Below are 122,056 nucleotides of genomic sequence, written 5' to 3' on the forward strand. Positions count from 1 at the left end.
ACTACGCGGACGTCCGCGACCGCGACCGATCAGTGTGCACATACGTAGTATCTTCTTAGTAGTTTGTGGTGTGCACGATCACAAAACATCCAGCGAGCCAGATTTCGATCGGACGTCCATGCGTTCAAGGCCACGCCCACGTCCGTCGACCGATAGTTTGCACGGTTAAGTGTATATTCATTGTCCAGATCCCCGTCCGCGGTCGATTTGTCCGGTTTTCGGATAACAGTAGTAGTTGATAATTTTATGCTCATTTACTTTTAAACTTCATATAAAGTGGGTCGAAACATGTTTAGATTTATTTGACTTGATTAATTTATGTCACCCATTAAATATATGTAGTATAAAATTATTATTTATTAACTATAAATTATAATTGATCAAAGTACTCAACCACAAGATCAATAGTTGCCTATCTAAGAACCAGTTGGAAATATCCGTGGACACAGTAAATAAAATACTAGATAGTTTTCCAATGTATATTTGTGCCGACCGCACAGGCAAACGAACTGAACCAAACTGACATGTTTACATTGTGTGACATTGTCTAGAAGACGATTCTATTCAACCAGTAGAGTTTATAATGGTGCACATACGAACTTCATAGTTAATAAACTTACGTAGGTTCTAACATTGGCCCTTGAACCAATATAAACTCATGTACATCACATACATTAAACACATAGTAATCTAAGCAAATACATTAGACACATCCGCTGTCTAAAAACAAAACATTACCTACAACACAAAAATAGGCATAGCAAAGGTATCAGTAAATTTCGTAAAGTATCCGTAACATATAAAACTACAAATAGTCAAAACATACATGAAACGGATCTAAAACAAACTATACCTTCACAAGTATATAGTATATTGCTTAGAGCCAAGTCACTTATTTAATGATACAAATAAATGACTAACAAACTTATCATGTTTTTCTTTTGCTAACGGTTTCGTTAAAACATCGGCCACCATTTCATCAGTTGATAGGTATTTTAAAACGACAGTACCTTCCTCAATGATTTGCCTGATGAAGTGATGCCGTACATCGATGTGCTTCGTTCTGGCGTGGTACATAGAATTAGCACACAATTTCAGTGCAGACTGATTGTCATTAAACAAAGCAATCCTATACTGTACCCCGTAAATTTCGAACAGAAACTTGCGTAGAAAGAGAGCCTCTTTACAAGCATCTGACAGACACATGTACTCACTCTCCGTGCTTGAAAGAGCGACTGTCTTTTGTCTCCTACTCTCCCATGAGATAGTAGAATTTCCGATTTTGAACACAAAACCGGTATAAGATCGGCGATCGATCTCATTTGACGCAAAATCAGCATCAGCATATGCGACGATGTCTAAACCTGACTTCTGAAAAGTTAAACAATGATTAAGCGTACCTTTCAGATAGCGAAGAACGCGTTTCGCCGCTTTCCAGTGGTTCTCGTCGTACGCGTCGTTGAACTGGCTGAGTGAGCTGACAGCATGCGCAATATCAGGTCGCGTACATACTGCTATGTACATTAGACATCCTATCAGGCCTCTGTAGTCGTGCGTACAATCTTTCTTTGTAGATTTCACGAGCTTCAGACCTGTTTCCATAGGTGTTCGCGCAGGTTTCCAAGAATGTGATGACCTACTCATAACATTTTAGCTACTCTGCCCATAGACATGAGTACTTTAACACCGTTTGAAAGAGATTTCTTGCTTTTTGGTGTAAACTTTATCTTCTTTTTTTTGCCTTTTTTGTTACATTATTGCATTTTAGTATAAATATATCATCTGTATTTCCGTTTATTTCGTAGTTACATATTGTCATTATTGCTTAGTATAAATATATCATCTGTACCTTACGTATACTGTCATGCTCATGCTATGGGAATTTGGATGTATGATTAAGTTGGGCATACATTTTTTCTTTCATAATTTATTATGTAGCTATAAAGTGAAAACCTGAAATTGGTTTTGTATTTTTTTAGATATACATACAACGTGTTTCCGATATCACCCAAAACCTCAGACACAATACAATAAGATATATACTCTTTATTGCACACCTTGATAAAATACAATACAAAACAAGGAAGCAACGTGAACAAAGGTAAACAACAGGCGGTCTTATCGCTAAAGAGTAACTTAAACTCATCTAAGAGTATTCACCTTTAAATTTAATGGTTACTTTTTTAAAAATTGAATTTTTAATTTTCTGTACAGCTCTACTTGACTTTCAGCTCTACACTCAATAAAATAATTGCTAACTACCATCATAAACCATGAAACTATTTATTTGTGTACGTTACTGCAACGACATAAGGTTTACCAATAGACAGCTAAGATTTCACTGTAAAACACTTTAAAGCTTTGTCACAGTAAACTTCAAATTGGACAGGTAATCGCAGTAAGCAAATTTAAACCCAATATTCAAAAAGACAAGGTTATTATTAGGAACGAGTTGAATTTGTTATGACTTATGATAAACAGTGAGATTAAACTGACAAACAACGTCAATCTCGTAGCGGAAAAAATAATCGTCCAAGTTACCATCCAGTATTTAACCCCCAAATACTGAAAAAGGTAAACAACCTCTATCAATGCGATATACGCAATGTTGTATTACGAATACAGTAGAATAGGCACATAAAAAATAACTAATAATACTAATTTGAACAAAAATATTACCCCCGTCAAGATATAGCTCAATCGATTCTACTCTCGATTCTGAACGGTTTTCAGGTTTTCAGTGTTAAGTGAAACACGGTGTATAGCGCTGTTGGTTTTCCATGAAACAAAATAAAATAAAGATTCGCATATCTCGCACTCGTACGACTCCTCTCCGGAGTGGATCCTCTTGTGTCTGTCTAACTCCGACTGTGATGGAAACTGGTTCTTATTTTCTCCACAATGATTTTAATCCAACTATTTTTTTTTCTGTGTTAAATGCATGTCGTAGGCTAAACCTTTGATAAGGTTCCGTCATGGGCTTTTTTTCTATGTGCGTTTAAACTCCCTTTTTGTGTATACCGCATGTTACAAATCTTACATGTATATGGCCTCTCTCCAGTGTGGATTCTTGTATGCATAATTAAGCTTTCTTCTCGTGTAAATCGCTTGCGACATAAGTTACATGAGTAAAATTTAAATTCACTGTGAATTTTCAAATGTGTTTTTAAATTTTCTTTTAGTATAAACCACTTTTTACACACGTGACATACATGAGGTTCCATTCTAGTGCGCTTAACTAAGAGGATTTCAAGTTTGTTTTTTCGTTTACAAAGGTTCTGTATATGTGTGAGTAACTTAGACTTGTGTGTGAAGTGCGCCTGGCGAGTATCGCAGGTGTAGGGTTGTGTGCGGGGCTTCCGCTGCACAGTGGCGGACTGGCTCGCGTGCGGAGAGTCGTAGTCGCGGAGGCGCGTGAGCCTCACGCAGCAAGCCATCGCGAGCTGCTGTCTGGCGCGCAAGGACACTGACGGCGCCGGCTCCGCGTCCGCTCCAGCCGCGCCGACTAATGCTACTGAAACAAAACAAAAGCATCACTGGATTTGAATTGAGGACGCCAGCGACGGCGGGCGACACGGCTCCACCGCGCGCAACGCCGATCGTCGGGTCGATGACAAGCATTAGAAAAGGCCAACACGATTCGTGAAGGGTTCTTATTTCAAACTAGTTACCACCAAGTTGTTACAAGTGATTTGACGATTGATACTATTTGTGACTGGTAGGATTTTTTCCCAGTAGCTCATCTATCAGTAATCATCATCAAGTTCGTATCATATCATAGCGATAGTCCATTCCACAGCCTTGCAAGGCGAGAAGTTTATGGAGAAACGCACGGTTTATGGGGAATTGAGGACTGCCAACCATCTAATTGTTGATAAATAAATAAATATCATAGGACATTCTTCCATAGATTGACTGAGTCCCACAGTAAGTTCGTCAAGAAGGCTTGTGTTGCGGGTACTCATCAGACAACGATATATGTAAAATCAGCGGTCTCGCTGAGTCCCATCCATTTTACTGCACACACTTCTGAAAATGAAATGAAAATGAAAATGAAATGAAAATGAAATATTTATTTTTCAAGTAGGCATATTACAATGCGCATATGAACGTCAAATAAAGCTACGCCGGCTCTAACCCTACGCCTCAGCCTCGAGAAGATTTCAGTCCCCCCTCAGTTGGGAGGGGGTATCCACTATGGGACCGGCAAGAAACTCGGCGGGCAACTTCTTTTCAAAACATTACATCTTATAATTAACATGCATTAAATAACAACATACAATTTAACATGCAAAAGTATTCATCAAAGAATATGAACAGACTAGGTACTCTATGGAAATCAATTTCAATAAATTATATTATTGCTTAATAATACGTCGTTCTTCTTCAGAGAAAACATATCAAATTGTCATAGTAGAAAAAGATAATATGAATCTCAATATCATTAAATATGTAATTTACCTACACAACATAAAATATAAAATATTTGATGTGCTTTCTTATCTGAACTGTGTCCTCTATACATAATACAATTATTTTAATTGCTATTCGTTTTTTGTAGTTTCTGGTTCGGGCCATGCATGTTTGTCTGTCAAATAGTCCTCGACTCTGTAATAAGCCTTTGCTTAGCACTTCGAGCTAGAGCAGACCGGCCGTCAAAGACCCGTCCGGTTGACGATGGAATTCTTGTCGCTTAGAAACATGGCGGAAGAGATTATTCTAGACAAATTAGGCTCCGGTACAAGCGTTACAAAATGCTGAGCGAGGCTAAATACATCATCACCTTCTCCATTTTATCTTCATAGAGCTGTGCTAATCTAATAGAGAGTATAGCTACCTAGCTAGGATTCCGTAGTCAACGGTTTTTGCTACCGCATGTGCTGGGAATCTCGACTGTTTGTGGGGTTCTTCCTACTAATAGTCACTTAATCTAAATATATAAAAGAAGAAGCTGACTGACTGACTGACTGACTGACTGACATATCAACGCACAGCCGAAACCGCTGGTCCTAGAGATTTCAAATTTGGCACATAGGTTCCTTATATAGTGTAGAGGAGCACTAAGAAAGGATTTTCCAAAATTCACCTCCTAAGGGGGTCAAATGGGGGTTCAAAGTTTGTATGGGGAAACAAGATTAGTTTGACTATTTTATTCGAAACTTCACAGGAAGATTCCTTAAGACATATGACTGAATACGTGTTTCAGGTTTTTTGAAAATTTAACCCCTAAAAGGGTGAAAAGGGGGTGATAAAGTAAAAAAATCAATATGGGTATCGTTTTTATGGTTTATCGGGTCGCTGATCACGATAAATACAACGTTTTTAAAATCTAACGAGGCGGAAGTGAAATACCTTCTCCCCTGTTGTGGTGCAATGGGGTTTAAATATATAAAAGAAGATATTGACTGACTGATTGATATATCAACACAGCCGAAACCGCTGGTCCTAGAGATATCAAATTTGGCATATAGGTTCCTTATATGGCGTAGAGGAGAACTAAGAAAGGATTTTTCAAAATTTTCCTCTTAAAAGGGTGAAATGGGGGTTCAAAGTTTGTATGGGGAAACAAGATTAGTTTGACTATTTTATTCGAAACTTCACAGGAGGATTCCTAAAGACATATGACTAAATACATGTTTCAGGTTTTTTGAAAATTTGACCCCTAAAGGGGTGCAAAGGGGGTAAAGTCAAAAACACAATAAGGGTATCGTTTTTATGGTTTATCGGGTCGCTGATCACGATAAATACAACGAATTTGAGGTGGAAAAGAAATTTTCTCCCCTGTTGTTGTGCAATGGGGTTAAAATATCCAAAATAGCCATAACTTTAGTTTTTATCTTTACTTCTGGTTCAAGAGATTTCAAATTGACACGGAAGTTCCTTAGAGGAGCACTAAGAAAGGATTTTTCAAAGTTCACCTCCTAGCATGATAATTTTACAGGGGCAAGGACAGGGACAGGGCCAGGGACAGGGACAAGGACAGGGACAGGGACAGCGACAGGGTTAGGGATAGGGATAGGGATAGGGGTAGAAATAGGGATAAAAATAGGGGACGGGGATAGGGATAGGGGAGGGACGGGGACAGGGACGGGGACGGGGACAAAGACAGAGATAGGGACAAGGATAAGAATAGGGATTGGGGTCGGAATAATCGGTCGGCAATCGATATATAGGCAGTGTAAAATGCAGGTAGCTCAGTGGGAAGGGATTAGTAAGTAGGCATCGGCGAGTATCCTGCATCCGTAATAACTATTACATTCAATGTGCTGTAAGAAGATCGTTGTTTGCTTGCCTTTTATATGTTTACGTTTGCAATATAAGCAAAATGGAAAAAATTGTAAGCGATAATGCAAGGAAGTACTTTTTACCCTACCGACCATAGCGTCGAGATACTGGCTATGTGGGTTGTACGAAGTTTCCCCAGTATAAATATTGGTAAAATTCATACATATTCGTACCTACTACCTACGCTGTGGTCGCTGTGTAACAATTCTACAATCATTGCAAGAATTTCTTTAAAAACGATAGTAATATGTGTAAGGTACAGTCAGCCAAAACCGGACAGTACAGCAAATAGATCAGTTACAATGGCCCCCCAGTCGAAAATTGCCCCGCTTTACCTGAATCGAAATAATCGCGGACAGATGTACCTACAAAGAAACCTACGGATCCAAATGAAAATCTTATTTTTTGTAAACGTTTCAATAAGAATATTTTTATTACGCGGGCGAAGCCGCGGGTAAAAGCTAGTAATAATATAATAATGACCACGACTTAAGACGAAAGATGAATAAAGGATATAATAATCACTGAAGGTAAATTTTGTTGGTGATTGGTAGTTGTAAACATGGATATGGAAGAAGATATCAAGCCCCCAGATAAAAATGGTGGCCTTTCTGGTAATCAAAGCGTTCGAGGGTAACAAAGTGGAGCAGATCCACGGCAAAAAACCGGCCAAGAGCGTGTCGGGCCACGCTCAGTGTAAGGGTTCCGTAGTTTTCCGTATTTTTTTTTCAAAAACTGTTCAACCTATCAAGTCCAAAACAATTTTCCTAGAAAGTCTTTATAAAGTTCTACTTTTGTGATTTTTTTCCTAGTTTTTAAACATATGGTTCAAAAATTAGAGGTTTTTTCCACGTTTTTTTTTCAATATTATCAAAAAACGATCTTAGTAAACTTTAAAGTGTCAGACAAATGTGTGCGTCATCGTCAGGTATTTCGCAAGGCGATAGTTAGGCAAATACCCCTGAACTGGACCCTACATAGGCTAAGTAAAAAAAGATAATTGTAAAAGGACGTCGTATTTGGTAGCCCACCAGAACAGTTCAAACTCCCCTCGGAGAGATTTTGCATGAAAAACTCTATGATCCTGTCCCTGTTCCCAGATATTATTAACTGCCTATAATCCAATGTCGAAAGTGTGTAAGATTTGATGCCGAACGATTAAAGAACAATGCCGCTCCAACCCTAGATGTTCACAAAATAACGAACCAACTGAGTGTTCAGTTCCCGATACCGAGGTATCCTGTCTTTACTGTTCTGGCCCGAATTTCGCAACCAATCAAAGTTGCGCAGAATGTTTTACATGGGTAACCTAACCTAACTTAAACTGACTATAAGGTACAGTCACTGTCACAAGTCACAATAAGTGATGATTTCTGTATCCTGTTGTCTTTAATCATTTGACAATTTCGTATGACATTTCAAACAAGACTGTAATGTGACTAGGTATAGAAATCGTCACTTATTTATGCCGGTGACTATACCTTCAGTCAATCACGCTACATATTATGGGGTTTACAGGTAAACAAAAATAGATTGTTCGTACAGTCAACATCTAAGACATGTTTACACCTTATAATATTCTATTGTAATGAGGCAAAAAAATGCAAAGATATGTATTTGACGCCGACTGGACTTACATATTTGTTTATGGACAGAGTTGTATATTCTAATAGACATTAGAAAGTTCCGTCGCTCACCGGTTTAATGTGATAATTCATAAAGCATTGTTCGATGCAAAGGTTGACATCGCATTCCATGCATTTCCAAACGGTCCTAGTGGTGACCTTGCGCTGGGCACACAGCCAACACCGACTTTGCTTAAAGCCGGTACGCGTCGGGAAGTGCCGGTGCTCCAGCTGAGGCCTCTGGTGGGTTTTCTGTCTGGTAGCAGATATCGTTGTCGTCAGCCCAGACCTTCTAGTTAGAAGTCTCCTTTCACCAGTCAGGTCGATTTGCCGATGTATTTTCAGCAGGTCCTCTGCCAGCATTGTTCTGAATTGTCGATGGTTTATTTTTGGATTCGATTTGGCAAATATGACAAAACAGTTAAATATGGCCGCATGAAACATGCGACGGAAAAGCTTTTTATACCAAACTCTGTTTTTGTTTCTTATTGTAAGATGACCAGACAGGTATTGATCCTTCCTATAAGTTCCTCCCGTTGACTTATTGTAGTCCAGAACGATGCTAGGTTTGGACGTCACTCCGTTGTACTTGGTTTTTGTTCCAACTTGTAAGGAATGGTAAGTGGATATGAAGCTAACTATGTTTGCGTCCCGCCATACAGTCACAGACAAGTCGGGACAATAACTAGCCACCACTTCACCGCGTCGGAGGTCTGAATTGTTTAAATCTTTAAGGGAATCGGGAACAAATTCACGGTTAAGTCGAAGTGTGCCGTAACAGTCAGTATTTTGTCGTTTCAGAAACCGCGCCAGTAAAGGACAGTTATAAAAACTGTCCATAATTAATGTATGGCCTTTGTGAAGTAGCGGTTCTACCAAGTCGTAAATGATTTTTGCAGTCGCGTTGGTGTCGTTTTCAGGACTAGTCATGTCATGGGAGTGTAAGTACAAGTTCAGTCATATCGTCTCCTACGGGGGGAGTATTCATAGCCTTAGTGTTTCCAGCAGATACAAAAAACTTCCACAGATAACCACTAGACGACTCGCATAAGTTCGAAAGTCTTTACACCTACTTGAGCAGCCTTTGACAGAACTTTTTGGGCAAAGCCTAACCGTCCGTGCCATTTCAGTAGAGTTTCGTCAATAACCACCTCCTGACCAGGATAGTACAGGCTAGAAAACTTTTCGTTGAAGTAATCCGTTATTGGTTGAATTTTACTTAACTTTGTAAGTTCTGTTAAATTTTCATTATCTACGAAATGTAGCAACGATTTTATTAAAAAATATCGGTTGTAGGACATTATTCTGGAAAAGTACGGCATCGAGCCAAAACCAATAAATGAAAAGTATGACTGCTCATCTGGAAGGGGGTATAGCCCTTGCAAGATAGTGAGCGCAAGAAAGCTGATCATTTCGTCTTTATCGATCGGAGTCCAACGATGCAGCCGCGAGTTGGGTAATAGCTTGTTAGCAGTTTTAAGTAAAGTAATTTTTTGGCTCGCGTACCTATTTGTCTCCAAGCAAAGTAGGTCCAGTAAGTCACTGTCACACATTTTATAAAAAATATCTACGGCACGGGTTTGATCTGTTACTTGGAATGTCGGTCCTGAAGAAGCTGTAAATATTTCTCTCTGTCCTTTAAATATTCGTATATCTTCGTCCCACTCAAAATTGTAGTCGGCCGTAGATACTATTTCGCGTAGTGCCTGGTCGTTTAGTTGGTCTTCTGCCGCCAGCACTTGGACCTCAAAATCTGTTAAATCAGCTTCTGTGGCAGGTCCTATTAAAGCGTTGCGCGCTGACATATTCGCAATGTGGCTAACTGCTTCGTCGTCTTGATCCACATCCATATCACAGTCACTCAACTCGTCAACCAGCCGCATCCACTCGTCATTTGTTTCGTTAAAGTGTGTGTCATTGACCCCTAGAAGCGAATTAATAATATTGAATAAAATCGAAAAAGGTAGGTAACATTTATAAAATGAACAACGAAAGGTATAAAGTATATATTGCGCATATGCCAGGAATAGAGCAGCAGAAATAGTCTTTATGAATGTCCCTGCTACGCTGCAAATGTTCAATAAAGGACCTCATGCAATGGCTATGACGATTTTTAATAAAATTCCTCAAAATATATTAAGCGAGAGAAAACACAAAACTTTTGTAAACAAACTAAAGTCCTATCTACTAAATTTGTGCCCATATTCCTTGCATGACTTCCTAGGAGACCAAACTTAGCTGTAAGTGCAGGTTGGTAAACTTTTTGTATTTTATTTTTTACATTTTCCTTCATAATTCTTTTAATTTTCCACTACAAAAAAATTTTGTTTTTTGTTTTGTTGTACTTATTTATATGTAAAAAAAATGCTACAGCGTAAGTAGTTCCTATTAGTGAGGTCCATGTTTGTACCTACAATCTGTAAACACCTCTGTAAAATACCATGGTTGCATTGAATAAATGAATATGAATATGAATATTGACTTCAGCACAGTTCGAATAACTAGATTAAAATTGTAATCTTCATAATATCCATTTGCGTATCGCTCGTAAGCATAAAGGCAAAAAACCATGACACTTTACGTGAAAAATTAAAACCAATAAATTATCATCTTTGCTAAGATGGCGGTCTCCATGAGACCTAGCATCATTTTCATGTTGCTAAGATACTTTAGAGGAGTCGCTTTGCATCTGTTCCTTTATACTTCTACCTGTTTCATCATACAAATTTTCTCTTTATCGCCCACTGCTGAGCACAGGCGTCTCTTCTAGTACACCACTTGTCCCGATCCTGAGCTAGTCTCATCCAGGTTGTGACACGCTATTTTCCGGATGCCGTCCACCCAACAAGTCAATGGTTGCCATTGTTGCCATGCGCTTCTTACCTGTTTATTATAAGTAGCGGCACGGCAAGTTCGCTAAGTGAAATGTGGAGGTGATAGGCAGCGTCCACACACAAGAGACGCATCTCGTGCGACTCGAAAGGGACGCGCAAGAGACGTGGCTTCGTATACAAAATGTACTGAGGAGACGTTTTCTAAAATTACATTCAGGCGGCGTGGCGCTGACGTCCGTTCCGCGCCGCAGGACATGCGTCTCTTGAGTGTGGACGGTCCCATAGCTGCGCATGGGGATGCATACCCTTCGTCCTCTGTAACCCCCCAGAGACCTGTTTTGAATTTTGCGCAACAGCGGTCAGCGCTAAACTTACGTGCCGGTAGTAAACACATGATTGTATTTGATCACACGTCTTGTTCTAACTGTATTAATGACATAAGGACGGGTAGTCTATCTCGCGGCGACATACTCCCGCGGCAATCATGTGCTAACCCTGCTGTTTGTTGTTGTTGTCGATCGTCCTCGGACACCCCATAGGTGCATAGGGCCTCCACAAGATCCTTCGACGCCTTTCTACCTGTTTACAGGCTAGGAAATGGGAGTTACCATGGAACATAAACAATTTAAATTACAACTTACTTCTTTTGGACTTGTATCATTTTCCTGATGACTGCACAGTATAAACTTGTAAGTATTGGGTCCGACTCTGCACACTGAGCGCTCCATGTCTATATGCATGCGCTCCAGACTAACAGTGCAGGTTTTATCTGGTGCTGGATTCCATGCTGCTTGCTTGTTGAGTGTTGCTGTAATAAGTATATAAATAAAAAATTGTGCAAAATCACTCCGCGTGGAAGAAGCGACAATTCGTATGTGGAAATGAAAATAGGAAGGGGTATTTTATTTCATAGAGTTTGCAACACTGAGCGTTAAACGTTTAACACTGTCAGTGAGTGTGTTTAATAAATGTTTAATAAATTAATACTGTCCGTCCGCGGATAATTTTTAGCTGAAATTTGGTACCAATTTTTCAATCACGCCAACAAAGTGCAAAAATAAAAAATTGGGGGAAAGTGGGGGCTGATATTTTTTTTTCATTCTAACCCCAACGTGTGATATATTGTTGGATAGGTATTTAAAAATGAATAAGGGTTTACTAAGATTGTTTTTTGATAATATTAATATTTTCGGAAATAACTCTAAAGAAAAAAAAAGTCCCCCCCTAACTTTTGAACCATATGTTTAAAAAATATGAAAAAAATCACAAAAGTAGAACTTTATAAATACTTTCTAGGAAAATTGTTTTGAACTTGATAGGTTTAGTAGTTTTTGAGAAAAATACGGAAAACTACGGAACCCTACACTGAGTGTGGCCCGACACGCTCTTGGCCGGTTTTTTACACAATTTTTTTAATATTGGGGGACACCTTACACAGATCAACCTAGCCCCAAACTAAGCAAGCTTGTACTATGGGTGCTAGGCGATGATATACTTACTGATATAGATATATACATACTTATATACATAGAAAACATCCACATCTGTGTTCATCACACAAATAAATGCCCTTACTGATATTAGAAGTTTCAGACCGGTCTAATTTGTGTGTATTAAAAGTTTCACTTAATATAAGCTTTTGGCAAGGACATCAATTTTGCTACAAGTATCTTCTGTCAAGTGGTTTCTTTGCACAGGTTAGGTTGTATTAGGTTCACAGAAACTGAAATTTAACATATGACCTGTGGCTTGTCAAATGTTTACTTAAGTTATGTATTTATCTTATATCAAGGGCGGATCCAGCTGTGTACCCCAGGGGGTCACGTGGTAAGTGTGTGTGCCCAGCCCAGGGGATCACGTGGTCAATTTGTATAACCAACCTAGGCTCCGCGCATGTCTTATACATTTTTTTTACTTTCTCATTGCCTGTAATGCTGATGTTACTTATTTCACTAATACTTAAAATTAATAAAAAAGTGTAATTAAATAATATTGAAGTTGGAAAAATTAAGTTACCAATTGCACAATAACAATAGGCTACTTGCCTCCTAGTCAAATCACCTTCTTTTTAAGAACTTTTAAAACTAATTTCAATGTCTTGCTAATATAGAATTAATATGAAATTGAATTGAGTGATGTCACAGTCAACTCAGTTACCTTATACATTTCTACCTGACTTGTTAAATAGAAATTGGATTAAAAATAACTTCTATACATGTTTACCTAATATTAATCTAATAGAAATCCTAAGATGAAGAAAGTTGCTAGTGTCCTTTACCCTAGTGTCCTAAACAGAATAAAAAATGAATTACCTCTATGGTATTCCTCGGGGCCCACCACTAGCCCATCTTCAACCTCATGTTTCAGATAAAGGCCTGCCTGCTCTGCCGTGCTCATACTACTCACAGTCTTCTCACTCTCAAATTCATAATCTAGAACCACAGGCTCTATCCAACTACTGTATTTACTCTCATGCTCCGAGCCAACTCTTTCAGCCTCTTCCTTCAATACTGCCTTCACTACAGGGTCCATGTGACAAAGTGCGCTTTCCTGGCCATTGCATAAGCCGGCTTGCAAAGCTGGTTCAAATATATCAGCCAAGTTCTCAGCTTCTGCCTTAACCTCTGGTTCCTGCTTTAAATGCCCATCTTGTACACTCTCAGGCTCCTCTTGCTTTACGTACAAGCCAGCCCCAGCTATTTCATCGACAACACACATCTCCTTCGGCTCTGATTTAAATTCCATCTTCACATTCTCTGTTAGTTCCTGTTCTTGCTTTGCCTCTACCCATACGTACTTTGCGCCGCCTAAAGACATCTTTTGCTGGATCTTGTGTTTGATACGCAACTACTGCTAATGCTCGTGAATCTCGTGATCACTAGTTACGATACATTGCAGTTCTATCTGTGTCTGATTAAACTAAGAAATTCAATGATAACCTGATAGCGTGCAGGATTAGCCAGGAACTTAATTTGGAATTGCGAAGACGTAGTTATGTTGAGACTTAAGACCTAAACAGTATTAGGTACTAAAGGAGAAAGGAGGTACAAACAGTGACCCACAGCAATTTTTTTATACTTCCGTGCTCACAACGATTTTATTATCGCCTAATTATCGTATGCATTAGCTAATAGGTTTGCATTTGCTGGACCAGTGCTGGTGAGTGGTGACTGAGGACCAATGCTGTGCATTGACAAATTGTCAATTCGACAGCGTCATAAATGTCATTTTGATTTCGAGGAGAGGCGCCGTTTAAGCCACATAATAAAACGCTGTTTTACCGTTTTGGGAGTATCAATCGTATCCATAGACTAAATTCTTTTGTCTTTGGTCTTTACCTTAGCACATGCTTAGCACTATTTATTAGCACTAAGATATGCTATTAGTTTACATCGAAGGAAAAAACAGCCTGCAAATTGATGATTCTCGGAATTTCGTACTAGGCTTACTAGCCAGGCGCTAAAAACCGATACTGCTCAACAGACATCCAGTATCCCTAGTATTTAAAAAAAATAAAACGTCATGACGTCACTGTCATTAGTGTCATACCGTGTTAGTACCGCGAGTGGTGCTGGTTGCCTTACGTGTGACCGGCGTGTTGATTTTATTATAACCGTTTTACATAACAATAAAACGATTATTATGTGCCGAGAGAAAGCACAGCGTCGCTTTATGAAGATGCAATGTATTTTCTCACCTATTGTCAGATATTTTTATTCGATTTCTGAACGTTTTTAGCGTTTCTGAACGAATTATCTGTCACCAGAGGGCGCGCGCGCTTTAGGCTCCCCACAGACAGTCTTAAAAATTCATAATCTTAAAAAAAACTTGTATGCAATCTGACAGTTCAAACTGACACTGACAAGACACTGACAGATCTGTCAGTGTCAATTGCATACAAAATTTTTTTAAGATTATGAATTTTTAAGACTGTCTGTGGGGAGCCTTAGACTTGTCATGGCGTACTTCACCAGGAAGAAACTTCCTGCGACGCTGTGCTTTCTCTCGGCACATAATAATCGTTTTATTGTTATGTAAAACGGTTATATTATGTGCCTTAGGAAAGCACAGCGTCGCTTTATGAAGACGTGTTTGTTATCTGCTGGTGACAATTTTACACGCAATTTGATGATAATGTTAATCACTTCATTAGTAAGAATGAACATAAACTGATTAGATGGGAGGCATGTCCCTAATTTTTTATTAATATTTTAAGGTACAAAATTAACAGACTTAAAGCAAGGGTCTGTTCTCATACGGACTAAAGTATATTTACAGACTGTTCTAATAGCAATAGCTTATCAGCAGTCCTGTCTCTCATAGCATTTGATCTGAGATATCATGTCTTACCTTAAACACACAATTGATCATGATAGTCAGTAACAATCAAACTAAATGTTACAATGTTTAAGATAGCTTTAAATTATATGTCGCGTACCTGTGCAATCAATCTCTCGGCATTAGTACTTATTTAAATATTGTAGCTCTGCCAACTACCTGTTTGTAGGCAAGCTTCTATAGTAAGTTCCTACAGTCTGCCCAAGGCAGGAGACGGTAGAGCGGTAGTTGCTCAGTGGGCAGCTATGCCCGTACCCTGTACTAAGTACCTACTACTGTAGGTACTACAACTCAAGGTGTCCAGTCTGCACCAAGCTGCAGGACAGTGTAGGAACTTGACTGTAAATAAATAAAATACAGATTTATTACCTTTCTTGCTTTCTGGCACTACTGGCCCAAGGGGGCTTTCCTCAATGGTTATAAGCCCTCACAAATGTGGCAACTTACTTATGGTTGTTGATTGCCCTGGTTACCTACCAGTCTGAGTACCAACTGAAGGTAATTGAAACATGATGGGTACAGTGTTCAAGAACCTGGAATTTCAAGCTTTTCAGAGATTCTTTATTAGATCTCCAATCTTTAGGGATGTGTCATCTTGACTGTCTAAACTATATAATTTAATTTAATTTATTTAATTTTAAGTATATATCTATGTATATAGCCTTAAATATTTTGTATGTATTAGCTAACACAAAGCTAAAGGTACAATACCAGACATACTCTTTATTGTGCACCTCAATACAGAAACAATACAGTAACTTACACTGCAACTTCAGAAGTTGTACACCAACAGGCAGTTGGTCACTAAAGGGCAATTCGTACCAGCCAACCTTTGTGCACTAGGTTATCTTCTCCGTGTGACACCTTGCGTGTCATATACTAGCTTCCGCAGCCTGGGAGGACAAGAGTGAGTTCAGCTGGAGTGATCTGGACCACTGTGAGCAGCATTGCAGATGAGGGCATCTGCAATTCTAACGTCCTAGTTGAGGGACCTTGAAAGCAGTTTCTAACTTTATAACTATTATAACTAGAGGAGGTTTTAGTCCAGAACAGCTGATCTATGTACCTCTGCTTTGGTGTTCTACTGTCTATATTATTTAAAACACTTACATAGAAATAGTCTCATTTTCAATAACACTTTTGTCTTCCTTAGTCTCTTAATATCCTTTGTCCCCCCCCCCCTTTTTCAGCAGTTGTAGCGTCTCTATCGCTGGGGGAGGTAGGTCTGGCGTCAACTCTATCCACCTCATGAAATCTTTATAACCTGAAATGGTCCACTGTTGTTCTTGACAGCAAGTCTGCCTGACTCAGTGTGTACAACCCGCTAGTGCCCTGAGCACTAAGTGGATTCATCTGGTATTCTAACTCACAAGGAGAAGGCTAGATTATCGCCTCATCAAGGTTGTTTCACAATTTGTTAACTGTCTCTGATATTCAATCTGAAGTCTTTTAACACAATGGTTTGATATGGCAGGGTGACCACCTCCGAGGTGGCTGCCAGAGTTAGGTTAGGTGCCTTTCACAACAGGCTATTGTGTAGCAGCTGACAATTGTAGAAAGCAGTCAGTTTGCAATTGTGATGTATGTCTAACAGTAGTAACAGTTGTATGACATCTTATGCTTCAGTGATCTGCCATAGCCAAATTGAGAAGCTGTACGAGACTTTGTATAAAAAACTGGCATATAAGCTATGCATATAGTTTTATTTAGCCTTCATAAATGCATTTTAATCTGCTTGCTTTTTCATCTTCAATTAAATTAGTCTTTATGCCATCTTAAACATCACAGTTTAAGCAATTCAGTAGAGTGAATTATTACTGCTGCCTGATGGATAACTCTGACCCACCGTTCTATTATCTAACGTTTCTATCCTCTCTAGAATTCCTTACTTGCAAGTGAGAGTAATGAGTAAACTTTAAGTATCTGGCGCTACTCTTATTGTTGTACATCAGCTCTTTAATCTTTGTTTACACTGTGTATGAATAAAATATATTTATCTGTTCAGGAGTCACAGCCGGTGTTGCAATTCATGTGGTTATTCTCCAGACTTTTCTGGACTGAGAAATAATCTTCTCTTTTCATGCAGGATACTCTATTGATTTATTAGGCATCACCATCAGCTCTGACATAAGCATGAGTTCCATGACACTCAACAAGTTGACACCAGTCCAGATTATCTTCCTAATAATGTCCAACCACACTGTTGTCCGGCCCTACTCAGGACTGCAAAATGCTCAGATGGGACAAGGAATCATGTAGGTTTACTAGCCCAAGGCAACCTCACTCACATGTGGTCTCCGAGACCCAGCATGTTAATCCCTCACAAGGAAAGGTGGTAACGGCAATCAGAACTTTGTTTCGCTAAAATATTGCAAGGTATCTCTTTTGCAGCGTCATCACTACCCAGCTCGTTCTTTCCACATAGAGGTGCTGTGACAAGGAAAGGGCCAAGACAGATGCTGGCAAGGCAGTGTGTCTTTCATAAAGGTCTCCGCGACCCAGAAAGTTAATCCTGCACAAGGGCAGGGTGCCAATAAAAGGCCAAAAGGGAGAAGTACTTATGAGTATCTCTCATATATATTATAGGTGGCACATAAGAGAAATTATTTTCTCTAGTTCTTGCCTTGTCCTATGTTATTCAAACATGGATAAACCATCTCTCTTTCATTCATTATTTACTTAAATCTTCAAGCATAATATACATTTATTTGGTATACTAAACCATACTCAGATCACTCGCTTAATACACTCAAACTCTTCTTCTCTTCTCTCTTAGAATGGGTTAGTTGTTAATTGCTTTACTACAGGTGTTGTGAAAAATAACTGGCTACTCTTGAGTAAAAGATATGCTAGATTTGTCACTGGTGACAACTTTACTGGTTCTGAGCCTGAGCTCATCATATTATCAACTTCATCACAAAACTCTGCCTGTAGTGCAGTGACTGTGTGGTTTTCCATCTAACTTAGTTCTCTTTCTTTTCATCTTTTTCTTAACTCTCCTAGTAAATTATTTAATGAAACCAAGAAGCAACTGAAACATAGGCACAAGCGGGTTATGATATAATTGTCCCGTAGAAATATTAAATTTCTTCCCTTTTGCCATGTTCTGCCTAAAGTTTTACAAACAATTCTAGTGTATTGCTCTCATGGTTGGTTTGAATTCTTCTTAGTAAGGTTCTACTTTTAAATCTTCTTATCTATCTATTATCCTGTAGCATTATTGTTCTTCCAATATCAACATGAATATTCTGTTTTCTACAACTTGCTGTCTTCCACACTTTCTCTTCTGAAATACATGCTGTTCACCTTCCGGGTAGCCTTGTAAATACAATAGTGTAAGTGTAGACCTGTGCGAACCAGTTCATTTTGTCTCAGTATTGCACTAGACAAACTTGCATAACTCTATGTTTTGAGACGTTCATTCCCCTTCTTTAGAGGAAAGTTCTTGTTTACTGCAAAGTCTCTTAATACTGGTTCATCATACAATTATGTAGCCCCTCTACGTTAGTAGCAGGTCCTTTCTGGAAGGCTTCATAAAGATTACAGAATAATCTTTAGTTTCACTTTGACTTTTTCATCTTGTTTCATCTCTGTCACTCTTTAATTCTCCGGAAGGTTCTGCTTAGTGCCTGGATGCTTGTAGTGGCATGGTCGCCAGGAAATCTTGATTTAGAAGCAACAACAGCATTGATTGATAACGGCTTGATGGTAATATGTATTAATCTTGAAATGAAACACTTAAAATATGATAACTGTTTTAATTAATTATTTTTGCTTTCGCCATGACACATAGCCGGCTCATATTCTAGTTGTCATGCTCTATGCGCGCTATGCGCTATTTGAGACATATGAATACACGACATTCGTCCCCTTTTTAAAATGAATGCACTTACTCTATCTTACAAATCTAATTTTTCAGGAGCTCTCCTGATTCTCGTAGACCGTCTCAGATCCAAGCCAGTCTCTTGCGATGATTGCGTTTCAGGGATGCTTTCATACAATTGTGGTTGTGCAGTTACTTCCACTCTATCTGATGATTCAGCTAAAGGTCTCATATCTTCTAAACTAATCCCTTCATTTTCCCCCGTTTCCTGAACCAGACTATCCTCATCTCTGTCATTTCTTTCTATTTCTGTTGGAATTGGAGGTGTTATTATAACAGGATGTGTGACCTCTGCTGATGCACTGGACCTATTTTCAGCTGGAATCTGAGGCAGTTCTACACATGGTCTTAAATCAGACACATGGAAATATTTTTGTATACCATTACAATCAATTATATACCTAACTGGGCTTAAAATTTTAACAATAGTGGCTTTGGTCCATCCTTTTCCCTCTTTTAAATTTTTTGACCACACTTTTTGTCCTTCCTTAAATACTAAAACGTTATCCAGTTTATTATCTTTTAAAACTTTTTTAGACAAGGCATTTGAAGGTTTTATTAATTCAAAACGTGTTCTTGGTTTATGTTTGAAAACAATTTCATTTGGAGACATGCCAGTAGAATTTGGACTATTTCTATATGTAAATAAAAAATTTTGTAACAAAAGTTCTCTTGAAGGTCTAGATTCCTGTTCAACTAATAACTTATTTAATGCTTGTTTGGCTGTCTGAACAGTCCTTTCTGCCATTCCATTCGATTCAGGATGGTATGGGGGGCTCTTTAAAGGCACACACCCATTATTTTTTAGAAATGTAATAAATTGGTCCGAGGAAAAGGGTGGCCCATTGTCACTGACAAGGTATACAGGAATACCAATTATAGCAAATGTTTTACACAGTTTTTCTATCACCTGTGAGGCTGAAGTACCATTATTCATTATGTGCACATCCAGCCACTTGGAAGTAGAATCCACTACTAACAAATAAGTTACAGAATCTTTCATAAAAAAATCTACATGCACTCTTTCAAAGACATTTTCACATTTCTTCCAACTGACTGGTGTACTTACATTTGTAAAATTTCTTGATGATTGACATACCTCACAATTAGCAACAATTTTTTCAACATCTTCATTCATATTAGGCCACCAGCAATAACTTCGCATTAACATTTTTGATTGAACAATTCCCTGGTGAGATTCGTGAAATAGTCCTAATACTTTATCTCTTAACTTCGTAGGAATAATAACTCTATTTCCCCATAGTACACATTTCTGTTCAGTGCCTAATTCTGCCCTTTTATTAAAATATGGCTTCATGAACTCATCAGTCATTGAGTTGGGCCATCCAGATAACACATATTCATACACCTTACTTAATGCTACATCCTTTTGTGTATACTTTGCTATTTCCTGAAAGTCCAATGGAACATCATCTTTAAAATTAAAGTAATTTATGCAGTCTGCTACATTTGCTTTTTCTGGCAATGGTAATCGTGATAGAGCATCAGCATTTCCTAATAGTGTACCCTTTCTATAATTTATTTCATACTGATACCCTGATAATATTAAAGCCCATCTTTGCAACCTAGCATTAGCTGTAATTGGAATTTTTTTTAAAGGATCAAATATAAATTTTAAGGGCTGATGGTCTGTCACGAGCACAAATTTTCTACCATACAAAAATTTATGAAATTTTTGAACTGCAAAGATTATTCCCAAAGCCTCTTTTTCAACTTGGGAATAATTTCTTTGAGCCTCATTTAAGGTAGCCGATGCAAAACATATAGGTTCACTATTTATTTCATGACTTAAAACTGCTCCCAAGCCGTATTGACTTGCATCTGTTGTGACAAATAGCTCTTTATTACAGTCATAATGCACTAGTAAATTACTATCTGTGATTAACTTTTTACTTGTTACAAAAGACTCATGACATTCTTTTGTCCATTTAAAGGGAACATTTTTTCTTAATAATGCATGTAGTGGTGCTAGTTTATCTGAAAGTCGAGGCAAAAATTTCCCATAGTAATTTAATAACCCTAAATATGCCTGTAATTGTGTAATGGATGTAGGCTCTGGTGCCTTTGTAATAGCCTCTACTTTTTCAGGCAATGGTTTTATTCCCTCTTTACACACTAAATGCCCTAAAAACTTTATTTCGCTACAAAAAAATTGGCATTTATCCAAATTTACCTTGACATTATATTGTTTTAGTTTTTCCAGCACCTTTTCTAAATTCTTATGACAGTCTTCTAAGTTAGTACCTGTTATGATCAAATCATCAATATAAGTTTTAACATTATTTACTCCCTGTAACATTTGGTCCATAACACATTGAAAAATGGACGGACCTGATGATACTCCAAATTGCAAGCGAGTGGGCCTAAACAGTCCTAAATGCGTATTAATAGTCATATATTCTTGAGATTTTTCATCTAATAATAATTGTTGGTAAGCACCACTCAGGTCCAGGACACAAAATACCTTGGCTCCAGCTAGCTCTGCAAATATATCTTCTGGAAGAGGCAAAGGGTAGTGATCTATGTCTAACATCTTATTTAAAGTAACTTTATAGTCCACACACACTCTAATTTTTTTATCATTCTTTTGAACTACAACGATAGGGCTAGCCCAGTTACTATGAGTTACTCTCTTAATAATACCTGCTTTTTCCAAATTTAGTATCTCGCTTTCTACTTCCTTTTTCTTAGCATAAGGAATAGAGTAAGCCTTATGGAAAATAGGAGTTGCCCCCTCTTTAAGCTTCAAAGTAGCCTGCATGTTGACAATTTGAGAGGATCTATCTTTATCAAACACACATTTATATTTGTTTTTAACACTTTCAACCAACTCACTTTTTTTTCCTTGAGACTTCCCCTCTTGTATACAACCTACCTTGTACTTAAATTTCTTTTGCCAATTTGGGAATAATATTTTCAACCAATTCCTACCCACTAAAGGTTGAAAATAAGTATTACAGTCAATGACTATGAGATACAGATCACTTTTTATATTTCTGGGTTCTATTTTAACAGCTCCAAGTATGGACAAGGGATTTCCTGACACAGCCTTTAACTTAACTAAACATTTTCTTAATTTGTACCCAGAGAAATATGTTTTATAGTCTTGGAGATGAATCACAGACTTGCAAGCTCCCGTATCAATCTGCATCTTCAATTTCCTGTTACCTAGTCACAAAGGGAGTTCTGCGCAGTCCTCTTCTGATACATTTGCGATGCTGCCCAGTACCACATCTTGCTCCGGCTCCTGCTTGTTTTCCCCAGGTCCTTGATCGACATTTCTTATATTTCTATAACGACACTTGTGAGCTAAGTGCCCTTGTTTGCATACAAAGCAAACACATTCTTTTTTGTAACACCTATCTGTTGTATGCGCACCCCCACAGCATCTGCATTCTAGCTTTTGGGTGTTGTTATATGAACTGTATCCCGCTCGAGTGGGGACGGTTGGCGCCTTGTGATTATTGAATACTTTCTTCCTTTGGTTTATTAATTGTATGTTTTCCGCGCCTGGCTGAATATTCTTAGTATCTTTCGCAGCACTCTCAAACGCAGTAGCCAACTTAACTGCCCTTTCTAGAGTCAAATTGTCCTCTGCTAGCAGTTTACTGATTATATTTTCATTTTTCAATCCACATACTAATTTGTCTCTTAATGCATCATCCAAAAACGTTTTAAAATCACATTTCGCCGCTAACCTTTTAATCTCCACGACAAAATCGCTGATAGACTGGTCGTCTTTCTGCCGGGAGAGGTAAAAGTCATATCTCCAAGCTACAATGCTCCTCTTTTCCACATAGTGCTCTTTGAGAGTATCTGTCAATTGTTTGTATGTTTTGTCTTTCGGAATCGCCGGAGACAATAAGTTTTTTAGTACGCCATAACATTCTGGTCCTATTAATGTGATTAATAATGCCACTTTTTTATCTTCGTCCTTGATATTGTTCACAATGAAGAACTGCTCCATCCTTTCTATATACGCCACAAAATCGCCACCATGGCGATAATTTTCAATATTGCCTATCAAGGCCATGATTTTGTTTTTTCTTCGTCGCCAATAATATGTATTAATCTTGAAATGAAACACTTAAAATATGATAACTGTTTTAATTAATTATTTTTGCTTTCGCCATGACACATAGCCGGCTCATATTCTAGTTGTCATGCTCTATGCGCGCTATGCGCTATTTGAGACATATGAATACACGACACTCTTTCACCCGCGAGCCGCTAATGAGCTGAAAACGCTGGGTCATGGTTCATGATAACATGGCGAGGATCGCCGATGCTCAAAAACACTGGCTCATGAGAGCAAGGCGTGGCAGGCCGACGCGCTTTATACCCTCGAGCCGCCAAATAGCTGTAAATGATGGGCCATCAGCATCATACCTCACGAGAGCAAGGCGTGGGCCGTTACTCTCGTTAGTTTACCCGTAAGGGTAGGTATTCAGGTTCCAACTCCGAGTCGGAAAACGAAACATAAACAGCCCTGAAGCTAGTTTCCGTCTCTGTGGCCTTTTTGTGCTCTTCCGCACTCATATTTCTTATTTTTTCTTCACAATCTCATTTTTCAATACCGATATGGCGGCGAGAAATACACGCAATGACAAGTCTAAGGCTTCCCACAGACAGTCTTAAAAATTCATAATCTTAAAAAAAACTTGTATGCAATCTGACAGTTCAAATCTGTCAGTGTCTTGTCAGTGTCAGTTTGAACTGTCAGATTGCATACAAGTTTTTTTTAAGATTATGAATTTTTAAGACTGTCTGTGGGAAGCCTAAAGCGCGCGCGCCCTCTGGTGACAGATAATTCGTTCAGAAACGCTAAAAACGTTCAGAAATCGAATAAAAATATCTGACAATAGGTGAGAAAATACATTGCATCTTCATAAAGCGACGCTGTGCTTTCCTAAGGCACATAATGTAGACTTGTGCCGTTTCGTTCGTTGATCGGAGCGCTCCGATCTCGTTCAATCGCTCCCACGAACTAGTTCGCTCTTTTAGGTCTTTTGCTCATTTAGTTCAGACAGATCAGTGACCACTGCGGTCGGAAAGATCAGAACGAATGGGACCAAATAGTGTCAAAAAGATATGAATAGTCAACAGATAGTAACATTCCGGGCCGAAAGGTTGTAAGTAACCGAAGTTTAATATGAAAACTTGACTTTTTTTTGTTGCTCTGCTAAGTAGCTCTCGCTCTCGGTCGGCGCAGTCACACACTCGTTCTTGATCCAAACCGCTCGCGTTCGCCGATCCTATACTGAACTAAATGAGCAAAGACCGATTCTCACACGTCTCAGAGCACGGAAAGATTCAGTTCATTTCGGTCATTGATGGGATTTTATTCCTAACAGTTCACAGTTCGTGAACGACACAAGCCTATTTTATTGTTTTGAATGTATATTTGTTCGTGATGGGGCCGCTAACCCCGTGTGGCTGCTGTCAGCTGCGCGCCGCGGACAAGGAGCTGCAGGCGCCGTACACCCGGCTCGGCGCGACCGAGGTCTACGCCCACATGCTCCGAGAATGCTTCGGCATCCGGGTGAGTTTTGGGTTGTTTATTTGGTGGGATGTAGAATAATTTACTTAACACAGCAAAAGGGAATTTACAAGTTTCTAATGGGGTGGCAACGCGCATGTGACACTGTTTGAGTTGCAGGCGTCCATAGGTTACAGTGACTGCTTTACATCAGGCGAGCCGTATGCTTGTTTGCCACCAACGTAGTATTAAAAAAAAATTGCTTAAACCTGCAAATGCTAGATAAATACACAGTCTCAAAAACCTCGGAATCGGAGTTTTTTTTTTCGTTTTGTTTGAAAACCCATGTTCGAATTGATCAGAATTTCTTGTGTTAGAGGTGATGAAGGACCTTGATAAACATGCCGTTTTTGACAACAACATAACAATGCATCTAAATTAAATCTATTAGAGTACCCGGAATTTTAATATTTGTACATGAGAAGTCTTGAGCGATATCTCTTCTAAATATTACATGCTTCCGGTACAAACGCCATCTTATAATTTCTCCTTCTTTTGCTCATTAATGTTGTTTAAAGTGTAATATCGATAGCTTATTATGCAGTAAACTAATGTTATAGTGAGAAATTGATGAAGAATTAATCTTGAAACGCATTTAGCCACTTTTTTGTTGCCAATGCCCTTGTAAAATCTAGCTATATATGACGATATCCCAGCATCTCCAGCTTACCTGCAAAGGCATGCGTCACAATTGCAGACTACTGATATTACAGATATGTCGATAGTCGACGAACATGACGTCACAGACACCTCAGCGAATACTGCAACAGAGTCTTCGTTAAGTATACAATTAATACAATATCAGCAAGACAGACCTAGACACTCGAACATTCCCAGCAATGTAACAACCACCGATACGATTACTTATGACAAATTTACCCAACTGATAAAAACTGAATTTGAAGTTATAAAAGCAAGCTTGACCCAGTCCATTACGGAAAACATCACAAAGGCTGTTATCAAAGAGTTTAACACCAAGATCACGGACATGAAAATGGAAATGACACAAAAGACTACAGTACTACAAGAGGAACAGACAAGCTTTAAAGAAAAGATAAAAAGCATTAATGAGACTATCGAAAAGCTCCAATCCCAAAATGACAAACTATTACAGGAGTTAGATTCAGTGAATAAAAAAATTGAAAACCAGACACATAATACGACCCTTAGCCCTGCACGAGACCACTACACTGGCAAGAACTCAATAGTATTGTACGGATTAAACGAATTTAGAGGAGAGAACGAATACGTTCTAATAGAACAAATCAGTAACATATTTTACGAAATTCTTGGAGTAGATATTAATGGATTCATTGACGGTGTAAGAAGAATAGGTAAACTTGGAAATAGAAGACCAATTGAAATTGAAATGATAAATAAGAGAATGACAAACTACATCCTTAGAAACAGCCATAACTTCAGAGATACAGGACTAGCAGTTTCAAAATTCATGGATCGAGAGGAACTCAAACATAGACAACTAATTAAAAACACATTTAGAGATGCCCGATCAAAAGGTCTTAACCCCATTGTAAGGAACAATAAAGTATATGTAAATGGAAGCCAATACATACTCCCAACAACTTCACAGCAACCACTAATTAAGGAACCGAACGATAGCCTGAGTGACACAAACACAAATTCAAATAACTTATTTCGCAGCCAATAGCCTTCTATCACTAGACACTAGGAATGGTAATGTAAGTGACGGCGCTGAAAATTATGGCCTAGTTTTAAGTACAATTAGAACTTTACATCAAAACATAGCAGGTCTCTGTAATAAATTAGACATAATTGAACTAGCTTTAACTGAATTATCAAACAAGGGCAAAGAGGTTGATATCATATGTTTCAGCGAGACATTTGTTAAGAAAGGGTGCGAGAATAATATTAAATTGAACAATTATCAATTGGCTGCATCATATAGTAGGGATCATAGTAGAGGCGGCACTTGTATCCTAGTACACAAGATGTTCGAATTCAAATCTGTACCGATTCCAACAGAAATAACAATGAAGCTCAATTTCGAATGCTGTGGGGTTGAAGTAACCGGCCTAAACATCGTAGTGTTTTGTATATACAGAATACCATATAGAGATAAATCACGTATACAATTATTTATGAGTAGTATGGAAAAATTGCTACACTTTGCTGCAGAAAAATATAAACGAAAAAAAATTATCATTTGCGGTGATTGGAATTTGGACATTTTGAAAGATGATACAAATACTAAGGAATTATTAAGTATATTACACAGCTACGATTTTAAAATTCATATTAAGACTCCGACAAGACAGAATTCGTGCATAGACCAAATAGCAAGTAATATAAAAAATGTCAATTCAGAACTAGCATACTTAGGATTATCAGACCATGAAACCGCGCAAATTTTAGAAGTAAAAGCTCCTAAACAAAGGGCCATAACCACATGGTTCGAGTACAAAAAAGACTACAGTAAAGATAATCTCCAAAAGTTCGCGAATCACATCTCCATGTTATCTTTTAATGATGTTTACGAATCCCAGGTGGCCTCAGAGGCGTTTAAAAATTTTTACGATATCTTTACTCTACTATACAAATTATGTTTTCCAACTATCAAAGTAAAAATAAACAATCGACCTAGGAAAATTAAATGGCTAACGCCGGGTTTAAAAAAGTCTAGTAAAACCAAACGGACCTTATATTTCAAATACAGAAGAGCCGGTAGAAACAACAAAATAAGTAAATTTGAGTTTGATAAATATAACCGTATGTTTAAATGGTGTATACGTAGAGCACAACAGATTTGCAATAGTAAGTTCATACAAAGTAACACAAATAAATGTCGCGCAACTTGGAAAACCATATCTACATCTATATCAAATGACTTTCACAAGCACGAAATTAACCACATTGAATATGAAAATAGTTCTCACAGTGATCCTAATGAAATATGTAACTTTTTCAATAAATATCTCATAAATCAGACAAATATTACACAACCAAAGCCGTCAAAAGTAAAACTAGACAGCTCATTATTCAACACTAAAACGATTTTCCTTAAGCCTACAAATGAGCAAGAAATTTATAGAACGATTATGTCCTTAAAGAACACCAGAACAACAGGTCATGACGAGATCACAACAATGGTTCTTAAATTATGTGCTCCCGAAATCTGTCGACCTCTCTCGCATATAATTAATTTATCTTTCACGGATGGAGTCTTCCCAAATGAATTAAAACTATCGATTGTGAAGCCCCTGTTTAAGAAAGGGGACAAGTCAGACCCAGCCAATTATAGACCCATTACCATGATACCCGTTCTGTCTAAAGTGTTTGAAAAGTGTATATTAAGCAGACTAAATGACTTTCTAGAGAAATACAACATTTTAACATCAAAACAATTCGGGTTTCGGAAAGGAAAATCGACTACATTGGCCGGCATTAACTTGGTAAAAACTATTACACAATGTCTAAATAGCAAACACCCAATTATGGCTATCTTTCTGGATCTCAGCAAAGCCTTTGATTTTGTCGACCATTCAATACTCACAAAAAAACTAGAAACGTACGGAATAAGAGGCAAAGCACTTGAATGGATAGAAAGTTATTTAAGGGGAAGAACGCAATACACGGTAATTGAAAAAATGGTTAGGAAGAATACAAATACACTCATAAAGGAAAAATTCAAGTCCGATGTAATGACCAACAAAACTGGTGTACCTCAGGGAAGCATTCTCGGACCACTGCTATTCTTAATTGCAATTAATGATTTTCCAAAGGCCATAAAACAAGAATGCATTATTTTCGCTGACGACACTACTCTTATTATAAAAAGCGACAGCGGAAATTACACAAGTCTTGAGTCAATAGCCAATAATACATTAAAAGACGCGATTCAATGGTTTGAAATAAATAATTTAAAAATCAATATAACAAAAACCCAAGCTATGAATTTCTGTTCCTACAACTCAAACCCATCACCTTTACAAATTAAATATGATAATTTAATAATTGAGATGGTCGATACGGTTAAGTTTCTGGGTTTTAATATCGACACTCATTTAAATTGGAAAGCCCATGTAGATCAGATTTGCAAAAAGCTGGACAGATTTATCTTCGCGCTCAAAAAACTTAGGCAAACAGTGTCCACCGATGCGGCCCTGATAGCATATCATGGTTACGTCTCCTCAGTTTTAAACTACGGATTATTGTTATGGGGGAATTCTGTGGACTCTGAACGAGCATTCATTATTCAGAAGCGATGTATTAGGGCATTAGATAACGCGTGGTTTTTAGAAAGTTGTAGACCTTTATTTAAGAAATTCAATATTCTTCCACTACCGTGCCTCTATATCAGAGATGCATGTCTCCACGTTAGGAATAACCCCAGCCATTTTGTTAATCGTAGCGATTTTAGCACAAGACATACAAGGGCACAATACCAAAACCTTTTACATCAACCTTCCTGCCAATCAGCCATTTACAAAAAAAACTACTACAACATGTGTATAGTCATTTATAACAGCCTGCCCGATCACTTAAAATTAGAAGATAATAATTTATTTAAAACTAGATTATCGAAATGGTTACTAGACAATTGTTTTTATAGCGTTAAGGAATATTTGACTCGTGAAGCTTAATTGTAATTGTTAATAATTCAGATTTACTACTTTTAATTTATTATTTATTGCAAACCTTTGACATTTAAAATCATTTTAGTTTATTTAGAAATTTAGAACTTGCAGGACACCTAATTAATTTGTTGTAGTGGGCATAAGTATTGCATGCATGTGTAAGCGAGTTAGTATTAATAAATCGTTTGAACTATCAACACGTGTTCACCATTAATCGAACCTGACTCCGATCCCCACATGGCGACCCTGAGCCATGAACGCGCATATCGCCCGCCGCCGGGTGCATTCCAAGGCGACGGCGCCGCGCGCGTCAGCATTTTGGACGGTCCGGTGCAGTGATGTTGCTAATATTATTGAGTAATACCTTCATGACTTTTGCAAAGACAATACTTGTTCGTTCGGTCAGAAACAACCGTGGTGATCGATTTAACTGATTTTATGAACTTTACCTATTCGCGTCGTGTTGTGTTGGACGTTTCGTCTGTTGTGCTACATTTAAAGGACGATGGGAAAATCCTACTCGAAACAAGAGGAGAAGGAAGTTATAATTACGCAAAATGCGGCAGGTTCCAACGAAGGACAAGGCATCTCAGAGCACACAGAGCATCTGCAGGTCAACAACATTTTAGTGTCATGCATATTGACCATCGTCGCTATCGGTGTTTTGATCTACGCGTTCTACCGATATAGAAAATGCCACCATAAATGGATACGACGAGAAATACAAAGTGACATGGTACGGCGCAGTCGACTGAGGCTTTCCGGACGCAGGCAGACTCGAGGCGATGACGCTGGTCCCGGTGACGTTGCAGAAGAAGAAACACGTGTGATGTGAAGTGAGATACGATAAAAGTGAGGTATGATAAAAGGAGTGTTTTTCGTATTAATTGACGCGATTATTCTTAATTTTAGCAAGTAGTTTAGCAATTACTATAAAAACTTGGCATGTTTTACTTATGGAAGCAGAATTAAATACCATATTAAGTGAACTTGGCAAACTACAAGTAGATTTAAGTAAATTAGGACCCAACCGCCGTTTGCAAAAGATAGGGGTCGATAAAATTAAAAAGGCCCAGGAACTATATTTGTGTTATGTAAAATTAATTGAGTCTACCTCAAGCAGCAGTACAGCGGAACAGTTTCCCGGCTGCATATTTGATGTTCTATGCGATAAAATCGATAAAATATATAATAAAATACTAGAGTATAGTAATTACAGTACTTGCGGAATCCAAAAACGAATCGAAATGGCTGAGAAATTTGACTTAAAGGAAGTAGGGTCTCTGATTCCCTTGTACGACGGCAAGGATGAAACTGTTGAAAGAATTATCGAAGGCATTGAAATGATGGAAAGCATATTACAAGAGGCAAGTAACAAGAAATTGCTGATTTCTTTTGTCCTTAAAACAAAATTGACTAAAAATGCGAAACTCAAATTAAAAACAAGCTACGATACTGTTTCAGCATTAGTTTCAGACATTAAAAAATATTTACTCCCGAAAAAGTCAGCAAATTCATTGTTAATGCAACTTAATAGCATTACACAAAATAATCTATCACTTTCAGACTATGGCGATAAAATTGAGGAATTGTTTACAAATCTCACGATTGCGCAAGCGGACAATGATACAAAAGCTTGCGAAATCCTGAGACCTATAAACGAAAACTTAGCTGTAAAAAGATTTGCAGATGGTTTGCGTAACAGGAGGCTAGGTACTATCATTGCGGCAAGGAATTACAAGGAATTGAAAGAAGCGGTGCAGGCTGCGAAGGATGAGGACAACAGCCAGCCAACACCAGTAGTGATGCACATGAGAGGCTACAGGAGAGGATATCCGGTAAGTAGACACTTCAACAGCCGTGGATACTACTCTCAACGTTATAGTGGTCGATCTAATAGCCGTGGCTCATATCCGCGTTATAACCAATACCACCATACCAGCAACTGGGCACCAAATAACTTTAACAGGTATAGAAGTAGCAACAGTTATCAGCAATATAGAGGACGAGCTACGCGCAATAATTCGCGTACTAGGAGCCAGAGTGCGCGGGACAACCGCGGCACCTCACGGAATGTGACCTACACTGCTACAACAAGAGAGGGAAACCAGGTAAGTGACGAACACCCCAACCTTTCAGAATTTTTTCGTCCATAAAGTATTAACATGTGACGGAGTAGATTACGTGTTTACATGCGAAGGGTTAAATTATGTAAGTTTAAAAGTACAAGGACAAGAATTAATTTTCATTATTGATACAGGGGCGACGTGTTCATTAATTCATATAGATAGAGTTCCAAATAACTTATTGCAAAAGGTAGATGCAACAATAAAAGGCGTGGGAGGTGATATCACCTGCAATAACAAAGCTTATGTATCGCTAGAGAACGGTAACCAGATATCATTCACACAGAAGTTCTACGTATTAAATGAAATGCCATGTCATGCGGATGGACTTCTCGGTTCAGATTTCTTACGAACTTATGGCGCAGATATCAACTTACGGACGAACTTGTTAACTTTGCATTCTGACGATCGAATGTGTGTGTTACCAATTCACGGAAATGGTGACACCAATACACATTTATCAGTACCAGCTAGAACTGAGACATTGCATTTGATAAAAGTCGATTCATCTTTTCAAATAGGAAATGAATATGTAATTAGCGCAGGAGAGTTATTCGAAAATGTTTTTATAGCCGGTAGTATAGGAAAGGTCAAAAATAATAGGATACCGATTAAAATATTAAATACAACTGACAGGGACATTCAAATACCTATTTTCACGCCAAAACTTACTCCCTTGAAGGACTATGACATATGTTACTTTTACAAATATGACAATGGAGTAGATAGGGTTTCACGATTGCTACAAACATTAAAGTTAAATCACTTAAATAAAACCGATAGGAAGCTTATTGAATCAATTTGTGTGAAATACGCAGACGTTTTTTACTTAGATGAAGACAAGCTAGGCACTACAAATATATTAAGTCAGAGTATTAGTGTTAAACCCAACACCAAACCAATATACGTAAAACCATACAGACTACCAGAAACTATGAAGCCAGAGATTAGTAGACAGATTAAAAATATGTTAAAAGATGACATCATAGAACCCGCAAATAGTGATTGGAATAGCCCAATACTTTTAGTTCCCAAAAAATCGGACGGTAATACGAAAAAATGGAGGTTAGTCGTAGATTATAGAAAAATAAATAACGTAATTCAAGATGATAAGTTTCCACTACCTAACATCAACGAGATTTTGGACTCATTATCAGGCGCAGTATATTTCAGTCACCTAGACTTGCAACAATCTTATTATCAAACAGCATTGGATGAAGACAGTAGAAACATTACATCATTTACCACCAGTCAAGGACAATTTAGGATGAAAAGGCTCCCAATGGGATTAAAAATAAGTGCCAGTGCGTTTTCGCGTGTCATGTCAATCGCCATGTCAGGACTTTCGTATGAACAATGTTTTGTTTATATGGACGACCTCGTGGTTTTTGGTAGAAATATGGAACAGCATAACAAAAATTTAACTAACGTTTTAGAACGATTGCGAAAGGTAAATCTCAAGGTTAATCCGCAGAAATGCGAATTTCTAAAAACTCAACTTTTGTACCTAGGTCATACAGTAACATCCGATGGAGTTTTTCCAGATCCTGAAAAAACTAGAGTATTAAAAAATTATCCAGAACCCACAAATAGCGATGAAGTAAGACGTTTCGTAGCGTTTTGTAATTATTACAGGAAATTTATACCCAATTTTGCATCAATCACATTACCATTGAATAAATTAAGTAGGAAAAATGTTACTTTCGAATGGACGGATGAGTGTAAACAAGCATTTTCAACTCTGAAGCAAAAGCTTATTTCCCCACCAATCTTGCAATATCCAGACTTCTCAGAAGATAATGAATTCATTTTACAAACAGACGCCTCCGGATTGGCGATAGGCTCTTGTTTATGTAACAAAGATATGAGACCAGTGGCGTACGCAAGTAGAACATTGAACAAAGCCGAGTTAAATTATCCGACTATTCAAAAAGAGTTATTAGCTGTGATATGGAGCGTCAAGTACTTTAGACCATATTTGTACGGAAAAAGTTTTACCATTATGACCGACCATAAACCTTTATTGTATTTATTCAGCATGAAAGACCCGTCCACCCGTTTAATTAAATTCAGATTGCAACTCGAACAATATAACTACAAAGTTGTTTACATTAAGGGCAAAGATAACGTCGTCGCAGACGCGTTGAGTAGAGTGACCATCACTTCGGATGAGTTAAAGAGTATAGGAGAACAAGTTTTAGTTACAACTAGAGCGCAAAGCAAAAAAGCTTTACAACAAAACGCAGATTCGGGAAATACCGCGGATCTTAATATATCCAATGATTCGGGGCCTGATCAACCTCAAATTTCGGAAATATTAAGAAAACCGAGTAATTCTGTTGAGTTACAATTTATAAAAAATATAGAATTAGACAAGTTACGACAAAGAGGTGAAGTAACTACGGAACAGGAATGTTTTTCGTATGTTGAGGCAAAGTCAATTATATACATAAACCTTAGTTACATGTCGCACTATACGCGAGTCGATTTTGCGAATAAACTGAGTGTTTTTTGTAATAAATTAAATATAAATGAGATATTTGTCATCAAGACAGTAGATAACGCGTTATTTTTAAAGAATCTCAGTGAAGAAATAATGAATAATAATCAGTGGTCCGGACCACGCATTAGCATTCTCAGAAATGTTAAAAGGATAATTGACGAAAAAGAAAAAACTATCATATTGAACGACTATCACTTATTGCCAACGAGTGGGCATGCCGGCATACGACGCATGATAAATAATATCAAAAGTAAATATTTTTGGCCAAAACTAGAACACGATGTTAAAAATTTTGTACGAAAATGTAGTAAATGTCAATTTACGAAATATTCGCGAGAAAATAAGGAACCAATGCAAATAACGACAACAGCCACTGCGGCAATGGAAAAAATATTTCTTGATATCGTAGGACCATTACAAACAGACTCAGACGGATTCACCTACATCTTAACTGCACAATGCGAGCTAAGTAAGTATATAGAAGCGTACCCGCTACGCAATAAGGACTCAGTCAGCGTGGCGCGAGCTTTAGTCAACAATTACATATTACGGTATGGTATCCCCAAGGTCATTGCTACAGATAAAGGGACCGAGTTCACGTCAACAATATTCAATGAGGTATGTAAACTTTTAAAAATTAATAAAATTCATTCGACAGCTTACCATCATCAATCCCTAGGATCAATAGAAAATATGCATAAACATTTAGCGGCATTTTTACGAATTTATTGTGACGAACGTTCTGATACGTGGAGTAGTTGGCTACCCTTTTGGTGTTTTGCCTACAACACCACAATTCATAGCTCAACTAAATATTCACCATTTGAGCTCGTTTTTGGAAAAGTATGCCAAGTACCTAGTAATTTAAGTAACACCTTGGATCCATTGTATAATCCTAATAACTACATGTTAGAATTACGATATAGGCTACAATTAGCACATAAGGATGCCAGAGAGCATTTGCTCCGGAGTAAATTAGCTAATAAGAAATTGTATGACCAGAATGCTCATTCTTTTGTTTACAATAAGGGTGATTTAGTATTAATGAAAAACGAAACTGCAAAGAAATTGGATAAATTATATAAAGGACCATTTAAAGTTGTTCAAGATTGTGGACCAAATATAAAAATAATAAATAAAGGAAAAATTGAAACAATTCATAAAAACCGTATAAAATTGTTTATTGAGTAAAATTCAATGATTTATTATTTGTGTAATAGATACAGGTATAGGAATATATATAACAATTTGAGTCATTTTGACTTTTTCCAGGCTTTTCTTGTTATTAAATAGAAATATAACAAAAAAAAAATTGTAATAAGTACTATTTTTTTTTCTTTTATTAGCCCGGTGATGTAGTGGGCATAAGTATTGCATGCATGTGTAAGCGAGTTAGTATTAATAAATCGTTTGAACTATCAACACGTGTTCACCATTAATCGAACCTGACTCCGATCCCCACATTGTAACTTGTTTATTCAATGTGCATGAGATAAATTATTTAATATTAAAATGTTGAAAATTTGCACGCCTGCATGCAGGTTGAATATGCATGGAAAACTTAGCCATAAGACCTACCTTGTTACCATATTCAAGCAAATAAAGATATTTCATTTCATTTCATTTCATTTCATTTCATTTCATTTCATTTCATTTCATAAAATCTAGCTATCAATTTACAAGTACCAACCAACGAACACTGTCGTACTTACCGTACCAAAATCAATAACAATTAGCTTATATCACCTTAGACAGTATTTCACACAAAAGTATATGGGAAGCTCTTAGAGCTATAAGAAATATAATATTCTAACATTGCCTTGTCTGTATATCTTTGAATCAGCCGTCTATGTCAAAAATAATATTAGCCAATTCTCTGTTTCCAATAGCGCTCGGCGATGTAATCAAGTTTACACACGTTCAATAAAAACGGCTCTTCTTGCGAAAAGTATTTTCGGTATGGCACCTAAGATTTACAATAAATTACCAAACAACATACTAGAATTAGGTGACATGGTAGATTTTAAAAAAAGTCTATTTAAATTTTTGGCAAGGAAAGCCTACTATTCTATTAAAGAATTTCTCTCCGATTCTGAATTGTAGAATATCATTAAGATTAGGTTTAGTCTCAGGTCTTATTTGTTTAATATTTGCTGCATGCTCAATCGCCACAAAAAATATTTGTATGCCTACAGGCAAAGCATAGCGACACTGACACAACTCCATGTAAGATCTATATGTACCTATGTTTACAAATAAAATATGATTTATGATTTATGATTTATGCTCTAAACAAACAAGGAATAAATAACACATACATAAACATCTTAAAAGATATATACTCCCAGAGCACAAGTAGAGTTAAACTAGACAGATTAGGCACAGATATAGATATTGAACGTGGAGTAAGGCAGGGCGATCCACTTTCTCCAAAATTGTTCATAGCTGTTCTTCAAAATTTGATGAGTGAATTACCATGGTCAGAAAAAGGAATTTGTGTAAGTGGAAAATATATAAACAATTTGAGATTTGCGGACGACCTAATACTGCTATGTGAAAACCCATCCAAACTGGAGTCAATGATAAATGAATTAATGGCTGCTAGCGCAAATGTAGGACTAGAGATGAATCTCGAAAAAACTAAACTTATGACCAATAATAAAGAGATACCAATTTTAGCAAACAACACTGCACTCGAATATGCCCAAAAATATATATATCTTGGTAAACAAATATCATTTAACCCTGAAAGACATACAGAAGAAATAGAAAGAAGAATAGCCAATACATGAAAACAATTTTGGGCGCATAAAGAAATCCTTAAATCACAACTTCCGATACACCTAAAGAAAACGGTAATGAACTCAACCATATTATCTTGCCTTACCTAAGTATGGCTGTCAAACTTGGACCCTAAACCAGTCAACCAAAAATAAAATACAGACCACGCAAAGAGCAATGGAAAGAAGCTGTTTAGGCATCAAGTTAAAGGACAGAATAAGATGCTCAGATATTAGACAGAAGACGCAAGTAACTGATGCCTTACGCTTTGCTCAAAGCATGAAATGGAGATGGGCGGGTCACGTGGCAAGGCTAAACGATGACAGGTGGACAGGAAAGGTTACAAAGTGGAAAGGACCACAGGGATCAAGAAAGAGAGGACATCCACTATCCAGGTGGCAGGATGACATTGTGGCTACTGCAGGCAAGGAATGGCAAAGCATGGCAAAAGATAAAATAAAATGGAAACAGCTGGAGGAGGCTTTTACCCAGAAGGGGTCTACAGAATACAATCCATCCATACTTCCATACTAATATTATAAATGCGAAAGTAACTCTGTCTGTCTGTCTGTCTGTCTGTCTGTCTGTCTGTTACGCTTTCCCGCTTAAACCACGCAACCGATTTTAATGAAATTTGGAACAGACAATCTTTAGACCCTGAGACAGAACATAGGCTACTTTTTATTTTGAAAAAAAGGGATGAAGGGGTTGAAAAAGAGGTTGAAAGTTTGTATGGGATTTCTTAATTTTAAATGATAAAACCATGAAACTTTATATTTTAGCACTTGATAAGAAATCATTAAACATATATTTAAAGTCACATACAGGTCGAACGCGATTAATTAACATTATTTTTACCTTTAAAATAAACATGGTGGGAAATAAACATTAACTAAAAGCGGGTAGATTATATTTATTTGTCTACCCCGAACATTTATATAAATTAATATCGGGTAGTTTTGTGTTGTTTACATCTCCGGTGACATTTTGCTGGGACGTCAGTCTTCCGCGACCACTGCCAGTGCAACCTGGCCGAAACGTTGGGAAAAAAGGTAAAAATAATGTTAATGAATCGCGTTCGACCTGTATGTGACTTTAAATATGTGTACAAAGCGCGAGAACTTAGTGTTATATCATTAAACATCTTGATAAGGGATAGGGATAGGGATAGGGATAGCGATAGGGATAGCGATAGGGAAAGCGATAGGGATAGCGATAGGGATAGCGATAGCGATAGGGATAGCGATAGCGTTAGCGATACGGATACGGATAATATGGGTATCGTTAGAGGGATACGGATAATCGGTCGGCGGTCTCTTACAATCAATGTGCTCTAAGACGATCGTTGTTTGCTTGCTTGAAGATTACGTTTGCGATAAGTATAAGCAAAATGTAAAAAATTGTAAGGGATAATAGAAAAAAGTACTTTTTACCCACCGATCATAGTGTCGAAATACGGGCTATGTGGGATGTTTATAAAGGTTTCCCCAGCGTATATAGAATTACCTACGCTGTGGTCGATGTGTAATATTTCTACAATCATTGCAAGCAAAAGTATTATGTGCAATCGAAATAATCGCAGATAAATATACCTACAGAGAAACCTACGGTCCCTACGGATCCAAATGAAAATCTTAATGAATACTTTTATTACGCGGGCGAAGCCGCGGGTAAAAGCTAGTCAATAATAAAAACTAAATTGAAAGAAAAGAAAATCTTTCTGTAGAATAATAAAGCTTAAATAAATAAATAAATATATCACCTTGTCACTGGCAAAATAGTCCCACTGGACTGAGACCATTTAATTTTTAAAATTCAATTCAATACAAATATTACATGTTAGGGAATTAGGTACGTATAATCTTTTGTGTCAGAGCAGCTACTCCGAGTATGCAACTAAGAAGTACAATCAATTTTATCATCCCATTATATGTATATTATTAATATGTCTTTCCCATCACGGAACAATGGTATTCCGGACCTTTGGGAGGCGTGCGCGGGGCCGAAGCCAACACGTAGAGGCCCTTTCGACACTTTAATGAAATGTAAGGGGTACACCGAGCGGATGTTGCCCTTGCCCGTATCATGGGACACACGCAGCGGCAACACCCGCCAGGGTGTAAGGACTATTTGAGAGTTAATGGAATCTAAAATGAACTGGTCTATTTTGATGAAAGTGATGGACTAAATACTGGGCTATGGATAAAAAACCGGACGCCTGCCTAATAAAACGGTATCCAATTTTATTTCCGGCAGACGGTGACTCGTCCCCACAAGATGGGCCCCCACAAAAAGCGACATCCAAGATGGCTCAAGGGCAACACCGGTGTGAGAACTGTACCAACTCGCGTCTTATGCAAATTTTCACTTCCACCCCTGGGGCATGTAGCCCTAACGACTCCACTCTGGACGGCTAGCCAAGGCAAGCCAGAGGTAGAGAGTACTGTCCCACCCACCCGCCTTACGGGTAACAGAACTCCCCAGGAGCACTCGGGTACGTGGGGTCGCTGTTCCCCAACAGCTCGCCACAAGCTGCCCTGCGTTGACTGATTGCACTGGTAAAACCAATGGGCGATGGGGTCGTCACATCCCTACGCCTTATATTATTAATATTATTATGTATCTTAAAAAAAGGGTATATTGGAAACTGGAATAGATAACATATACCAAAGAAAAAGCGATCAAGTCCACTGGTAGCAGAGCCGGGAAACAAACCCACCACCAGTGGACTTGAGGGCTTTTTCTTATGCTGTCTATTTAAATTTTGAATCTATATGCATATAGGAGCGTGACTACTTAACTAACAAATTAAATAATATTTCATTAAATAATTTGATTGGTTCTTTAGTTCATGAAATTTTTTGATTTACAGATATATTGCAGATAAATACTTTATTGGGTTTTAGGTGACTTTGAGTGGTGAAGGCTCATGTGGGATCTGCTCGGTGTGCGTGGGCCGCCTGCGAGACGCGAGTGACTTCAAGCTGCAGGTGCAGCGCACTCAGGCGGAGCTGCAGGCGCGGCTGCAAGGAACTCCTGGTAATGATTAGTAGGATTGAAACATTTTATTATTTGTTAATAGTTTTGAATGATATCGAGTTTATGGATTTTAGAAGGCATTTGAGCCTGGTTCGTACTGTCACAGAATGAATAACAGTAGCTACTGCTATCCAAAAAGGAAACTTCCTATAAAACCAAGGTATTATAGCGGCTCAGGGTTGAATTGTTCCATTTTGCATGCAATGGAAAAAAATATTTGCATGGAAAGGAGATATCAAATTGTGCAACCCAAATAATTGCTTGAGTGTTGAGCCAAAGTCAAACGAATTGGGAGCCAAATCAAAGTTTGTATCATTTATTTTTAATTCCTATCGCGCTCGCGCGCGTATTATTGTGTTTTTATGTAATGTAAGGTTCTATCCCGGCTATTAAAGATAAAATGATTGTATACAATACAATACAAATCCACTTTATTGCACAACCTCAGAAATGTACATAGGAACACACACATTACAATAAATTTTATTACAGAGATAAACAATAGGCGGCCTAATGTATATTTATGTGTTAATTTGTTATAGGAGAAGAATCAGCGGTGGAGTCAATAACAGAGTGTGGGGACGCCGGCAGTGACTGCAGTGATGAGCCGGTGTGGAGTGAGTAATAAAACCTTATTGCCCTAAAAACAGTCTACGTCTGAGACACAGCCTACCACACTCCTGGCCAAGATATATTACAAGTTGGACAGTTCCACATTTCACACCACAATCTTCACATTTGCTGTTGATTCTTTATGACTGTATGAGATAATATTTACATACATACATATAATCACGCCTGTATCCCATAAAGGGGTAGGCAGAGCACATGAACTACTAAGTTTCAGTGCCACTCTTGGCAAAAAGGGGTTGAAAGAAATCCAAATTGTGACATTGCAGTGACAGGTTGCCAGCCTCTCGCCTACGCCACAATTTAACCCATATCCCAGATAATATTTACTATAATTATTGAAAATAAAGTACTATAATAATAGGTACGCTATATCACGCATAGCGTAACCACGTCACATTTCTCATCAATGAAGTAGGTGCTGTCCTGTACCACAGTGGTTTTGAAGTAAGGCAAGCCGAAAGATACGTTTTAGCAATATCTAACTAATCTTCAGTTTTCGGACTCACAGCCCTACAAAATGTTCTCTTATGCGCCGCACTTTTCTGAGAAATACACAAGCCGGGCGCTGGTTTTGGCGCGGAAATAATGTCTCGTTTTTTGGGCAAAATATATTAAATATAATGACTTTACCTTGCCTTCGTCCAGTAATATGTGCACGCATTTGTCACCGTCACAAGGAACAAATTCATCCATTGTCAATTTTACGCAAATAAAACTTTCGACTAAATAATACACTTGAAGTTGTTCATAGAGGTAATAAAACGCGCTGAGCGCTCATCTTGCACCTCACTTCATACCAAAAGCCCGGCTTAAAGCTAGGAACATACTACGCGGACGTCCGTCGTAAATCGACCGCGACCCCGACCGATCAGTGTGCACGGTCACAAAACATCCAGCGAGCCAGATTTCGATCGGACGTCCATGCGCTCAAGGCCACGTCCACTTCCGTCGACCGATAGTTTGCACGGTTAAGTGTAACATATTCATTATCCAGATCCCCGTCCGCGGTCGATTTACGACGGACGTCCGCGTAGTATGTTCCTAGCTTAAAGCTAAGAACATACTACGCTACGCGGACGTCCGTCGTAAATCGACCGCGACCGCGACCGATCAGTGTGCACGGAACAAAACATCCAGCGAGCCAGATTTCGATCGGACGTCCATGCGCTCAAGGCCACGTCCACGTCCGACGACCGATAGTTTGCACGGTTATGTGTCATTTCATTGTCCAGATTCCCGTCCGCGGTCGATTTACGACGGACGTCCGCGTAGTATGTTCCTAGCTTTAATCGTCGAACAAGTGTCCTATATATACCTACAAATAGATATGTTGCTTGCTAGGCAGAATGTAGGCAAAGTGCTCATAGAGCAGGATGAAAGAGCAAGCCCCGCTGCATGCCAACGAGTGCAAGACAAGGGTGTACTGTACCCTTGTTTCGCCGACAAACTTTTCATCGAATATCATTTCATCGACAACAAATCATCGAAAGTTTAGTTCGAGTAAAATTGTTTCAAGTATATGTATTATGTACTACTATATGTATTTATATATTTTTGTTCAAGTTCCAACATCACCAGCCTTATTGAACTTTTCCGTGGGACTTAATCAGTAGTAGATCTGTGTAAGAATGTCTTATGGTATTTATTTTATTCAATATATATATTTAACTAAGTATTATTATCCATTCCACACGCTGATATCGCTTAAAAAACCCTCGCGACGTAAAGTAACAATAGAAAATACGAACGTGTGCATTCCATGAGAACGCGCGCCACCCCTGAGTAGGCCGTGAACTCGCGGCTGCCAGGATGTACTTGTAGCGCGGCGATAGTATCGCGGAGTGAGCCGCCCCTGGCTGAACGTGCTTCGACTTCAAGTCTCGTTCCTTCCGCGCTGCACTATAGTAGGGGGAAATTAGCTAAAATTACGGCATAATTAATGGAAGGTATTTTTAATTGAAATATGTACTTTATAGACCGGAGTTATTTTTCATCAACCCTCCCCACCCCTCTCCCCTCTGCGTCACCCCTCTACCCTCCCTTAAAGTGCCGAAAATGCGGTTTTTCTCGATTTGTGACAAAAATGTTGAAGATACAGAAAAAGCGCGTAGGAATAAAGTAATCCTTAATAAATTGACTACAAATCATTCATTAACACTTTGGTTCTAGCACTTATAGTTTTCGCGCGATCCGTCACGAAAGTTGGTCCTTTGCTGCAATTTTCTTTAATGAATGTTAAGTTTTCGCCCAAAATGCTTACGAAATCGTCGAAATTTGTTTGATATGACTAAAATATTGTAACTCATGACTAAAATAAAATTAAGGGGGAAAAATCACTACCATGGGTGGAATTTCCAATATGTCTTGGAATTCCAGTAACTATTTAAGACGTAATATTTTCACGGTAGTAGTCGCTAGGAGTACCATTGATCCATATAGTATATCGATGACTGGGGATGAGCTTTTGGTAGCTGTTGGTAGAGCCCTGGAGTATCAATCCAGAAGCCGTGAGTTCAAGTTCCACCCATTGTACTGATTTTTCTCCCTGAAATTCATTTTCAGTTTATAATATTTTAGTAATATCAAACAGATTTCGTAAGCAATTTGGGAGAAAACTTATTTAACATTCACTAAATAAAATTGCAGCAAAGGACCAACTTTCGTGATGGATCACGCGAAAACTATAAGTGCTAGGACCAAAGTGTCAATGAACGATTTGTAGTAAATTTATTAAGGATTACTTTATTCATACACGCATTTTCTGTATCTTCAACGGTTTTGTCAGAAATCGCGAAAAACCACATTTTCGGCTATTTAAGGGGGGGAAGAGGGGTGACGCAGAGAGGGGAGGGATGGGGAGGGTTGATGAAAAATAACTTTGGCCTATAATGTACGAGTACATATCCCAATCAAAAAAAATCTTCCATTAATTATGCCAAAATTTTCATACATAACTTTCCAGAAGCAACGTACTACTAGCGCCACGGCAAAACATGGCAACATGCTGTGGTCTGTACCGTGTGGTCAGTTGGCCGTGCGCTTATGGAGAATTTAATAATACCTAATATTGGCGCTCGGTTTTTAAAATGTTAGAGCAATCATGACTTTTGGGCTTATATGGCTGTACCGCCACTGCTGCCCCATACAGTGCACGTGAGTCTTATTTCTAGTTCCTCCGCCCAGTGCCGTGAGTAAACTTTAATAAATGAATGCTTTTGTTTCAGTAGCATTAGACGGCGCGGCTGGAGCGGACCCGGAGCCGGCGCCGTCAGTGTCCTTGCGCGCCAGACAGCAGCTCGCGATGGCTTGCTGCGTGAGGCTCGCGCGCCTCCGCGACTCCCCGCGCGCGAGCCAGCCGTGCCCCGCGCCGCCGCCCGCCACTGTGCAGCGAGAGCCCCGCACACAACCCTACACCTGCGACACTTGCCAGGCGCACTTCACACACAAGTCTAGATTGATTACACATATACAGAATCACTTAACAGGAAGAGATGAGCGTATAAATCACTTCGTTAAACAAAATAAAGACAAACCACACGTATGTCACGTTTGTGACAAGAGGTTTGCACTTAAAGGAATTTTAACTAAGCATTTGACAATACACACTGGAGTCAAACCATACAAGTGTAAAGAATGTAACAAACCATTTAGACAAAAAGATCACTTACATAGGCATGAAAGAATTCACGGTGGGTTAAAACCGTACGAATGTGAGGTTTGTGGTAAGCAGTTTACAGAAAAATCGTATTTAAATACACACGAGAGGACGCACACTGGAGTCAAATATGAATGTACAGTTTGTAACAAGCGATTTACAAATAAATATCATTTAAAAAGTCATGCGGAGGCTCACAGTGGAGACAAGCTATACAGGTGTAAAGAATGTAACAAGGAATTTCGACGGAAAGACTACTTACACGAACATGAAAAAATCCACAGTGAGGTAAAACCATACGAATGTAAAGTTTGTAATAAACGCTTTGCACACAATCGAAGTTTGAAACACCATGAGTTTAGCCACAGTGTCGACAAGCCATACAAATGTAGCGATTGTAGCATGCAATTTGCCTTCAAACATCTTCTAGTACGTCATGGGAGGGTACACAGTGGACTGAAACCGTATGTGTGTAAAGTTTGTAGCAAGGGATTCACACAAAAAGCGAGATTAAGTGCCCATGAGTATACTCACAGTGGAATCAAACCATACATATGTGAAGAATGTAACCAAGCATTTCCATCGAAAGTTACATTAGATGTGCATGAAAAAATCCATAGTGGAATCAAGCTACATATATGTAAGGTCTGTAACAAACGATTTTCACTTAAAGGGGGTTTAAAGCATCATGAGAAAACTCACAGAGGTGTCAAATCATATAGATGTACAGAATGTAGTTGCTATTTGTAACAAAAAATAGTTTAGTTCGTCATGAGAGAGCGCACAGTACAGTACACTACAATAATTTAGATTCATACAGAAAAACAGTTGATAGTGAAATAACCCCTTATACCACACATATTGGAATAAAGCCATACGCTTGTGAAGAGTGTAAGAACAAGTTTCCATCACAGTCGGAGTTAGACAGACACAAGAGGATCCACTCCGGAGAGGAGTCGTACGAGTGCGAGATATGCGAATCTTTATTCTTCGATGAAGCCAGTTTAATGACTCATGTTAATACTCATGCGGGAAGAATAGGGACAAAATAATGAGTTGGTTCTTAAAATAGTAAGGCAACTCTGCGTTATGGGACCAGCTGCCCTAGTGTTGGTCGAGTACTCTGAGCACTCAGCATATTTTTCAGTCGTATTCAAAAGCACGAATGGTCTTTACACATAGTACATCTTTAATTTTTGTAACCATTGCCACATGAAGACATTTTTAATGGCCCTAAATGTCTGCCTCTGCCCATACAAGTATAAAAGTTCGTATTTACTTTAAACATTTCTGTTTCGAAACACGGTTTCTTAAGGCGAGACTAGCGCCACTTTCGATATTTTTTACATCTATGATCAGAATTATCTCTACAACAGTCGCTAATATAACACCTTTAGTATTTTATAAAACACTGTATACACTTTTTCGTTTTGTAGTTATCCTTAAAAACTTGGTACAAAATAAAAATGATTACTTTTACCTATCTAAGTTTTTGGGGATAACTATTACAAGGAAAACATGTATACAGTGTTTTATAAAATTAGGTACTTCAGTTTTGTTAGCGACTGAAGTAGAAATATTACTGAAAAAAATATCTAATTTTGAAGGTAAAAAAAATATCGAAAGTGGCGCAAGTGTCGCCTTACCCTACGCCTTAACAATGTTTCGTAATGAATACCATACAGTTGTTGAGAAACAATGTTTATAAATCGTGTTTCGAAACAGAAATGGTTATAGTGAATACGCACCTTTATAAATGCTAAACATGTTTTGATCCAGTCATTGACGAAAACCGGCTGTGGCATTACAGGATAGTACGGCAAATATTTAGTGTCCCGGGCGGATGTCTCGTGTGGCGCTGGCAATGGATGCGCTGACCACTGCATCTAATGTAGATTAGACATGTTGTGGTAGAGGCTCTCAAAATCACCTGCTTTTTAACCCCCGACGCAAAAACGACGAATAAGTTTTACGTGTCTGTCTGTCTGTGTGTGTGTGTGTGTGTGTGTTTTGTGTGTGTATGTGCGTGTCTGTTTGTGGCATCATAGCTCCCGAACGGATGAACCAATTTAGATTTTTAGTGATAAATCATATAGAACACGTTTAAATAAGGATGTTTTGTTATATAAACTTTTTCTTTTCCATTAATATTTACTGAGATATTAGGGTTCTAAGATTAGTAAATGGCACTAGCACTTAAATAAAATTAACGCGTGTCTCGCAAACGGTTTAGGTTACAAAATGACGACTTTTATATAGGTATAGGTTAGGTTCGTTAGGTATCTTCAAACGGCCGAAGGCCAAACTGCACAGAATAGGAGCCCCGCCTAAGCGCCTAAGCGGGGCTCCGTCGATATCGCTTTCTGTCTCTGGCGCCTTAGTAATGCTGTGGGAAAATTTTGCAACTTTGCACCCACAGAACTAGATTTAGATAGAAGAAACAAGGTCATCTATTTGTATGGTGGCCGAGCGTGTCAGATTTTGTACTGAAGTTGTTACTTGCCTGTGTTTTTAAATATGTCTCAGGCCTCTAAGTGTTCATAATTTTTGTCTTGTTGTAATTAAATATCACGTAACGTTTCTTTTCTTTGAAAGCTGAATCAGTTGTGAGAGTTGTTTCATGAAAATCGGACAATATGTCAGGGTTTTTTCCAAATTTTAATTTTGTGTTTATATTGTAGTATATTGCTTTATCGACGCGTTGTGTTTGTATGTATGTTCTTTCAATAATGTGCCTTACAAAAATAAAAACTGAAAAACTGAGGTTTCGGAACACTGTTTATAACATGTGTACGTAGGTACCTATTATTACGGCTAAGAGAGCGCGCACACGGCAACTGTTGTCGCGACCATGGCCTAGTATGAAAGTGCGCACACGAGGCGACGCAACTTTTCATCATATAAATACGAAAGTCGCCGAGCAACTGTTGCCCGTGGGCGCGCACCCTAATGCAATTTTTCAGAAATGCAAAGGATTTTTCAGTAAAAAACAAAATTGTCTTTTTTTTTCTTGTTTTCCCGCAGAAGTTCGCAAAGTAGAACGTTTCTTACCAGGGGCCCATTTCTCAAAACTGAAAGTTACAAGTTACAACCGGAAGTCTCTTTCCAACTTTTACTTGTCATATTAGACATTGACAACCACTTGTAAATTGCAAGAATCTTATATACATGTATATAAGATTCTTGGTAAATTGTAATCTGTAGCTTCAAGAAATTGGCCCCTGGGGCATATTAAACATTGACTTGTAGCTTAGAGAAATGGGCCCCAGGTCGCAACTTCTAAAGGCCATAAGTACTTTAAAAAACTGGCCAAGAACGCTCAGTGTTTCCAGTTGTGATTTTTTCACTTGTAAACCATACATGACAGTTATAAACATTGGTTAAAACTTTAGGAGCGATTATTTTGTATATTTAGAGAAATGGGCCCCAGGTCGCAACTTCTAAAGGCCATAAGTACTTTAAAAAAACGTACGACACACGTGTGCAGAGGGAATTCGTTGCTCTTGTCAATTAATACACTTCCATCTGTCGTGTTTTAATTTATCGCCACTCGTTACGAACTACTTTTTCGCACTGGTACCGTAATCCTACTATTTGGTTTAAAATTTGAAACATCATAGATTTTTTGCTATTTACTCAAAAAGTCATATTTGTGAAACAGTAATTTTATCGAAGGCACCGTAAACCTTGGCACGAAGAGTTCCTTGCCAGGTTGAACATACAATATATTGATTTGATTCTCGAAGTTCCGTATGCTGGCCGCTAAAAACCGATATTACTCACCAGACATCCAACATCCCTAGTATTAAAAAAAATAAAACGTCACTGTCATTAGTGTCATTCCATGTTAATTTTAGTACCGCGAGCGAGTGGTGTTGGTTGCCTTACGTGGGACCGGCGTGTTGATTTTATTGTTTTGGATGTATATTTGTTCGTGATGGAACCGCTGACCCCGTGTGGCTGCTGCCAGCTGCGCGCCGCGGACAAGGAGCTGCAGGCGCCGTACACCCGGCTCGGCGCGACCGAGGTCTACGCCCACATGCTCCGAGAATGCTTCGGCATTCACGTAAGTTTGTTGAAGTGATTTGGGTGTAGATTTGTAGAATAACATCTACAAATATACACGTTATGTTCTTAACTTTACAGACAATCTCAATACAAAGATCCAGAGTTTTTATATGAAATCACATATAGATTTGGCTCCTCAATGTTACCTATAAAATAATAGCGAATTGCGCAGAATTTCTTGTATCAGAGCTGAAGAGAGTACAATGATGAATATGTCGCTCTAAATAAGGATATTACAACATCACAAACGTAAATTAAATTACTTATGCATAAAAAATGCTGAAATTTCAATCTATAACTCTAGTATGGTAAAATAAGACAAAAAACGAATGACGTGATATAATGGACACCCCTTAAGCTAGCAAAACAATCTCTATAACTAATGAATGAATTACACGATACACTAAGAAGAAGAAAAACCAATTTTATTACAGTTTAGTTAAATGTCTGACTTACAATCATTTAATCGTAGAGTTTGTTTTCTAGATGGAAACAATTACACTTGCTCGTAATTATACGTATATCAGTTTAACCCAATGGTTGCAGGTGGCACTGAGTAGTGAAGACTCTTATGGGATCTGCTCGGTGTGCGTGAGCCGCCTGCAAGATGCAAGTGACTTCAAGCTGCAAGTGCTGCGTACTCAGGCGGAGCTGCAGGCGGGGCTGCAACAAGAGGCACATGTTAAAAGTTAGCTAGTCATATTTATACCTGTTAAATTGTTTTCTGTTTATTATTACATTACAACAAAAGAGTTAATGAGTTTGATTAGAAAATTAAGAAGGTGTTTTAGCTGATCCTTGTAAAGCTTGAGGTCCTGTCTACAAGTCATTGCAAGGACATTGCTTGTCAGCGATTCTTGACTTTTTGTAGTGATCTACGCATGGATCATAGAATACTTTTTGAAAATTTTAAATAAAATTGCACTGGTGTTCCAAGGCCACAGGTTCAAGTCCTGCATGAGGTGGGAATTTTCTAAAAATCTATTATCTTACACAGAGGTTTCAACATGATTAAAAGTATATAAACAAATGTGTCAATGGAGTTTTGCAGTTATGAAATACATTGAGTGTATTGTGTTCGTTTGTTCTAGAAGAAGAATTAATAGTGGAGTCGGAAACGGAGTATGGAGATGTGGCCGGTGACGAGCCGGTGTCGGGTAAGTGATAAAACTTGAGACCGCTAAAAGAAATATCAGAATGGAGCCAACTTCGGCGTGTCCCATCTTGGCCAAAATTCCTTTGACCCCGTAATGGCCTGTGAACACCCCCGTTATAATTTGGAGTTGTCTTTTGCCTAGCTTCCCTAGCTTTTTGCTCCATCCAGAGTCTACCCTCTGCATAAAGAGCTTTGAATGCTTCAGACCAACCAGGGCATCCCACTCTTTTTGGTGACTAGCCTTTGTTTGGTCTTTCATAGCCATTCTGATGGTTCCTTGTGAAAGGCCCACATAAGGTTCCGGACCTATGAAGTTGTCTTCAGATCCGGCCTTGGCAAGTTCATCAGCGTTTTCATTGCCAATGAAGCCTTCGTGCCCCGGTATCCATACCAGTTGCACCTTGTTTTGCCTTCCAAGCTTGTTAAGAGCTTGGATGCCGTTTAATACCAGTCTAGAGGTAACTCTGGGCGATGTGAAGGCTTTGAGTGCCGCTTGACTGTCGCTGAGTATATAGATAGTCTTACCTTGGATTTGTCTAACTATATTCTCATGTACACAGGCAATTATTGCATATGTCTCGGCTTGGAAGACCGTGGCATAATTGCCCATGCTGATACTACCACTGTAGTCATTTGCATAAATGCCTGCGCCCGTACCAGATGCCATCTTGGACCCGTCTGTATACCAGATGATGGTGTTGTCATCAGGGGTGGGTGTCTCCAGACCCTCCTTCCATTCGGCTCTAGTATGGACTTTGGTTTTGAAGTTTTTGTGGAAGATGAATTTCGGTTGCATTTTGTCGCAGCCCATACTCATCAGCCTTCCCATAGAATTGTTGTATTCCATGCTTGTGTGTTTAGTCTTCGGCATGCTATCGCTCCAGAGGCCTGTTAAAGCCAGCCGGTGTAGCGATTTCAGTGCCTCAGACTGTATCACTAGATGTAGCGGCGGGAGATCCAATAGTACCTCCAATGCTGCTGTTGGCGTCGTTCTGAACGCACCCGTTATAGCCATGCATGCTGTCCTTTGTACCTTCATGAGGACATCCTTGCATGTGCTCAGTAATGTCCTTGGCCACCAGGCCAGGCTTCCGTACAGGATTATAGGTCTCACCATCATGGTGTAGATCCACCTTAGTACCTTTGGGTTTAAACCCCATGTTTTGCCGTAAGCTGACCTACACATTCCAAACACTCTAAGTGCCTTGGCTGTGGTCAGTTCGACGTGTCTTTTCCAGTTCAGTTCTTTGTCTAGTGTTACCCCTAGATATTTCACTTCATTGGAAAGTTCAAGTACCCTTCCATAGAGCCTTAGTTGCTCCATGCCAGTAAGGGCCCTTTTCCTGGTAAACGGTACTACCACTGTTTTGCCTGGATTGATGGAGAGTTGTTGGTGGTTACACCACCTCTCCACTTGCCTCAGTGCTGTATTCATGATTTCTGACACCGTTCCCGGGAATTTCCCGTTTATGAGTATCACTAAATCATCTGCATAACCCACTGTATATACTGGGCCCTTATTTAGTTCTTCCAAAAGTGAGTTCACTACCAGGCTCCATAGAGTCGGAGAGAGAACCCCACCTTGTGGACAACCTTTTGTTGCTGTGGCTAGTAATTCTTCCCCCATGAGGGAGGACTTAATTAGCCGGCTGTTCAACATATTACCTATCCAGCGGCAGATGGTAGGTTCTATGCCATGTTTGAGTGCAGCATTATTGATTGCACCATATGTGGTGCGATCAAAGGCACCTTCAACATCCAGAAATGCAGCAAGACATAGTTCTTTGTTTTCTATGGCCTGCTCCGCTCTAGTTGTCACCAGGTGTAGTGCTGTCTCCGTGGACTTGCCCGGCTGGTATGCACATTGCAAGCGGTGTAGTGGATGTCTCTTGAGCGGACCATCCCTGATGTGTCTGTCCACCAGTTTCTCCAAAGTTTTAAGGAGAAATGATGATAGACTTATGGGCCTATATGATTTGGCTTCTGTGTAATCCTCTTTGCCTGGTTTGGGCAAGTATGTTACCTTTACTAACCTCCATGCACGTGGTACATGTCCGAAGGCAATACACGCTTTGTACAGTCTACTCAAGTGGGGTATAAGTACGTTAGCGCCTTCTCGTAGTAGTATGGGGTAGATTCCATCTGGCCCCGGGGCTTTATATGGCTGAAATGTCGATAATGCCCATTGTATTTTGTTGTGGTCTACTACCTTTTTCGACGTGTCCCAATTATGCCTGGTCGTGCGAGTGCACTGTTCCGTAACACTAATTGGTTCATCGTCTGGTACACTCTGATTTATTATCGAGCCTGGAAAATGTGTGGCACACATCACCTTGAGGGTCTCTAGCCCCGTTTCAGTCATTCCACCATCACTCCTTCTAATAGAGGTGAGTGGGACTGACTTCGTTGTGGCTAGTGCCTTCGTGAGTCTCATGCCTTCCGGAATGGAACCGATTTGATCGCAGTGGTTTTTCCACGCTTTCCTTTTCGCTTTCCTCACTGCCTTGCTATACTCTGTGAGTTTTCGCGCGTAGAGCTCAAAATCATTACTTCTTTTGGCATCGTTGAAGACAGCCCTAGTTTCTTTCCTGAGTTTTGCTATCTCCGGATTCCACCAGGGTACCTTCTTCGCCAGGATTTTCTTTTCCGGGCAGTTATTTGTCCAAGCCGTATGGACGGCTTGCCCTATTTTGTCAGCTTCAAGTTCTATGTCAATAATAGAGTTTAGCTTACCATTGGGGTTTCCCAGGTCCGCCTTAAGGTCATCCTTGAACGATAACCAGTTGGTATTCCTGGGATTCCGTTTTAGTATAACTTCTACTTTGATTTTAGTGGTATACCTAAAGCATATATATCTATGGTCCGATAAAGATATCTCCCCAGAGACATGCCATGAACTAACTTTATTACTTGCGTTGTTGGACGCTAGCGTTATATCAATGACCTCACCTCGCCTAGCATTGACGAATGTCGGCTCATTGCCTTTATTTAAGAGTTGTAGTGAAGAGCTTACCAGGAATTCCAGTACCTTCTCTCCTCTTCTGTTGACATCCGAGCTTCCCCAGATGACGTGGTGTGCGTTCGCATCGCAGCCGATGATCAGGTCAGTGTTCGCCCGGCTGCCGTAGTCAGCAAGATCCCGCAGTTGTGTGGTGATGGGATCCGCCGCCTCGTAGGGAAGGTAGGCTGATGAGATGACTAGTGCCTTACCCCCCTTTATTCAGGATCTTGACCGTGGTCAGATCCCTGGAACAGAAAGCATTTAGAAGCATAGCATCAATGCCGGTTTTAACATAAATACATGTCCTCATATTACTCTCGGGGCAGATATACAGTATCGTCCCGCCAGTACCATTTAAGCCTCTTATCTCTCCCTTGTAAATATATGGTTCTTGAATAAGAGCAATGTCGAACTTGTCGCTTTTTAGCTGCCTAGCCAGAAGGGCAGTGGCGGCCTTATTGTGTTGTAAGTTTATTTGTACACACCTTAGCCCCTCCATTACGGCGGTTAGTGTTTGGCGGTGCTGAGATCAGCGGCCGCCTCCTGGACCGTGTTGTCGCAGGACATGGGCGAAGTGGTGCCCTCCAGGTAGAGTTCCTCCAGACCGCGCAGGTCCTCCGAGCCCGCCACCGATAGGATCGGTGACGACTCTCGGGTCCAGCGCAGCCCGGCGAAACTCTCCCCGACTAGCACCACTTCCCCCGCTTCTGACCGGTCCCGAGCCACCTCCGCAGGAGCGCCAGGCGGCGCGTCCCGCTCCGGGGCCTCCCCCGTCGCCGCCCCCGCGGCGCCCGCAGCCTCATCGGCCACCGAGTCCCCCTCCCCCCCGTCCGCGCCGGGCTCCACCCCAGCCTCTTCATGCTCACGCTCCTTCCCCGTCTCCAGGAGCTTGAAGTGGCTGGTGTCGAGCCCCGAGTGAAGAACGTAGCCGGCCTCCCTGATGACGTCAGCTGACACCTGGTCCATCAGAACGATGCGCCTGGTGTTCAGCTCCGACATCACGGTGTCGACCACCTTCCACTCGTCGGTGCGGAGTTTAGGGTTGCGCCTCTGCATCACCCGCAGAGCCAGCGACACGTCCTGGCTGCCATCGATCGCCGTACGCCAGGCCATCTTGACCGGCTTCGGCAGATCTTTAGCAGCCACGACTTTCAGGCGCCGCCCGCCGATCTCTCCTCTTCCGATCACCGAGCGGAGCCATCCCACTGCGTCGCTTCCTCCGCAGGTGATGTGAAGCGCACCCCCGTGACAGCACCTAGTGTGATGTCGGGCATAGGATCGGCCGCCTCGTCCAAAGCTACGAGCAGGACGCTCACTATGGCCGACCTATGCTCCAACATCACCTTTTCCCCAGGAAAGGCCACTGGGACGATAGCCATCTTCTCGCTCGCCGCTACCTCAGCAAACGTCCCCCCACCCTCGTTCGCTTGTGGTCGCCAGCGAGCAGAGAAGAGTCGCCACTAGCCCCCAGTGACCTCTTGTTAGGCTGCCTCCCCGCCCCACTAGTGGAGGGTCCGGCCCCCACTTGCGCGTCCCTATTCTCCCGCGCCTTCGCACGCCTCTTCTGCCTCCTGGTTGGGGCTACTCCTCCACCCGACTGCGCATCCGCACCCTGGGGTGCAGTAGCGTCGTCTATGGCGCCCGGAGCCGCCCCACCAGAATTTGGAAGCGGTGCGTCCCTCCCGCAGTTGGCCGTTGCTCCGCGGCCAATCCCCCAGCACCAGCGCTAGTCGGCTCCCCGAGGGGTGCTTGCTTTGCGCCCCCACTCTTCAACCCTAAGGGAAGAGACGGGTTGGTGCTGTTGGGATGGCCAGCTCCGCCGTGGCCCCTACGCTTCGCCCCCGTCCTTGCGGACGTCCACGTGTTGCCGCTGCCAACGCTCGTGGATCTGTCACAGACAGCCCCACTATTCGCTGGTGCAGCAACCTTTGCGCTATGCGCCTTCGCCTCATCCCGTACGGGTACGGCGTCCCCTCCCCCGTCGTTATAGGTACATTAGTATCCATACAAACATTGAAAAATTTCAGCAAACTGGCTCCCCACCCACCACGGATGGAGCCAACTTAGTTTTATCCATGTGCCACATGAAAGAGCTTGGGTTAGTCATTACTCCTGCCACAGCCAGTATCAGAACCGAGTCTCTTCATCTTGAGTGAAGTCTATTGCCATGGCCACATGGTATAGCCAAATTAGACTTGAAAAAACTATGATGAAACTGTCCATCAGTTCATTATTTCACAGCGGCCCATCACCTATAGCTTTATTAAATTTATTTTGTCATTTATCATTTATTTGTTTGCTACAATACACACCAAAATTACACAATTCAAACAAAAATATACAATAATAAGTACTAAAACTATAGAACAAACAACTATAGCATACATTAAAATGTGGATGGGTTTGATGTGTGCGTTGCAGCAAAAACAAAAGGGTCCTGGCTCAGTAATACGCTCCACCTTTCGGGTGAAGCAACTGATAATTCTGCTAGAACCCAGGTCACTAACAGTACTGTTTATACATTATATGTCTTAAATCAGGCTAGACCCATATTAGACAGTGTGTAATTCTAATACGGGCAAATCTCTTAACGGTGGTCAGTACAGGACATGAGAAATGTAATTAGGTAACTTTCACTGCAAATTTAATTTTATCAACGTATTGCATATTTCATCAGGCGCTATGCGCGATAACCACGTCACTCTTCTCACCTATAAAGCAAGTGCTGTCCCATACAGTGCACGTGAGTCAACTTCACTATAGTAAAAATGCTTTTGTTTCAGTAGCATTAGTCGGCGCGGCTGGAGCGGACCCGGAGCCGGCGCCGTCAGTGTCCTTGCGCGCCAGACAGCAGCTCGCGATGGCTTGCTGCGTGAGGCTCGCGCGCCTCCGCGACTCCCCGCGCGCGAGCCAGCCGTGCCCCGCGCCGCCGCCCGCCACTGTGCAGCGAGAGCCCCGCACACAACCCTACACCTGCGACACTTGCCAGGCGCACTTCACGCACAAGTCTAGATTAATTACACATGTACAAAACCATTTATCACAAAAAGATGAGCGTATAAATCGCTTCGTTAAACATAATGAAAAGAAACCACATGTATGTCACGTCTGTAACAAGGAGTTTACACGAAAAGGAAGTTTAAAAACACATTTGGTAATTCACAGTGAAATGAAACCATATGCCTGTAAGCTTTGTAACAAGCGGTTTACACAAAAAGGGAGTTTGGACATTCATGCGAGTACTCACAGTGGAGTGAAGCCATATGTATGTAAGGTTTGTAACAAGGGGTTTGCAAACAAAAGGGAATTTGATCATTCATGAGAATTCTCACAGTGAAGTTAAGCCATATATTTGTAAGGTGTGTAACAAGCGGTTTGCTTATAAAGTGAGTTTAAAATATCATGAGAATACTCACAGTGAAGTGAAGCCATATATTTGTAAGATTTGTAACAAGGGGTTTGCATCTACAGGGAATTTAAAATAGCATGAAATACTCACAGTGGAGTGAAGCCATACGTATGTAAGGTTTGTAACAAGCGGTTTTACACAAAAAGTGAATTTAAAACGTCATCATGAGAATACTCACAGTGGAGTGAAGCCATATATTTGTAAGGTGTGTGACAAGCGGTTTGCATATGCAGAGAGTTTAAAACATCATGAGAATACTCACAGTGGAGTGAAGCCATATATTTGTAAGATTTGTAACAAGGGGTTTACATCTACAGGGAGTTTAAAAAGGCATGAGAATACTCACAGTGGAGTGAAGCCATATATGTATGTAAGGTTTGTAACAAGGGGTTTACATCTACAGGGAGTTTAAAATATCATGAGAATACTCACAGTGGAGTGAAGCCATATGTATGTAAGGTTTGTAACAAGGGGTTTACACTACAAAGCGAATTTAAAACGTCATGAAATAACTTACCGTGGTGTCAAAGCACATACAGCCCAAGAAAAGAGAGGAATTAAATCATACGGTTGTGAAGAATGTCATGAAGGATTTACAGAAAAAGTTTATTTAGATACACATAGAAAAAGAGCCCACGATGGAACCATGTCATACAAAGGTTCAGTCAATGACATGCATTTAACTCGAAGAGGGTCTACAGAAAATCATGAAACACCTCAACCGAGTAATGAAAAAAGTAACAAACATACAAATGAAAATAATTCAGATACGCATATTGGAGTGAAGCCATACACTTGTGAAGAGTGTAAGAACCAGTTTCCATCACAGTCGGAGTTAGACAGACACAAGACGGATCCACTCCGGAGAGGAGTCGTACGAGTGCGAGATATGCGAATCTTTATTCTTCGATGAAGCCAGTTTAATCAACTCATGTTAATACTCATTGCGGTTGAAATTCATCATTTCAAAAAAACTTTGATATGCTGGGCCCGTTGTTGCCAAATTGTCTATCTTATTTTTAAAATATGTTCAATATTTATTTGTGTGTCAATACTGTCAATAAATGTTTTCTTTTTCTTATTCTTAAATAGGCCAGAGGGCGCCTACATACAACAAAATTATGTAAATACATTTTTAATTGTAAACGGGATTTAATCGCGTAAGACTTACGTTTCTGTTTAAATATAAGTCCCGTTTACAATTAAAAACATGAGTGAAAATGCACAATACAAATAGACAATACACTAACACGAGTGTAAATAAAGGATTATATAACATTTATTTCATGTAAAATACCCTATAAAATAATGGACGGTGTTGCCATTGTGGGCAAAAAAAAATACAATTACTTAAAAATATGTACGATGTAAAAACTGACTGCATTGTACCATAAACAGGAGTCATAGAGCTGCTTAATTTTGAAGTTTCATTTAATTCGGTTATTTCTGGGATTTGGCGGTAAGATATAAGTTATCAGTTTTTGAAAAACTATCAGGACGAAGTATTAGTAATGTTGCTATGAGAGTTGAATTAATGTATAAACTAATAAATAAATAATACTCGGTGTTAACTTGAATGAGTTTTACTTACCATATTTACCATGAGATAAGATATAAACATGCTAGTTGGTTACTCCAAAGATATTAAGAAATAGTGTTATTTTGCGAGGGTCCATAACTGGAACCGGAGAACTGCGTACCTCCTATGATGGACAAGGAACAATTTACAAAACCAAAATGTACAAGAAACCATGTTATGTTAAAATAACGCATATTAATTTTACTTGGGCTATATAAAACATCTGCCGCATGCCAAACGACCTGTGGGCCAAGAAAAGTACCGAATGGACACTAAACATAGCGCGGCGTGATGGCAGACCGCGAAGGAGATGGCGGCACGATCTTGACTTCTTTCAAAAAGATTGGCCGAACATTGCCTTAAACCGAGAAGCGTGGAAGAAAGAGAGGGAGGCCTTTGCCCAGCAGTGGGACACAACAGACTAACAAATAAATAATAATATAAAACTGACTCAAAAGTATCAGGTTGGCTTTAAAAGTAAAATTTTAAACTTACTGTCCGTATGGGGATTATTATTACTGAGAAACTTAAGAAATACAATAAAACGTTGTGATTCAATGCTCTTTGTATCATGCTTCCAATTTTATCACTTGTCTACGTGGTTAAGACAACTGTCACTCTCACACTGACTTTTGTTTGTAAAATTCTATAAAAAATGACTGAAATAAACAGTTTAAATTTTAATATATTATTTTTTTTTACTTGCCAAAGCGTGACGGATGCTTTATCCACGTGGATAGATAGATGATAAAATTGGAATCATAATACGCCGGCAGATGTCCGTGACTGGAGAAAAAACACCCCGTTTTAATTTGTTAACTTGAGGAAACCAATAATAGTATCCATTCTGAAATACGCTTGAAATGTAAAAGAAGGATAAGACATTCAAGTTTTAACACGCTTAGCCGTAGAATTTTTACATGTATCCGTGTAATATCAAATGTTATTATAGGCAAAATTTCTCCTCATAAACTGTCCAATGTCCATGATGTCACCTTAGGATTTACAATACAACGCATAATGGTGTCATTTTGTGAACATCAAAGGAGTTGATTATATGTGTGCGTGTGGATTGAGTGAGCACCTTCCGAAAATAAAAATGCTGATCATTTAGTAAAAGTTCTAAAACTATTGTAAAACGAATCTCTGAATTTGTAAAAAGATAAATCAAAAGATACAGTCATTAACATGTGCTCACTCAGTTCTCACAAACTACCAACGAAAACAGTGAATGTATTCATTTGACATGTAATATTTATATACTAACATTTAGTAAAAAATATGCCAACCTACCTCTATAAATTTTAGATCACCTAGTGACGTATTTAATTTTTTACAGATAGTTTCTTATGCTCACTCAATCCTCACACTTTTCAAAAGCCGAATTTTGATGAAAAACATAAGATTTAGACCGCTATTATATGTGTATAGTTTAGTAAAAGTGAAATGGGAATTTGTAAAATACAAAACGAACCACTAACGTGTCAGGTTTTTTTATAAAATTTTTGTAAGTGCTCACTCAGTCCACACGTTTTGAGAAAGTTAAAAATGTAAATATCTTAAGATTTGTAGCACCACAGACACCCGAAAGTACTTCAACATTTAGTAAAAAATTTTACTAAATATCCACCATCTAATATTTTATATTCGTTGTTTGGTTTTAAAGATAATCAGATATAACTTTTCTCATACAAATGTATCATGTAGGGTGACCACACTATGTCGGCTCCAGCCGGTCATTTTTGCGATTGCTTTGTTTCGACAGCTTTCCTCCTTATTTCTATTCTCCATGGTCCATAGAAAAAAAAAATAACTGGACTATATTTGACACTTTTGACAGTTCTCAGTTCTCAACATAGTGATTATAGTCTCTTTGGTTCTCAATTGGAATTCTGAGCGATTGGTAATGAATAATATAACGAAAACATCGGATAATGTAGCGGACATGCTGCAGTCGTGTCGCTGCTGCTTGCGGCGGCCTCCTGACAAGGGCCTGACCACACTGTACACACATCTCGACAAAAGTGAGATATATTCCGATATGCTCAATGAGTGCTTCAATATACATGTAAGTACAGTAATACTAATTTAGATACTACTACAAATCTTCGAATTTGTAGAGTTGTGCCTGCTCGTTCACTGAAAAGATCGCTCCCAACTAGTACGATCTCCGAAGTGTACTAGTTCGTTCTTTTAGGACATTTAGGACAGTAGTACACCGAGAGAGCGAAAGACAAATTGTGCATATGACGTACAGTAACGCTCGCTCGTACTAGCCGAGAGCTGATCGGCCGTTTTCGCGCGCTCTCGGTCGGATCGCACGGATCGCTTTGCTGTCATTGTCACTCCTTGACCCTGCTCCGTTCGCTCCCATTCTGTTGCGCGTGTGTGAGTGTACTAAATGTACTAGAGAGCAGAATCATTTGGGAGTAGTTCGGTCTAGTACAGTGCAGGGAATCGTGTCTTTTGTACTATTAGTACATGTCCTACACAAGCCTAATTTGTAGGACTTGATCGAGAGTTGTAGTAGGTGGCGATCACAATAGATCAGAATAGGTCGCAGTGATACATAAGGCGCTCTGAAGCCTTACATAGCAACTAAGAAGAAGGAGAATACTAATTTATATTGACATTGAAATCATTACACTTAATTAAACAGAGTTCCTTGCCGTGTCTGTTTGTTTATTCGCGGTGAACTGAGGAAATATTAACAGCACTTCACATATGATTATACACACATACTATCATGCCTGCATATAAAGGGGTTGAAGCACAGCATGAAACCATTCAAGTGTCAGTGACTCTTGGATATTAAGGGGTTGAAAGAAAACAAATTTGTGACATTGCAGTGATAGGTTGGCAGGGAAGGGTACTTTCAGCGGGGAGCGAAAGTGGTATTATACTGTGATAGTAGTATGTATATATTAGAGATGGGCCGAATATTCGGTAAATATTTGGTATTTGGCATATTCGGCAAGTTTTTCAATGTTTGTATTCGGCCGAATAGTTCGGTTGCATTGCCGAATATTTACCGAATAAACAAAGTAAATAACTAATGAAGATCTTACATAAGTAGCTTTTTAAGGAACTGCTAAAAAGAGAGAAACCTATGCGTCAGAATATAAATACAATTGTTTTGTAAAAAAGTTAAAAAACAGTAGTTTAAAAGTTGAGAAGAGTTCAGAGTTGTTTTAACTAAGTTTTAGCTATCCACTAAATCCTAAAAACATAGTTGTAGTAACATATGTAACTATTATCAATAATTTAATAGTTTTAATGACATCCCCTTTATAAATATGGCGTAACCGAATATTCGGTTCGGTAAGAGTATTCGTATTCGGCAAAGTCAATATTCGGCCCATCTCTAGTATATATATATATATATATATATATATATATATATATATATATATATATATATATATATATATATATATATATATATATATATGGCCTTAGCTATTTCAGACGATTTATAGTGCAATGTCCGAGAGACATCGCTTTTGATGACTGAAGTAGACGTGTGCGCCGCGCCGGCGCGCCGCCGCCGCCGCCGCCGATTATTAATCGGCGTGAAATCGGCGTGACCTTGGTGGTTAATAAATTGCTCAAACTTGGTATTTGATTACATTTTTGGACTTTTTATGCAATTTCTAATACATATAATTTACTTTTATTAAAATATTCTGTATTTAGCACTAAGAAAGATGCGAAAAACCTGATATGGGGGAAGATCTATGATCGTGACGACTTTGATCTGGCATACGACTTGACACAATTGTTTACAGCACTACAAGAATACCATATCTGGAGAGCCAAGAACTTTCCCTGTTGGATCTTCTGCTATCTTTTCATCTAGATCACCATTGAATCCATTCAAGATTTCATGGCTCCTCGAAATATTGTCCGTTCCAAAATACCCACGTGCCCACCGCGTCGGCATGTGGCTTATAGCCGCTGTGTGTAAGACTGTAAATCAGCAGATTGAATAGGCGGCGATTGTTTTTGTAACCCAGGTTTGCTTCAATTTGCATGATCCTAATTTCGTTGCTGATCTAGTTCTGCAGGAAATGAAGCTTTTCATTCCATTCTCTGTGGTTCCAATCACTGGCAAGTGTCAAACTTCATGTGATAGAATCGTGTTTTTTTTAAGTAGCCTAATATGTGTCCCACTGCTGGGTATTTAGCCTCCTCTTCCTTTGTCCACTCATCACGGTTTGATGCCTGCTCCCGCCGTCCGAGTAATATCTCTATTTTTGGTCTTCCTTTCCCCGGCGAAGCTGCGGTAACCAACCATTCAGTTGCTACTTTAGCCCACCGATCAGGTGCAAACATGTCCTGCACGTATCGTATAGCACATGGAAAATTATTCAGTGGTTCCAAGACGCAAAAAACAGAACCGCATTTTCTAATAAATTGTCTGCGTCCAACTCAAAATGCCGAGACCTATATGCCGGACGTTCTTTTCCAGCATAGTTCAGCGTGTAAAGTTCTTTTTTTCCTCGACACAGATAAGGACGGTATCATTGGAATTTTGCTGAAGTTGTATGCTTTTGAGAGGTCACCGATGTAAATTCAGCTTTCTTACCCTTATGGCGTAGACCCAACCTCATAAAAATCAGCTTTGGCGTGGCCCGATCTACAAACAAGTCCGTAATCATCATCATATCACCCTCTTTTCACCCACTGCTGAGCATAGGCCTCTTTTCTAGTACGCTACTTGTCCCGATCCTGAGCTACTCTTTATCCAGTTCTGACCCGCAATTTTCCGGATGTCGTCCACCCAGTGAGCCAACGGATGTCAAGCGCTTCTTACATTTGTAAGCCGACACCATTCTGTTAAAATATTAGTCCACCTGCCATCGCTTTGCCTAGCAACATGGGCTCCACTCCCAACTCGCATCTTAGTTTCGTTTTATGACGAAACCCACGTCTTGCACCTTGGCCTGCTCGGAAGCTTAGCATTCATCAATTCAAGTCCGTTTTATACTACTCCTTCTGTACTGTACCAAAAAGACTACGAATTGAAAATAAAGTAACCAACAAAACGATTTCTAGTTTATTAGTTTACATGGCACATCTTTGAGCACCGGCGGGCAAGTCAAAGGGTGGCAAATAAGCAAAAGGCATTTCCGAATGAGTTTGATATAGCTATAGCCGACGATCGCATTTGGCACAAAGTTCTTCTTTAATTTCATCACTAAGCTCATCATAAAGAAAGAGATGGTTGTAGATTCATGATTACTTAGAGAAGGAATCCTTTGATGGAAGCCAACATTGATCAAAAAAGGTTTTGTGCCAGCAAAGGGGGGTCACTATCAAATTTACCTTATCGCTAAAAGACTATATAGCTGACATGTCTGGATTGTGTTATGTCTTTGTGGCTACGTAGACATGAATGCTAAATGCATCTTTAGCAAAACGTCTGGATCTTAAAACGTAACAATTTAAAATGATCTAACTGCAAAACATCTTCATCTTCGAATGTCTGTGTTACAAAACAGACATGAACGCTAAACAGTCGAGGAGCAAAAAGTCTGGATTGTTTAATGTTTTTATTGCTAAAAAGAATAAACGCCGAACGACCCGTTAGCAAAACGTCTGGTTTTAAAATGCTTAAGTGCCTTGAGAATTCAAACCTTCTCGCACTGTTAATAAGAACTGTTACATATTTATTATAAACCATGACGTCCATGACACATTATATTTCCGGACGTTTTGCTACTGTATCGTTCTGTGTTGACGTCAATGAACTAACTTCACTTTTGACTTTTTAGATATGCTAATCATACGGACTATGTATATTTCCAGACGTTTGGCTACTCATTCATTCTATAAGTCTTAGCCATCCAGTTAAATTAACTTTTTTCTGATTGAGTATTCTACTTTCAAGTCATCCCAGCTGAATTGACTTTATGCTGACTGTATATTTACATTTTCTGACATCTAGCCGAAATAGTCGTTTAGCGATAAGATAAACTTGATAGTGACCCGCAAAGGGTAACTATTTGGGTATACTCGAAAGTGTTTTTTCCTGTCCCGTGTTCACTTATAGGTGTTATTTAACTCATATTTTATATAAAAGTGTACGCAGTACACCTGTATTGCTCAAATTTTCAAGAATAAAAACAAATAAATGATTTTTATATAAGAAACATGAAATCAAGGTCACGCCGAATTCACGCCGAAAATACGCCGCCGCCGCCGATTTTTTGACAAACGCCGCCGCCGATCATTTTTTGATCGGCGCACACGTCTAGACTGAAGAGACCTATGCGAGAGCGACACATTTTGCCACACATCTGACAAGGGAAGCTTGCAACTTGTGATAGTAGTATGGATATAATAATTAATCAGTGTCTATCTTTCAGGTTGTTCAGGTCAGCGATGGTGGTATCTGTGAGGTGTGCGTGAAGAGTCTCCGAGACGCTAACAACTTCAAGTTACAAGTGCAGCACAGTCAGACCAAGCTGCAGGAAGCTTTGCTTGTTAAAAGTAAGTTCTATCTGTCCCAGTACGGGTGACCGGGGCTGGTTGTCACAGAGGGAGGTTGTCACAAACGGCAATGGTTCCTAAACCATAAATGCTATGGTAATGTTAGAAAGAGATAAGTTATTTCTTATTATAAACTGAAACCCGTGTGGTGACGGGTTAAGAATTTCACCACCCCCTTTCTTCCCGTGGGTGTCGTAGAAAGCGACTGTGGGATATAGGTTAAATTGTGGCATAGGCGAGAGGCTGGCAACCTGTCACTGCACTGTCACAGTTTCGTTTTCTTTCAACCCTTTATTTGCCAAGAGTGGCACTGAAACTTGAGTAGTTTCGTGTGCTCTGCCTACTTATGGGATACAGGCGTGATTGTATGTATGTGTTGTATGTATGTATAAACTGAAATAGATACCATACACTAAAGAAAAATCGATCAAGCCCACTGGTGGCGAAGCCGGGAAATTATCATTATGGGTTATTTATTATTGTTTAACGTTTCTATAGTTTCCTGTATCAACAAACACTGCCGTTTGTGACAACCAGCCCCGGTCTCCCCTAATAATTTATTCCCGGCACGTAATTCGTGACTTTCTTATGAATAAGGACTAAATGAATATAAAAATAATTATTTAAAACAAATGGATTAGTATTCATATTTTAAACAGTATCATACTTTAAATATTCGCGTTTTGTACACATTTTTAAAGTCACTCACATGTCGACCGCGATAAAATGACATTATTTTACCTTTTTAGGGTTCCCTTATAGTTTCGCCATGTCTGTCTGTCCGTCCGCGGATAATCTCAGTGACCGTTAGCACTAGAAAGCTGAAATTTGGTATCGATATGTATATCAATCTTGCCGACAAAGTAGTAAAATAAAAAGTGGAAAAAAATACATGTAAAGTGGGGACTGATTTTTTTTTTCATTCGAACCCCAACGTGTGATGTATTGTTGGATAGGTATTTAAAAATGAATAAGGTTTTACTAAAATCTTTTTTTGATAATATTAATATTTTCGGAAATAATCGCTCCTAAAGGGAAAAAAAGAGTGTCCCCCCCCTCTAACTTTTGAACCATATGTTTAAAAAATATGAAAAAAATCACACAAGTAGAACTTTATAAAGACTTTCTAGGAAAATTGTTTTGAACTTGATAGGTTCAGTTTCTGGGAAAATACGGAAAACTACGGAACCCTACACTGAGCGTGGCCCGACACGCTCTTGGCCGGTTTTTTCGAACATTTCGGCCATGTTGCACTGGTCGTGGTCACGAAAGACTGATGTCCCAGCAAAGTGTCTACGGAAATGAATGTAAACAACACCAAACTACTTGATATTCGTTTTTATAAATGTTTGGACTGTTCGGAGGGCCTATTGCCTATCAAAGAGGATCAAGTAGGTATTATAGAGAGTTACTGTCAAAGTGAAATATGTAATCACACTGCATAGCTTGCCATCAACTTTTAAACCTCAGTTTTGACAATTTGGCCCATATTCTTAGCTTGATATTGTGTTAAAATGTCAAATATTCATATTAGCACCATCTAGCCGAGCGTCCCCCAAAGGTGTAGCGCCATCTAGGCCACCGTACCTTTTTCTATATGGTTACGGGGGTATGTTTTTTTTCTTAGACTGTAGCTTATACAATAGAATAGAATACATTTATTTAACGTCACAACAAAGTACAAATAAAACAGAAGTCATGCAAACAAAAAAACATTAGACGCTAAAATAGGAGCATAATGCTGCGGACATCTGCAGCGCTGGTTTTCTGCGGGGACCTGGCTTACTAGGTTAAATGGCGGAACTTACGGAGCTACATATGTCCTTGATGTAACAGCAGTTCTCGAAAAGTTTGTACAAAAATTAAGGGAAAAGTTAAATTTGTTTTTATTAATTCCTATTTTGCTACCAAGATTTTGTTGATGAATTGAGATTTTATTAAGTTTTATTTCGTCATTAAGGTTCTCTAGTATCTCTATTTTCTTAATTATAACAATTATCCTGTAATCCTGTATATATCTTACGAAAGTAGAATTATATTACTAAATGTTGGTAACAAAATAGGATCAATTAAAATTTGCTGACGTGGCATTGTACAAAGTTGACGGGAATTGCTGGTAAATAAAATGTAAAGAGTGAAAATTTTACATATTTTTTTTTTTTTTCACATTGTTTCAGATGAAGGAGCTGCAGTCAAATTGGAAAATGATGATGACACGAACGACGATGCAGCATTTTGTAAGTTCAATGTTTTTATTTTTATGTCAAGAATTTTAGTAAAAGTAAGGATAGGGCAGTTCATATAATCTCGACTGAATATTCTTATCTCATGAGCTTTGGTGGGGAGTGGAACCTTGTCCTCGTAAGGCCGACCATAGTTCATTTTCCCATTTAGAATTTGAACCTTATTCTATAAAAGTCAAATTCGTGAGAATTTCGTTTTCCCCTCACTAGCTCGGAAACACGTGTTTTGTCCTTTAATACCAGCGGGTAAAAACGCATTTTATCCACTAGTGGGTAAAGTAATTTGACCTTGAATAAAGACAAATGAACTGCTCTACAATTGATAAAAGTAGGTGAATCTAGTAATAAAAATGATTTACCACCTGTGAAACTACTGGAAGCAGTGATAAACGCATTTTTTGCGTTGTAGTTTCCTCGCTATATTGAGGGGAAAAGTTTTGTGTTACACTCGGGTGCAAATGTATTTTACATCTCGTGTGTTAAAAAACTCGCAAGTTCAGGATTCTATTAACGAACCATAGAGTTCAACTATAGAATCCTTTCACTTGCTCGTTTTTTAATTCCACACTCGGCGTTAAAATACAACTTTGCCCCCTTGTATAACAAATAACTATTGTTTCAAAAAGCAATGTAACAATGGAAATTCTACTTTATTTCGTTTTCAAATTAGATTACAACAACTATGTACATTGTAATGTACATTAAATTTACAAGGTTTTATCGCGGTTGATAGGTTCGCATCTTGGCACGATTAGTCACATAGATCCTTGGCGCGCATTCGTGCTATCTGTCTATCTATGCGCATAGTCACCATTTTAGTATTTTTAGACTTTGACGATATTAATAAATGCTAACAGTTTCTGTGCGAATGACACGCCGGGCGTGTCATCAACGTTTTTTATGTGTGGCGTATGACACGCGAGGCGTGTGATTTTAAAATCGACAAAAGTTGTTCGCCGCCACAGCTTAAGGTGGCTCGCTTTCCATACAAAAAACATCTACCATTTATTTAGTCACCGCACACTACAACTAAATAAAAATATGCGCATACATCTACTATACATTATCCGTCGTCGCGGTAGTGAATGAAATACATTGTTTCATACAGAAATCATGGACAAATCCATGTGAATTTTTTATTAATTTTACGTAAATGTGCGTGCCAAATTTTGTGTACAGACACAGAGCCGTCATATTTCGCGCATTTTTAGTTGACATTGTCATCAGTGACATTTGGCTCTTGACAAGTAATTATTTAAAGATATTGGTTTAGTTAACTCAAGCAGACTCAGAAATAATGACGCATTTTGTCAACAAAGATACATGTCGTGTATTTCGACACTGCTAATGTAAATCGAAATGGCGTCTCGGTCAAACGACCGACTATGATGCAGAAGATCGTGGGTTCGAGTCCGAAGTTTTTTTTAATCATTTGAACTTTTATGGATTTATTAAGTATTTTTTATTTTTTTAATGGAATATTTGACTATTACTATATTGCTTTCCTATTTTTTTTTCATACAAAAATACAATACAATCCTTTATTATGCCTTTGTTGATAAAATAAAATACACACGTCTGGTATAATACATTATACATAGGTCATAGTGTGGGCATAGTATTAGTAAAGTATTGCATTTACTGAGCTGGTTGACCTATGTTATTGTTGTGTGAATGTGTGTTTTTTTTATAGTGTGGGCATAGTATTAGTAAAGTATTGCATTTACTGAGCTGGTTGACCTATGTTATTGTTGTGTGAATGTTTTTCTTCAACAACTAAATGGTTATATACAAGAATATGGGTAGCTTTTGCACATTGTAATTTTTCCTCAGTCACCCGTTGACCACGAACGCTGTAAAGTGTTTGAAACATCGGGATGAATTTTAAACTCATTATACGCGATTTAATCCGTTTTCATAGTTTTTATTTCATGAGTAACTATCGCGGTAACTGAAGACAATATTAACTAAATGGTTACAAATAATAATTATCATCAATATAATCTGGTCCAGGCAGGCAATTATGGTCGCGCGATAAATGATAAAACATTTGGCCGTCCCTATAATCGCACTTACTAATAGTGCGACAGGGACGGCCTGATATTTTATCGTCTATCGCGCGACCATGCTACCCGTGCTGTACTAGCTTTTGCCCGCGGCTTCGCTTGCGTTAGAAAGAGACAAAAAGTAGCCTATATCACTCTCCATCCCTTCAACTAAATCCCCTTAAATAATCACGTCAATTCGTCGCTCCGGTTTTTCCGTGAAAGACGGACAAACAAACAGACACACACCCTCTCCCATTTGTAATATTAGTATGGATTTGACATTATTATTTATATTTAAATAATTATATATGTATAGCCCAATTTCGTCTCTAACAGCGTGTTATGTAATGGCGTCGTGGGTGAACAGTCGTCTGTCACGCCGTGAATGTGCGTTCGATTCCCAGGATTCTATAAACTTTTTGTATTTTTTTGGATATAAATTTCGTATTTTTTATTGACCGAGCAAGAATGGAGAGCCGAAGGTATCAATTTTATCTTAGAGAACATATTGATTTTTTTATTGTCATTTTGATTTTCTATTTGTTAAGTTGAGATATAAAACACAACTTTTAATACCCTCGCTAAATATAATATTTTATCGAAATTACTCCTTAGATAAAAAAAGTCCACTTGAGTTTTTAAAGCATAAAGTTACTCAATTAACTATTGCATTTTCATTTACTAATTTAAGATTTCAAAAGCGATTTGAATACCCTTGCTCCATCGAAAATAAACAATTAGAAAAAAAAACATTCGAATCGTAGTTTAGAAACTAAAATTTATCTATACTTTTTTGGAATTTTTTAAAATATCAGATTAGGATAATTATGTTAGAAATTGTGAGTTCGACGAACCCAAAAATTATTACCATGTAACAGAATAGGTTTTTAATCTTTTTTGTGGAAAACGCTCAGTAACTACTGTACGAGTACATATACATTTATGTATAATAATAAAACAAAAAATAGTGTCTCATAGTGTTGTGTTCCTGCCGGTGAGTAAGGCTGCCAGAGCTCAACGAGGGTGTGGGGTGCTGACGACGGGAGGACTTACGGAACTAATTTGTTCCGTCTATTGTCCTTTGAGTCGTCGGCAACCCAAACCCTCCTTTGAACTTGTACACTCCTTTTGCTGTGCACACGCAGCAAAGGGGAGTGTACAAGTTTCTAATGGGGCGGCAACGCGCATGCGACACTCTTTGAGTTGCAGGCGTCCATAGGTTCGGTGACCGCTTTCCATCAGGCGGACCGTATGCTTGTTTGCCACCGATGTAGTATTAAAAAAAAAAAGAGAAAAAGTCCTGGATTCGAACCCAGTACTTCCATGCAAATCATGCGATGGCACGTATTTACCGCAAGGCTATTTAAACAAGCTGTCGCCGCGTGAAATTATCGACTAGAAGGAATACACAAAACACTGTTTGTATGTGTGAGTGGTACTTAAAAATAGTGTAAAATAGTAAATTTATCTACATTGAGGGGATTAACGTTACAATGAGAAGTTGAATGTTTGTTGTAATACGTCAATTTTAATATTAAATGTTCGCGAAGCATAATTGAAAGTATATAAATGCCTGTACGACTCCACAAAAAAAATAAGACTGGTAATTTGCAGATTAACGCCATCTAACGCAGCCTGAGCTTCGGGTAACCTAGGCGAGCCACCTTAAAGTTTTCGAAAATGGAACACGCAACGAATCGGTTAATATGGCTATGTTCAGCTATGTTCAGAAGAATACATTTTGATAATTATTACAGCGCTGGTGGCCTAGTGGTAAGAGTGTGCGACTTACGATCCGGAGGTCGCGGGTTCGAACCCCGGCTCGTACTAATGAGTTTTTCTGAACTTATGTGCGAAATGTCATTTGATATTTGCCAGTCGCTTTTCGGTGAAGGAAAACATCGTGAGGAAACCGGATTAATTCCTCTCGGGTTGAAAGGTCAGATGGCAGTCGCTTTTGTAAAAACTAGTGCCTACGCCAAATCTTGGGATTAGTTGCCAAAGCGGACCCTAGGCTCCCATAAGCCGTGGCAAATACCGGAATAACGCAAGGAGTTAAGTATTTTGGAACTTAGCTGTAATGAAATATATGAAAATAATGCGAAATTATAATATTTTTACCACACTGGCACAGTAATTGTACACTTGCTTGTAGGTAGAGCGAAAGTTATAGAAAAACCGTTATCTTTTATCGTGTTTTTTAACGTACAGTCGACCAATTGGAACCCTAGGCCACTCTACAACCATGTCAAAATGACAAGCATTCCCATTTATAATATTAGTGTGGATATTATGGTATGTATTATAAATCCTTTTTCTATTTGCTTCAGTTGGAGAATCCTCTTTCAAAACAGAGACAAGGGAAAAAGTCATTGCAGGTAAGATTTATTGCCATTACAAAACTCTTGAGTAAATAAATAATTGTGTGCAGACACCTGTTACCGTATTCTTCATTTTAAGGCCGATAGTCCACTATCATATGTTTATTATCTTTTGCGCAATATGGCATGAAACCCGTCTGTGCGTGCCTCCGCAAACATTTTAGAAGCGCTACAGAAGCGTGACAGCCCCAACAACACCCGAAAACCATTATTATATTGAACTTTCAGGGCACTGAGGGCTTTCTGAGTGCATTTGAACCACAGGCTGCTCGTATAAAAACTGTGACAAAAAGCTTTAAAAAGTGTGATTTTTCACTTGATCTGAGCAACGAGCAAACCTGCGGGCCAACATGTTACTCCTCACCGCCAGCGCCCTGCGTTCTCTTTCAATATCTAAATAGAATAATTAGAGGTAATTATATATGATCAGAGGTCTGTATGCCTCCCTTTTTCTCCAAGGTGAAGAAAAAGGACGGCATGTTGCCATGATAAACATATGATAGTGGACTATCGGCCTAGGTGTAAGGCGTGAGTGGACGCTCGGAGCGTTCGGTTCGGCCAAAGAGGATCGAGTATTATAGAGAATGACTGTCAAAGTAAAATGTGTTATCACTAGAGAGCGGATTTCATGTAGCGATTTAAATATTAATATGGATATGACTCGCATAATTTATTATTTTTTCTACACACAAAAAATGTATAAAAGTAAAACCCTTTTTGGATGCTTTTGTGAATATTGGGCAAAAATAATAATCATAATATAATTAATAAATAAAAAAATTTTGTTAATTTTTAATAATTTATTTATATAAATTCTTGTAAAAACTTCTATATTACGGCTCAAAAAATAGAAAAATTAAAATAATTCGCTTCCTGTATACAAACTCCTTTATTTAGAATGAAATACTTTTCTTTACATGTAGATATTTACAAAAATAATTACATTTAAAGAAAAGAAAAATTACATTTACAGAAAATAACATTAATTTAATCTAATTAGTCAGCGAAGTTTGCGGTGTGCGATGTAGATGCGATAGATTGTAAAACCTTAATATAATCCACATGACATGTATTTAAAAAAAATGCACTAATCATATCCATATTAATATTTAAATCGCTACATGAAATCCGCTCTCTAGTTATCACAGTGCATAGATTGCCATCTCTCGACACAAGCTTAAAACTTTTGAACCTCAGGTTTGACAATTTGGCCCATATTCTTAGCTTGATATGTTTTAAAATGTCAAATATTAATATTAGCGCCATCTAGCCGAGCGTACCCCAAAGGTGTATCGCCACCTAGCTCTCCGTACCTTTTTCTGTATGGTTTTGGGGTACGTTTTTTTCAGACTTTATCGGTCTTTACAAAGTTATATAGGTCTTTGGGTTCGGCGAAGTGTGCAGCGGACGGGCGAGCGTGCGTCCACCCGATGCAGCGTACTCAGAACACTTGTGTGAGCTTCAATTGTTTGAATTGCACGCCGCACGCTTAATATCAGCACTCAGGGGGGTTACCATGACGTACTAAAGACGTTCAGTTTAGGTTAAGAGAAAGGGACACAGCTATAGCAGTTACATAGCTCCGTCCCTCTCTATCAACCTAAACTGAACGGCTTTAACACGTCATGGTAACCCCCCAGGCCTTACACAAGCGCTTATCTAGAATAGTGGAGCAGTTCCCGGCAACTTTGTACATAGCCACGTCAGCAAAATTTAATTGATCCTATTTTGTTACCAACATTTAGTAATATAAGTCGACTGTCGTAAGATATATATACAGGTTAATTGTTATAATTAAGAAAATATAGATACTAGAGAACCTTAATGACGAAATAAAACTTAATAAAATCTCAATTCATCAACAAAATCTTGGTAACAAAATAGGAATTAATAAGAACAAATTTAACTTTTTCCTTAATTTTTGTACAAACTTTTCGAGAACTGCTGAGTGGCACAACTCAAAATGAAATGCCATTCGAATGTTAATCTTACCAGTAAGAATTAGAGTGTAAAGTGCAGTAGCATTTCATTTTGAGTTGTGCCACTATTCTTGATAAGCAACGATAAAAATGTAGTAATTGCCTTAGTTTGTAGGAGGTAGGGCGTAGCGAATGATATTCCGCTTTCTGTGGTAGGACACAGCACAGCGGATATCGTCTCGCTCGAATTTAGAGTAGAGCCCAACTGGGGTAGTACCTCCGCCTTACAGAAGACCGCAGCCAAATAGCGCTAGACCCTACTCATAGTGTTGTGTTCCTGCCGGTGAGTAAGGCTGCCGGAGCTCAACTAGGGTGCGGTGTGCTGATGACGGGAGGACTTACGGAACTAACTTGTTCCGTCTATTTTCCTTAGAGTCGTCGCAACCCGAACCCTCCTTAGAACTTGTACACTCCTTTTTGCTGTGTACTTAACACAGCAAAAGGGAATGTACGTTTCTAATGGGGTGGCAACGCGCATGTGACACTGTTTGAGTTGCAGGCGTTCATAGGTTACGGTGACCGCTTTACATCAGGCGGGCCGTATGCTTGTTTGCTACCGACGTAGTATAAAAAAAAGTTACTATAATAGGACAGGACCATTAACATGAAAATAATTAAAAAAAATGTTTTTATTAAGGTGTGTCACTGGCCTTCTTCTATTCATTGTTACTTTTTTTATCTTTTATGATTGATCCTGTTTCTCTCTTGACAGCATTAGGGACTGTTCCAAATATACAACAAAGATTTTATTTCCAGTTTCATTGGACAGCACGGATGATACTTTCTTTCATGAGACGAAGAAAATATGCAAAAACGAGAAGAGACTCAAGAGTGAGAAATCCAACTACAGTGACACTGAGCGCAAAGAATCTGGCCACACCCCTACACCCAAGAGAAGATACGAATGTGATTCTTGCGACAAAAGTTTTAATTTAAAACAGAATCTACTTAGACATATACGTACTCATACCGATCAAAGAAAATTCTCTTGTCACATATGCAAAAAACGATTTACTACACAATCTTATTTGGATAGACATATCTCAGTACACACCGGAGATAAATTAAATTCATGTCATATATGCCACAAAAAGTTTACGTATAAATTTCGTTTAAATGCCCATTTGAAACGCCACATCACTGCGTTTTCGTGTGAAACGTGCAATAAACAGTTTTCAAAACAATATGACTTGGATGTTCATAAGCGTGTACACACGACGGACAAACCTTACAAATGTGAGGTGTGCAAAAGAGGGTTTAAATATGAATGTACTCTAAAAGTTCACATCAAAAGTCATACTGAAGGATATAAATTCTCTTGTGATGTTTGTCAAAGGCAGTTTCCACAGCGGTCAAATTTGATCAAACATAAATTGACTCATACTGGAGAAAAACCTCACTGCTGCGATGTATGCAAAAAACCATTCGCATTAAAGAGCTCATTGCGCAAACATATGGTAACACATACAGGGGACTATCGTTACTCCTGCGAGATTTGTAACAGAAAATTTCCAGAAAAATATGTTCTGAACTTGCACAAACGCGTGCACACAGGGGAAAAGTACTCCTGTGGAATATGCAAAAAACAATTTACAGTATACAGTACGTTATATGCTCATATGGTTACGCACACGGGAAATAAGTTATTCTGTTGTGATATTTGTGGAAAACAGTTTATGCGTAAGGCCGACCTAACCAGGCACATTAATGGGCATAAAGGGATAAAGCCATTTTCCTGTTCAATATGTAATAAGCGATTCTTAGAAAAATGTACTTTAAAAGCTCATAATTTAATTCATACAGGGGAAAAATCTTACTCGTGTGAAGTATGTCTGAAGCCGTTCCGAACAAAAACTAATTTAAAAGGCCACATGCTGACTCATGATGAGGTTAAACAGCATTCATGTGAGGTTTGTAATAAGCAGTTTAGACATAAGAACGCGTTGATCGTTCACAGTCGGATCCACACTGGACAGAGGCCTCACTCGTGTGATATATGTAACAAAGAGTTCAAAGTGCTGTCCACTTTAAAGTTTCATTACCGCACTCACACTGGTGAGAAACCTTATACATGTGAAATTTGCCATAAGAAATTCGCACATCCGTCAGGTTTCAGAAAGCATAAACGTAGACACAAAGAGAAATGCAATCCTTGGTGAAATTTGATCTCAGTGTTCTGATAGTAAAAAAAATGTTATTTATTTTCAAATGTGTTCTTCAGTATCTATGTATAAAAACAATTTGAATAAAAATATAATAACTTATAACGTGTTTCATTGTAAGCATATTGCATATAATAGCTATGAATTAAAACAAATTAATAAATGCAAATAAATAATTAAAAAAATACCCTTTATACAGCGTGTGTATTCCATACGGGCGCATATATTAATAACGATTGTTATCGGACCTAAGGACATAGCCACGTCAGCAAATTTTAATCGATCCTATTTTGTTACCCACATTTAGTACTATAAGTTGACTTTCGTAAGATATATACAGGATAATTGTTATTATTGAGAAAATATAGATACTAGAGAACCTTATTGACGAAATAACAATTACTAAAATGTCAATTCATCAAAAAAATCTTTTCAACAACATAATAGGAAAAAAACAAAAAATGGTTCTTTTATTGAACAGATAAGATTTTTGGAATCCACACGCTGTATAGCAAGAGATCAACGCTGAATTTTATATATGTACCTAATAAAACTATGGAAACGGATTAAATCGCGTATAATGAATTTAAAATTCATCCCCATAGTTCATAGTTTTATTTCATGAGTAACTATCGCGGTAACCGAAGACAATTTTATTTGTGTTAGAAAATACTGTTAGGAATTTGATAATTTCCGCCTGACGTAGCTTGAGAAATTAGGGTTAGGGAGACTTTCAAGCGTCTGGTAAAAATTGAAGAGCAAGAAAAGGACGATAAAGTAAAAACCAGCAACGCGCTGAGATGAGGTCATTGTGGCAATTCATTCCTTTCTGTCTTGTTGTTATTATGTGTATTTTGTCTGGCCTGTGTTCACGACAAAATGTTTATTCTAAAAGACAGTGTACTGTAGTTTACTGTATTCTGCGCGTAGACAGCGGTCGGAGCAGTGTTTGAGGCAGCCAGCATCCTTTTCATGAAATAACATGTATTGTATTGATGTTGTAAGGAAGGGATAAAGTAAAAAACAGTGTACTGTAAGATAGTTTATTCTGCGCGTAAACAGCGATCGGAGCAGCGTTTGAGGCAGTCAGCGTCCTTCTCATGAAATAATGTGTATTGATGTTGTAAGGAAGGGGTAAAGTAAAAAACAGTATATGTAATATAGTTTATTCTGCGCGTAAACAGCGATCGGAGCAGCGTTTGAGGCAGTCAGCGTCCTTCTCATGAAACCATATGTATTGATGTTGTAAGGAAGGGATAAAGTAAAAAACAGTGTACTGTAAGATAGTTTATTCTGCGCGTAGACAGCGGTCGGAGCAGCGTTTGAGACAGTCGGCGTCCTTCTCATGAAACCATATGTATTGATGTTGTAAGGAAGGGATAAAGTAAAAAACAGTGTACTGTAATATAGTTTATTCTGCGCGTAGACAGCGGTCGGAGCAGCGTTTGAGGCAGTCAGTATCATTCTTATAAAATAATGTGTATTGATGTAGTAAGGAAGGGATAAATTAAAAGACAGTGTTCTGTAGTTTACTTTATTCTGCGCGTAGACAGCGGTCAGAGCAGCGTTTGAGACAGTCGGCGTCGTTGCGACAGTGTGCTCTGCAGCTGGCTTGGCAGCGGGTTGTTGTGCGCACGTTCGAGCGGGCTAGCTTCTCGTCGAACATTACGCTGGAATTTAAGTTTTTTTTTTAAATTATAAATGGGCTTACTCTTGGCCACAGACTAGCTAAAGGCAAAGACGTGGGATGACTCACTAGAATGGAATAATCTCTAAACCGGAACATCGTGTTAAACAAGCGCTGGTGGCCTATCGGTAAGAGCGTGATTTTCAATCCTGAGGTGGCTTTTTCGAGCCCCGGTCGTACCAATGAGTTTTTCGGAACTTATGTGCGAAATATCATTTGATATTTTCCAGTCGTTTTTCGGTGAAGGAAAACATCGTGAGGAAACCGAACTAATGCCAATAAGGCTTAGCCCTTAGACTGGAAATAAAAATGGCTGTTGCTTTCGGAAAACTAGTGTTTAAGACAAAACTTTGGATTAGTTTGCAAATCGGACCAGCCAGCCATAGCGAATGTCGGTATACGCAAGGAGGACGATGATGATAATGTTGTTACTTTATAGAATTCTACATATCAGCTCGGCCCTACGTTAACTCTTTACCGCATATTGTTCCATTTGGCCGTTATAAATTCTACTCAACTGACAGCTATTGCATACGTCACGAAATAAAAATAAAATAAAATAAAAAATAAAATATTGAACTTCCTCCCCTTGTTGCACAATCACAGACCAACCCCTATAGACATCCATTACAAGACGACTCGCGGTCACCAGCCTTACTTGTATTTGCCATGATATAAGCGCGGGCGCTCGCCGTGCCCGATCAGTAACGACCAAGTAACCGACTCAAAAGCAGCTCGTGTTTTTCGCAATAAAAAAATTGAAAAAGGGTATTTTGCTGCCTTAAAGATGTCCACCTGTAGTGTGAAATGGTGTGGAAAGGTAACAAGAAGATCAAATTTAAAAACAGACGGTATTACATTCCACAAATAAGTCATATTTATAATTTATTCAGAGCCGGCATAGGTCAACTTACACTGGCTATTTACGCGACTCCCTTTTCATCTGGCGCGACTGCCTGCCGTCCTTGAAACGACCAATCACAGCGCACTAAACACATCCCTCCCGCTCCTCGCGCCCCAAGCACTGGTGATTTGTAGCGCGCACAAAATTTACAATATTGGCACTCTATAGGAGGTTAACTGTGTGCACAATGTACTATTAAGGATTATAGGATAGGGGTATTGTTGAGCTTATAATTACCTGTCAATGAAAGGTACGCTGGTGCAAGTAGATGCATCACAGTGTAAGACAGGAGGAGGCATGGCCGTCATTAACGTTACGCTATCGGCACACCTCGGATAATGGCGATCAAATATATGAAAGAAGCGCGTCCCTACGCAAGTACGCACACAGTCTAAGCTCGTGTAGGCAAACGCGTACCATGCTGTATGAGTGAGATGTGACAGGTCGACTGGTCGCGTTCTTGACACACGGTAACTGAGGTAACCGGGAGCGGGTGGGTGTCACTTTCAGCGGGAAGCAGGGAGTGGCCATACTGTACGATATTACTCTTTATTATACTGTGCTATCGGGCTTATAATTACCTGTCAATAAAAGGTACGCTGGTGCAAGTAGAAGCATCGCAGTGTAAGACAGGTGGAGCGACGGCGGCCATTAACGACTTATCTTCACCGACTTCATAAAAATTCTAGGCACTTGTCAAAAGGATTTAAGACTATATTACCTATAGGGGCTCTATCGGGCTTATAGTTACCTGTCAATAAAAGGTACGCTGGTGCAAGTAGACGCATCACAGTGAAAGACAGGTGGAGCGACTTAAAGACTGGTCTTCACTGACGACTTAATAAACATAGGATCGTACAGTATGGCCACTCCCGCTCCCCGCTGAAAGTGCCGCTCACCCCCTCTCAGTTACCACCTGCCAAAAACGCGAACAGTCGACCTGTCATATCTCACTCATCCAAGCATGGAACTCGTTCACCTACACGAGCTTAGAATGTGTGCTAGGAACGGGCCTCTTTCATATATTTGATTGCCAGTGTCCGAGATGTGACATTAGGTTACATAGGTACACAATGTAATAGACACTTACGGCTCAGCCACGACATTGGTCTAAGCGCGACAACGGTGAGCGGCGGCCATACATTGGAGCGAGACACAGCGATGGGACTTTTCATTCGCACGTATGGCAGCCGCTCGCCGCTGTCGCGCTTAGACCAATGTCGTGGCTGGGCCGTTAGACTTAAATGATTGGGCTTATTAGGTTTACCTGTCAATAAAAGGTACGCTGGTGCAAGTAGAAGCATCACAGTGTAAGACAGGTGGAGCGACTGCAGCCATTAAGGACTGGTCTTCGCCGACAACGTACGGGATGTGGTCCAGATATACGTTGTCGAATAGGCACATGCGCTTCATGTACTCTTCGGGGTGCGTCCAGATTGTCGGGGGAATGCCTGAAATTAGGATTAGAATTACAAGTTACACGGGAAGCTTAAAAAGGTTTGTGTTGTTGGTTTTCAGACAACAGTCTATACATACATACATATAATCACGCCTGTATCCTATAAAGGGGTAGGCAGAGCACATGAACTATTATGTTTCAGTGCCACTCTTGGCAAAAAGGGGTTGAAAGAAATCCAAATTGTGGCATTGCAGTGACAAGTTGCCAGCCTCTCGCCTACGCCACAATTTAACCCATATCCCACAGTCGACTTCTACGACACCCACGGGAAGAAAGGGGGTTGTAAAATTCTTCAACAGTCTATATAATCGGTTCTCGTAAATATCGTAATATATCGAAATATTATATATACGAAACTGACTGACTGACATATCAACGCACAGGCCACACCACTGGTCCTAGAGATTCCAAATTTGGCACGTAGGTTCCTTATAAGGTGTAGTCAGCAGTGCTAAGAAAGGATTTTTCAAAATTTATCTCCTAAAGGGTCCAAAAAAAGTATGGGAAAAAAGATTAGTATGACTATTTTACTCTAAACATGACAGGGTTATGTATTCCTAAACATATATGGCTTTAGTAAGCGGGCAAAAGTTAGTAAGTATATATACATAGAAATCAATAAATAACGACTTAGCAAAGCAAATGACATCTCTTTGACAAGGGTAACAGACACAATACTCATCAACAACTAGTGTTGCGGGACCAACGTACAAGCAACGAGCGGTTACAGAACCAGCCAACTCAGGCCTTCGAACTTGGTTACCACTTGTAACATTCACAATACATACCAACAACGAGGTAGCGAGTGTTGCACGCGTGCTCTGTAACCAGCAGCGAGCGGTTACGGAACCAGCCGACCAGTCAGCGCAGGTCTTCGAACTTGGTTACCACTTGTCTAACACTGACAATACATACCAACAACGAGGTAGCGAGTGTTGCACGCGTGCTCTGTAACCAGCAGCGAGCGGTTACGGAACCAGCCGACCAGTCAGCGCAGGTCTTCGAACTTGGTTACCACTTGTAACATTGACAATACATACCAACAACGAGGTAGCGAGTGTTGCACGCGTGCTCTGTAACCAGCAGCGAGCGGTTACGGAACCAGCCGACCAGCCAGCGCAGGTCTTCGAACTTGGTAACCACTTGTCTAACACTGACAATACATACCAACAACGAGGTAGCGAGTGTTGCACGCGTGCTCTGTAACCAGCAGCGAGCGGTTACGGAACCAGCCGACCAGCCAGCGCAGGTCTTCGAACTTGGTGATCTCGTCGTTTATTACTTTGCGAGTGAGACGGAGGTATTCGACGTCGGCCTCGATTACAGATTCGTCCTTGTCTTCTCCGTAACTGAGAAAAAAGAAAACTTTGTACGATATGGAAATGATGTAATAGTAAGACCAAATGATACTTATTGAATGTATGTTAATATAACGAAATGTGTAATAGTTATTTGTTATAAAAGGGGCAAAGTTGTATTTTAACGCCGAGTGTGGAATTGAAAAATTTACTTAGTTACGTTAATATATATACTTAGGGCATTTTTTTCAAAGCTGCGAATTTTTATGTGGTTTCCACTCAGAATCCCGAGCTCATTCAATCCTAATAGGAGAAAAAGTGTCCCAAGGGTTTTTCCCTATTCTGTTACCATTTTTTCACACATTTTTTATGGCGGTAACGGAATGGAACGTCTGAAAAATGTGTAGAAGTCTTGGGACATTTTTTTCTCCTATCAGGGTCGGAAGACCTCGCGATTCTGAGTATGAATCACGTAAAAAATACCCATGTTACAAAAAAACTGGGGTGGACAAATTTGAAAAAATGGCCCATAGACAAGGTTGATTTTTAGGGTTCCGTATTAGTCAACTAGGAACCCTTTTAGTTTCGCCATGTCTGTCTGTCTGTCCGTCCGTCCGTCCGCTGATAATCTCAGTGACCGTTAGCATTAGAAAGCTGAAATTTGGTGCCAATATGTATATTATCAATCTCGCCTACAAAGTGCAAAATTAATAAGTGGAAAAAAATGTTTTATACGGGTACGCCCCTTACACGTAAAGTGGGGATTGATTTCCTTTTTCAATTCAACCCAAATTTCAGGTTTTTGGACGCCTCCAACGACATAGGGGGGATGTCACGCTTTTTTGTATCCGTTTAACAGGGATTGTCACATTTATATGTCACACTGTGACGTAATATATGGATGACGCCTAACGTGTGATATATTGTTGGATAGGTATTGACAAATTAATTGACGTTCGGAAATAATCGCACCAAAAGTGAAAAAAATGCGTCCCCTCTTAACTTTTGAACCAAAAGTTTAAAAAATATAAAAAGAAATCACAAAAGTACAATTTTGTAAAGACTTTCTAGGATATTGTGAACTTGATAGCTTTTTGAAAAAAAAATACGAAAAACTACGGAATCCTACACTGAGCGTGGCCCGACACGCTCTTGGCCGGTTTTATACATACATACATACATACAATCACGCCTGTTTCCCAGAGGGGTAGGCAGAGATCACGGATTTCCATTTACTACGATCCTGACAAATCACTTTCGCTTAACATACTCTCATAACGTTTCTCATACACTCTCCCGCCGGTTTTATATTTATTGTATAACTCTTTTTAACTTACTTGCGGTACTGCATTTTCAGTATAGCCTCCGACATGTGTATGCGGAAGATGACACCAGGCCGCAAGTGAGCCTGGTACAAGTCCTTCGGCATCTCTACGTATTTCCCGTCCTGTACAATAAACAAAAACATACATTAAATCACGCCTGTATTCCTAAAACGGGTAGACGGAGCACAGGATTGCTCGTTTCGGTGCCATTTTTAGCAAGCAGTGTGAAAAGGAAACGCAATTGTCATACTGCATATATCAGGTTGCCAGCTCACCGCAATACAGCTTACAGAAGACCGCAGCCAAATAGCACTAGCTAGACCCTACTCATAGTTTTGTGTTCCTGTCGGTGAGTAAGGCTGCCAGAGCTCAACGAGGGTGCGGTGTGCTGATGACGGGAGGACTTACGGAACTAACTTGTTCCGTCTATTGTCCTTTGAGTCGTCGGCAACCCTAACCCTCCTCAGAACTTGTACACTCCTTTTTGCTGTGTACTGAACACAAAAGGGAATGTACAAGTTTCTAATGGGGTGGCAACGCGCGTGTGACACTGTTTGAGTTGCATGCGTCCATAGGTTACGGTGACCGCTTTACATCAGGCGGGCCGTATGCTTGTTTGCTACCGACGTAGTATAAAAAAAATACAACAGGACCGACCCACAGTCGACTTTTGCGACACCCACGGGAGGAGAGGTAAGTAATGGCTTAAGCCATCGCCATTTTTTTTAAATTAATGGGCTTAATACTGGCCCCAGACTAGCCGAGCCGAAGACGTGACCTACGATGGCTACGATATGGAGCGATTAAACCCTTGATTTAAAAGTTGCCGAGTAATGTATATGAGCTCGGAAATATATACTTACCAATTCGTTACAAGGTATTAATATCCTTGCCTCGATATAATACAAAAATAATCATACAGGTAAAAATACTACTACTATAGTAATCTTTTAACACTGGTCACACGTGCGAGAGGGACACCAGCCCCAACTTTGACCCTCTCATGTGGACACACTTTTACTAGTCTGATAAGAATGCCTTTCTGCACCAGTGATAAAGTTCAATTTAGTATGGCAAAAAAAAGTGTGAGTCCCTATTGAAAGTCCATGATAGTTATATACCTATGTCGGCAAAGAATTTTTCCTTGGCAGAAGCCAAGCGTTTCGAGCGAATGTAAAAAAACTATCTATCATATCAGATGGCAAAATGGGGTCCATTTTGTGATGGAGAAGATGAAGGGTTTGAATACTCGGTAATAAAACATACGAACCTCAGTCTTTCTCAGGTCTGGTCCCGCCCAGGTGTCATATAAAGGCTTCTTTTGCTTCTTGCGGCGGCTCCGGCGCGCTACGGGTACTTCGCTTGTCGCGCTAGCGTTCCCCTAAGGACAGACAATATAGCTATTCATTTATCAGTACTTCAGTAGGTAGGTACATATTTGTTATAGCATTGAATTGTAGGTACTTATTATCGCACTAGTGCACTAATATAGCGCTGTGTGTACTGTAAAGTGTAATGTAATAAGGTGAAATACCCCATAACGGACGGTGATGCCATTATGGACAAAAAAACACAAATCCTTAAAAATAAGTATCTAAAATTAGTTTCTAATAACTGACGGCTATGTACCATAAACTAGAGTTGTAGAGCTGTTTCATTTTGAAGTTTCAATTAATTCGGTTATTTCTGAAGCATTTGGCGATAAGATAAAATTCATCAGTTTACTGAAAAAAATATCAAGACGAATTCTTAGTAATGTTGCTAAGAGAGTTGAGTTCATGTATAAAATAATAAAAAATAATACTCGGTGTAAACTTGAATGCGTTTTACTTACTGCATTAAGCATGAGATAAGGTATAAAACATACTAGTTTGTTGCTCCAAAGATATAAAGAAATGGCGTTATTTTGCGAGTGTCCATTACTGGAACCGAAAAACTGCCTACCTCCTATGATGGACAAGGAACAATTTACAAAACCAAAATTTACAAGAAACAATCCTATGTTAAAATAACTCAAACTAATTGTATTTATGGTATATAAAATTGACTCATTGAGTATCAGTTGGCTTTAAAAGTAAAATTTTAAACTTATTTCACTGTCCATAATGGGGGATCCATTACTGGAGAACTGCCGTCCATAATTGGAGAAAAAACACCTAGTTTTAATTTGTTAAGTATGAAGAAACTAATAGGAGTATCCATTCTGCAATACGCTTGAAATGTAAAAGAAGGATAGGACATTCAAGATTTAACACGCTTAGCGGTAGAATTTTTACATTTATGAGTGAAATATCAAAAACAGGCGAAAATTTTCCTTAAACTGTCCATGATTGGGTCCGTTACCTTATGTAACACTTACCTCTTTGACCGGAGCTGCAGTGTTGGTCTGGCCCTGACGCCTCTGCACGCGTGGACGCCGCCGCTATATCAATATCATTTGTTATTTTCACTATTTTATATAGAAACTAGCTTTGATAATTAATATGAAAATTGCGGAATGCACCGTACACCCCCATAATTTCGACTGGGTGGCTATTTTCAACTAATCGATTAGTTTTCCCTGTTTCACACTATTAACTTGAGTTCCACATGTATCCACTGAACATGCGTGCCATATATGACATGTATATCTATTTGATAATGCTAAAATTGTAAAACATGGAATAAATCGAGTACTTGAAGATTTTTAAGCAGTACCGTAAACCGTTTTTAAGCAGCGATGAGGTCCTGAGGTCTGACCTTTAAGTATTTGTAGAGTAGGTACCTAATTTATTGGGATACCCCCATTTGCCAGAATTTCATTTGCCATAATTTTATTTGCCATCCTATTCAACAATCATAATATTGTTTCTCATAACATCTTATGCCATAATCATTGTTTACTATATTAATCTAGTGCCAGAAACTTTGTTTCCCATAAAGTCAGTTTCCATAATGTCATTTGTCAGAATCATCGAAATCCGTAATCACCACATTCCATACCATCATTTGTCATACAAATTAGCGTCCAGAAAAGTCAATTTCCATAATGTGCTTTGGCAGAATCGAAAACTACTATAATAGGTACTAGAAGGACTAGAGAATGAAACTGCTATCAGAAAGTAGGTTAGGTTAGGTTAGAACTGTGAACCTCTGGAAAAGGAAACTGCTTGAAAAGTAGGTTAGGTTAGGTTAGAACTGTGACCCCCCGGAAAATGAAAATACTATCAGACAGTAGGTTAGGTTAGGTTAGAACTGCAACCCCTGGAAAATGACACTGCTATCAGAAAGTAGGTTAGGTTAGGTTAGAACTGTGACCCCTGGAGAATGAAACTGCTGGAAAAGTAGGTTAGGTTAGGTTAGAACTGTGACCCCTGGAAAATGAAACTGCTATCAGAAAGTAGGTTAGGTTAGGTAATAATATGGGCAACAATTAATATGGCAATAATTGCTTATGGCGTTTGAATATTCTATGAAACCATATTATTGCACTTAATAATATGGCTAACAAATAGTATGGCATTGTATGATTATGGAAGGTAATATTCGGATAAACAACGAGTATGTCATATGATTTTTATGGTAAACAAATCATTCGGGCAAATGAAATTCAGGCAAGTTAGATTCGGGCAAATGAATATTATGTTAAATGACTGTCGGGCAAACAATAGACAACCCTATCGTACAGTATGGCCACTCCCGCTCCCCGCTGAAAGCGCCGTCCACCCCCTCTCGGTTACCTCACAGTTACCGCCTGTCAAAAACGCGAACAGTCAACCTGTCATATCTCACTCATACAAGCATGGTACGCGTTCACCTACAGGAGCTTACAATATGTGCTAGGAACGCGCCTCTTTCATATATTTGATCGCCAGTGTCCGAGATGTGATAGTAGAGACGAATCCTGTCCACACTATGGTAAGGACCTAAGGAGACAAGCTTACACTTACTGTGACTTACTAGCAGAATGTATCATTTATTTATTTATTTAATCTTTATTGTACATAAAGAAAGAAAAACTTATAGTACAAAAGGCGGACTTAATGCCAGACAGCATTCTCTACCAGTCAACTTTTAGGCAAAGCAGAGATATTGTGGGCGGTGATATTACTAAAACTTTACATAAGAAGTTACATAATAAATATACATAAACCTAAATATATATTTCCAAAAATATATACATACATATATAAAAACAACTAGGAATCCTTCATTCTACCAGCAAAGAAAGAACGTACATATTTCTTAAAAGCGAACTTATTTGGAGCATTTTTAATATGTAGTGGAAGGCCGTTCCAAAGGCAAAGGTTCATGTATTTATTTATTTATTTAATCTTTATTGCACAAAATATAAATTACAAATGGCGGACTTAATGCCTCAAGGCATACTCTACCACTCAACCAATGGGCTATGTATGCGGCACCGCGATATGATAGCTACATTCGGTAGAGGCAGTTTGAGAGATGAACTCAAGGACGTCGATCTTAAAGATGTCCTTCGGTTATACAGGAAAATGAGAAGATTTGTGGAGAGAAGTGTGGGAGAGTCGCCGGTACAGTAACCTACAGTTCCAACTCCTGGGGATTGGGCTGAATGATGCATCATGTGATCGACAGCCCGCCTGTTTCCGGCTAAGCGTCCCTACACTACATCTACATCCTTTAAAACTCGGTGAATAACCTAACCACAAAAATAAAATTTTGAAAAACCCTCGACACAGTGGTCCGATCTTCATGAAACATGGCTAAGAACACTCCCGACTAATTCAGCTTTCAAAATCGGTTCACCCGTTCGGGAGCTACGATGCCACAGACAGACAGATACGTCAAATTTATAACATCCCGTCGCTTTTGCGTCAAAAAGGTAAAAATGATACAAGTACAAAATCTCGACAATTTATTGCCAAATCACTCCTCAACGTCCTTAGGCTCAGTAATGGAATCCACGAACACTATAGAATTACACTCCGCGGCGTCACATTGAAGCATCGGAGGCACTTCCACAGGCGTCACAGAATACTCGTCTCCTATAACGTATGGGCTTCCGTCGATCCATAGCGCGTCGAAAAGGCAGTATATATGCACTTTTATAGTCATATAACTGATGAATTTGTAGATTCTACCCCCGCATTCACCCAAATGCTCTTTTATGCTTTTATCTGTCTTATACATAAGCAATAAGTTATGGAATTTAGTTATTTCATCCATTACAACTTTTTTTATCAAGTTAGTATAGATTATATCAGATTCTATATGTCTCTCCGGATCTTCGTACATACGCTGTTTGATTCTTAAAATCGCGTCGGACATGCGGACTCTAAATATGACTCCAGGTGACATTTGTTCGGGTAAAATCGCGGGTTTTTTGGTAGATGTTGTGAATTCTAAGACTCTGTCTTTCACAGGCTCTGGGTATACGTAGTGGTGGGGTCTTTCTCGAATCTTCGGCCCTTGTTGCGTGAGGAAGCGGCGAGTTCTCTGCACAGATAAAAAGAGTATTTTGAACCAAACATGAGTGAAAATATAAATATTGGAACTCTTGAAGGTATCTTGAACTCAACAAACTTTGTGTACTAAAAAGTACAAGTGGCAAAATAAGCAAATACAGTTATTTAGTTCCAATTTATAATATTATGAGAAGTTCTCTTGGTTCAAAATACCTTTTTTATCGATGTGCATGAAAATAATCTGTCATATTATTTATTGCTACTTTCAACATGCACATAAAGGTTTCTGCACTTTTAAAACACATAATGCATAAGATACTGGTATTAGCCTAGCGGTAAGTATGTAGTGCGACTTTCGTTCTAGAGGTCGCGGGTTCGAACCCCGGATATGGGGTACATCTAGAGGGCTCATCCAATTTAATTACGTCTCACCAATTTACCTCCCCCCTTGTCACACGTCGTCACACTAAACTACACTCCCCCCCCCCTAGTGTGATCACAAAAACACTTTGAAATTGTCTTAATAACCGTCACATTTCACTATCAGATCTGTAATAAGTATTGAGATTGAGATTTACGGACGTGAATTGCCAAGTTACGTCAGTTTTAAGTAATTTGGGCTGTTCAATGTTCAGATTGGTATTTGTTGATGTCCCGGTGATGAGTGATGTATACGGTCAACATTGTAATTGAACACAAACATTTGAAATTGAATTTTATTTAACTTAGATTTCGCAAATATTTTGTATGTGACTCACAAACATGGAACTCCTTCCTCTCCCCCTGTCACAACATGTCACATCTTGTGGGACCCCCCCCCCCCCCTCCCCCGTCTAGGTGTGATGTAATTAATGGATGAGCCCAGATTGGCCTTTTGCCGCGCGAGGAAGTTGTCTCACGACACTGCACACTGTTCGGTGCATCGGCATCGGCATAATAAGCGACAACTCACAGTATTATAACGTCATCACTACATAGTATAAAACAAAGTCGCTTTCTCTGTCCCTATGTCCCTATGTATGCATAAATCTTTAAAACTACCCAATGGATTTTGATGCGGTTTTTTTAATAGATAGAGTGATTCTAGAGGAAGGTTTACATGTAGGTATAGTACCCGTGCGAAGCCGGGGCGGGTCGCTAGTTACATACATATATACATGAAACTACTCAGGTTTCAGTGCCACTCTTGGCAAATAAGGGGTTGAAAGAAAACGAAACTGTGACATTGCAGTGACAGGTTGCCAGCCTCTCGCTTACGCCACAGTTTAACCCATATCCCACATTCGCCTTCTACGACACCCACGGGAAGAAAGGGGGTGGTGAAATTCTTAACCCGTCACCACACGGGCACGTCATTAGAACTCTGTTTACTAGTTTCATATAGCACCAGCTTACCTTAGCTCGGCGTTTGAGTCTGTTGTGTTCTGGCGCATCGTCAGCTAGCTCCTCGGCCTTCCCTGTGATGTCGTACGGTGCCCAGGGCTCCGCACCACGGTCCAGCTCCTCGCCCTGTTACAAAATCAACATTGTAATATTTGTAATAGAACCAGATTAAATTTCATTAAAATTACACAAGCGCGGATCCAGCTTTGCCCCCCCGGAAGGGCCGGTACCCCCGGGGGGGGGGGGTCACGTGGTCTATTTATATGGCCAGTTTAGGCTCCAGGGGGGGCTCATGAGTCTCATGACCGATGGCTACAAGGCATTTTTTTTGTAGCGCCATCTATGTGTGGCGTAGTGTATGCGCATTCTTGCGCAAAAACGACGGGGTTTTATAAGTTTGACGTATCTGTCTGTCTGTCTGTGGCATCGTAGCTCCCGAACGGATGAACCGATTTAGATTAAGTTTTTTTTTGTCTGAAAACTGACTTAGTTGAGAGTGTTCTTAGCCATGTTTCATGAAAATCGGTCCACTATGTCGCGGTCCGAGGTTTTCCAAATATTTTTTTTATACTACGTCGGTGACAAACAAGCATACGGTCCGGTGTCTGGCAGTGAATGTGTTAATTATGAAAATAAAGACGTACCTTCATATGCGGGACTTTTTTCGGTGACATAAGATTGACTGGCTGCTCATAGATGTCACCTTTTAACTGCAAACAAAATGAGTTTGACAAAATAGTATTTTATGCAACAGGCGTTTAAAGGAGGTCAAAAAAGATGAGTGGCGTGGGTAATCCATACTTAATATTATCAAAGAGGATCGAGTATTAAAGAGAGTTACTGTCAAAGTAAAAAGTGTAATCCACTGTAATCACAGTGCATAGACTGCCATCTCTCGACACAGGCTTAAAACTTTTGAACCTGAGTTTTGACAATTTGGCCCATATTCTTAGCTTGATATGTTTTAAAATGTCAAATATTAATATTAGCGCCATCTAGCCGAGCGTACCCCAAAGGTGTATCGCCATCTAGCTCACCGTACCTTTTTCTGTATGGTTTTGGGGTACGTTTTTTTCTTAGACTTTATCTGTCTATACGAAGTTATATAAGTCATTGATATTATAAATGGGAAAGTGTGTGTGTCTGTTTGTTTGTCCTTCCTTCACGGCAAAACGGAGCGACGAATTGTCGTGATTTTTTAAGTGGAGATAGTTGAAGGGATGGAGAGTGACATAGGCTACTTTTTGTCTCTTTCTAACGCGAGCGAAGCCGCGGGCAAAAGCTAGTATTCTATAAAATGTGGCTCGTACAGTCACGTCTATAAATATCTATACATAACGAAACTTATTACTGGGGAAGAAGGTTCATAATTCGCAAATTATAAATGCAGACATCAATCGCAATGAAAAAATCAACAGTGATCAACTCTGGCCAACGTGCGACTCGAACCCACATCCTTGGATTGCCGGTGCAATGCGCACACATTGCACCGCAATCCAAGACCATACGCAACGCACGCATGATGTTATGAACGCATTGGACCGGCAATCCAAGGATGTGGGTTCGAGTCCCACGTTGGCCAGACTCGATCACTGTTGATTTTTTTCATTGCGATTGATGTCTGCATTTATAATTTGCGATTTATAAAGTGGTACGTTCCACAATAAAAAAGGAAAAATCCATATGTTTATATTTAAAAACATATGGATTATTAACATTAGGTTCATAATTGTATAGATATTTATGTAGCCGACAATACCCCAGTATTGATTTATAAATTGATAATGATTATCTACTCACGTTCTGAAAATTGAAGCCAAAGCTGGGCTCCGGGTCCGCGCATACAGCGCTCAGCCACTGTAACGAAGTTATTTAAAGTAAGTATTATACGTAACGATGATGTTAGGGACCGGTCCACACTCAAGAGACGCATGTCCGCCGACGCGGAACGGACGTCAGCGCCACGCCGCATGAATGTAATTTAAAAAACGTCTCTTCAGTACATTTTGTATAGGAAGGACGCGCAAGGGACGTCGCTTGGCGCGCCCCAGGCGACGCATCGCTTTGCGCGCGCCGCGCCGCCTGGGGGCGCGTCTTACGTCTTTCCTATACTAAATTTGTACTGAGGAGACGTTTTTTAAATTACATTCAGGCGGCGTGGCGCTGACGTCCGTTCCGCGTCAGCGGACATGCGTCTCTTGAGTGTGGACGGTCCCTATACAGGAAACACTATTGCTAGCAATTCACATACCATTGCCGCGTTTGTTCATAACGCACCAATTAACTATGGAGCAAAACAGCACCTTAAGTAAATGCAGTATGTTATGGGTACTTATTAACACATAGAAAATGTTAATGAATATCCTGGGACCTGGCAGAGCAAGGCACGCCGCGAGGCAATGTTCTTGCGTGGCAAACATTCAGTGTAGACGTGCCACGGGCGAGGAAACATGTTTTGCCGAACAATTTGCCTCGGCAGAGGCCCGTCTATATTTGCCTACTTAGTAAAAAAACCGGCCAAGTGCGAGTTGGACTCGCCCACCGAGGGTTCCGTACAAACTTTCAATGGTTAAATAGTAAAACTCATATTCATTTATTCATATTTGTAACGCCATTTTACACGTCAAGATTTGATTTAAAAAAATAATATTTATACTTACAGCAATAATACTTAGAGAATAAATAGACAGAAGATTGAAATTACAAAAAGTTAGGCAATATTCACATAAAAAATGCACAAAAATATTTTTCTAATTAGGTAATAAAAAAATTGTCATTAGTGTAGAACGGGTGCTCGACCAGCCAATTTTTTAAGCGATAGGTACTTAAAGTTCTACACACTAGGCGCTTCAACCACATATTGCGGCAATTTATTATAGACGGCAGGGTCCATCACATGTGTTAATTTGACCATAAATTGGATTTCGCCAATTTACGGTCGATACCTACTAACTTTCCGGCATTTCGAATGTTGTACTTGGAACACATGTTATTAGTTTTGTCACAGAATATATTATGTAATAGTACAAGTACGGAAGGCTCCTTTGATGTTCACAAAATGACGCCATTCTAAATTCTTACCTACATTAACAAACGGACCGCACGCGAGCAGCCAACATTGAATTTTTGCCCTCACTATTTCGGAAACACGTGTTTTCCTTCAATACCAGCGGGTAAAAACGCATTTTACCCACTAGTGAGTGGGTAAAGTAATTTGACCTTGAATAAATTCAAATGAACTGCTTTAAAATTGATAAAAGTAGGTGAATCTAGTAATAAAGATCATTTACCACCTGTGGAACTACTGGAAGCAGTGATAAACGCATTTCTTGCGTTGTAGTTTCCTCGCTACAGTGAGGGGAAAAGTTTTGTGTTACACTCGGGTGCAAATGTATTTTACTTCTCGTGTGTTAAAAAACTCGCAAGTTCAGGATTCTATAAATAACTCGCAAGTTCATGATTCTTCAAATAACTATTATACAAATAATTATTATTGCGCCGCGCGAAGGTCGTCGCCAAATTCGCCAATGAATGGGCCGCGAACTCGCGGCCGCTGACATGTACTTGTAGCGCGGCGATAGAATCGCGGAGTGAGCCGCCCCTGGTTTTGTATGCTGCCAAGTTCTCTCTTACATAAATGGCTACCTGCATGATAACTATTGCAGGCAGTGTAATGAGTGTAAAGCTAGGAACATACTACGCGGACGTCCGTCGTAAATCGACCGCGACCGCGACCGAACAGTGTGCACGGAACAAAACATCCAGCGAGCCAGATTTCGAACGGACGTCCATGCGCCCAAGGCCACGTCCACGTCCGTCGACCGATAGTTTGCACGGTTAAGTGTATATTCATTGTCCAGATCCCCGTCCGCGGTCGATTTACGACGGACGTCCGCGTAGTGTGTTCCTAGCTTAAGGATTCTTATTTTTTAAAGAGTTCTTTGGCCGGAGTGTCTACTGTCTACAGGTAGGAGCAACGATCCTGACAGCTCGTTTCTGAAAGCGAAAGACCCTCTCCCATTCAGGACAACATCCCCAGACCAGACCTCGGCAACGTACTGTATTAATGAATGGACAGTGGCGAAATAGCATGTCCGGGCTACTTCTGGAGCCACAGACTTTGCAACTCGACCTAAGGCAAAGCACGCACTGCCCCGACTACCACACGGTTTATCTACTTGCTGGTCCCAGTTTAAGCCCTGATCAATCTTTAAACCTAGGAAAGTAGTCGTGGATGCCTGTTCAAGTATTTTCCCATTAATTATGAACTATCAACGGCGTGGTCATGCGACCCGAAAGATTAAAATGCACAAAGTGTAATTAAAATGTTGGCAGCCTGTATCGCAACTGGAGGACCTACGGAAGTAATTAGGACAATAGATCCTTCCTCCTTCCTTCCTCCTCCTTCCTTCGGTCCTTTGAGTCGTCGGCACCCAGGCCCCTTCTAAGTACAGGTTTGTACAAGTTTCTAATGAGTCGACTCGGCAACGCACATGTGCCACTCCTTGAGTGGCAGGCGTCCATATGTAACAGTGACCGCTTTCCATCAGGCGGACCGTATGCATGTTTGCCACCTACGTGGTACAAAAAAAAATCTCGACGAATTCACCTTAAACATTAAAAACTAAATCAAAATCGATTGATTCGTTCGGGAGCTATGATGCCAGACAGACATGTCAAGCGTCAAACCTATTATTATTCTCCGTCGTTTTTGCGTTGGTGGTTAAAAACAAGAAACCTCCTTCAAAACTATAATAAAACACAACTTTCTATGAAAATCGGTAAAGTGCGAGTCGGATTTCGACATTTCCATACAAAAAGGTCATGAGCGCCTGACGACATGTGATAGCAACGTACACTAGATTTGTACTTTAAAGATTTTGCGTATATTTTGGAAACTATAAGAAATAGAGCAAATAGACTTCAGATTTTGGTTGTCGGTGGCACAATTTTTTTGTTTTCGTATATATACACCATTTTTTGGACCTATTAGGGCAATATTATGGTCAGTGCAGTTCTAAACAGTCTTAAGCGCCTCTTTTTTAGTAGGAACTTAAGTCATTTTGGCAAATGATTAAAATTTTTAACAATTTCTAAACAGAAATGAATTTCTTTCTACCTGTCCATGGCGCTCACAAAATTTCAAAACATTTAGTATGTACTTGCAGCGGCAGTGAGTGAAAATCTCAATTTGAGTTTTTTTCTCTTAAGTCCGACTTACGCTTGACTGTAGATCTAAATATATAAAAGAAGAAGCTGACTGACTGACTGACTGACTGACTGACTGACATATCAACGCACAGCCGAAACCGCTGGTCCTAGAGATCTTAAATTTGGCACGTAGGTTCCTTATATAGTGTAGAGGAGCACTAAGAAAGGATTTTCCAAAATTCACCTCCTAAGGGGGTCAAATGGGGGTTCAAAGTTTGTATGGGGAAACAAGATTAGTTTGACTATTTTATTCGAAACTTCACAGGAAGATTCCTTAAGACATATGACTGAATACGTGTTTCAGGTTTTTTGAAAATTTAACCCCTAAAAGGGTGAAAAGGGGGTGATAAAGTCAAAAAATCGATATGGGTATCGTTTTTATGGTTTATCGGGTCGCTGATCACGATAAATACAACGTTTTTAAAATCTAACGAGGCGGAAGTTAAATACCTTCTCCCCTGTTGTGGTGTCTAAATATATAAAAGAAGAAGCTAACTGACTGATTGACTGACATATCAACGCACAGCCGAAACCGCTGGTCCTAAAGATTTCAAATTTGGCACGTAGGTTTCTTATATAGTGTAGAGGAGCACTAAGAAAGGATTTTCCAAAATTCACCTACTAAGGGGGTCAAATGGGAGTTCAAAGTTTGTATGGGGAAACAAGATTAGTTTGACTATTTTATTCAAAACTTCACAGGAAGATTCCTTAAGACATATGACTGAATACGTGTTTCAGGTTTTTTGAAAATTTAATCCCGGAAGGGGTGAAAAGGGGGTGATAAAGTCAAAAAATCAATATGGGTATCGTTTTTATGGTTTATCGGGTCGCTGATCACGATAAATACAACGTTTTTAAAATCTAACGAGGCGGAAGTGAAATACCTTCTCCCCTGTTGTGGTGCAATGGGGTTTAAATATCAAAAAAATATATAAAAGAAGATATTGACTGACTGGCTGACATATCAACGCACAGCCGAAACCGCTGGTCCTAGAGATGTCAAATTTGGCACGTAGGTTCCTTATATAGTATAGAGGAGCATTAAGAAAGGATTTTTCAAAATTCGCCTCCTAAGGGGGTCAAATGGGGGTTCAAAGTTTGTATGGGGAAGCAATGTTAGATTCACTGTTTTAATTGAAACTTCACAGGAGGGATCCTAAAAATATATGACTAAAGTCGTGTTTCAGGTTTTTTGAAAATTTAACCCCTAAAAGGGTGAAAAGGGGGCGATAAAGTCAAAAAACTATTATGGGTATCGTTTTTACGGTTTATTGGGTCGCTGATCACGATAAATACAACGTTTTTAAAATCTAACGAGGCGGAAGTGAAATACCTTCTCCCCTGTTGTAGTGCAATGGGGTTTAAATATCAAAAACTATATAAAAGAAGAAACTGACTAACTGACATAATATATCAACACACAGCCGAAACCGCTGGTCCTAGAGATTTCAAATTTGGCACAGGTTCCTTATAGGCCGTAGAGGTGCTCCTCTACGCCAAGGATTTTTCAAAATTCACCTCTTAAAAGGGTGAAATGGGGGTTCAAAGTTTGTATGGGGAAACAAGATTAGTTTGACTTTTTTAGCCATAAGTATAGGTTTAGTTTTTATCTTTACTTCTGGTTCAAGAGATTTAAAATTGGGGGATAGGGATAGGGATAGGGATAGGGATAGGGATAGGGATAGGGATAGGGATAGGGATAGGGATAGGGATAGGGATAGGGATAGGGATAGGGATAGGGATAGGGATAGGGATAGGGATAGGGATAGGGATAGGGATAGGGATAGGGATAGGGATAGGGATAGGGATAGGGATAGGGATAGGGATAGGGATAGGGATAGGGATAGGGATAGGGATAGGGATAGGGATAGGGATAGGGATAGGGACAGGGATAGGGAAGGGACAGGGATAGGGATAGGGAAAGGAAAGGGATAGGGACAGGGATAGGGATAGGGAGAGGCAGAGAGAGAGGGATAGGGATAGGGAGAGGCAGAGGGATAGGGATAGGGATAGGGATAGGGATAGGGATAGGGATAGGGATAGGGATAGGTATAGATAAGGATAGGGATAGAAATAGGGATAGGAATAGGGGATGAGGACGGGGATAGGGATAGGGGAGGGACGAGTACAGGGATGGGACGGGACGGGGACGGGGACAACGATAGAGATAGGGACGGGGATAAGAATAGGGATTGGGGTCGGAATAGGTAATCGGTCGGCAATCGATATCTAGGCAGTGTAAAATGCAGGTGGCTCAGTGGGAAGGGATTAGTAAGTAGGAATCGGCGAGTATCCTGCATCCGTAATAACTTTTACATTCAATGTGCTGTAAGAAGATCGTTGTTTGCTTGCCTTTTATATGTTTACGTTTGCAATAAGTATAAGCAAAATGGAAAAAATTGTAAGCGATAATGCAAGGAAGTACTTTTTACCTTACCGACCATAGCGTCGAGATACTGGCTATGTGGATTGTATGAAGTTTCCCCAGTATAAATATTTATATAGGTAATATACACACATATTCGTACCTACTACCTACGCTGTGGTCGCTGTGTAACAATTCTACAATCCTTGCAAGAATTTCTTTTAAAACAATCGTAATATGTGTAAGGTACAGTCAGCCAAAAAAGTGTTTTACCACTTTTCGATCGATAGAGTCGAAAAGTGGTAAATCACTTTATTGGCTGACCGTACAGCAAATAGATCAGTTACAATGGCCCCCCAGCCGAGAATGGCCCTGCTTTACCTTAATCGAAATAATCGCGGACAGATGTGCTTACAAAGAAACCTACGGATCCAAATGAAAATCTTATTTTTTGTAAACGTTTCAATAAGAATACTTTTAAATTTATTCTAAGCCTAGTGGCATCGATTGCAGACGTTTCTGCTAATCAGAAGTTAAGAATACTTTTATTACGCGGGCGAAGCCGCGGGTAAAAGCTAGTTTCTAATAGGTTTTCCTGTAATCTACAGGTAGAGGGCTAACTCGTGTATTTTTTTGAAAATTTTACGCTCAGTAGTTTCGGAGATAAGGGGGGGGGAATGGTAATTTTTCTTAAATAACTTCTAAATTACCAAAATAAAAACTATAAAAAAAATATATTTGAAATGCTTATAAAATGCTCTTTCATTTGATATGTATCACAATATAGTTCTAATAACTTTGATTTTTAATTTTCAATTTTACCCCCCAAAAGTGCCCCTTATGATTAAATTTCGTTTAATTTCATTTGATTATATTGCATGTCCGTCTTTGAGCCACAGGTTTACATACGTGTGCCAAATTTCAAGTAAATCGGTCCAGTAGTTTCGGAGTACGGAACCCTAAAAATATGCTTAAGTAATTATTTCCGCCTTAAATGAGGCTGGCGGGACTCTGCGCCCTGAGGCTTAATCCATTTAGCACATTATATAGTGCTGCCCTCTGCATGCTTTCCCAGGCCCTCCGGAAGACCTGTGTTTAAATCAACACCTGACTCGATCTCGTCTCTGAGCTTGGGACCCTGAATGTGGACTTATAATTTTAACTACATATTGTTTGAAATGTTAATTTAAATGAGCCATACGAATAAATAAATCACAGACATACAAGGACTCGAACAAACCCATGCACATTTTGAATTTAACTTTTTTTACTTTAAATAAAATTTGACTTACCAATAACCCACAAAACGTTAAGAACATGTTTTCGAGCCAGACCCTGGCAGCGAATGAGTTGATCACATTTGTTCAAAATTTCAGTTTTCCTAATTGGTTGTTAGTTTTAATTGAGTGAAATTGTTATGATTGATATAAATGTTGTAAAGTTTTATTAACGAGCAAAGGCTTGGCTATAAGAGAGAACCTACACAATATTCCTATACAATCATTAACAGGATTATGGTAAAGCAAGAGAGGTGCTAAATTTGTTTTTTATCATGCAGAAACGTCTGCGAGCGATATTACATATTTTTAAATTAAAGGAAAAATGGAAAAATTCACACCTCCGGCAGGACTCGAACCTGCGACCTTTGGCCTTGCTTCCATTTTTGATTTTGGGCTTGTTTCCATTTTTCCTTTAATTTAAAAACAAGAGAGGTGCTGTCATTTGATATATATTTAGCTGTACGCTGGCTGAATTCACAGATACTACAAGACGGCAACTCAAGGGTTTACTGGTGAAACCCCTGTTAGTAAATATATAAATTTATTCAACTAAGACATTCAAGATCCTTAAAATCACCATCAATAGAAATTGTCAACCATGTAAAATATCAATGTTTTAGCACAATTTTATTATTTTAAAGGTTGAGGATCATAATGTGATGAATTGATTAAATAACACATGGATTTAGCCAGTATCTGATGAGTTATAATGGAAATTAAAGACATTTTGACTACAAGGTTTGTTTACATTGTTAACAAATTTTATTGATGGCATATTTAGTTAAAAAATATATATATATATATATATAAATATATATTTAGTTAAGAAAGCTGAGTCTGCTGTCTGCTGAGTGAACTTTATGTCAAGGCATATGAGAGAGTATGATATCACACATGCAAGATTATACAATAAATAGCTTTTACCTGACAATTTTGCCATAAGGATTTGACATCCCCATTGCCGAGTGGTTTTACCAGTGCAATCAGCAAAGGGCAAATTGTGGCAAGACGTTGGAGAGTAGCAACCTGCTTCTAGGAGTTCTGTAGCCCGAAGGGAAGGTGGCTGGGACAGGACTCTCTACCTCTGGGTATTAATTGAATTAGATGGCCATACGAAAGAATAATAATAAAAATTATACTAAGCCTCTGTTCTACAACATTTATAAGTTTTGTCATTTTAAAATCTTTATGCAAATAATGCACCATTGATGGTACGAAATGTGTAGATAAATAAATAATACTTACAAAAATATTGTAAAGTTCCTCCGGAGAATTTTAAACCAATATTTATCTAGTATAGAACACACGTAAATTATTGAATATAATAATTTGAACGATGGTAAATTAATACATCTACGTTTATTAAAGTAATTTGCCATTTCCAACTTATTAAACTATATTATTTAATGTAAATATTTCTATAAAAATATAGTTTAAATATAAGTACGAAAAAATAAACAAGTTGGCCAATGGGCCATAGATAGACATTTCTTTTATCACTTTTTAGTGTTGTAACGTAACTTGGCTTTATCGATTTTTTTGCCAAGTCATTTTTGGTTACTTGGCAATCCAATGTTGGATAATGAATGGCCTTGTTTTTCTCTAGTCTAGTCTATGGTTCTTGAAACGTCATCAGTACAAGTTTTCTCTATCTGTGGCAGTATGTCTCCTAGTGTCATGTCATATGAAATGTAAATCTATTTCCTAAAGTGAATTATTATATATATTCTGACTCTAACATATATTTACATTGTATTACCAAGTTCATTTGTGTCTTAGCTGTCGGCCGACGTATTCAAGTAAGTTTGTATCACTTGATTTTAGGTTATGTCGACGCAGTTGCAATCTTGTTTACGGTACGATATTAATCTGTTTTAAGTCAATATTTGAATACTGATTTACGCGTTATCGGATAAAGGCGCAATTAATTCTCCCTGGTAACAGATTTCTTGATAAAAATTGTTATCTTCAATGCTCGCAATAAAATATCAAAAACAGTATTGATTTGGGTTCGTACGGGGAAGCGAAAACGTTGAAATAATTTTTATTTGCCGGATTTTATTCAGTAGTCAGCCCTAAATAATGCTGACATATCGTCCTATTACTGCAAATACCTCCTATGTGACTTTTTGTCAAAATGCCTTTTTTTATACCATTAGAAATGTTTTTTCAATATCTACAAACTGATCCGACACATGTTTTGATATGACCTCGCATTCAAAAGATAGCTAAACCATAACGTAACATATTGGTAGTTTCTTGGCATTCTAAACAGGCAAAATCCGATATGTGTATGTTAATACGTTAATTAATGTTTTTGCCTCCAGGTAAAAAGTTCAACTGGCACATAGCGTTTTTTTGCATCACAATTTTATGAAATATTAACTAATTTATTTTCAGAGAAAACATTCTACATACACATATTGGTTTCTTGCTGTAGAATTTCTATTAAGTTATGTTTTTTTACGCCCGGTAAAATATGCCAAACGTTTTTAGCATATTTTTCCAGAACTTCTTTGAATTCATTAACAACAATATCTTACTGCCACAACATTATACCGCGCCCTAATAGGTTTTACCTGTATAGGTTTGATCCGACAACTCAAAACTCTACAGGAAGAACCAACTAAGCGTGCTCGCGAGCTTCGCGCCGTAGCTAACTTCACTCAGTTGCTGCTCACGCGCCGATAAGACAATTTGTTGTTATTATGTTTTGTTGTTCGATAAACAGTTTAAAAGCCTATTTTATTGTCTGTTTATGATAAAAATGAATTCAAGAAGCAGGAGGCTCGTTAGACTGGCAACAGGAAATAAGGATTCAGACCGTAAGTAATAAATATAGTTTTGTTTATAGGTAACTTAAGTTTGAGGTTAATATTATTGAAATGTTCAGGGCATTATTATGCCACATTTGGATACATACTAATAACCATTGAACATTAAAGATAATACTAACATTATTTGAAGTGCATTTAGAGAGTGTTAGTGTAATATTTTGGATGGAATAATATCTGTAGTCAGTTAAATACTCAAGGTGTCCCGCACACCGGCCGGTTGCTAGGCGGGTAAGATTTCGTTAAAGTAACAATACAATACAAATACTCTTTATTGCACACCTTGATAAAATACAACAATACAAAACAAGGAAGCAACACGAACAAAGGTAAACAACAGGCGGTCTTATCGCTAAAGAGCGATTTCTTCCAAACAACCTTAAGGTAGCGGAAATTGATAAATTTACATTATGTCAGTAGGTGTCAACAAATTTGAAGAAATAAACTTATCGCACAATATAGACTAAAAAATATAAAATACATAAACTTACATACATAAAGATAAATAACTATATGCATAAATATATAAATAAATACACATATAACAGTATATAGTAGAAAGTCTCTTGAAAGATACAGGAGACTGAGCACGTCTTATGTCATGAGGTAGGAAATTCCAAAGTCGCACAGCTTGAAAATTAAAAGAATGATTATAGAATTTTGAAGTAGAGAAGGGGACAGAAAGAATTAAATTCTGGGCGCACCTAGTGGAACAGAGATAACTAAAGCGATTTTTAAGATAGCGGAGAGTATCAGGGTAAAAAAGGATAGAATACAGAAGAGACAAAATGTGAAAGGTACGACGAAGACGGATAGGGAGCCACTTGAGCTGCAAACGGAAGTGAGATACATGGTCAAGGTCATATTTGCGTAACCAAAATATAAACTGAATGCAGACGTTTTGGATATTCTCAAGCTTACTAAGTTGATCCTCAGTGAGATCGAGATGGGCAAAATCAGCGTAATCCAAAATGGGAAGGAGAAGTGTTTGTGCGAGGGCAATTTTGGTAGGAATTGGGAGGAAGTTACGTAGTCTCCTAAGAGAACCAATTGCCGCAAATATCTTCCTGCTGACTTCGCTCACCTGAGGTCCCCAGGATAACGTACTGTCAATGATGATGCCAAGTAAAGAACTTGTTGCGAATATGGAATCAGAACGGCATCAAAATAAATAGGGGGAACATTGGCAAAGTCTAATCGGGAAAGTAGTTTTGGGCTCCCAATAAGAATGGCTTGGGTTTTTGGGACAGTTCTGCTCAGACTTTCCGATTCCTAGTGACCGAAGAAACTTCCACGCTTTCGCCGGGTCACCATTTTCGACGGATTGGTGAATATGGCGTCGTTGAGCATCGCGAGAGATGGTGCTGCAGCGGTTGCGTAAGGCGTGGTAGCGAAATTTATTCGCTTCCGTGGGGTTGGATTTGTATCTGGCTTTGGTAAAGTTCATTTTGTCTAATAATGCCTTGATGCCCGGAGTAAGCCAGGGAGCAGGACGGTGCTTGACTTTGATCGAAAGGACTGGAGCGTGTACGTCGTAGAGTTGAGTCAAAAATGAATTAAAAAGTGAGACCTGGTCATCTACAGTTGCAGCTCTAGAGACAGCACACCAGTCAATTTTCGATGCATCGTCTCGAAGTTTACTGATATCCATCCTACCAAAATTACGCTGACGAAGTATCTTACTTTTAAATTTAGGAGGCCTGACTTTATAAGACAAGTAAAGAAAGTCATGGTACACTGAGAGAAATTTGCATTGTGAATTTAACAAGTTCGACTTGTTGCGGTTTATCCGTTTGAATCAGCCAAACGTATGTTTAAAACAATATGTGTCAGGTTGTTTTTATAAAATCGACTTGTTGATTCAAATACGTTGCCGATTCAAATGACAAGTAGCTTGTTGTTTGAACCAAAGAGCACGTAGGCGCTATTTTAACCAAAAAACTTGTTGAACGAACATGAAAACTGGTTGTATTTTCTCTCAGTGTATGAGAAAGCATCAGCCGAACATTTGGCGACATGAGAAAGTGAAGACGTGAGAGTGAGATCCAAGAGAGAAGGGGTGCAATTTGGAAAATGATGAGTTGGGCCAGAAGGAAGTATATTTAACAACCCCAATTCAGTGGAGCCGCCACCGACCCCTGAAAATACATTACCATGCCTGCAATTGCGCCAATTGTACAACAAGCCATTGGCAATCTCATCAGCCAAGAAGAATGATTTAGTTGGACTTTGCGACTAAGGGGTCATTCCTGAGGAGTACCATGGATGGTTTCGGTCACTTAAATGTGATACTACCATAATAGACCGTGTACCGGATGTTGCAGCGAGCGAATCCAGTAGTGAAGAAGAGGATGATTAATGTTCATTATGCTTTTTTCTTAATAAATTCATTTTTCATTCTCTTGGGCTTTGTATATTTGACACACTTCAAACAATAGTACATTTACCTGACATATTAAATAAATAATAAACTTACAAAAGCACCTTATTTACCAAAAAAATGCATCTTAAGTTACCTCTAGTGAAGATAAGGAGCCTTAAATTTCATACTGCAATATATCCTACAGGTAAAACCTTGTATGTCATTGGCAATTTCCACTGAATTTGACAATAAATTCAAAATGAATGCCTTTTTTTCATATTTTGTATCTTATTACAATAGTTTACGTAAAATTGAGCTTAATCTAATAGAAATTCTGTCTTATATGCTGTTCCTGAGTAAAAATGGCGAAAAAATGTTTCTACAGCCAAAACCTATTAAGTGCACCACATTTTTATTTATATTGTATTTTTACCCCCTATACATCAAAACTTAGGAACTTTTCTTGATTAAGTAATAATCAAAATAAGGCAAACTATCGAATATAACAATATAAACCATAATTTTTCCTTGTTTAAACATAAAAAAATACATCCAAACTTTAAAATGCGAATATCTCAAAACGACTTTTTTGCAGATAGGAGGTATTTGCAGTAATAGGACGATATATGTAAATTTGAGCAGTTATACATTCCTTCAATACTGATTTGCATTTCACAATACTCAAGTACCTTTCAGCAGTTTACTTTTATCAATGATAGTAAAATTGTTTGACAATAATAAGCACTCAACTCTCATGTTATACCTAGTTATCAATGTGATTATCTTACTGTAGTAATCAATGAGTCAATTGTAGTAAATCGCTTTACGAACTACTTTATGAACTACAGTATTAAATTATATGTTGCACATAGGTTTACCTATATTACAATCATGAATTTGATCACCTTACTTTGTTGACCTAATAATATCGTAATAAAAAAAAATGTATATGAATGAGGCCCATGTTACAGTCACCAGCAATAATATCTTGTTCTTCAAAGACCTCATAAATATCTAATGCATATCACATATTTGTGAGTGTGTTTAGTAAAACGTCCCACTTTGTCGGTTACCATTAAGGCGAGATTTGCTTGTATTGTTATATGAATAAACTGACAAAGCGGCTATATAGCAATCGACAAAGTGGGACTTTTTCGGTGCACACTCACATTTGTAGAACAATAAGAGCATGTAACATTTTTTTGCGGCTTTTGAAGACTGAAATATTATTGCTGATGACTTTAAACATACTTAATTCTACTTTCTTTAAGGGGATATCGGATCGGCTACAAATTGGCCAAATTTTTAAAAACATATCTTATACATAACTAATCGTGAATTAAATAACAAAATATTGATCAACAAGACTTTTCATAACTTTTTACAGTATATACAAACATGAACCATTACTTAAATAAATAAATATAGGACATTCTTACACAGATTGACTGAGGCCCACGGTAAGCTCAAGAAGGCTTACTTTCATTGTAAAATTAAATTAACCCTCGGTATGCGCCTGTCAAAAATTTGTCATTCATAATATCAGTTATAAAACAACATGGAGCATATCTGCTACTAAGCATATGAGAGGTTAAACTTTAAAAACATACTTCCTCATCATCTTAATAACATATTTTTATTTTTATTTTATTTTACTTTATTAGGTACACTAAACAGATTTCGTACAAAATCTTGATAACAATTAAAACTTATGCTAAGTGGCTTAAAACTAGCACGAGATCCAAAACAAGTGTACTCAGCATGTTTTACAATTCAGCGGAAACAATACATATTTTAGCACTATCTAGCATATTCTTGAAGTATTGGAAAAACAAGTATGTACAGTCATTGACTGGTTTAGGGTCCCTAAACCCTAAACCAGTCAACCAAAAATAAAATACAGACCACGCAAAGAGCAATGGAAAGAAGCTGTTTAGGCATCAAGTTAAAGGACAGAATAAGATGCTCAGATATTAGACAGAAGACGCAAGTAACTGATGCCTTACGCTTTGCTCAAAGCATGAAATGGAGATGGGCTGGTCACGTGGCAAGGCTAAACGATGACAGGTGGACAGGAAAGGTTACAAAGTGGAAAGGACCACAGGGATCAAGAAAGAGAGGACACCCACTATCCAGGTGGCAGGATGACATTGTGGCTACTGCAGGCAAGGAATGGCAAAGCATGGCAAAAGATAAAATAAAATGGAAACGGCTGTAGGAGGCTTTTACCCAGAAGGGGTCTACAGAATACAATCAATAATAAAAACTAAATTAAAAGAAAAGAAAATCTTTCTGTAGAATAATAAAGCTTAAATAAATAAATAAACAGTCATTGGCATAAAGAAGTGATGATTTCTGTACCTTGTCATACACTTTCGCTACCAAGAACCCGACTGTCGGGCACACCGCTCGTAGAAGCGTAGCCGATTACATGAGTTTCCCCGTATGTAGCGAAAATGTCGTAGCGCCGCGTAGAGCCCGGTTTCGAAAGTGTTAACGTCTTGTTTGAAATGTCATATGAAATTGTCAAACGATTAAAAGCGACAAGGTACAGAAATCGTCACTTCTTTATGCCGATGACTGTACTTCCTTGAAAATTGTAGTATTAGAAATGGAAATATTGCATATTTCAATTGTTTTGCGGTTTGCTTCATTAGCCACAATAGATAAGAACAACCACAAGGGGGTCATCAGGTCACCATATCTAACAATGTTATATAGTCTTAACCCATTGAACGCCTTGTCCCATATCTGTCACACATAATTTGGAATGTAAACCTTCAATTTAGAAGGTTATTAATCCAGTAGGAAATTTTTGAAAGGCTTGACTTTTTCTAGACCACATCAGTCGATCAATCTACAAGGTGTTCTCAAAAAATCCAAACATATGCAATTATTTTTTTTTGTTTTAATTTTAATGTATGCAAATTAAGACGACTCAGGAGGGGTCAATTCTCCATACAAATGCTCTCGACTATGTCCTCCCTGGTGACCCTCCAGAACGGATGACGCGATTTAGATTTAGTTTTTTTTGTCTGAAAGCTTAAAAAAAACTTGTATGCAATCTGACAGTTCAAACTGACACTGACAAGACACTGACAGATTTGAAGTGTTATGAATTTTTAAGACTGTCTGTGGGGAGCCTTAGTCGGGAGTGTTCTTAGCCATGTTTCAAAATCGGTCTACCAGGTCATGTTCGGAGGTTTTTTTCAAAATTTAAATTTTCTGAAGATAGAGAACAATGATTTTTTCAACACAGATTATTATTATTTTTATCTGTGTCGGACCGTTTTGATTTTTTTGATATTCTTATTTTTAAAGACACTAGAGCCCATCAAAAATTTCCAAAAACCGCGTTATTGATTAAGGCGTAAAAAAAGGTGTGATATTCAAAATTGGTAACAATTAGCCAAAAAACTAAACAGTACGACACAGATTATTTCATTGTTATTCAGATTCTCAAATTTCGTTACGATTGATTAAGTTTTGAAGGAGGAAACGTCAAAAGCGGAACCTCGATTTTAAAGATTGTTTCGCAATATATTTTTTTGAGGTGTGTGTGTGGATTGAGTGAGCACCTTCCGAAAATAAAAAAAAATATGCTGATCATTTAGTAAAAGTTCTAAAACAATTGTAAAACGAATCTCTGAATTTGTAAAAAGATAAATCAAAAGATACAGCCATTAACATGTGCTCACTCAGTTCTCACAAACTACCAACGAAAACAGTGAATATATTCATTTAACATATAATATTTATATACTAACATTTAGTAAAAAATAGGCCGACCTACCTCTATAAATATTAGATCACCTAGTGACGTATTAAATTTTTTACAAATAGTTTCTTATGCTCACTCAATCCACACACTTTTGAAAAGCCGAATTTTGATGAAAAACATAAGATTTAGACCGCTATTATATGTGTACTAGCTTTTACCCGCGGCTTCGCCCGCGTAATAAAAGTATTCTTATTGAAACGTTTACAAAAAATAAGATTTTCATTTGGATCCGTAGGTTTCTTTGTAGGTACAGATGTCCGCGATTATTTCGATTAAGGTAAAGCGGGGCAATTCTCGACTGGAGGGCCATTGTAACTGATCTATTTGCTGTACGGTCCGGTTTTGGCTGACTGTACCTTACACATATTACTATTGCTTTAAAATAAATTCTTGCAATGATTGTAGAATTGTTACAAAGCGACCACAGCGTAGGTAGTAGGTACGAATATGTATGTATTTTACCTATTTAAATATTTATACTGGGGAAACTTCATACAACCCACATAGCCAGTATCTCGACGCTATGGTCGGTAGGGTAGAAAGTACTTCCTTGCATTATCGCTTACAATTTTTTCCATTTTGCTTATACTTATTGCAAACGTAAACATATAAAAGGCAAGCAAACAACGATCTTCTTACAGCACATTGAATGTAATAGTTATTACGGATGCAGGATACTCGCCGATGCCTACTTACTAATACCTTCCCACTGAGCCACCTGCATTTTATCCCCGTCCCCGTCCCCTATTTCTATCCCTATCCCTATCCCTATCCCTAACCCTATCCCGTTCCGTCCCTGTCCCCGTCCCCGTCCCCGTCCCCGTCCCCGTCCCCGTCCCCGTCCCCGTCCCCGTCCCCGTCCCCGTCGCCGTCCCCGTCCCCGTCCCCGTCCCCGTCCCCGTCCCCGTCCCCGTCCCCGTCCCCGTCCCCGTCCCCGTCCCCGTCCCCGTCCCCGTCCCCGTCCCCGTCCCCGCCCGTGATATCGTGATCAGCGACCCGATAAACCATAAAAACGATACCCATATTGTGCTTTTGACTTTACCCCCTTTGCACCCCTTTAGGGGTCAAATTTCTTTAGAAATCCTCCTGTGAAGTTTCGAATAAAATAGTCAAACTAATCTTGTTTCCCCATACAAACTTTGAACCCCCATTTCACCCTTTTAAGAGGAGAATTTTGAAAGAAAAATCCTTTCTTAGTGCTCCTCTACGCCATATAAGGAACCTTTGTGCCAAATTTGAAATCTCTAGGACCAACAGTTTCGGCTGTGTGTTGATATGTCAATCAGTCAGTCAATATCTTCTTTTATATATTTAAACCCCATTACACCACAACAGGGAGAAGGTATTTCACTTCCGCCTCGTTAGATTTTAAAAACGTTGTGTTTATCGTGATCAGCGACCCGATAAACCATAAAAACGATACCCATATTGATTTTTTGACTTTATCACCCCCTTTTCACCCTTTTAGGGGTTAAATTTTCAAAAAACCTGAAGCACGTAGTCAGCCATATGTCTTAAGGAATCTTCCTGTGAAGTTTCGAATAAAATAGTCAAACTAATCTTGTTTCCCCATACAAACTTTGAACCCCCATTTGACCCCCTTAGGAAGTTAATTTTGGAAAATTCTTTCTTAGTGCTCCTCTACACTATATAAGGAACCTACTTTACAAATTTGACGTCTCTAGGACCAGCGGTTTCGGCTGTGCGTTGATATGTCGGTCAGTCAGTCAATATCCTCTTTTATATATTTTTTTGATATTTAAACCCCATTGCACCACTACAGGGGAGAAGGTATTTCACTTCCGCCTCGTTAGATTTTAAAAACGTTGTATTTATCGTGATCAGCGACCCGATAAACCATATAAACGATACCCATATTGATTTTTTTACTTTATCACCCCCTTTTCACCCTTTTAGGGGTTAAATTTTCAAAAAACCTGAAACACGTATTCAGTCATATGTCTTAAGGAATCTTCCTGTGAAGTTTCGAATAAATTAGTCAAACTAATCTTGTTTCCCCATACAAACTTTGAACCCCCATTTGACCCCCTTAGGAGATGAATTTTGGAAAATCCTTTCTTAGTGCTCCTCTACACTATATAGGGAACCTACGTGCCAAATTTGAAATCTCTAGGACCAGCGGTTTCGGCTGTGCGTTGATATGTCAGTCAGTCAGTCAGTCAGTCAGTCAGTCAGCTTCTTCTTTTATATATTTAGATAGTTTAGTAAAAGTGAAATGGGAATTTGTAAAATACAAAACGAACCACTAAAGTGTCAGGTTTTTTTATAATAAATTTTTGTAAGTGCTCACTCAGTCCACACGTTTTGAGAAAGTTAAAAATATAAATATCTTACGATTTGTAGCACCTAAGACACTCGAAAGTACTTCAACATTTAGTAAAAATTTTTACTAAATATCCACCATCTAATATTTTATATTCGTTGTCTGGTTTTAAAGATATTCAGACATAACTTTTCTCATACAAATGTATCAAGTAGGGTGACCACACTATGTCGGCTCCTGATTTTCCCCACCTTCCCATTGTCATATTGAGATTGGGGAGTTTCGTTCAATTTTGATAATAGTTTACCGGATTTGTAAGTGGGAGCGAGAAAAGAATAACTATTTCTCGCTCCCACTTACAAATCCGGTACGCTCATCTGTTAGCGCGATTAGATTACCAGGTTCTGGTTTCTTACTAGTGAAGTATTATATTCTTTGTTTCTTACCAATTATTATTCATGTCCTTTTTAATGCATGCATGTCGATATGGTTATTATCCTGACGTCGATAAAAATTACACAATACACATCATCACTAGGCCAAGAACATAACCTAAAAACAGTTTGCAGAAGGAGAATTAATATGGTATTAGTTTAATATTATCAAAATTGAACGAAGGAAACTCCCCAATCTCAATATGACAATGGGAAGGTGGGGCAAATCAGGAGCCGACATAGTGTGGTCACCCTACTTGATACATTTGTATGAGAAAAGTTATGTCTGAATATCTTTAAAACCAGACAACGAATATAAAATATTAGATGGTGGATATTTAGTAAAAATTTTTACTAAATGTTGAAGTACTTTCGAGTGTCTTAGGTGCTACAAATCGTAAGATATTTACATTTTTAACTTTCTCAAAACGTGTGGACTGAGTGAGCACTTACAAAAATTTATTATAAAAAAACCTGACACGTTAGTGGTTCGTTTTGTATTTTACAAATTCCCATTTCACTTTTACTAAACTATACACATATAATAGCGGTCTAAATCTTATGTTTTTCATCAAAATTCGGCTTTTCAAAAGTGTGTGGATTGAGTGAGCATAAGAAACTATTTGTAAAAAATTCAAAACGTCACTAGGTGATCTAATATTTATAGAGGTAGGTTGGCCTATTTTTTACTAAATGTTAGTATATAAATATTATATGTTAAATGAATATATTCACTGTTTTCGTTGGTAGTTTGTGAGAACTGAGTGAGCACATGTTAATGGCTGTATCTTTTGATTTATCTTTTTACAAATTCAGAGATTCGTTTTACAATTGTTTTAGAACTTTTACTAAATGATCAGCATATTTTTTTTTATTTTCGGAAGGTGCTCACTCAATCCACACACACACTTTTTTGAGTTGTTCTTAATGGACAATTTTTTCTTTCGATAAATCTAGTTAACAACATTAGTATAATAAACTAGAATTCCCAAATTGAAAGGGGAGCCCCCCTTTCCATTTTAGCATGTTCGCTCCTCCTGTAAGCAAAATTTCCAAATTTTCTCAATTCTGAATGTTTTCAAGATTCGATCAAGGTCGCGATTTGGTTTCCTCAAACGCCCTCTGCGGCCGCTTACGCAAGAGGACAGCGCGACATTGAGCCGACATTGGGCTATCTCCCCCTGACCCCGGGCCCCGGGTCGAGTCAGGAAGTCGCTGTATGATTCGCGTGAAGAAAGTCTTTTTGACCACACCAACAAGTAAAGGCTTACTTTGCTATTCGAAAATAGCAAAATTGCATTTTATCCAGTGCAAAGTCATTTCATACAAATTTTAACTTGATGTCTTTAGTCTTAAGCTGGCTGGTAGAATTTACCTATAAATGATGATTTTGAATCGTAAATGTTGAATAGATTGATGGAGTTGATTTAGTTTGATATTTTATAGTCATAAAACAAATAACTGATATGATGATAGTAATAATGGTGATTTAGGGTATTGAATGACAGAAATTCCGAAATTAATTACTGATAATTCGAAATTAATTACTATAATTCAGAAAAAAGGGGCAAAACAGATAGATAAATAAAACCAAAGGAAAAGTGGCCTACGATGGAGTGAGTTCACCCGAAAGATTCTGGGCTTGTCCACTTTAATACTCGTAAAATCCTTAGGTTTTGAAAATATTAGACATTTTTATGACATTGAGGCGACATTGGGTTATTTATCTCACTGACCCCTACCGTCGGGTCGAGTGAGGAAGTTGGTGTATGATTATGATACGCGTGAAGAAAGTCTTTTAAACTTTCGTAAAATCCTTAGGTTTTGAAAATATTTGAGATTTTTATGACATTGAGACGACATTGAACTGTCTCGCGGCGACCCCGACCCCTGACTCGAGTCAGGAAGTTGCTGTATGATACACTTATGAAGAAAGTCAACTTTCGTAGAACCAAAAATAAAGGTTTTGAAAATATTTGACATTTTCATGACATTGACACAATATTATCACACGTCTCACCCCGAACCCCTCGACCTGTAGGTACAAAACCATGATAAATGCTTATAGAAACTCTAGGTTTAACTATCTTGAAAATCTTCTTCCACGTACCGTTAATGTCGAGGATCGTGACCACAAGTAGCGTGTCCACTGATGCGGTCATAAGCCATGTGGACTGCACGGTATAGGCTGCCGCCAGTCGTCGCCTTCACACTGATCATCTTTTACGTGCCCTACCCCAAGCACGTTTGCTAATCATTCGCCCCAAAATGATACACTTCTCCCTATTATGTACTAGCTTTTGCCCGCGGCTTCGCTCGCGTTAGAAAGAGACAAAAAGTAGCCTGTATGTCAACTCTCCATCCCTTCAACTTTTTCCACTTAAAAAATCACGTCAATTCGTCGCTTCGTTTTGCCGTGAAAGACGGACAAACAAACAGACACACACACTTTCTCATTTATAATATTAGTATGGATTACATAAATACATACAATCACGCCTGTATCCCATAAAGGGGTAGGCAGAGCACATGAACTACTAAGTTTCAGCCACTCTTGGCAAAAAGTTGAAAGAAATCCAAATTGTGACATTGCAGTGACAGGTTGCCAGTCTTTCGCCTACGCCACAATTTAACCCATATCCCACAGTCGACGTCTACGACACCCACGAGAAGGAAGGGGGTGGTGAAATTCTTAACCCGTCACCACACGGGGGTAATAGTGAAATCATAATGTCCGAAAAATCTAAGGGTTCGCTCCTGGCATACTTCCGATATCTTGAAAATATTTGAGAGATTTTTGACACTGAAGCGATTTGGGCTATCGATCGACCCGCCACCCTCTTGGTTGAACCGGGAAGTGTAATCTTCTGTGTAATGATGATACATTAATCTGTTTTACACCTTTACTTCTTAGGGTTCCGTACAAAAATTGTACACTACCAACTCTTATGGTGCGACTCTGACCGTCTGTCTGCCTGTCTGTTTGTTAAAAAAATATAATGCTCTACCAAAATTTTGATTGAAATTGTAGGACCCGTAACTACCGTAAGATTTCAACCACGTAATCCATGCATTTCTGAAGTTTTTTTTAAATATGATTGTAGGTACATAAAAGTAAAACTGGCTTTTTCTTAAAATCTAGTTTTTGCATAGGCTTGTCAATAAAAATGGCATCGTCACCATCACAAAGGCGTTTCCCACTACGTTAAAATTATGTTTATTTTTGTGAACTCGGAAACAGGGGGGCGATTTTTGAATCTCGCATACGGGATAAAATACCGGTTGAAAACGGTGACTTGCTTATTATTTTCAGTGACAATTTTCTGAATACGAACGCGTGAGACTCAAAAATCGGCCCGCTGGGCGAATTTGAATGTGATCAGGAAATGCTTTCAGGTTACATCGTATAATTTTGTAATGAGGTCAACGGGTCTCGTAGAAAACCTCTTGAGCACGCAACGGTCAGCGAACGATGCTCGTTTCTGTCGGGTCGATAATATGTAGTATATATTACGATACGAATGCGGAAAAGAGAAAATTCCCTCTTCGCACGTGTGTCATAACGACGTTTTTTGTAAGATGAGTACATTGATGTTCTTGAGCCATGGATGTTTTTTAGGCATGTCGTCCTTTGAGTACACATAACACAAGTTTTCTGTAGGGTTTGGCCAATCTGTCTAAACATTTCCTATGATATTAATTTATAATATTTTTCAGTACAGATGGTACTTTTTTACGTACTTGTATCGTAATGTACTATTTCAGTACATATAGTGGTTTTTAACACGCTTTTATTAGGTCGTCGTGTATGTAACTAACTATGTAATGGAATCTGCGGAGGCTAATTTAACCATCTTCCAAGGATCGTAGCGTAATGAAAATTGGCAGCTGTATGTAGTTCTGATGACAATACAATAATATGATACTGTTGAACTGATCTGATGATGGAGCCGGAAGATATGAACTGGAACTACATGATGGAACATCGTATCATAGCTGTTTTTGGGTTTCTTAGAAAAGTCTTGTAATGAACTTTGACTACGATTAGGTTTCAAGGTCTGATGATGGAGCCGGAAGATATGAACTGGAACTACATGATGGAACATCGTATCATAGCTGTTTTTGGGTTTCTTAGAAAAGTCTTGTAATAAACTTTGACTACGATTAGGTTTCAAGGTCTGATGATGGAGCCGGAAGATATGAACTGGAACTACATGATGGAACATCGTATCATAGCAGTTTTTGGGTTTCTTAGAAAAGTCTTGTAATGAACTTTGACTACGACTAGGTTTCAAGGTCTGATAATGAAGCCCGAAGATTGGCACTGGCATTCCATGATGGCATATCGTATCATAGTTGTGTTTGCGCTTGTGAGAAAGGCCACGTAATGAACTTTGAACGTTACGTTTTCAACGTTATAACAAACCTATTATTGACCGAAGCGAAGCGAGGCCTAAGTAACACCTAATGTATTATGAACATGACTGCAATACAATAAAGAATAAAGAATAAAGAATAAGTTAGGTTAGGGTTTTCTTGCGACCCTTATGAGCGGAAAAAGGAAAGACCGAATAAGTATCTAAACTAAGTCAGGTAAGGGTATTTTTTGTGACCCTTAAATATGTAGCCCAGGTCGCGGGCTAGCATCCACATGCTTACAAAAGAAAAATTGATAACAAAAGCAAAATTGGGGGCGGGGGCTAAGCCCCGGCATTAAAGAAAGATCTATGTAATATTTAAAATAAGTTGGGTAAGGGTTTTCTTGTGACCCTTACGAGCAAATAAAGGGGGGCTCGGGGGGCGAAGCCCCCCTGCAAAAAAAAGGATCAACAAAGTATGTAAAATAAGTTGGCCGGAGATTGCTCAAGACCGTGACGGATGGAGATCCATGGGGGAGGCCTTTGCCCAGCAGTGGGACACCATGTAGGCTATTAATATAGGGTTTTCTTGTGAACCTTAAGAGCAAAACTAAAGGGGGTTCGGGGGGCGAAGACCCCCGCATAAAAGAAAGATCAACGTAGTATTTAAAATAAATTGGGTTAGGGTTTTCTTGTGACCCTTAAGAGCAAAGAAAGGGGGGCTCGGGGGGCGAAGCCCCCGCATAAAAAAATGATCAATGTAATATTTAAAATAAGTTGGGTTAGGGTTTTCTTGTGACCCTTAAGAGGAAAGAAAGGGGGCCTCGGGGGGCAAAGCCCCCGGCATAAAAGGAAGATCAATGTAATTTTTAAAATAAGTTGGGCTAGGGTTTTCTTGTGACCCTTAAGAGCAAAAGTAAGGGGGGCTCGGGGGGCGAAGCCCCCGCAAAAAAAATGATCAACGTAGTATGTAAAATAAGTTGGGTTAGGGTTTTCTTGTGACCCTGAAGAACAAAACCAAGGGGGGTTCGGGGGGCGAAGCCCCCCGCAAAAATAAATATCAACGTAGTATTCATAATAAGTTTGGTTTAGGGTTTTCTTGTAACCCTCAAGAGTCAATAAACAAAAGGGGGGCTTGGGGGGCGAAGCCCCCCGCATAAAAGGAAGATCAACGTAATATTTAAAATAAGTTGGGTTAGGGTTTTCTTGTGACCCTTACGAGCAAATAAAGGGGGGCTCGGGGGGCGAAGCCCCCGCAAAAAAAGGATCAACGTAGTATGTAAAATAAGTTGGGTTAGGGTTTTCTTGTGACCCTGAAGAACAAAACTAAGGGGGGTTCGGGGGGCTAAGCCCCCGCAAAAAAAAATATCAACGTAGTATTCAAAATAAGTTGGTTTAGGGTTTTCTTGTGACCCTCAAGAGTAAATAAACAAAAGGGGGCTCGGGGGCGAAGCCCCCGCATAAAAGAAAGATCAACGTAGTATTTAAAATAAGTTGGGTTAGGGTTTTCTTGTGACCCTTAAGAGCAAAAGTAGGGGGGCTCGGGGGCGAAGCCCCCGCATAAAAGAAAGATCAACGTAATATTTAAAATAAGTTGGGTTAGGGTTTTCTTGTGACCCTGAAGAACAAAACTAAGGGGGGTTCGGGGGCTAAGCCCCGCAAAAAAAAATATCAACGTAGTATTCAAAATAAGTTGGTTTAGGGTTTTCTTGTGACCCTCAATAGTAAATAAACAAAAGGGGGCTCGGGGGGCGAAGCCCCCCGCATAAAAGAAAGATGAACGTAGTATTTAAAATAAGTTGGGTTAGGGTTTTCTTGTGACCCTTAAGTGCGGAAAAAGGAAAGACCGAATAAGTATCTAAACTAAGTCAGGTAAGGGTATTTTTTGTGACCCTTAAATATGTAGCCCAGGTCGCGGGCTAGCATCCACATGCTTACAAAAGAAAAATTGATAACAAAAGCAAAATTGGGGGCGGGGGCTAAGCCCCGGCATTAAAGAAAGATCTATGTAATATTTAAAATAAGTTGGGTAAGGGTTTTCTTGTGACCCTTACGAGCAAATAAAGGGGGCTCGGGGGCGAAGCCCCCTGCAAAAAAAAGGATCAACAAAGTATGTAAAATAAGTTGGCCGGAGATTGCTCAAGACCGTGACGGATGGAGATCCATGGGGAGGCCTTTGCCCAGCAGTGGGACACCATGTAGGCTATTAATATAGGGTTTTCTTGTGAACCTTAAGAGCAAAACTAAAGGGGGTTCGGGGGCGAAGACCCCGCATAAAAGAAAGATCAACGTAGTATTTAAAATAAATTGGGTTAGGGTTTTCTTGTGACCCTTAAGAGCAAAGAAAGGGGGCTCGGGGGCGAAGCCCCCGCATAAAAAAATGATCAATGTAATATTTAAAATAAGTTGGGTTAGGGTTTTCTTGTGACCCTTAAGAGGAAAGAAAGGGGCCTCGGGGGCAAAGCCCCCGGCATAAAAGGAAGATCAATGTAATTTTTAAAATAAGTTGGGCTAGGGTTTTCTTGTGACCCTTAAGAGCAAAAGTAAGGGGGGCTCGGGGGGCGAAGCCCCCGCAAAAAAAAAATGATCAACGTAGTATGTAAAATAAGTTGGGTTAGGGTTTTCTTGTGACCCTGAAGAACAAAACCAAGGGGGGTTCGGGGGCGAAGCCCCCGCAAAAATAAATATCAACGTAGTATTCATAATAAGTTTGGTTTAGGGTTTTCTTGTAACCCTCAAGAGTCAATAAACAAAAGGGGGCTTGGGGGGCGAAGCCCCCGCATAAAAGGAAGATCAACGTAATATTTAAAATAAGTTGGGTTAGGGTTTTCTTGTGACCCTTACGAGCAAATAAAGGGGGGCTCGTCAACGTAGTATGTAAAATAAGTTGGGTTAGGGTTTTCTTGTGACCCTGAAGAACAAAACTAAGGGGGGTTCGGGGGGCTAAGCCCCCGCAAAAAAAAATATCAACGTAGTATTCAAAATAAGTTGGTTTAGGGTTTTCTTGTGACCCTCAAGAGTAAATAAACAAAAGGGGGCTCGGGGGCGAAGCCCCCGCATAAAAGAAAGATCAACGTAGTATTTAAAATAAGTTGGGTTAGGGTTTTCTTGTGACCCTTAAGAGCAAAAGTAAGGGGGGCTCGGGGGGCGAAGCCCCCCGCATAAAAGAAAGATCAACGTAATATTTAAAATAAGTTGGGTTAGGGTTTTCTTGTGACCCTGAAGAACAAAACTAAGGGGGGTTCGGGGGGCTAAGCCCCCGCAAAAAAAAATATCAACGTAGTATTCAAAATAAGTTGGTTTAGGGTTTTCTTGTGACCCTCAATAGTAAATAAACAAAAGGGGGCTCGGGGGGCGAAGCCCCCCGCATAAAAGAAAGATGAACGTAGTATTTAAAATAAGTTGGGTTAGGGTTTTCTTGTGACCCTTAAGTGCAAAAGTAAGGGGGGCTCGGGGGGCGAAGCCCCCCGCATAAAAGAAAGATCAACGTAATATTTAAAATAAGTTGGGTTAGGGTTTTCTTGTGACCCTTAAGAGCAAAGAAAGGGGGGCTCGGGGGGCGAAGCCCCCCGCAATAAAAAGGATCATCGTAGTATGTAAAATAAGTTGGGTTAGGGTTTTCTTGTGACCCTTAAGAACAAAATTAAGGGGGGCTCGGGGGGCGAAGCCCCCCGCATAAAAGAAAGATCAATGTAATATTTAAAATAAGTTGGGTTAGGGCTTTCTTGTGACCCTTAAGAGCAAAAGTAAGGGGGGCAAAAGTAAGGGCTTTATCAACGAAAAATTTCACGCCACGCCACTGCTAAGCACGTCGCGAAGGTCTACAGATCCCAGAGCCACTATCAGTCTTTTAGTTGCTTAGCAAACTGTCGCGTCCACGTTCCATATCCAGGTTCAACCCCACGCAAATATACTAGAGAGCGACTGAGAAAATTCAACCTTTTGTCTTTTTCCTACTCTGTAAGATGAAATCCTTAAGTTCTGTATTGCATTAATCTTCAAATTAGCGCAGCACTATGAAAAAAATTTTAAATGAATGACTTTATTGCGATAAACTTGGTACCTATACATCAGGTGGTATTAATTCTTATTAAGTAGCAATACTGTTAAGCCACAAATGGCTTGCGAAATTCGCCTACTTGAAATAATATTTTTGTTTAAATTTTAAATATATTTCATTATTAACGACTAAAAAGTATAAAATAAATTTATAGTTTAAAAAACACTAGAAAAACACGCTTTTATAAATGCACGTAAAAGCCAAAAATAAATTATGGATCGTTCAAGTTGTCTCTATTGCTGGGATGAAGAGTAAACTATGTGCTTTTAATTATAATATTTGATTGTAAAAGCGTGGGGCGCTGTAACAGGAAAAACTTTTTGTATAACTTATTTACTGAGAAATCAAGTTAAGCTATATTACGAGAAGCAGTTTACACAGATTGGCGCGCTAACTGGACTTGCAGCACGACTGCAGCGCCCCACGCTTTTACAATCAAATATTATAATTAAAAGCACATAGTTTACTCTTCATCCCAGCAATAGAGACAACTTGAACGATCCATAATTTATTTTTGGCTTTTACGTGCATTTATAAAAGCGTGTTTTTCTAGTGTTTTTTAAACTATAAATTTATTTACGCACTAGTGCGAGAAGTGGTTCATTATATGCCAGGTCGAAACTTCGGAGGGCCATCTGTACTGAAAAACGTCGTACGATACACGTGCGAAAAGGAAATTCGTAACTCGTGTCGATTTAAAATACTCCTTTCGGTCGTGTTTTAATTTATCGCCACTCGTTTTGAACTTCCTTTTTTACGCACTTGTATCGTAATGTACTATTTCAGTACAGATGGTGTTTTTTTACGCACTAGTGCGAGAGGTGGTTCATAATATGTCAGGTCGAAACTTCGGGGGGCCATCAGTACTGAAAAATCTGAAAAACGTACGGTTCCTCGAAAAGGAAATTCGTAACTCGTGTCGATTTAAAACACTCCCTTCGGTCGTGTTTTAATTTATCGCCACTCATTTCGAACTTCCTGTTTTTCGCACTTGTATCTTAATGTAATATTTTATCATAGACTGCGTCAAGTTAAGTCCGGCTGTAAGCTCAAGGATTATATTGAGACTAAGGTACGGCGGGGCAAATCTCGACTGAGGAGCAATTGTAACTAATCCATTTTTAGGGTTCCGTAGTCAACTAGGAACCCTTATAGTTTCGCCATGTCTGTCTGTCCGTCCGTCCGTCCGTCCGTCCGTCTGTCCGCGGATAATCTCAGTGACCGTTAGCACTAGAAAGCTGAAATTTGGTTCCAATATGTATATCAATCACGCACCAAAGTGGTAAAATAAAAAGTGAAAAAAAAAAATGTTATGTTAGGGTACCCCCCCTACATGTAAAGTGGGGACTGATTTTTTTTTTCATTCCAACCCCGACGTGTGATATATTTTGGATAGGTATTTAAAAATGAAAAAGGGTTTACTAAAATCGTTTTTTGATAATATTAATATTTTCGGAAATAATCGCTCCTAAAGGAAAAAAAGTGTCTCCCCACCCTCTAACTTTTGAACCACATGTTTAAAAAATTGAAAAAAATCACAAAAGTAGAACTTTATAAAGACTTTCTAAGAAAATTATTTTCAACTTGATCGGTTTAGTAGTTTTTGAGAAAAATACGGAAAACTACGGAACCCTACACTGAGCGTGGCCCGACACGCTCTTGGCCGGTTTTTTCCATTATTACACTATGATGTTGAGTTCTACATGTATCCACTCAACACGCCTTCCATATATAACCGGTGGACACTCTATTTAATAGTGCAAACATTGTAAAACATGGAAAAAATGGACCAGTAACATTTGCCCCCCAGTCGAGATTTGCCCCGCTGTACCTTATTAAGAGTTGTGGGCCTACCTATTTAGACGGCGATAAATAAAGACCTGGGGCCCGTTACTCAAAAGGTACAAGCCTTATATTACAATTAGTGTGTTTCCATGACAACCCATACGATTTGACAGTTCGCGCACTTGTAATACAAGGCTTGTACCTTTCGAGAAACGGGCCCCTGAAGGTATCGGACTATCAGCACAGAGTTATTTCGCATATGTTTCTCACGAGTTGACCCGCAGATAAGCCCGAATATCACGAGTTCGGGACCACGTGTCGCACCGCCGGCCGACGCGGACAGACATCATGTTTATACCTGACTGATAAACGATCGCACGACTTCACTTGTTGTTGGTGTCACTAAGCGCCTGGCGCTTATGACTGTAGGCACATCTCGGACACTGATGATCAAATATATGAAAGAGGCCCGTTCCTAGCACACATTCTAAGCTCGTGTAGGTGAATGCGTACCATGCTTGTATGAGTGAGATGTGACAGGTTGACGGTTCGCGTTTTTGACAGGCGGCAACTGTGAGGTAACCGAGAGGGGGTGGGCGGTGCTATCAGCGGGGAGCAGGAGTGGCCATACTGTACGATAGTACTATTTTTTATAGTTTGCTGTAGGTCAAAGATTTCGTAGAAATAATTTTATTTTTCTTCCTAGATTATCACGGCGTTCAGACAGGGCGCATGAGGGTAATATGTGCTTTGATAAACCTAGGTATTAGCGTAGGCAGTAGTTTTTACAAATAGTTTCTAATGGGGTGGCAACGCGCATGTGACACTGTTTGCGTTGCATGCGTTCATAGGTTACGGTGACCGCTTTCCATCAGGCGGACCATATGCTTGTTTGCCACCGACGTAGTATAAAAAAAAAAATACAAAGTCCATCTTAACCTTCTACTTACAGGGCAAACTGAGTCGCATTAGGGATTAGTAGGTACGGTTTCCTCACGTTTTCCTTCTAAATGCGACAAATACCTGAAAACATTTTGTGCACGACTTCCGAAAGTCTCATTGATACGAGCTGTGGTTTGAAGTTAACCCGCGACCTACGGATTGAAAATCGCAAGCTCTTACAGCATATTTAGTACATTTAAGTATTGGCCATATGATATCATTACATATAGTTGGTTCGTACCTTCCCATGAGTCACTGTGTTCAATATTGACGGCAATATTCTTACGTCAAATATTAGATAGTAGGTAGGAGTAATATGGATTGGATTATATCCGAGATTATAGGTAAAGGAGGATTATAAACAAGACGTAAGTACATTTTACCAAAATCTTACCTAATAATACTTGAACGTGAACTGGATGAAGCGCTGGTGGCCTAGCGGTAAGAGCGTGCGACTTTCGATCCGGAGGTCGCGGGTTCGAACCCGGCTGGTACCAATGAGTTTTTCTGAACTTATTCGCGAAATGTCATTTGATATTTGCCAGTCTCTTTTCGGTGAAGGAAAGCATCGTGAGGAAACCGGACTAATTCCAATAAGGCCTAGTTACCCTTCGGGTTGAAAGGTCAGATGGGAGTCGCTTTCGTAAAAACTAGTGCCTACGCCAAATTTTGGGATTCGTTGTCAAAGCGGACCCCAGGCTCCCACGAGCCGTGGCAAATGCCGGGATAACGCGAGGAGGATGAACTGGACAAATATTTTTCTATTTAAAAAAATCTATGATTTATCCGCTCTTGATATTGACTGTACTTATTCTACTAATAGGTGTCCTAGGTTGAAACCAATTCAATTATCAATAACATTACGTTCTAATACGATCTAGATCAAAACGATTGTCTATTCGCGGCCTTCATTTAAGGATAGTGCACCTAGTAGCAAGAATACTACAGGGTGACATTTTAAACGGGGTAAAAAAATGCATTATCTGGGGGCCGATTTTTGAATCTCGGTCATTCGATTTCGTGAAATTCGTTCAATAATATCTCCACTACTAGCGATTTAAATTCTACTAACAGAATCGAAAACGAGTGGTCATTACTACTAGTTTTAAATTTACTAGCTGCCCTTTTTCAAAAATAGCATTACGTCGTTTTCTACAGACTTTCGAACGGCGAATTCGTGCGTTCCAAATTCAAAAATCGATCCCCTGATTCCGTTTTGAAACAGAAACCTAAATATATGGGTTAGGTATATGTATATCCCCAAAACTTATATTAGAATTACGTACTCTTTGGGGTAACAGGTTTATTCTCACCCATTTTAATGAGTAGGAGTGAATTTCAGTAGGTCGAAAACGTATGAGTTGAGTAACTCGTCGTTGAAGTGAAAGGTCAAGAAAGATTAGGGGTAAAGGTCTTAATCTAAAAGTTATATTAATGATTGTTTCTTTTTTACAATTTAACATTCAATTTGGTCACTCTTCGCGCGCCGTCAAGGAGTGACGATGATTTGCATCTTTTTCTTTTATACTTTTATGTTTGTTCGGTGTATGTTTGTATGTACAGTTAGCGGCAGGAGTCGCTAAGTGGGTGATGTGGTCAAAATTATCTCGGTACAACTTTTTTGCTAAGCACTACATATGCGTACCATTCTGAATACGCCACTAGCTTAAATATTGCATATGCACTTGGCTACTGATGTGCCGACGGAATGTTTCCAAATTTCACGTAAATTAAACTTTGCATTTCATAAATTTAAATTCCCTTTATTTTTCGTGAATTTTAAGATTTTTTGGAAAGTTTCCGCAACTTGCACATCACTACACTTGGCTATATTTAGTTACTATATTAAAAATGTAATGACGATAAATCGGAAAGTCAAAACCGGTTCCCGGACTCAGTTTCACCCTGTATTATCATAGTTACGACTTTATTAAACGACAAAGTGAGTAAAGTGACCTCGGGGTAGCATTCTCGCTAAGTATAAAGGCGTGAGAGTATAAATGATAAGAATTTTGCGAGTTCGTGTCATAAACGTGAGCTTTTCAGATTTCACTTACTTACTGCTTTATTGAACGCCAAAGTGACTTTGGGTAGTATTCTGGCTATCACATTAAATACGATTTCACGCATAATACGCCATTTTACGCCGGTCCTTGCAACTTCAGGCCTGTTTCTATACATTTATCTACTCGTAACACGATTAATTATGAGACACACGTCGTGCTTAATACGTCATCCAAAAGCCACTTTTACATTGGTTTTAAGAAAGGACCGCTTTTTAAACCTGCATCGAGGAAATTAGGTTACTGTTACGCTTTAATTTTTATAAATAATAGGTATCTGCATTAACAATTTTCTACCAATCGACCTCAAACGGCGCGAATGTCACCCACTGAACGCTATCTCCACTAAAGTATGACCTGACAATGTCAATCCTCGCCTTATCTGAATCATTACTTGACCAATTGTAAACCTCAAT

At 39.1% G+C, this 122,056-nt stretch overlaps 5 protein-coding genes across 16 annotated transcripts; 2 read left to right on the forward strand and 3 right to left on the reverse strand.

Annotated features, from left to right (window-relative positions):
- Positions 1-2,686: 2,686 nt before the first annotated feature.
- On the reverse strand, positions 2,687-13,918 carry LOC125239725. Of its 4 annotated transcripts, none has more exons than XR_007178553.1 (4): positions 13,057-13,918; positions 11,386-11,552; positions 9,417-9,834; positions 2,687-3,511 (listed from the first exon to the last, which is right to left on the reverse strand). XR_007178553.1 is itself a non-coding variant. In XM_048147368.1 (3 exons), the coding sequence occupies exons 1-3, from the start codon at positions 13,559-13,561 to the stop codon at positions 3,512-3,514; spliced, it is 675 nt and encodes a 224-aa protein (XP_048003325.1). In that variant the 5' UTR covers positions 13,562-13,918; the 3' UTR covers positions 2,687-3,511. The 4 variants fall into 4 exon arrangements, 1 of the variants encoding a protein (XP_048003325.1); XR_007178552.1 differs by having other exon boundaries at positions 2,687-3,514; XR_007178551.1 differs by having other exon boundaries at positions 2,687-3,514; positions 7,983-9,834.
- A 10,455-nt stretch (positions 13,919-24,373) lies between these two features.
- Positions 24,374-55,612, forward strand: LOC125239750 (zinc finger protein OZF-like). 8 transcript variants are annotated; one of them, XM_048147416.1, is made up of 4 exons: positions 24,374-24,528; positions 39,458-39,590; positions 40,133-40,207; positions 54,887-55,612. In XM_048147416.1, exons 1-4 carry the CDS (start codon positions 24,400-24,402, stop codon positions 55,423-55,425), a joined length of 876 nt encoding a protein of 291 aa, XP_048003373.1. In that variant the 5' UTR covers positions 24,374-24,399; the 3' UTR covers positions 55,426-55,612. The 8 variants fall into 8 exon arrangements, with proteins under 8 accessions (XP_048003373.1, XP_048003365.1, XP_048003366.1 ...); XM_048147408.1 differs by lacking the exon at positions 54,887-55,612 and adding an exon at positions 43,448-44,885; XM_048147409.1 differs by lacking the exon at positions 54,887-55,612 and adding an exon at positions 43,451-44,885.
- On the reverse strand, positions 52,333-53,269 carry LOC125239752. Its single transcript, XM_048147417.1, has 2 exons — positions 52,589-53,269; positions 52,333-52,348 (listed from the first exon to the last, which is right to left on the reverse strand). The coding sequence occupies exon 1, from the start codon at positions 53,214-53,216 to the stop codon at positions 52,611-52,613; it is 606 nt and encodes a 201-aa protein (XP_048003374.1). The 5' UTR covers positions 53,217-53,269; the 3' UTR covers positions 52,333-52,348; positions 52,589-52,610.
- Positions 55,613-58,968: 3,356 nt separating the features above from the next.
- LOC125239870 (gastrula zinc finger protein XlCGF57.1-like) lies at positions 58,969-74,488 on the forward strand. Its single transcript, XM_048147596.1, has 5 exons — positions 58,969-59,159; positions 63,463-63,586; positions 65,764-65,823; positions 70,208-70,255; positions 72,994-74,488. Exons 1-5 carry the CDS (start codon positions 58,998-59,000, stop codon positions 74,394-74,396), a joined length of 1,797 nt encoding a protein of 598 aa, XP_048003553.1. The 5' UTR covers positions 58,969-58,997; the 3' UTR covers positions 74,397-74,488.
- A 1,431-nt stretch (positions 74,489-75,919) lies between these two features.
- LOC125239876 lies at positions 75,920-97,821 on the reverse strand. Of its 2 annotated transcripts, none has more exons than XM_048147604.1 (10): positions 97,662-97,821; positions 89,682-89,738; positions 88,526-88,591; positions 87,894-88,007; positions 83,432-83,494; positions 82,343-82,453; positions 81,085-81,194; positions 79,617-79,798; positions 78,258-78,441; positions 75,920-76,069 (listed from the first exon to the last, which is right to left on the reverse strand). In XM_048147604.1, the coding sequence occupies exons 3-10, from the start codon at positions 88,553-88,555 to the stop codon at positions 75,934-75,936; spliced, it is 930 nt and encodes a 309-aa protein (XP_048003561.1). In that variant the 5' UTR covers positions 88,556-88,591; positions 89,682-89,738; positions 97,662-97,821; the 3' UTR covers positions 75,920-75,933. The 2 variants fall into 2 exon arrangements, with proteins under 2 accessions (XP_048003561.1, XP_048003559.1); XM_048147602.1 differs by lacking the exon at positions 97,662-97,821 and adding an exon at positions 96,750-96,814.
- Between the last annotated feature and the right edge of the window lie 24,235 nt (positions 97,822-122,056).

This window comes from Leguminivora glycinivorella, chromosome 26 (genome assembly GCF_023078275.1).
Source record: "Leguminivora glycinivorella isolate SPB_JAAS2020 chromosome 26, LegGlyc_1.1, whole genome shotgun sequence".
NCBI lineage: Eukaryota > Metazoa > Arthropoda > Insecta > Lepidoptera > Tortricidae > Leguminivora > Leguminivora glycinivorella.

Bases quoted from the DNA above. Each gene is read 5' to 3' on its own strand.
- LOC125239725 (XM_048147368.1), bottom strand. From the start codon at position 13,561: ATGTCTTTAGGCGGCGCAAAGTACGTATGGGTAGAGGCAAAGCAAGAA. The intron at 11,553-13,056 runs GTAATTCATTTT...TACTTATTACAG, and splicing joins CCCCGAGGAATACCATAGAG to CAACACTCAACAAGCAAGCA.
- LOC125239750 (XM_048147408.1), top strand. From the start codon at position 24,400: ATGGGGCCGCTAACCCCGTGTGGCTGCTGTCAGCTGCGCGCCGCGGAC. The intron at 24,529-39,457 runs GTGAGTTTTGGG...ATTGGGTTTTAG, and splicing joins GAGAATGCTTCGGCATCCGG to GTGACTTTGAGTGGTGAAGG. The intron at 40,208-43,447 runs GTGAGTAATAAA...CTTTTGTTTCAG, and splicing joins CAGTGATGAGCCGGTGTGGA to TAGCATTAGACGGCGCGGCT.
- LOC125239752 (XM_048147417.1), bottom strand. From the start codon at position 53,216: ATGGCCTGGCGTACGGCGATCGATGGCAGCCAGGACGTGTCGCTGGCT.
- LOC125239870 (XM_048147596.1), top strand. From the start codon at position 58,998: ATGAATAATATAACGAAAACATCGGATAATGTAGCGGACATGCTGCAG. The intron at 63,587-65,763 runs GTAAGTTCTATC...ACATTGTTTCAG, and splicing joins GGAAGCTTTGCTTGTTAAAA to ATGAAGGAGCTGCAGTCAAA. The intron at 65,824-70,207 runs GTAAGTTCAATG...TATTTGCTTCAG, and splicing joins GAACGACGATGCAGCATTTT to TTGGAGAATCCTCTTTCAAA.
- LOC125239876 (XM_048147602.1), bottom strand. From the start codon at position 96,776: ATGTTCTTAACGTTTTGTGGGTTATTG. The intron at 89,739-96,749 runs GTAAGTCAAATT...ACTTCGTTACAG, and splicing joins TAACGTTTTGTGGGTTATTG to TGGCTGAGCGCTGTATGCGC. The intron at 88,592-89,681 runs GTGAGTAGATAA...TTTTGTTTGCAG, and splicing joins TTGGCTTCAATTTTCAGAAC to TTAAAAGGTGACATCTATGA.